The 144,179-nt window shown below is 47.5% G+C and overlaps 4 protein-coding genes across 10 annotated transcripts in view; all 4 read right to left on the reverse strand.

Moving 5' to 3' along the window:
- Positions 1-4,894: 4,894 nt before the first annotated feature.
- itgb5 (integrin, beta 5) lies at positions 4,895-61,672 on the reverse strand. Of its 2 annotated transcripts, XM_079254509.1 has the most exons (16): positions 61,270-61,672; positions 60,467-60,552; positions 54,500-54,707; positions 54,177-54,426; positions 52,574-52,742; positions 49,114-49,275; positions 46,449-46,544; positions 46,256-46,345; positions 43,204-43,338; positions 30,227-30,401; positions 29,348-29,602; positions 13,273-13,495; positions 12,439-12,539; positions 10,024-10,143; positions 7,244-7,410; positions 4,895-6,329 (listed from the first exon to the last, which is right to left on the reverse strand). In XM_079254509.1, the coding sequence occupies exons 1-16, from the start codon at positions 61,334-61,336 to the stop codon at positions 6,234-6,236; spliced, it is 2,400 nt and encodes a 799-aa protein (XP_079110635.1). In that variant the 5' UTR covers positions 61,337-61,672; the 3' UTR covers positions 4,895-6,233. The 2 variants fall into 2 exon arrangements, with proteins under 2 accessions (XP_079110635.1, XP_079110636.1); XM_079254510.1 differs by lacking the exon at positions 60,467-60,552.
- A 2,686-nt stretch (positions 61,673-64,358) lies between these two features.
- On the reverse strand, positions 64,359-65,316 carry rbm44 (RNA binding motif protein 44). Its single transcript, XM_079254441.1, has 3 exons — positions 65,248-65,316; positions 64,896-65,132; positions 64,359-64,697 (listed from the first exon to the last, which is right to left on the reverse strand). The coding sequence occupies exons 1-3, from the start codon at positions 65,310-65,312 to the stop codon at positions 64,694-64,696; spliced, it is 306 nt and encodes a 101-aa protein (XP_079110567.1). The 5' UTR covers positions 65,313-65,316; the 3' UTR covers positions 64,359-64,693.
- Positions 65,317-88,557: 23,241 nt separating this feature from the next.
- On the reverse strand, positions 88,558-99,368 carry etv5a (ETS variant transcription factor 5a). Of its 6 annotated transcripts, none has more exons than XM_079254487.1 (13): positions 99,227-99,368; positions 97,753-97,902; positions 97,530-97,620; positions 97,406-97,453; positions 96,795-96,845; positions 94,564-94,687; positions 94,218-94,493; positions 93,839-94,146; positions 90,910-90,972; positions 90,758-90,826; positions 90,516-90,685; positions 90,331-90,432; positions 88,558-90,230 (listed from the first exon to the last, which is right to left on the reverse strand). In XM_079254487.1, exons 2-13 carry the CDS (start codon positions 97,798-97,800, stop codon positions 90,000-90,002), a joined length of 1,581 nt encoding a protein of 526 aa, XP_079110613.1. In that variant the 5' UTR covers positions 97,801-97,902; positions 99,227-99,368; the 3' UTR covers positions 88,558-89,999. The 6 variants fall into 6 exon arrangements, with proteins under 6 accessions (XP_079110613.1, XP_079110612.1, XP_079110611.1 ...); XM_079254486.1 differs by having other exon boundaries at positions 97,530-97,623; XM_079254485.1 differs by having other exon boundaries at positions 97,530-97,626.
- A 17,649-nt stretch (positions 99,369-117,017) lies between these two features.
- The window catches only part of dgkg (diacylglycerol kinase, gamma), a gene marked incomplete at its 3' end in the record, with an annotated part of 148,202 nt that continues 121,040 nt past the window's right edge, over positions 117,018-144,179 (reverse strand). The window contains exons 24-26 of the mRNA XM_079254506.1: positions 129,247-129,367; positions 122,493-122,553; positions 117,018-117,116 (exon numbers count right to left, since the gene is read on the reverse strand). Of these exons, the coding sequence (XP_079110632.1) occupies positions 117,018-117,116; positions 122,493-122,553; positions 129,247-129,367 (281 nt within the window). The remainder of the gene's footprint in view (positions 117,117-122,492; positions 122,554-129,246; positions 129,368-144,179) is intronic.

Here is a 144,179-nt window from a genome sequence, read left to right on the forward strand (position 1 = left end):
GGCAGCGTTTGGCCTGAATGTGTCGCTGGCATGTGAGGTCAGAACACATCAGCGTCATGTTCATGGAAGCGTGCAGACAGAAAAGAGCGGGTGTGTGGGTGGTAAAACATTCAGATGGGAACGCTGCGGAGAAGCTGCTGCTGTTTGGAGAAACTGATGAGAAACACATCGACCTGAAGAACATGTCCCAAAACATCCCGATGATCTCTGACTGAAACGTTCAAGCCGCCTGCTTCATCATCAGATGTTTGGGATTTTGTTTGGCCACAAGGGGGCAGCAGAAACGGGCTGGAGAGTTTCATCTGGAGAGTCCGAGAAACTCGCTCAGATTGGACAGATTTCCACTGAAGTCCAGCGACCAAACCTTCTGGATGACGTCGCCGTTAAAACTGCGGTTCTGTTCGGGTGAAACTCCCACCGAAATGATGATCAGGTCTGGAATCATCTAAAGATCCAGCATGAACGAATTACTGACATCTAGTGGTGAAGATGGGAATGAAAACAACTTCAAACACCAAGCACAGTGAAAGTACAGTGGCTGTAAGCGGCCAAAACTCCTTCAGATAGAAAGATATTTACATCTGTGAGTAAACAACATAAACGTTATGTATATGTATACCATCTTCTTATATGGTGCTTTTATAAGGCGCTGCTTATCCCAAACGTTGCTCCAGCTCCGATTAAACAAAGCCACCACATACAGCCCCCGCTTTAGTTTGTCCATTCAGAGACACCGTAGTAAAAGTGGAGGGTGGACCTGAGCCTGTCGATGCATAAAGGCTTCATTCTAAAAGAATAAAAATGTAACGCTTAAGGACTTTTAAGGAAAGTCAGATACCGACAAACGCAGTTTTTACGCTGCAGCCCAATTAGACTTTTCCATCATGTGACTTTTATCTGATTTATAGTCTGAACATGAATCCTCCTCATGTGGGACGTTTGTCAGCTTTATCCCACTTCTACGTCACCGAGGCGAGACAGACACCCCCTCCGTCAGCAGAGGAGGCGTTACGAGGTCGGACTGAACGTAAACGAAAGGCTCCGATTCCACAGCAGCTTCTGAATTAGGACACCCTGTAGCCGCCATGTTGACTTCTGGTACAGCCGAGTGTGGCGTCACGCCGTCTTCAGGGTCGTAGAATGTTCACGCTGCAGAACCAAAAACCCAAAACATGAAGAACTGGTTCAGATCTGCAGTGTGAACATGTTTCCACTGCAGAGTTAATGGTTACAGGGCGAGCGGATCACCAGTCAGAGACCGGATCCAAACTGCTGAACTGGAACTGTGCTGGGAAAACATTTACAGTTTTCACAAACTATAAACATGCAGACGGTAAAATCCTCCTGGATCAGAGAACTAGAAATAAAACAAGGTGATGTATTTTCTGTCAACAAGCCGTTTGTTGTGTTAATGAGGTCAGACTGGATCAATAACCTCCATGTTCCTCTGCAGACTCATCTGGCCAGTTTGGCTCGATGGAAGACCTGCTGAAGACCACCGGGACTGAGGAAGACTCACCAGGAAGAAGACAAACCACAGATGTTCCAGCTGCAGGTTCAGCCAACAGGAAGCTGTGAAGTATGTACGACGACTTGATGAGAAGTTATACGTCTGATGGAAGACGGAAGGAGGTCTTCATCTGCCAACTTCCTGTGTCACATTTTATTCCTGAAATATTAGAATTTACCCAGAGAGCTGAACCAGCGAGGCTGAAAAGATCCTAGAATAATCATTTTATAGCCCAGTCCTGGTCCTCAGAGACCACCACCTGCATCCTTTAGTACCCCTCCACGGCTCGCTGAGCCTGCTGTCTAAAATCCTCTCTAAGTGGGCATGAGGTGGTCCATGGATTGGGTGCGGAGTGGGCATGGAGAGGGTGTGAAGTGGACTGTGGAGTGGGTGTGAGGTGAACCGTGGAGAAGGCGCGAGGTGGACCGTGGAGTGGGCGTGGAGTTGGTGAGGTGGACCGTGGAGTGGTCGTGAGGTGGACCTTGGAGTGGGCGTGAGGTGGACCTTGGAGTGGGCGTGAGGTGGACTGTGGAGTGGGCGTGAGGTGGACCTTGGAGTGGGGGTGAGGTGGACTGTGGAGTGGGCGTGAGGTGGACCTTGGAGTGGTCGTGAGGTGGACCTTGGAGTGGGCGTGAGGTGGACCTTGGAGTGGGCGTGAGGTGGACTGTGGAGTGGGCGTGAGGTGGACCTTGGAGTGGGCATGAGGTGGACCTTGGAGTGGGCGTGAGGTGGACTGTGGAGTGGGCGTGAGGTGGACCTTGGAGTGGGGGTGAGGTGGACTGTGGAGTGGGCGTGAGGTGGACCGTGGAGTGGGCGTGGAGTTGGTGAGGTGGACCTTGGATTGGGTGTGGTGTGGAGTGGGCGTGAAGTGGACTGTGGAGTGGGGGTGAGGTTAACTGTGGAGCGGGCGCAAGGTGGACCGTGGAGTGGGCGTGGAGTTGGTGAGGTGGACCATGGATTAGGTGTGAAGTGGACTGTGGAGTGGGTGTGAGGTAAACCGGGAAGTGGGCGTGAGGTAGACTGTGGAGTAGGCGTGAGGTAAACCGGGGAGTGGGCGTGAGGTGGACCGTGGAGTGGGTGGGAGGTAAACCGGGGAGTGGGCGTGAGGTGGACCGTGGAGTGGGGGTGAGGTGGACCGTGGAGTGGCTGTGAAGTGGACTGTGGAGTGGGGGTAGAGTGGGTGAGGTGGACCTTGGATTGGGTGTGGAGTGGGCATGGAGTGGACTGTGGAGTGGGGGTGAGGGACCGTGGATCGGGCATGGAGTTGGTGAGGTGGAGCGTGGATTGGGTGTGAAGTGGACTGCGGAGTGGGCGTGAGGTAAACCGTGGAGTGGGCGTGAGGTGGACTGTGGAGTGGGGGTGAGGTAAGCCGGGGAGTGGGCGTGAGGTGGACCGTGGAGTGGGGGTGAGGTGGACCGTGGAGTGGGGGTGAGGTAAACCGTGGAGTGGGCGTGAGGTAAACCCGTGGAGTGGGCGTGAGGTGGACCGTGGAGTGGGGGTGAGGTAAACTGTGGAGTGGGTGTGAGGTAAACCGGGGAGTGGGCGTGAGGTAAACCGTGGAGCGGGCGTGAGGTAAACCGGGGAGCGGGCGTGAGGTAAACCGTGGAGCGGGCGTGAGGTAAACCGTGGAGCGGGTGTGAGGTAAACCGGGGAGTGGGCGTGAAGTGGACTGTGGAGTGGGCGTGAGGTAAACCGGGGAGTGGGCGTGAAGTGGACTGTGGAGTGGGCGTGAGGTAAACCGTGGAGTGGGCGTGAGGTAAACCGGGGAGTGGGCGTGAGGTGGACCGTGGAGTGGGGGTGAGGTAAACCGTGGAGTGGGCGTGAGGTAAACCGGGGAGTGGGCGTGAAGTGGACTGTGGAGTGGGCGTGAGGTAAACCGTGGAGCGGGCGTGAGGTAAACCGGGGAGTGGGCGTGAGGTAAACCGGGGAGTGGGCGTGAAGTGGACTGTGGAGTGGGCGTGAGGTAAACCGTGGAGCGGGCGTGAGGTAAACCGGGGAGTGGGCGTGAAGTGGACTGTGGAGTGGGCGTGAGGTAAACCGTGGAGCGGGCGTGAGGTAAACCGTGGAGCGGGCGTGAGGTAAACCGGGGAGTGGGCGTGAGGTAAACCGGGGAGTGGGCGTGAGGTGGACCGTGGAGTGGGGGTGAGGTAAACCGTGGAGTGGGCGTGAGGTAAACCGGGGAGTGGGCGTGAGGTGGACCGTGGAGTGGGGGTGAGGTAAACCGTGGAGCGGGCGTGAGGTAAACCGGGGAGTGGGCGTGAGGTAAACCGTGGAGTGGGGGTGAGGTAAACCGTGGAGTGGGGGTGAGGTAAACCGGGGAGTGGGCGTGAAGTGGACTGTGGAGTGGGCGTGAGGTAAACTGGGGAGTGGGCGTGAAGTGGACTGTGGAGTGGGCGTGAGGTAAACCGTGGAGTGGGCGTGAGGTAAACCGTGGAGTGGGCGTGAGGTAAACCGGGGAGTGGGCGTGAGGTAAACCGTGGAGTGGGCGTGAGGTAAACCGTGGAGTGGGCGTGAAGTGGACTGTGGAGCGGGCGCGAGGTAAACCGGGGAGTGGGCGTGAGGTAAACCGTGGAGCGGGCGTGAGGTAAACCGTGGAGCGGGCGTGAGGTAAACCGGGGAGTGGGCGTGAGGTAAACCGTGGAGCGGGCGTGAGGTAAACCGTGGAGCGGGCGTGAGGTAAACCGGGGAGTGGGCGTGAGGTAAACCGGGGAGTGGGCGTGAGGTAAACCGGGGAGTGGGCGTGAGGTAAACCGTGGAGCGGGCGTGAGGTAAACCATGGAGCGGGCGTGAGGTAAACCGTGGAGCGGGCGTGAGGTAAACCGTGGAGCGGGCGTGAGGTAAACCATGGAGCGGGCGTGAGGTAAACCGTGGAGCGGGCGTGAGGTAAACCGGAGAGCGGGCATGAGGTAAACCGGGGAGCGGGCGCGAGGTAAACTGTGGAGCGGGCGTGAGGTAAACCGGGGAGCGGGCGTGAGGTAAACCGTGGAGCGGGCGTGAGGTAAACCATGGAGCGGGCGTGAGGTAAACCGGGGAGTGGGCGTGAGGTAAACCGGGGAGCGGGCGTGAGGTAAACCGGGGAGCGGGCGTGAGGTAAACCGTGGAGCGGGCGTGAGGTAAACCGTGGAGCGGGCGTGAGGTAAACCGGGGAGTGGGCGTGAGGTAAACCGGGGAGTGGGCGTGAGGTAAACCGTGGAGCGGGCGCGAGGTAAACCGTGGAGCGGGCGTGGACAGACACACAAACAGCCCGTTCTCTGTGCGGATTAGTTGGAAACTAGAGGACGAGGCTGAATTCGGGGTAAATCGCCGTCGGGACGTTCCTGTGTTGCATCGCAGCTCCTTCATGCAGACGAGACAAAGTCATGAAGACGAGACGTTTGACTGAAGCAGGTTTATTTGTGAGGTTACATCATGGCGGTTTCATCAGGGAACCAAACCAGAACTTTATATACACACCGTGTCATATCTACACACACACACACCCACCCACACACTCCGAGATGTGGCCTCAGAGCATCCCAGACCGACCACTCCAGCTGTCAGATGGAAGACGACGGCTCAGGCCCCGCCTCCTCCTGTGGGAGCCATGATGGAGGATTTATACCCCTGGAAACTGTTTACATCCACTCCCACAGACACCGCAGTCGTCTCCGACCAACAATGTGATGATTCGTGTCATCAGATCTGGTTTAACGACCAAAACGATGCTGATTGGTTGAGACAAACCACAGTTCCGCCTGATTGGACGTAGCAGGACCAATGAGGTCCATCATGAGGAAAGACCGGCTGAGCTGATGCAGCGTTCAGGTGTGGAGACGAGATTTCAGATGTTTGACCTGTGAAGCTGCTTCTACTGATGGTCTCCGTCGGCAACAGGTTGCTAGGATACAGACAAACACAGTGATTGGCTGCCAATATTTCTGTTTTACTCCTGAACGTTTCAACTTCACTTCTGTCCTTTTGATGCTGCTTTTCGTCAATCTGAGCATGAAAATGAATTTTAATCCAGATTTGTGTGAAACTGGCCAACGTCTCCCTCCTGCTGACCAATCGGCTCCTTCACGGCAGAAATGGATTTAATTTCCTCTACATGCGTTTCTACACTTGTCAGTGCGGTTGTTAACCTGCAAGCTGTACTTTGACTTTTTTTTTTTTTGTTGTTTTACGAACCATTTATTTATTAAATTTCAAATTAAGAAAAAATTCATATTTATGATTTTCAGTATTTAGGAAAAGTTTGAGAAGCAGGGTGAAGAAGTCAGCATCATCATCGTACGAGGTGCAGGTGTAGAGAAGGGGGGTGCAACCGCAGCCGTTTACACACTTATAAACTCATTCAGACAAAGAAATGTGGATTTTTCCAGGATCTGACTGATGTCCTGTGTGCCAACAGGGAGCCTATTGCTGAGTGAATATTAGTACCGAACGCTCAGAGACGTGCTTTTACCATGTGAAATATGTGCTGCAGCTCAGAGTCCTGCTGCGGGAACAGTTCCTACTACAAACGCATCTTTAGTGTTTATAAAAATATACAAATACAAGCCTGCAGCTTGTCCGAGTTCCTCTGCAGAGGCCGAGGAGGTTTGGCTGCTCCCAGCTCCACAGAAAGGCCGTGCGTCCCTCCTTGGGACTCCTCAGTGTTCCGTCGGCGGGCGCTCAGGCCGCCGTTGCCTTCCTCCGGGGATCTGCTTGTGGGACCGGTCCTGCCGCGCCCTGAGCCGAGGGATCAGTGGACCCCGCCGTTGTAGGACTTGCCAAACATGCTGAAGTCCGTTTCTACGAAGTGTGTGGAGACGGGCTGCTTGTACAGCGGGTTGGAGGCCTGCAGGGGACAACGGCACACCGTTACGAGATTGCAGCAAACGTGGAAACATGTCGACAAACTTCATGATGAAAACGGAATCTTGAGATTAAACAAACAAGACTTCCTCCTTGGTTTTACAGACATTTCAGCTTAAAGGGAAAATCTGAAGCAGATTCAGGCTGAAAGTTCAAACTTCTACGACACGTCGGTCCCAAGTCGGCCCTCGAGGGTCGCTGTCCTGCAGGTTCAGGAGGTTTCCCGCTGCAGCGACGCGATTGGTCAGAACTTTTCCATTTAACCTGAATCCGGTGTGTTGGAGCCGGAAACATCTGAAACTTGCAGGAGCGAAATGAGACATTGACTGTGACTTGGACCAGAGTCTATCCCAGATCTAAGTCTCTGGTTCTCAAGGGCCACCATCCTACAGGGAAGCACCTAAAACCTGGAGGACCTGCGTTCCCAGATCTGTTCCCTGTGTTTTTCCAGTTCTGGTTCAGAACCAGTGCCTAACGTAGGACCTTCGGGTTCCAGACCAGATGAGGAACTGGGGGCAACCCCGTTTTACTGGCTTTTCCAGGCGTTTCCGGGTCTTTTAGAGCAGTTTTATCCACTTAGCATCCCTGCATATGAATTTCGACTGTAATGAAGTTTATGACATTTTTAACAGATTATTTTCATTTATTGATCCAGCATGAAAAGTAAAACCAGAACACAGTCAGATGTTTTGCTCAGATGTCCCTGAATCTAACCTGTGTCGTAGTTCTGGCCCCCCATAGCTGGAACCACAACCGTCACCGAGACTGGCCTGAAAACACGTAAACTGGGAAGTGTAATACCGCTGTCGGCCACTAGTCCGGCCTCGTTAACTAAACGTTAGTAACAGTTTACCAGTAATCCAGTGGGGCGGGGGGCGGACTCCAAGTCTTCCTTACCATTTCGTATCGGGCACGTGAACGTGCACTCTGGAAGCGGGCGAACTCTCGGCGGTCATGGACGGTGATGACCAGCTTCCAGACAGCCAGCAGAACCACTCCCACCAGCAAGATGCTGCCGACCACAGCGAGCAGCACCATGAGGGCGTCCGGACCTTCGCCGCACTCTGAGGCAGGGGGGGAAATGAAGACAGGCTCGTTAAAGCTAACCTGCACAGGTTCTACCAAGCTTTTCAGACTAATTCAACGTACAAATCTTCATTTTGGAGGCGATTAAAGCAACGCTACATAAACTTCTCACTTTTTCTGATGTCGTGACTTTTACTGCAAACTGGAACCATCCTGGTCCCAAACCAGAGAAACCACTGCACAACTTTTATTTCCCAATCCGGCTCATCGTGTAACAGCGAGGTTTCATGTTACCGCGCTAGCAACTGGATATCAACACTTTGGCCGTTTTATTAGAATGTAAACAGACAGTAAGGCAGAGAAAGGAACGACAAGAGACAACATCAGACTGACTTTTACTGGCTGGAGAGATCTCAGAGAAGAAACAGTCATCATTAAAGATGTATTGTGTAACTTCCCACCCTTAAAACACTTCCTGGAGACGTCGCCATCCAGTGTCGAGGCTTTTGTCTCCAGGACGCCGCATGACGTTAACGTTGAGTTTTGCTTCACGCTAGCAACTGATCATAAACAATCGATCATTTCGAGCGTGAACCTGATTGATTCAACAAAGAAAAGACACGATCAGAGTAAGAGAGGAAAAGACGAGACAAGAGTCAAGACATGGCTGTCCTTTACTCTCTGGTGATCTCACCGTACAGGATGGAAGATGGACGATGAATTGGTCTGACGTCGCTGAGAAAATCCACCATCGTCAACTAGTGAGGCTTTAAAAACTCCTCCAGTCTCGACCTCGCGCTTCAGGTCAAAACATGAACAAACTCCAGAATAAAAAAGACAGCTGAGACTTCATCGTCTTTAAAGTCGGTCTGGTTTTCTGGACTCGTACATTTACTAGTTTATGGTCACGTGACATCACATCTGCCTCATTATATATGCGTAAAAGGAAGTGGGGGGTCAACCAGAGTGATTGTGGTCACAAATTTATTTCTTGTATTATAATTCAAACCATGAAAGTGATGGAAGGTACTTCAGGGGTCCTCATAACCCCCAGCCGCCTGCCGGAGGTCTGCTTTATTCATTTTCCATGTTTTCGTCTGTATGTGTCGGGTTGGTGGCCGGAATGTGCGATAAAATATTTGTAATTTATTGTTACATATGCTGCCCCCCCGCGGCAAGACTGTCATCCCACGATAAAAACAATAAATTCCCATTGATCATGTGTAAGTTTGCAAAACAAACGAAAAACAAAAACCCTCAGTTAGCGAACAGCTTTTCGACGAGGCGCCACCATCTCCGTTATCTGGATCAGGTTCAGAAAGTCGGACACGGAGCAGAAATTTATCATTTGCAAGGTTTGTAGACAAACAGAGCTAAGAAAGTACAGCAACACCAGTTTATTCCTCCACAAACACAAACCGGCGTTGTGCCGTAAAGCGACTGTCTGCCAGAAACGCATCAAAGGGCCGCGGGAGCGCATAGACGTTAAAGCCGAGTCGATTAGCGTCTCCAATCTGGTGCTGTTCCTCTCACCATTAAACCGATGTGACAGGCGACATCAGGGCCAGTTTGACAAAGAAAGTAGGTTTTTGCTGCACGTTCCTGCGTTAACTGATTGAGTGAAACGAAGAGATGAAACGATGTTCACGCATGTTGCTGCTTCACTCTTCTGGTTATGAGTTTGCCTGATGCTGCGTTTAGAATGTATGATGTGATGTAAAGGCTGATTAATGGGATTTATTCATTCGTTTATTACAGAAAGATTTATATGGAGAACGCTAGAGTATCATTTTCTCACCTCAGAGTTTTTAAATACCAAAGAGTCATTACTATTCATTGTAAAGTCATGACAAAGAACTATTTTAATTTACATGGCTGCAGTTCAGAGAATCATTTTACAGTTTTTGGGACAACTTCTTACTTACACCCACCCCCATGGCCTTTTATGATGGAGTTTGACCTCAGAAATTGAGTTTTTAGTAGCATTTACTGTTGTTCATCCATCCATCCATCTTCTGCCGCTTATCCGGAGTCGGGTCGCGGGGGCAGCAGCCTAAGCAGGGAAGCCCAGACTTCCCTCTCCCCAGCCACATTTGCCAACTCTGTGGGGGGGATCCCGAGGCGTTCCCAGGCCAGCCGAGAGATATAATCCCTCCAGCGTGTCCTGGGTCTTCCCCGGGGTCTCCTCCCAGAGGGACGTGCCTGGAACGCCTCACCAGGGAGGTCCAGGAGGCATCCTGACCAGATGCCCGAGCCACCTCAACTGGTTCCTCTCGATGCGAAGGAGCAGCGGCTCTACTCTGAGCCCCTCCCGGATGACCGAGCTCCTCACCCTATCTCTAAGGGAGAGCCCGGCCACCCTGCGGAGGAAACTCATTTCATTTCACGACCCACAGCTCATGACCATAGGTCATGGGACATAGTGTAATTTTGGTGATAGATTTATTGATAAAAATGAGGATAAATTGGTTTATTTATCGTCATTTTTATTATTACAGTGACAAACACCAGTAATTATCTGTATAAATCTTTTGTACCTCACCACCCATCCCTAGTTGGTGGTCTATAAGCATCAGCTTCACCCTTCTGGTTCATCATGTTCAGTTTGGTTCCTCAGATGAACCAGTAAACCAGTCTGTCCGGATACTCACCGGGCTCTTTCAGAGCTGTGAGGATGGACTGCCCGCTGGCGTGCTCAGAGTACGTAAACTTCATCACGCAGTCGTTGTCCGTCTTGTAAAGACAAAGAACGGCGCCGGGTTCATCCGTTCCTGGAAGCAAAAGAAAGAAAAACACTTTCAGGACAGACAGACGGCTGAACGGGAGAAAAACCTTCAAATCAGTCACTTTGAATGGGCTGAAATTCAGCATCAGGCAGGTTTCTGTTGTTCTTAAAGATGAGGAAAACATTTGTCACAAAACCAGAATGTCTCAGCGGTGAAATCACAGCCAAACATTCCCTGACTGAGTCCCTGATTTTCTGGGTTTCCTTGTTTTCAGTCACTCCTCACCCAAACCTCATGAGGGAGGGAGGACAGGCTGTCCCGGCCCCCCTCCCTGCTCTGCTTCATGCACAAAATATCTGGAATGTACATGTGGACGCCATTAAGGCCGGTCAGACGGCTGAACGAGCGAGGAATGCTGTGAAACAGTCGGATCTGGGCCAATGTGGAATGTTTCCGAACAGTTTCTGCGGAACCAATAAACGGCCGTGTTTTTATTACCACATTCCAGAACGATCCGAACGATCTGAACGGCCGGGTTCGGATGATTTAGCATCAGCGGGGAGAGGCGGGGCTTTGCAGCAGGTGCGTGGGCGGACAATCAGAGGCGTCCATCTGCAACATAACTGGCGTTACCTGTAAACATGATCAGCTGCTGCTCAGCTTGGATATCTAGAGGAAAGCTCCGCAGCTGGAATGTGTTCCTGTCAGGAAGTCGCCAACAGAACGACAACAGAGATGCTCAGCAACATGAGAGGCAGGAACACCTGGACAGGTTGTAGTTTTCCTAAATCTCGCTTAAAATTATAATTAAAAAGTTCATAAAAGTTCGCCTGCTAACTGCGGGGAAAAGTCCAGCTTCGCTGAACTGGGAATAGAAATGAGTAGAAAACGAATGGATCAGATGATACCAGTAAAAGAACCAAATATACGGTGGCCTTAAGGTGGAAACCACAGCGACAAATGAAACAACATGAAATGACAAATTAAATATGTGCCACCAGTGCTATACCCGCCTCTCCTGGGATGTAGTTTGTTTTTTACATTTTGTATTTAATTTTTTTTTTCAATGATTGCATCTATAGCAATTTTTAATAAACTATATTTATTTTGCAGTTGTGTTTTGCATCTCAGGGCCACCGAACAAATATGCTCCCTCTACAGACATAAACAGGGTAAATGTCAATCATCCCCTAGGTTGGCATGGCTGTTAGGATCCACCAGATATACATCGTATATCGTGACATGCCATAAAAATATTGGGATATTACTAAAAGGTCATATCGCCCAGCCTAGTTGCTAACATGTTAGCATCTACAAAAGTGGATCCTGGCGGCGTCCATGTTGGTTTTCTGACTTAGTCACATGACTTTTCTTAACCTGGTTACGACGTCATTCCCAGTTCTGAGTTCCGACCTCCCATTGAAACCAAACGCAGCATTAAAACATCGTCTCTTCTTCTCTGTTCCTTTCACTGGTTGCAGATCTGCGTCACCGCTCCACACTGCCACCCCGTGGTGTCCGCTGGTACTGCTCTGTTGGAACCACGCACCAAAAAGCTCATAAGTGACGCAAAGGCGGCGCAAAACTTCAAGGCTGTTGGATCAGTTTCATTCCAGTCAGTTGTGATGGAGCGGGAAAACACTGACAACCTGTAGGGCTGCAGCGTAGCAACACCTGGACAGGTGTCACAGTCTGCAGTGTGTTCGAGGCTCCTGGAGCTCCATCCCACCTGGTGGCAGGTGCGTTAGGGGGAACATTCCTGATTGGTTCAGCTCGACAGTCTACTGTGAGTCTTCCTGTCGCTGTTTGACGAAGGTGCGGTTTCCCTCTGAACCTTTGGACTGACGGTTTCTGGAATTCGCTGCTTTGTGGGAGGAGCCACGCCCCCAAATGTCCCGATTCATTCCCACAAAGTTCTTCCCTCGCAGTCTGAGGAAAAGCAGCTTGTCTACAAGCCCAGACGAGGGTCACCATCGGTTCATTCAACGCTCCAGGCTCAGTTTAGACAAGAAGGCATGAAAACGCAACACTTAACCCTTAAAACTCCTCTAGATCTGCAACGTCTCCTGGTGCTTTGATGCACGTCGTCACCGGTGTGTTAGGAACGGTAGCGTGTGGTTTAGTGAGGGTAGTAGTAGTGGTAGTAGTAGTAGTAGTAAACAGTAGCAGAAATAAGTGGAAATGAGAAAAAAAGTGGAGTCTAAAGGGTTAAGGGTGTCGTGCAGACAGAAGAGCTTCCTGTACGCCGTCTGATGCACTTCAGACAGGGTAGGTCATGTGATGCTTCAGGTAAACATATTTCCTGACAACTTTATATAAAATAAACAGATGTTTACTCACTGAGGGTTTCCATGGTGATGATTTCGTCCTGGCACAGGCGCTGGCAGGTCTGGTTGTCGGCGAGCCTCCCCGAGTTGAAAAGTCGACACTCGATGCATTCCCTGAAGAAAGCCGGAGGAAGTTTCAGTGCATGTTTGACTGGATATGTGATCGTTTTGAAAATGGAAAAAAAATTTGTTTATTTAAACTCTTTAGTTTTTTTTTTTTTTGTTTTGTTTATTCTTGTAATTCTTATTTCAACCACAAGAAGCTGAAATATAAAATAAGTCAATAATGTAATATTATATAATATACAATCTCTGTTATATCTTGAGTTAATTTCAGAGACAAAGAAAAATGTCAATTATTACAGAATGAAATGGACAAAAAAGTAGTTAAAGATGTTAAATAATTTAATTTATATTCACAACTTATTTATTTGCATCATTTTGAAGAATCTTACCGGAGAGGTATTTTAATATTGTATTTTCAATGCAAAAAAATTACATATAAATATAAAATAATTTTTTTTAAAAAGTACATAGAAATAAAATTCATAAATAATTTGATATAAAATAAAACTTTAAAAAAATTAGTAAAAAAAAAAACGAAAAGCAAAAAATTTAAATTAAAATCTGTTTAAAATTTAAAAGATAAAGGGATAAAAAAAAAAATTATTGTTAAATCATCCTGACATGAAAAGTAATTGTGCTGCCAAAGTAGAGAAATTGAAGGATTTTTATTAATTATTTTTTTAAATAAAAATACATTTTAAATACTTGCTTGGAGGGAAAAAGTCAAACACAAACACTTAAAACTGGCAGAAAACTTCCCCACAACGTCTCTTTTTTTTACCTTTTGGTGCCGCAGGCGTCAGGACAGGTCGGACATTTTTCACATTTTTCCCCGAACGCTCCCGGCTCGGTGCACTGGCAGCGCCCGCACTCGCAGCTCCCTCGCCCGCTGCACATCTTCCCGTCGCCCGACACGCAGGACGACACCTCGGTGGGGCAGTTGCAGTCGTCGCCGACGTAGCCGGCGTGGCATTTACACTCCCCGCAGTGACACTCCCCGTGACCTGGCAACGACAGGAGCAAACAGGAAGTCAGCTGGTGTGCAGGTTGCTATGGAGACGAGGAGCTGGATGTCCTGTCAGTCAAAGGCTGAACATGTGGCTGGATGGAGAAGTGAGTTTACAGATAAAACCGTCTGAATGGCAGCTGAACAAAGTGGCTCTTATGTGAGCTGGACTCCATCCAGCCGGTCTAACGGGTCCCTTTGGGTCTTATAGAAACTCTGATTAGTCTCGGTCCTCTGCGAGCGCTCCCCCTCTGCTGCAGGCTGCTTCCACACAAGACGAGTCTTGATGGAGGAGCAGCAGCAGCTGTAATAAAAGAAGCATCGCTGACAAGCTTATTTTGCCTCTGGACCCTCCACAAAGACCGCTTTCATGAGTGGCGGAACGCCGGGGATGGATGCTTCATCCTGACGCGCTGGAGACGACTCGTCATTCCTGCGATGTGTCGGACGAGCAGCAGCAGCTGCAGACATCCACACCTGAAGACAGAAGATCCCGAAGCCGCAGACGGCTCCAGCAGATCCCATCTGGATCCGAGGTGCTGTGAAAAGCAGCATGTGGTCTCACAGGGGCCTCAAAGAAACCCCTCATGGAGGTGAAGCTGAACTTTAACAGATGCTTAACTGTAAAAATTTAGGTGATAAAACGTTGGAGCGGAACATCGCTCTCCAGCGTCCACAGAAGTCGTCCCAGGAGAGAACGAGGCCTCCGTACGGAAGCCAAATTCAGCCAAAATGATTCAAACTAAACGTTCACCACTGAGAACTTTAATGTAAATATCTGGAACAAAAAAATCAACAATATTTATGTTCATAAAGTATCTTGAAGGCATGAAGGATGCACGTCATCTCAGCACCAGGCAGATGCCAAAACAGCAGTAAAAACAGCAGTTTAAAGGCTCTTCAGAAAGCTGCTGAGAACAACCCCATTGCTGTGGATGATGTCATGTTTCCTCACACTGTGATTGGCTGTATTGGGTCCGAGCGGCAACCTCCGGCGGTTAAAAGTGAAGCCAATCTGGAAGTGCCTAAAACTGCAGTTCATCCTTCATCCACTAGGGGCTGCAAAACAGAGCAAATCCCCATAGACTCCCATGTTAAAAAGACCAACTTCACAGCAGAAATAAACATGTTTACAGCCTGGTACAAAAATCCATTTTAGGTTTAATATGTCAGGTTTACCTTCATGACAACTGTGGGGGGGATTGGATTTTTTTCTAACTCGCCCATTTAAAAGTAATTTAATCTCAAAGTTCGGCATATTTAGGGGCGTCTCCTCTTAATTGACAGGTACCCGATCTCCTGCTTCAAGTCAGAAGAACGTAGAACAACCGCGGTTTTTAGCGGTTTAAAAACGTGACTTAGCTTTAGCCCGCTTACCTCCGTTAGCTGGTTAGCTCCTGTTAGCTCATACAGGTCTTAACTACAAAGAATCGGAGTTCGTGAGGTATCAATCATCCACCATGACGCCCACAGCCTCCCTTTCAGTTTAACTCTTTGACCATTTTTGTTTTTTCTGGGAGAGAACACCCATGCGGCTGTCGGCACCAAGATGGCGATGGTAGGAACCGCCCAATGAGATTCAATTCAGCTTCTCAGAAACCTACAGGTGACGTCACCCTGCTCCCGGTACAAAGTTGTTTTCAACAATCCAAAAACACAAGAAGAAGGAAACCACAAAGTTCTGTGTTCTCAACTTCTTCTTCTGGTTCTTTTTATTTGGTGATTTCTGCATCGTCAAGTAACGAACTGCTAAACTCTCTGAAAACTGACTAAGTTTTGTAAGTAACAGCAGACGGACGAAACTGTCCGCCTATCTTCTGCATCCGGTATGAATTAATCTTTAGCTCAGGGGTGTCAAACTGCAGTCCTGGAGGGCCGGTATCCTGCAGGTTTTTGTTGTCTCTGTGCTCCAACACACCTGACCGACATTCAAACAGGTTGACAAGAAGCTGCTGGATCCATTGATTTGAATCAGCTGTGTTGGTGGCGGGAAACAACAACAACCTGCCGGATTCCGGCCCTCGAGGACTGGATTCTGACACCGAGCTTTAGCTGGATCCGTTCTGGATCCGACCCGCAGAGACCCGCCTTGCCATCAGGCCTCTGCGCTGCTGAACAACAGGAGTGTTGGAAAAGCGATCTCCAGAACCGGACTTGGACTTTAAGGGTTAAACGGGAACAGGGTGAGGACAGAACGGTGATCTAACTGGGCAGAGACGACTTTGAGGAACTGGGTCACTCAAATGAAATCAGAGTTTAGGAGCGGCTTCTGTTTTCTGCACTTTCCCAGCTGATTAGTTCAGACCACGCTTCCCTTCAGCTGGGTGATTAGACCCAGATCCTGGTCACCGCGAGCAGGAACCGTCCAGCTCGCTGTTGTGCAACTCCGTCTGCAGACACAGACATGCAGTAAATCCTATTTTTAAACCTGCTTGTGTTTGCTTTCTTCTGCAGAGCCAAGCGGTCTTAAGGTGGAAAAACTGAGCGGTCGATGGAAGTCTGGATCTGCCAGGCTGCCGTGAGGAGCGGCATCCGGCTGACTCACGCTTTCAGAGCCGGGAATGTGTCCTCAGATGACTGATGAGGCGAGTGCAGCTGCTTTCACACGGACCTGTTATTCAACAAGTCCTGGCGAGCTGCGACCAGCTCTGCAAACACGCCGCTGCTAGGAAGGTTTATGTGGGCGGTTAGAGGCGTCCGTCCTCTCTTTATAATCCCCCCCGCCCCCCCACACACACACACACACACACACACACTCCATTTTCTTTCTGCTACGCGTTTTACATTTCCTACAGACTGATGGGAGAAAAGTTTGATCAGGAAGTCTTCAAGCACAAACGGCGACCTCAGATCTCAACTTCACCGTTTCATTTTTCATTTACTGAAGCAGAAAAATTACAGAACTGAAGAGTTCTTCCTGGCCCGGACTGTCCGAACCGGACCGGGAGAGGGTGGGACGGACCGGGAGAGGGTGGGACGGTCCGGACCGGGAGAGGATGGGACGGACCGGGAGAGGATGGGACGGACCGGGAGAGGATGGGACGGGCCGGGCCGGGAGAGGGTGGGACGGTCCGGACCGGGAGAGGGTGGGACGGTCCGGACCGGGAGAGGGTGGGACGGTCCGGACCGGGAGAGGATGGGACGGACCGGGCCGGGAGAGGGTGGGACGGACCGGACCGGGAGAGGGTGGGACGGTCCGGGCCGGGAGAGGGTGGGACGGTCCGGGCCGGGAGAGGGTGGGACGGACCGGACCGGGAGAGGGTGGGACGGACCGGACCGGGAGAGGGTGGGACGGTCCGGACCGGGAGAGGATGGGACGGTCCGGGCCGGGAGAGGATGGGACGGTCCGGGCCGGGAGAGGATGGGACGGTCCGGGCCGGGAGAGGATGGGACTAAGGAGGGCTACCGACCTGAGAAGGAAGTGGAGGCAGTGGCAGGTCAACAAGGTGACGAGGTCTTGTAAGGGGGGGGGGGATGGACTTGCAGGTCACTGTCGTGGTCTGGTCAGTCCAGAGGAGCGTGTCGCAGACATCTGATGGTTTTTTCATCCAACGCCGCGTGGCCATGTTGTTCTTTTCTCCAGCTCCCTCCTAACGAACCGCACTGCCATGTTTACAGGACTGTTTACTGCTCCAGTACATGCCCTTGTTAACCAGTAGAAGGTAACCAATCACCGAACCTTATCCCCCGGGACGTCACAAGGATTTCCAAGTAGATAAAAAACTCTAAAACCACGTGTTTTTCATCACCATGGAAACCCAACGGAGAGCGTGCTGGAACTCAAACTCAAACATGCGTTTAGGTGATAAAAAACAGTGTCGTTCACATGTCTGATGAGGATTCAACACTGTAACACTGTAGAAAGCTCAGAAAACTCCAAATACCAGAATAGCACCCCTTTAAGCTCTCCGATTGGTGGAAAGTCTGACAGGAAGTGTCTTCATCATCATGTCCAGGTGAAAACAGAGGTCTCTTAGCAACATGGTAGTGATGGTGATGAAGATGTGATAAATAATGGTGGATTTACCATCTAGAGTCTCTGAATAAACACTACATGTTGTGTCTGGATTGTAAACCTCCTGGACGGATAAAAACGCTGGAAAACCTCCGTAGACCAGCTGGAGGGTCACATGACCATCCCAGTTACACCCTGCCGTTCTAGAGACGCTGGTGATGGAAGCAATGGAAGCGATGGCGCTCAGCGTTGCTGGAGGTCTAGCAGAGTTCTGGTTGCTCTTTATGCTGCTTGATACGTTCATTTTACATCATTTTAGCCTCATAATCAGACAGATGAGGCTGTCCAGCAAAAGGCCGGGTCTAGACAGGATTTCCAGGGTTCAGCTTCTACATGCAGCTGTACATTAAACAAACAAAGAGGTGGAGCAAAAACAAGAAGCACAACAAGCCCGGTGCACGTCCTGGCCTGACCAGAGCTTCCATAGGACCTGGTGAAGCGTTCAAGGCGCTGGAAGCAGAGCGGAGCGTCCACTACGAAGACCAAACGTCCACAAACTGAAGACATTCAGGACTTTGCTTCGTAGAAATGTAAACTTTAAAAACAGAACAATAAAAAGCCACAAAAGGTGGAACCTGGGAGGAGTTTAAACACCCACAGGAGCTGAAACACTGATCCCAGATCAGATTTCTGTCCTTCCAGGACGTCTCAGATCAAAGCGTCTCTGCCTCCGAACGCTTTCACACGCGTCTTTCTGGATTTTACTGTCACGTTTAAACAGGCTTCAGTAAATATTTGCAGATTATGTAAAGATGAAATGAGTAAATGAATCATTTTTAGTTGAAATCCTGCAGATTTAAACCAAACATGGAGCTCAGCCGATGCTTCTCTTCCACTAAAAGACGACTTCTTCGACCCTGTTTCCACAAGCTGACAGTTTCCTGAAGTTTTAATAAAAAGATCAGAAAAACAGAGAGAAAAGCCCGAACAGCAGCTTCTTCTCCGCCGTGTTTTTACAGCTCTGCTCATCATCATCATCATGTGGCCGTAAACATCCTGCAGGCTCAGACTAGCACACACCGAACGGACATGACATGTCTGAAACACACATTCCCTCACCTGCAGCTTCATCTCTGACCGGAGATTCATCTTACAAACATTTAGAAATACTTTTTATTTATTCTTTTTACATATTTTCCATGTGAACAGGTCACTGTAATCTTGCACAATGACAACAGAGCTTCTATCATAAAACAAACATGAAAGCGTCCCGTAGGTGGAGCAGGCCAAAACAGAATTATTCTCCATCAGCTCCACCCGGCTTTGTTTTGTACGGTTTCTGTACGAGGCGGCATGAAGAACTGGAGCTTTCATCCTTTCATCAATGCTTTCATGCTGCTGTGGACAAACAAGATGGAAAGTTTAATTCACTAGTAGAGAAGTTTCAGCAAACCCTCTGAAGGGGACAAAGAGGAGCTGCTTCCCGACAACCAGCTGACTGGTTTCATCAGCTTCACGTTTTTCAGTCTGAACGGCGTCTCGTGTTCCTGAATCTGCAGGTTTGTGGAGAAGAGCTTAAAGAAATCCCAGTCGCAGATAGTAAACCCAGAAATCCTGCAGCTTTACGCAACATCATCATCATCGTGCAGAATTTTCCGCAGAACGTTTCCCCTCCAACTTCTTCTGGACCTCCCTGAACTCGGCAGGGAACCTGGCAAACCAGCAGCAGACTCGGCAGCAAACCCAGGAATTTTGCAGCGAGCTCAGCAACGAACTTGGGAACTCGGAAAACCAGCAGGGAAGTCGGGAACTCGGCAGGGAAGTCAGGAATTCAGCAGGGAACTCGGGGACTCGGCAGGGAACTCGGAAACCCGACAGGGAAGTCAGGGACTCGGCAGGGAACTCGAGGACTCAGCAGGGAACTCGGAAACCCGGCAGGGAAGTCGGGGACTCGGCAGGGAAGTCGGCAGGGAACTCGGTGACTCGGCAGGGAACTCAGAAACTCAGCAGGGAAGTCGGCAGGGAACTCAGAAACTCAGCAGGGAAGTCGGCAGGGAACTCGGTGACTCGGCAGGGAACTCAGAAACTCAGCAGGGAAGTCGGCAGGGAACTTGGTGACTCGGCAGGGAACTCGGAAACCCGGCAGGGAAGTTGGCAGGGAACTCGGTGACTCAGCAGGGAACTCGGTGACTCGGCAGGGAACTCGGTGACTCGGCAGGGAACTCGGCAGGGAAGTCAGCAGGGAACTCGGCAGGGAAGTCGGCAGGGAACTCGGTGACTCGGCAGGGAACTCGGTGACTCGGCAGGGAACTCGGCAGGGAAGTCAGCAGGGAACTCGGCAGGGAAGTCGGCAGGGAACTCGGTGACTCGGCAGGGAACTCGGAAACCCGGCAGGGAAGTTGGCAGGGAACTCGGTGACTCGGCAGGGAACTCGGTGACTCGGCAGGGAACTCGGTGACTCGGCAGGGAAGTCAGCAGGGAACTCGGCAGGGAAGTCGGCAGGGAACTCGGCAGGGGACTCGGCAGGGAACTCGGGGACTCGGCAGGGAACTCGGGGACTCGGCAGGGAACTCGGAAACCCGGCAGGGAAGTCGGCAGGGAACTCGGTGACTCGGCAGGGAACTCGGCAGGGAACTCGGCAGGGAACTCGGCAGGGAAGTCAGCAGGGAAGTCAGCAGGGAAGTCAGCAGGGAAGTCGGTGACTCGGCAGGGAACTCGGTGACTCGGCAGGGAACTCGGAAACCCGGCAGGGAAGTCGGCAGGGAACTCGGCAGGGAAGTCGGCAGGGAACTCGGTGACTCGGCAGGGAAGTTGGCAGGGAACTCGGCAGGGAAGTCGGCAGGGAACTCGGCAGGGAAGTCGGCAGGGAACTCGGGGACTCGGCAGGGAACTCGGGGACTCGGCAGAGCAGAGTCTAGGCCGACGAATCAGAACGAAGCTGCAGACGTCGCAGGTCACCTTTAATCTGCACACCGACACGCTGCAGCCGCGGCGAACCAGGACTGTTTCAGCGAGCCGCCACATCACATTCCTGATGAGGGTTACCGAGTTCAGCACGATGACCTCCAGCGCCGCAGAGCAGATAAAGACTCCCATCTGAGGCTGGAGCAGTTCCTTATCACAGAAAGCTCACGTTGCAGCTGGACAGACGGTTTGACATGACACAGCCGTGCAAACAGCTGATGGTTTCCATGACAACGTGCTCTGATGCTCGCGATCCCAACATGACGACCGAGTGGGTAATACGTCATTGATCACGTTTTATCCTCTAAACCAGGCATCACCAATCCCGGTCCTCGAGGACCGGTGTACTGCTGGAAAACTCCTGTCTCAGACTCAGACAAGCTCTGCGCATGTCTGCTACATACACATTGATTTGAATCAGGTGTGTTGCAGCAGGGACACTTAGAAAACCTGCAGGACTTCGGCCTTAAAGGACCAGGACTGGGATCCCTGCTCTAAATGTACGAATCTTCAAAAACAAGGAGGATAAAGCGGTTTTTGGTGGATCTGGATCACCGTGGTAACAAGAAACCTTCATGTCTAAAGTCCGTTTCTTTCCCTGATGATGCAAAATTCACTTTTTAAAAAAAATAAAAATAGTAATAACTTTGTTTTTATGCATTAATGTGTTAAAATGAAAGATTTATCTCTGCATTAATGCTTTAGTTTGACAGTCCTGATAAAAACCCTCAAATGTATGTAAGAAATGTAAGACCACCATGGAGACCCCCCCACCCCCCGGTTTGAGAAGCAGCGTTATAAAAGCAGAAAACCCGCTTGGTTCAGTGTTTAACAGTAGAATCATCTCACAGACTCATTAAGCTCCATGTGATGTACATCACACATGCAGTCTGAGACATGTTGCATCACTTTATGGTAAAATCCTGATGAAACTCATCTTCTCCGTAAAAGATACCAGGAAGCAGCCGACTGTAATAATTTTCACATTAACATGATAATAAATGATAAATTTTCACCAAAAAATGGTGTAAATTATCATTATTAAATTCATTCATTAAAACTTAATAAAATCTGACTATTCTTTTAATCTTTTAACGGGTTAAGATGCAGTTGTGGAGCAAAAGACAGAACCTCAGGGGGAAATGTAAACTTCTCCTGCAGCGTTTTATTTACCCATCGCCTCACACGGACCGGGTGTTGTGGCTTCTGTTGTCTGGATAAAAACAACAAACACGTCCGATGACAGAGCTCTGACTCAGCTAATCTCCGCGTCGCTTGATCCTGAGAGCAACAACAGCACCTTTAAATGAGCGTTCTGACGCCACAACGATATCGCCATAAACTCTTAATGACACGGCGAGCTGCAGGATGACATCACAGCTCAGACGGCGGACGCCTCGCTTTGTGTTCAACATTCAGCTGAAGCTGCAGACACCATGCAGGGAAATGAAGACCACTTCCTTCTCAGGAGGGTCAGAAACCCTGGAGGACGTCCAGATTTAAAACCTGCTTCACACATCAGCAAACTTTCATGCAGACCGACAGCGTGGGGGAAGAGAGGCTGATCTGCTGCTGATGAAGCAGCGCTAAAGCACCGTCAGTCCCAGTTTGAGGTCATTAGGGAGGAATGATTGCTAATCTCCCTTCAGGGCTCCAGGCTGGAAACATCCAGCTCTGATAAGAGGAAGACACAACAGCGTTGCTGCAGAGCAGAAGTCTGAGATGATTCAGCACAGCGGCTGGTGAGACGGCTGCAGGTCGGAGAAGCCAAACCGTGAAGCTGATGTGACAACATGCAGCAGATCCTGACCCCCATCACCGCCAGCAGAGCCTGACCCCCATCACCGCCAGCAGAGCCTGACCCCCATCACCGCCAGCAGAGCCTGACCCCCATCACCGCCAGCAGAGCCTGACCCCCATCACCGCCAGCAGAGCCTGACCCCCATCACCGCCAGCAGAGCCTGACCCCCATCACCGCCAGCAGAGCCTGACCCCCATCACCGCCAGCAGAGCCTGACCCCCATCACCGCCAGCAGATCCTGACCCCCATCACCGCCAGCAGAGCCTGACCCCCATCACCGCCAGCAGATCCTGACCCCCATCACCGCCAGCAGAGCCTGACCCCCATCACCGCCAGCAGAGCCTGACCCCCAACACCGCCAGCAGAGCCTGACCCCCATCACCGCCAGCAGAGCCTGACCCCCAACACCGCCAGCAGAGCCTGACCCCCATCACCGCCAGCAGAGCCTGACCCCCATCACCGCCAGCAGAGCCTGACATATAAAAAATATATGTCAGATAAAAAATAAATGTCAGACATGAAGTGCTGCAACAACCGAAACCTGACAAAAACTGGCGGGCAAAGTGACGATGGCGGCGTTAAAGGAGCAAAAACACCCGCAGATGGAAGGAAGAACTTCATGTTGGAAGCAACATCTGCAGGATGAGCAGGCGGAATAAATGCCTGACAGAAGATTTTGTGGTGAAAGCGGCGCTCTAGTTCGTCTCAGAAGGAGAAAATCTGCAGCTCTGATAGCAGATCTGGTCTGGACACCAGACCAGCAGCAAACTGGTTCAGTTCAGCCAGTTTAACCACCTTTAACAACAAACTCCAGCTTCACTGTGAGACTGCGGCTTGAGACTGGTGTTTCTGCCTTTACAGGGTTGTTAAAACAACACTACAGGCCTGTCGGTGTTTCTGGAACAGCAAAAATGTGGGCAGTTACAGCGAGCAGGCTGAGACAAGCCGTCCTTCGTACAACACCTAGAAACACCTTCCTGTCAGCTGGACGCTGTTACCGCCGAGAAAGGAGCAGCAGAGGCTTAAAAGCAGAGAAAATGGTGTTGAGTGATTCTGCTGTGGAGCAGAGGATCCTCCGCCTCCTCGTGTTTCTCCCCGCCTGCAGAGATCTCAGACCTCTGAGGTTTCCTAAACACCGACGTTTGCTGCGTCAGCACCTCGTTCCCCAAACAGAGAATCATGATCCGGTCTTCATCTGTAAACGTACGCAGGAACGCCACCGGAGAGAGGAAAACCGCCTCCTTCTGCTGCGTTGGTACATTAAGCTTCAGGATTTTTCCTGTCAAACCCGGGATTAGAAGAAGAAGAAATAAAATCCCTGAAGAAGCAGCTCCGAACAGAGACTGCAGGTCCAGACGAGAAGAAACACGATCGATAAAAACCGATTTAAACCGAAGCGTTCTGCAGCTCATCGGTACGATTATACAAGGTTAAAACCAGCCGGGGTTCTAGTTCTGGACAGGATCCGTCCCTCCATCGGACCCGCTGAGGTCCTGGTTCTGGGTTAGATCCGACCCTCCATCGTGCCATGTAATGTCAGTCTTATCTCCCCGCTTCCCTTCCTCATGGACGTCTTTTGACAGCCACGTTTCCATGGAAACGTGTCTGATGCGGCAGATGATGGGTCACTCGAAGGTCCAGACACATTTCTCAGGTCCTGGTCCAGGTCTCTGCTGGACCCGCAGCGTGACATACAGCAACGTTTCAGCGGTCCGGTGCATCGGAAGCTTCGGATGTGTTGATGAAAAGTCGCTTCATGCAGCGTGATTTCCTGAAGCCGGACTGAAATGTGGTGAAAATCCGGTTTGGGGCGGACGTCAGTCGACTGCAGGTCAGACAGACGGACTTTAACGTCGCTACGGCGACCTACGACTGGAGCTAAGGGCGCTTCCCTGGAGCGGACCCTGCAGACCTGATGAAACCCGAAGAAGCTGAAGTCTGGATGTTTGCAGAGGATTTCCTGGGAAGCCAACCCGCCCCCCCCACCGGAGGTCTGCGAGGCTTGGAGCGGGTCTGGCCCCCCCGCTCCTCTGAAAGCTGAGCTTAGTGTTGCAGAGCGGAGATGAACAAACGGAGTTCATATTGAAAATGGACGGGAGGTAGCTGGGAATGCCATCACGTCGGGACCGCCGTGTGTTTAGATCATTAGGTGAGGACTGGATCTGGGCCGGATCCGCTTTAGGGGCCGATTTGGGAACACATGAAACCAACAGACCGGTGGGCTGGAGGCCAGTTCAGAGTCCTGCGTGCGCCCCATGAGAAGATTCAGAACCTGGATTCACATCATCACAGCTGACTGAAGCTCCATCCTCCTCGTTCCAGACCATTCCGACAGTTTTCCAGGATTGTACTCAGGTTTTATCATTGCGTGTCCAGAAATGAAACTACTTCAGCGTTTTAAATGTCAAAAGATTAAAGACGTCCGGCAAACGGGTGAGAAATCTCTGTTCGTTTCTCCAAGTCAGACTAGAGCTGGGCGATATGACGATATCATAGACTGTATATAAAAGATGGGCGGAGCCTCCGTGACGTCTCCCGTAGGTTTCTGAAGAGCTGAATTGAAGCTCGGTGGGCGGTTCCTACCATCGCCTTCTTGGCAGCGTCATGCGCGTCGTCTCACCCGGAAAATACAAATATGGGCAAAGAGGTGGAGCTGAGAGGGGGGCTGTGAGTGTCATGGTGGATGATTGACATCGAGCGAACTCCGAGCTTTCTGTAGCTAAGAGCTAACCGAGCTAACCCGGAGATAACAGGAGCTAACCAGCTAACGGAGGTAAGCGGGCTAAAGCTAAGTCAAGTTGTTAACTGGCTAAAAACCGCGGTTGTTCTACGTTCTTCTGACTTGAAGCGGGAGAGTGGTTACCTGTCAATCAAAAGGACACGCCCCTAAATATGCCGAACTTTGAGATTAAATTACTTTTAACACAAGTGTGGAAAAAAAGTGTCTCCATGACACTTTTGCAATATATTTCTGAAAAACCAGCTTAGGAAAAAACTTTTTGAATCATAGGTGTTTCCATTAGCGTTTTTTTAACTGCGATATCTAGTTTTTGCGCAAATCTCGGGGCGTTAATGTGTCCGTAAAAAACTTCATTACAAACTAAATATGAAATGATTTCCCCTCATTCACCTAAAATAATCAAGTGCTAGCACAGAACACGATTAGCAATGCTACATAGCTTCATGCTAACATCAGGCTAACAGCCTAACATAACATTAGAAGCTAACAAGTTGGAGAACTATCTTCTAATTTACTTTAAACTGGGGCAGTGATACTGGTGCGAGTCTGGGAAATCTTTGACATGTCCATCATCTGAGGTGCCACCCTGACCCCCCCCCCTCTGGCTCCGCCCCTGATGTGGAGCTCCGGGAGCAGATTGTCCAGAAGAATCACATCTACAGCACAAAATGAATCACAAACAGTGAAAACTTTGGTTTAAACTGGTATTTTCTCTATAACTGAACTGGTTCGGCGTGAACGCCCCGTCCAGTTTAATGGATTTTAACCAGTCTGATGCATCAGTCTGCATCTCTCTTTCCAGCCCTGCGAGGACGTAAACTCATTTTAAGAGCCCTAATAAACATAAAAAGCTGAAAATAAACAACCTCCCTCCCTGCCGGAGCACACAGAGCTGATGATCCCGTCCCGCCGTCAACAAGCTGCCGCTGCCTGGCCGACAGCCCAACGTCCACCAGGACCAGACGGACCAGCTGCTGCAGGCTCACACGACGACACTTTAACGTCGACCACAAGCGGCGAACCCAACGCAGGAGGACAGAAAACAGACGCGTCAGACCGGAAAAGCAGAGAAATGAGCCTTTTTTCCTGATTTAACCATCATAAAGAACGTCAATATGTCTGACTCCGTTCAGAGTTCACCTCCTGCCTGAAGGCACTTTGGGTCTGAAGAGAACCATCCCATCAGCCTCAGCTCCGCACGAACATCAACACACACACGCTCCGCTTACCCTACAAGGACACACACACACTCACAGCAGTTTCATTTAGGAGGGTTTGTGTAAGTCTGGAAAGTAGAGACTTGCTATTTCTGGCATCTGCAGCCTGCGGAGCGCTTAGATCACCGTTTAAAGCCAGCTGTGGAGGAGAAGTGGGTCAGGGGGCCAGGAAGTCCAGATCCACTGAGGCTTCGTCGCAAACGGGGAGGAAAGAAGACAGAGGTGCATCGTCACTACAAACGTCCCGTTAGAGACACACCGGTGAAACCCTGACCGGGTTCATCAGATGAAATATCAGTAAATAAACTAAAACAGATCTGATCTTCCATGTGATCACGTCTCTGTGTTCTGATAAAAACCAATAAAAAGAAGCTTCGTGTTTATTTTACAGGTAATAAACCAGAAACTACTAACCCTACGAACTTCTTGAGGTATTTTCAGCTTCATGGTCGTCGTTTCTGTTCCGGAACGGTTAACAAGACCGACTCAGACTTTTATCTTCTCTCCACATTCCCAGCAGATTTCCCAGCTTAGGAAATTCAGATGAGGATTAATACGTCTGAGCCGAACCACCAGCAGAAAACTAGTCCGCCCTGAGGTCGCCGCATGTTGCAACACGTTAACTTACTCCGGTCGTAACTCCGCGATGCCTTTCATGACAACGTGGTTCTAAAAGTTGCACCTCCGAGGAATATTTACTCAGTTCAGCTGCGCAACATTTTAGATGATTTATTCACATTTTAGTCACTTTTACTTTGATATTTGTTATTTATATTTAAATTTGATCCGTTTTTATTGTATCATCAATGTATTATTTATTTTTAAATAAATGTACTAATAATCAGGGGAGTCTGCTAGAATCGCTCTGATTGGGACTCGGTGGAGCTGCTCGATTATGGCAAAAATTATAATTATTATTTTAACTGGAATTAAAATCTTGATTAACACAGTTATCCTTCAACTTTAATATGAATTTATTTAACATTAAACTGTAGCTTTTAAACAATGTCTTTAGGATTCCAGACAACACGCCGCAGTCCCGGCTTCACGCTGGGCTACAGGAGATCTGCTGATCCCAGACCAGATCTGCTCGGAGGATTTCCTCGCCTTCAGGCGGACCGTCCTCCATGTGAAGAAACTGAGCCGCTCTCATGCAGTTTACAGGATCTTTCTGGTAGCTGAGGGGCTCCAACGGCCTTTCCTCTGCAGCGTATTTACAGCGAGGGGCTCCAGGGGGATTCACTGCTAGAGGAGGGGGGGTGGGGACGGGGTGTAGCGCTTGGCATCATTAGGAACTCATTCCAGCTCCCGGCCGACAGACGGGAGGAAGTGGACTGTTAACATTTAATGGCTGAAGGGTAGAAACCGGCCGTCTGCATCTGCTGTCCAACGTTTCGCCTCGCAAACGGAGGCGGGCATCGCCAAAGCTGGCCCCCCATCGCCACAAAGCTCTTTCTGTGCCTCCACTGGAACAACCCCCCCCCCCCCTCTGAAAACCGCCTCTCCTCCTGCCAGGAGGTCTCACACCACAAACTAGACCAGTCTGAGCCAAACCAGCAGGTCCATCAGCTCTTAGAGCTCGGTGGGCATCGGCCAATCGGAGGGCACGATGTTGGCATGCAGACAGAATCCTAATGAGCATTTTTATGCCTTGGGACGGGACAAACCGTCGTCTTCCTCATGTTTACAGCAGCGAGGTCGGAAGTCTTCCTAAAACACGCCGTCAGAGGCGGCGGGACAACCAAGCTCCGGCAAACATCTGAACCAGGAGCAGCCAAACATCCCTGCAGGTGATGTTTCACCCCCCTCAGACAAGCCGAACCGTGGGAGGGTCAATCCAGCCGCACCCCCCCCAGACCGTTTCATTCACGTCCCAACAAGGGAACCACAAAGTGCCTCAAAGCAGGAAAAACGTGAAAATAAAAAGCAAGAAAATGTTTCTCCACAGATCCCAGGCTCAGAGGAAGGAAGGTCCAGAGACAAGGAGACACGAAGGCACCGGTCTTCTGGCCCTCCAGGGACGCCATCCTGCAAGTTTCCATTGTTTCCCTGCTCCAACACACCTTAACGATATAGATAACTCATCGTGAAGAAATTACTGGATCCATTTGATTAGAATCAGGTGTGTTGGAGCAGAGAAACAACAAAAACCTGCAAGATAGTGACCATAGAGGATCTCTGGACTACTAAGGCTCCAATACCTTTTCAGTACCTGATCACTGGACCTGCTAGGACCCGCTGGGACTTAAAGGGACTACTGGGACCTGCAGGGACCTTCACCGTAAGGTTTTACGTGTCCTTTAAACCTCCAGAGGAAGTTTCTGCTGCACCCTGCAGAGATGGAAGCTGTTTATATCTCGTCTCATGTTGGAAACATTCTGCATGAACACGGAAGCTGGAACCTAAAAGACTAAATGTCGTTGGGTTTCATTCGGACCTCATCTGAAGCTCACAGACTTCATGAGGTTCACATGAAACATGCAAAATACATGAACACTTTATTCATCCCCGAGGGGAAATTCAAGGCTCCAGCGCAACCTGTAGAAAAACAACGGCACATCATCAGCATATAAATGATCATAAGAGTTCACAATAAAAGGCCCAGAACAGATCCTTGTGGTACACCATGTGTACAGGACGAGGAAGAAGACCTACACGCCCGTCCCTCCAGTTTTTCAGCCGATCCAGTTAAAAGCCAACTCTGTTCCATTAAAACCATCTTAAAACACCATGAAGGAAACTATGTGGTGTTCTGGAAATAGATTCTGAGCTGAACGAGAGTTCGGTCTCTTCTGAAACACTCATTTGTTTCCAAACAGAGACAAAGAGTCTCTGTGAAGGCCGAACAAACAGATGTTTGAACCCTGAAGATAAGAAATCTTTGTCCCAACTACACGACTCCTACACACCCTGAAGTTCAGGTTCGGTGTTGGTTTTTTCCACGTTTCAACCTCAGAAACTAAAGAAAACAATCCTCTCCAGAACATTTACCGTCTATAGTTCATCTTCCAGCGTTACACTTGCAGACAGCAGATTTTTACACTCCTGCAGCTCTCATTGGCCCAGAGAGCTGTCAATCAAACACTAAAACCCTGCTTGTTACAGCGATGAGTCCAGCGATGCAGCAAAGACCAGAAACGCTGCAGGAAGCGGCGGCGTGCCAGAGCTCCTACCTGAGCAGAGGACGCCTTTATGCCGGGCGCAGGAGAAGTCGTCGCACTCGCAGAAGCCGCCGTAGATCTTCCCGAACTCCGACTCGTAGCACAGACACTGGTTGCAGCTGCACTCGCCTCGGCCGCTGCAGATCTGCTTGCCCTCGGCCTCCCGGCAGGCGCCCACCTGCAGGCTGCTGGCCTCGCCCTCCTGGCACTCGCAGCGGGCGCCCAGGTAGCCCGGCTCGCAGCTACAGGTGCCACACCTGTACACACCTGCAGGACAAACGGATTTTAGTTTCTGACCAAACCCGTCTGGTTTCAGAGCTTCTGGTTTTCTAGTTGAAGTTAAAACTTTTGTAGCTTCACATCCAGGTCCAGGTTTTTCTTCCACAGTTCAATGTTCATAGTCTGACTTCCAGATTCAGGCTCTTCTACAAGCAGTCACTTACAGCCTGAAAATTTACCTTACAAACTGGTTTACATGTGATTTATACTTTTATTACCATCATTATGTCAAAAACCACCAGAGGAGAGTCAGTCCATAATCATCCCACAGGAAGGAGTCATGTAAACCTGGGAGTTTTCCTCAGTTATTAAAGGCATGAAGACCAGTCGTTAAGGTGTTTATCTCCTACATGAGTCTATTTAGTTAATGAAAAATCATCTTTAAGTTGCCTGGAACACAAGTTCTGGTGACAACGCAGCAGCAGACTGGAAACTATTTAACCAACAACAATAACATTTTTCAAAACTTGTTGGAATTTTTTGTTTTGGGGGTTTTTGTTAGTTTTTTTTGGATTCCTGGAAAATAAACCAGAAGTGTTCGTCTCATCTTGCACATGGAGGGGGTGTAGAAAGTATCTGCCCAATGAAATGCTTTCTCAACCGATGTCTTACCGATGCTGCTGCAGATGCTGCTGTTGACCTCTGCTTCCCGGCTGCAGCCGCAGTCACACTGGTAATCCACGGCCACCTCCAGGCGGTCCTTGAACCCCACTGGTTTGATGGTGAAGCTGCGGTCGGTGTTGCTTGGTGGACAGCTCCTCGCCTCCACACTGACGTTAAACGACACCTGAGGAAGAAACGGAGGCGTAAAAAGGGATGAAGGGGTCCCACCAGGATAGCCAGCTAGACTCGGAACAAGTGGAGACCCGGCCCAGCAACAGGAACACTGCACGACTCAATCAGATCTTTTAAATAACCCGTTCCACTCCTCGCCAGGAGCGGCGCTGCAGCAGGAGTTACAGGACGAGAAAAGAAAACACAGAAGAAGTGGTGAAACCATAGACTGTATATAAAAGATGGGCGGAGCCTCCGCGACATAATCCGTAGGTTTCTGAAGAGCTGAACTGAAGCTAATCGTACGGTTCCAACCATCACCATGAAATCTAGCAAACTCCGACCTGCCTGTAGCTAAGAGCTAACCGAGCTAACAGGAGCTAACCAGCTAACAGAGGTAAGCGGGCTAAAGCTAAGTCACGTTGTTAACCGGCTAAAAACCGCGGTTGTGCTACGTTCTTATTACTTGAAGCGGGAGATCGTGTACCTGTCAATCAAAAGGACACGCCCCTAAATATGCCGAACTTCGAGATTAAATTACTTTTAAACGGGCGAGTTAGAAAAAACTTTCACTCCCCCCACAGTTGTCATGAAGGTAAACCTGACCTATTAAACCTACAGATGTTTATTTCTGCTGTGAACATGTTTGATTCTGCTGTGATTGATTTGCTAGTTAAGGCGGACCAAGTCCGCACCTTTGGTCTGAATAGGAGCTTGTTTGTGCCTTCAACATTCCCCAAACGAAGGACGTTCCGAGGAAACGGACTTGGTTTCGGATCAAAAAGAATACACCCTAAAGCGGTGTTTCCTCGTCCAGTCCTGACTTTAAACGCTTTTGTCATTTCTGCACGCATCTTTGACGTGGTTGTTGTCGGTTTATCCACCAGGGGGCAGCGATGGACTCAGCGGTTTGACAGCAGTCTGTAACGGTAGCTTTGTCGTTAGAAACAGATGTGGGGAGACTTTAGCATTGCTAAGTCTGATTTTAAAATTTCTCCTGAAACGCATTTAGTCTACTCGACCTTTGAAAGTCTGACACGTTGATTTTATTCTTTTTTACTTATGTCTAATTTTACAACATTGGGATTTAATCAAATGTCTTATTTTAAGTGCCATGACTTCTATCCCGCATAAGTCATGAATTAAACTGTTTTTTCTTTTTTTTCTACTTTAAAAACCACAAAGATGGACTGGACCGAACGCGTAAAGAGCAGCTATGTTGCTAAAGAAGCGCTGGAAGTCAAAGCTGGATGTTTTCCTGCTTTCTAAATGAGAAGTTTCATCATGTAGTTTCCAGAGAGAAGCTTCCGGGTCCAGATGAACGTCCTCTCGGACAAATCCAGATTTCTGCTTACTTAATTCACTTTATTATGATGGCATCATAGAACAGAAATAAATAAAAGTTAAAGACCGATAAGATCTGGTCAACGTGGTTTTATACGTTCACAGTGGAGAAAAATTTATTTCTATGATACTAATCGCAGCAGAAACATCTATGATGGTGATTAGTGGACAGGAAGTGGCTGAAAACAGGCAGTGAACTTTCTGTTTCGTGTCGGGTTCATCTGAGCGACAGGAAGTGACACGATCCCAGCAGATGCGTCGGACCTGAACTGCACGCGACCCCGCTCTGCGCCGTGATGTTTACACCGCTGGTCCGATCCTACCCGGAGAGGAATTCACAGAGCTGATGTGGCTGCTCAGAAACTGGGACACGGGACCAACACCCATCTGATTGCTGTGAGGAAGGAAGCCCTACCCCGACAGAAGCCTGCTCTCCTGGAACTCATCCCACATTCCCTCCATCAAACCAACCCGCTGTAATGATGTCTGCTCCATGCAGAGTTCAGAGTTTCTCCTCTTTCATGTTGAATTTACGCGTCAACGATTCCTTGTAATCCCGAACGAAAACTGTGGTTTTCAGCTGAACCCGGACCTATGACGCCGACACGTGCTGGTCTGGTTTGGCTCAGAGACCCAGCTCACTGGATCAAAAACAGAAGCTTTAACTTGACGTTGCTGAGATGATGTCAGCCCGACACGTCGGCATCGTGCAGACAGCTGCAGGCGGACGGAAACCAAAGTTTGAATGTGGAAAGCGAGCTTGAGCTCTCACTCAAAGCCCCTGACCTGCAGAGAAACAAACATTGCACCATCTACGCGCCTGCTGCTCTGAGAAGCAGCTTCTGTGTTTGGGTCTGTCCTTTCCAGCTCAAAAACAAACGTTTCAAACACGTTTCAGCCTGAGAGAGTCAACCAAACAACCGTCTCCAGCTGCAGGTTTCCTTTCTGCTTCAGATCCGTCTCAGGCAATCCACTAAAACTTTTAGCACTTTATCATTTATTACCTCTAAATGCATTCATGTAAAATGTGCCATAACAGTTTAAATGAAGTAGTTTTATTTATTTATGTTGTGCTTTGTCGATGGACTCCGATGGGAACCAGCCAATGGCTTGAACAGGACACACGGCGTTGTTTATTACTGTGTACTGTCGCCGATTTCATAAATAAATACATAAAGCAGCTGCATTTCCATTAACTACTACCTTAAAATGTATTTTTTGCAAAGTCTGACACAATAAATGCATTTTTAACCACTGATGAGAAGCAATTCAAACTAATTGAATTAAACTAATTCAAATTCATCAAAACTAATGAAGAAAAAACTTAAAGGATCCAATTTAGATCTTGATGTTTAGTTATCAGAAAGAAAGCGTTTACCAGCTGGAAATGTGAGTCAGGCTGACCTGATCTGGGAAAAACACCACTAAGGCCTTTACACACAATAAATAACAATTCACAGGAAAACCGTAAACTTTTTTTCTCCATGTCCGCAAGGTTTGATGCATAATTACGGATTCTGAGGCTGCATTCCCATCAGGATAGTCCGCTAGACTCGGTCCGGTTGGGGACTCGGTCCAGCTGTAGGGGGGTGTATCCATGAGGACCGAGATCGTGTTCACGCTGCACTTTGGTGAAACCAGTCAAACCATTAGAATAATATCTCCCCATTCCCACCAGAGGTGGCGCTGCACTAGTATTTAGCAGAAGAGAGGACCAGACCGGCGTGAAGAAGAAAACTCTGTTTCCTCCACCTGCCAGTTAAACATGGAGACCAAACTATGGCTGTTTGGGTTTTTATTGTGTCTTATGCAAGTATCCTGCAGAAATCCACTGCAACAATGGAGCCAGTATGAACACCAGACGAGGCAGAGGACCCTTAACGCCATCGCTATGGATTTACCCACAATGCAATGCTACGCCACATGCAGGAAGGGACTTGTTTCCTGTATTTGGTCCGCTTGAAACGGGCCGAGACCTGCGTTTGTAGGCGGACCGAGTCGCTTCTTTGGTCTGAACCAGAATTCTTTTGGTGCGTTCACATTTCCCCAAACGAAGCGACTTTCCGAGCGAACGTACTGATTCGGATCAGAAAGGCTGATGTGAACATGAAACTGGTAACATGATCCAGAAAAGCATGACTGCAACTTCCCGCTGCTGGAGAAGCTTCTAGAAGCTGCTGGGAGACGTTCAAGAACCAGTTTGGCTTCATTTTCCTCAACAAATATCATGTACTGAATTTTCCAACGTGGTGAGGAGCAGATTGTCTTTATGTCCTGATGCAGGAAACGGGGAATGAAGAGGTATTTTTTTATTCGTATCGTGGCTTCACATGCGAGTCGAGTTCTTCCCGCGGCCGTTGGCCCGGCCGGTCTCTAGGTTCTGTCCGTCAACAGAACCAGAGGTCAGCTGGCACAATGATGGGACATCTGAACTGCTTTGCACAGGCTTTTCTGCTGGTCTCTTAATATTCTGTTTGGGGAATTTGGAAATGATCTGGATCGACTGATGCGGTCTCACCGAGGTGGGATTCTTCTCTGAAAACCCTCCCTGTTCTCTTCATCTCAGCAGGATGTTTGGGGATGGGAACGGCCGGCGGAGGAGCCGAGGGCCATTCAGGCAGGATGAATGGAGTGGAGCTCTCTGGTGACGTCTTTTATCCTCAGCTCGGTCCGCTGGCTGCCAAGGCTCCCCGTCTTTTCAGTGGATGCTGGCCAGTCCGCTGCCCAAGTGTCAGTCACAGCTCGCCAACGAGCTGGGCGCTGCATCCCAATGACCTTGCACAAAAGCCTGCAGGACGGGGCCTGTGAAACTGCACTCTGAAAGGGATCGGCTGGCAGGAAGAGGAATAGCGTTTCCCTGGTCCGTGCATGTAGCCTGAACCAACACGACGAAGGGCTTAATGCCGCTTTTTCTCCAAACAAATCAGAATCATTTGAATTTAGTTACATGTCTTTTTTGACCTCATCCACTGGTTTCATCTCAGATAATTAAATTTTGGGGCGGTCATAAGAATTCCATCATGTGGCAAGATTTCTCCATGGCAACAGCGCTTTGTGCAGTCCAACGGCGTGGAAACGTTTCCGTCTCTTACTTCCTGTCCCTCGTGCTCTGAGACCAACACAGAGGCTTTTTCTCAATGAGTTCTCCCATCTTTCCTCTCCTGGTGTCCACTGCTGCCCCCCCCCTCGCCCCCCCGCCCCTCTACAACCTCATTATTGTCCTAAAGAGCCACATGATTGGGTGGAGCGGCCTCCTCGCGACTCACATTTACAGTAAATTTAATTGTGTGCCTTGTTAAGTCGTTAGCTTCCCGCTGGAGTAAAGGGGATTTCTGGCCGCCATGTGACGGAGGCTTCCTCCACCTTGAGTCAGCCTGCAGTGTCTGTTGGACCGAGCGGAGAGAAGAGATTCCAACCTGCAGCAGAAATAAGTCACCGAGCCTTAACTTCCTCTGACCAACAGCAGGCCTGTCGCATTAAGCGATACGTCGATTAATCGCACCATAAGTTTCTTTTCTCTCTCGAGTGCCACATTTGTTTTCAGACAATATTAACTAAACAGCAACACAACAAGCTTCCATCTGCACTTAAAACACAACCAACACCTGTGAAAAAAGACCTAAACAACCCGGCTAGCTCCGTCTTCCCGACAGTCCACCATCACTGTGGTGTTTAACCTACAGATGAAACACAACCAGGACAACATGGTGGACACTCAGCCTGGTAGCTGAAGCCTCGCCGTCCTTTAATCTTGTTAAAAAGACGACATTTTGAAAAATGTTGCAAACATTTCGCAGCCAGTATGAATCACCTGGATGAACGTTCATGTTACAAACGGCATTTTGCCATTCCACCTCTGGTCCAGTCCAAACATGTCCCCTGATATGAGCTGACCATAGACTAACATGTTACATGGCGTTCAGAGACCAGATGTTCCAGATAACCACGTTGCCAAAACCCCAGAAGAAATCCTGATGTGTTTCAGCAGACTGGGGACTGGATGGGTCTAGTCTGCACATCCAGATAAACGTTCTTTAGAAATTAGTTTGTTGATCTTTGAAATACTTGCATTATTATGGTATTATTATTATTTTAGTTGAAAAGGGTCTCAAAATGACAATAATTGCTTCACCTGACCTATTATTGTTTATCACAATAATTTCTGAGACAATTAATCGCCTGGCAGAATTTGTTCCCGTGACAGGCCTAATGAACAGGACCGGTTTTTATCACCGCAGAGTCCAGATTTGCTTTCCAGCTTGTTATTTAACGTTTCAGAAGACATCCTGCTACTAAACAGACATCTAAAACCATTTTAACCTCTTCCTGAAGAGGTCCGAGGGCTGTTTGTATAATCCTGGTCTTTACAGGAAGCTGAGACATGTCAGACTACAGATATGTCAGAATCAACGTGTGTTACTGGGTCAGAGTAAATTCACCTGCAACACAGTGGAACTTGTTATCTCCAAAATAAAAACCACATTATTTTCAAAGGAACCCAGAAGGCAGCAGCTCGATTCGAGTAGAAATGAGTAAATCAGTGGAATGAGGAAACCATTGGGTTTAATGGGAACATTTTCCCATTAAACCCAATGGGAAAGTGTTCCCAAACACCTCGCACCAGCAGTCAGCACGGTGGTGGAGGGATGATGATCTGGGCTTCTTCTGCAGCAACAGGACCTGGACCATGAACTTCTCTTCACAACAAAGTCTCCAGAGCCAGATGTGTGTCGATGTGTCCGCCAGCTAAAGCTTGGCTGAAACACCGCAGATCTACAGCACAATCCAGATCTAGACCTGGTCCAGTCAGAGTCCAGACCTCAACGTCTGGGGCACGCAAAACAAAAGTCAGCAGATCATTCAGCTTTAAGATAAATATTTAGATTTCTTTGTGAGTTTCTGCACTGTAGCGAAGGAAAGCACATCTAACTGCGCTGAAGAGATTATTTACATCACAAACTCCAGCCTTCAAAGCTGCAGCGAAGATAAAGGACTGATTCTGCTCTTCATACCGAAAGGCTGCAGACAGAACGACCTCGTCCTCAAGGTCAAAGGGATGAATCAGGTATTTTCTGTTTACATTCTCAGAGAAGATCAACAAGGTCATTTGTTTCCATTAATGAGGAGGAAACTGGACTCCTCTGACACTTCTAATGAGATGTTCCGAGTCAACACACGCCTGCAGGAGGGCGTTAATGTGGGCGAGCTGCAACAGGTACCAGTTAGAAAACCCAGCAAGACCAGTTTAAGTAAAGATGTGTCAGAAGATGGATAAAAAGTAGAAGACCGCTGGATTAAAAGGTAGTCCTGGATGGTAGAGCTTCGTTTTACTGTTGCAGATGAAAGTTTCCACAACTTCAACCCAGAAGATTAAAACTGGTTCCCTCGACTCAAAGCCCGAAGTGAACCGGTTCCCTCATCTCAAAACCCAGACGTGATCCGGTTCCCTCGACCCAAAGCCCGAAGTGAACCGGTTCCCTCATCTCAAAACCCGGACGTGATCCGGTTCCCTCGACCCAAAACCCGAAGTGAACCGGTTCCCTCATCTCAAAACCCGGACGTGATCCGGTTCCCTCATCTCAAAACCCGGACGTGATCCGGTTCCCTCGACCCAAAACCCGAAGTGAACCGGTTCCCTCATCTCAAAACCCGGACGTGATCCGGTTCCCTCATCTCAAAACCTGGACGTGATCCGGTTCCCTCGACCCAAAGCCCGAAGTGAACCGGTTCCCTCATCTCAAAACCCGGACGTGATCCGGTTCCCTCGACCCAAAGCCCGAAGTGAACCGGTTCCCTCATCTCAAAACCCGGACGTGATCCGGTTCCCTCGACCCAAAGCCCGAAGTGAACCGGTTCCCTCATCTCAAAACCCGGACGTGATCCGGTTCCCTCGACCCAAAACCCGAAGTGAACCGGTTCCCTCATCTCAAAACCCGGACGTGATCCGGTTCCCTCGACCCAAAGCCCGAAGTGAACCGGTTCCCTCATCTCAAAACCCGGACGTGATCCGGTTCCCTCGACCCAAAGCCCGAAGTGAACCGGTTCCCTCATCTCAAAACCCGGACGTGATCCGGTTCCCTCGACCCAAAACCCGAAGTGAACCGGTTCCCTCATCTCAAAACCCGGACGTGATCCGGTTCCCTCATCTCAAAACCCGGACGTGATCCGGTTCCCTCGACCCAAAACCCGAAGTGAACCGGTTCCCTCATCTCAAAACCCGGACGTGATCCGGTTCCCTCATCTCAAAACCTGGACGTGATCCGGTTCCCTCGACCCAAAGCCCGAAGTGAACCGGTTCCCTCATCTCAAAACCCGGACGTGATCCGGTTCCCTCGACCCAAAGCCCGAAGTGAACCGGTTCCCTCATCTCAAAACCCGGACGTGATCCGGTTCCCTCGACCCAAAGCCCGAAGTGAACCGGTTCCCTCATCTCAAAACCCGGACGTGATCCGGTTCCCTCGACCCAAAACCCGAAGTGAACCGGTTCCCTCATCTCAAAACCCGGACGTGATCCGGTTCCCTCGACCCAAAGCCCGAAGTGAACCGGTTCCCTCATCTCAAAACCCGGACGTGATCCGGTTCCCTCATCTCAAAACCCGGACGTGATCCGGTTCCCTCGACCCAAAACCCGGACGTGATCCGGTTCCCTCATCTCAAAACCCGGACGTGATCCGGTTCCCTCGACCCAAAACCCGAAGTGAACCGGTTCCCTCATCTCAAAACCCGGACGTGATCCGGTTCCCTCGACCCAAAGCCCGAAGTGAACCGGTTCCCTCATCTCAAAACCCGGACGTGATCCGGTTCCCTCATCTCAAAACCCGGACGTGATCCGGTTCCCTCGACCCAAAACCCGAAGTGAACCGGTTCCCTCATCTCAAAACCCGGACGTGATCCGGTTCCCTCGACCCAAAACCCGGACGTGATCCGGTTCCCTCATCTCAAAACCCGGACGTGATCCGGTTCCCTCGACCCAAAACCCGAAGTGAACCGGTTCCCTCATCTCAAAACCCGGACGTGATCCGGTTCCCTCGACCCAAAACCCGAAGTGAACCGGTTCCCTCATCTCAAAACCCGGACGTGATCCGGTTCCCTCATCTCAAAACCCGGACGTGATCCGGTTCCCTCGACCCAAAACCCGAAGTGAACCGGTTCCCTCATCTCAAAACCCGGACGTGATCCGGTTCCCTCGACCCAAAACCCGGACGTGAACCGGTTCCCTCATCTCAAAATCTGGACGTGATCCGGTTCCCTCATCTCAAAACCTGGACGTGATCCGGTTCCCTCGACCCAAAACCCGAAGTGAACCGGTTCCCTCGACCCAAAACCCGACGTGAACCAGTTCCCTCGACCCAAAGCCCGACGTGATCCGGTTCCCTCATCTCAAAACCCGGACGTGATCCGGTTCCCTCATCTCAAAACCCGGACGTGATCCGGTTCCCTCGACCCAAAACCCGACGTGATCCGGTTCCCTCATCTCAAAACCCGGACGTGATCCGGTTCCCTCGACCCGAAACCCGACGTGATCCGGTTCCCTCGACTCAAAACCCGGAGGTGATCCGGTTCCCTCGACTCAAAACCCGGACGTGAACCGGTTCCCTCGACCCAAAACCCGGACGTGAACCGGTTCCCTCGACCCAAAACCCGACGTGATCCGGTTCCCTCGACCCAAAACCCGACGTGAACCGGTTCCCTCGACCCAAAACCCGACGTGAACCGGTTCCCTCGACCCAAAACCCGGACGTGATCCGGTTCCCTCGACCAAAACCCGGACGTGAACTGGTTCCCTCGACCCAAAACCCAACGTGAACCGGTTCCCTCGACTCAAAACCCGACGTGAACCGGTTCCCTCGACTCAAAACCCGGACGTGAACCGGTTCCCTCGACTCAAAACCCGGACGTGAACCGGTTCCCTCGACTCAAAACCCGGACGTGAACCGGTTCCCTCGACCCAAAACCCGGACGTGAACCGGTTCCCTCGACTCAAAACCCGGACGTGAACCGGTTCCCTCGACCCAAAACCCGGACGTGATCCGGTTCCCTCGACCCAAAACCCGGACGTGATCTGGTTCCCTCGACTCAAAACCCAACGTGAACCGGTTCCCTCGACTCAAAACCCAACGTGAACCGGTTCCCTCGACCCAAAACCCGGACGTGAACCGGTTCCCTCGACTCAAAACCCAACGTGAACCGGTTCCCTCGACTCAAAACCCGGACGTGAACCGGTTCCCTCGACTCAAAACCCAACGTGAACCGGTTCCCTCGACTCAAAACCCGGACGTGATCCGGTTCCCTCGACTCAAAACCCGGACGTGAACCGGTTCCCTCGACTCAAAACCCAACGTGAACCGGTTCCCTCGACTCAAAACCCAACGTGAACCGGTTCCCTCGACTCAAAACCCGGACGTGATCCGGTTCCCTCGACTCAAAACCCAACGTGAACCGGTTCCCTCGACTCAAAACCCAACGTGAACCGGTTCCCTCGACTCAAAACCCGGACGTGAACCGGTTCCCTCGACTCAAAACCCGGACGTGAACCGGTTCCCTCGACTCAAAACCCAACGTGAACCGGTTCCCTCGACTCAAAACCCAACGTGAACCGGTTCCCTCGACTCAAAACCCAACGTGAACCGGTTCCCTCGACTCAAAACCCAACGTGAAATGGTTTCAGACATGGTCATAGCAGAATCCCAACACTGACAGTGTTTTGCAGCATTTCATCTTTCTAGGATCCACAGAAAATTCCGTTCTGGGGAATATTGCCGTGCAGATATGGATGGCGGATTTGCCCGGGAGCATGCGTTGGGGTGTCCTTGAGGTGCTCACTTGGAAGAAATTCAACAAGCGCTTATTTTGGGAACATTCTGACAAACTCGGCCAAATCTGCTTTCCATAAACAGAAACTGTAAAACAACAAGACATCTTCTGGTGACTTTGGCAGCCAGTGGGTTAACCTGAAACCTGGAGCTGGAACTGTTCCCACTACTGTTGCTGCTGAAACTCAACAGCCTTTGCCTTCAGAACAGCGTGATAGTGACTGAATCTGTCCTCACTTAATTACAGTCTTCACAACAAGGCTGACTTCTCCCAACAGGACCCTGAACGCCGCTTGGTCACTGTAACAGAAACTCTCCCTTCCCCTCATCGAGGTCTGATTTCAACAGATAGGAAGTCGCCACATGAGGATTTAAAGGTCACACAGGGTTGTTTCAGACCCCTCATTTCCTCTGGTCATCAGCAGACATGATTACCACAATAACCAGAGCTGATTTGTCCCAAACATCCTGAATTATTTCATTTATTCAGATATTTGTCGGTCAATCTACTCAGATCAGCAGCCTGTAAACTTGCAGACTGTGTGATAGGAGTTATTTTCTGCCAGCATCCGTCTATCGCAGAGATAATGTGAGGTCAGAGCACAAACATAAACACAGTTCAGACACAGGAAATGGATTAGGTGACAGCCATGGTCAAGAAAAACAAAGGTTATCCATCACTGCAGACAGCTGCAGGGGAGATAATCATGCGCTAGCGAAGCTTTGTGGAACAAACACGCTGAAAGGTAGAATAAATCTTTACTGCACTCAGAACAAAGCAGCACGTCAGGAAAATAGAAAGTCATTACGCATTTCTTTAAATCCAGCTTTGCACCAACCGGTGAGAAGGCGCCACATCACCACATCTTAAACGGAGACGTCTCAATCTAAAGTCAAGAGCTTGTGAGTTACTTGGCTGGTTGTAGTCGGTCATGCAACGCTCTGAGAAACGTCCTGCAGGATGTGTTGGTTTGCTGGACATGATGGTCTCTGATAGTCGGCCGTAAGACCAGCGTTTAGGAGCCACAGCCAGCAAAACACCATCATGGCCTCATGAGATGATCATCCTTTGTTAAAGACGTCCTAAAATCCTGCAACATAAAGGGTGCATAGGGCTTGGTACGTCTCCGTGCTGTCGTCCAGCCCTTTGCTGTGTCGGTGCTTTAGCTTTGCTCTGCGGTGGAAAACTCAGAAGTCCAAACAGGACAAAGATCTGTGATGGAGCGAATGTTCGAACTTTTAACTTGAGCTTCTTTGGGATTTATCACTGCAGGAGCTTCTTCTGGTTTGTTATCCAGATTACAAAGTTATTTTCTCATGGAAAACTGCCTTTTTTCCATTATCTGGAGAAATCGGGCCTTTCTCGAGATGACTACCAGCTCTAACTGATAAAAACCAAGCAGCTTGTCTCATTAAGAAATTTCATTTCATTTGCCGCTATTAGTTAGCATCTGCAACAGTACGGAGAGAGAATGCTTCTCCCAAACTCCAACAAAGAGGGACTGAAGTTTATCAGACCGGTTCGAAATAGAATTAAACTTACTTATAAATGTTGATCTTAAAACTAAATTTTCAAGCGCCGAAGTGACAAGTATGTCAGTCTGAGTTGATAAAAACAATAAAAATCCTTCACGGAGCCTGAAAGCACTGCAGCTGCTACAATCCTGCAACATGTAACGTCGGCAGTGGTTTTGAAACATCTAAAAAGGCACAAATACGTCATCTAACAGGCTGTTTTACTAGCCAACCTACCACCCTAACCCAAACCAGTTCCTGCTCATTTAAGGCATTCCAAGTCCAGCCAGGAGACTGGCCAGGATAGTTCTTCCAGCATGTCCTGGGTTCTCCTTACGGCGTCTTCCCAGTGGGACGCGCTCGTAACGCCTCACCAGGGAGATGTCCAGGAGGCATCTAAACCAGATGCTCTCTAAGTGGAGGAGCAGCAGCTCTACTCTCAGGCCCACTCCTTTTTAAATAAGAAATGCAAATAAATATAAAAGTAATATTTATCTTTTGCATAGACCATAAACAGACATTTAAAACTGTCCTTTTTTTGTTGCTTTTTTATGGATAAAAATAAATTATTTTAATTGGATGATTGAAAATTTAAGAAGCCAGTTTTTGTACAGTTTGACTTCACAGATAAGTGTTTACAGAATTGTAGCCTGGATGGTTTAGATCATTCACAACTCGACAACATTCGCTGTCTGGTGGTGCGTAACCTCCAGGTACTTGGAAAGGAGACCATTTTGTCCCAACTGCAGGACGTCTGGTACCAGCAGGTAAAGTTCACGAGGACTTTACCTCTGCAAACACTCCAGTGAAAAAACACATCTGTAAACACCTGCAGTGGCAGATCCAACACCAGGAAACCTGAAACCATCATTTTCTCAGACCAACAAGCTTCAGCTGCATAAACTGCAAACTGAATTGTTTCTGTTCCACTTTCAAACAGGGACTTCTATGTGAGGTCAGTCTTTCACTTCCACAGAAAGCACATGTCCACGCGCGACAGAACGGCATGTTTCCCTGCAACGACGCCACATCCTGAGCAGCTCAGGCGACCCGGTGACGCCGCTCCACGGCGAGCGCATGCACGATGTCGGAAGTGAAACAAAACATTCACAGATCAGGAAAGAAGCCCGGACAGGAACTTACAGTGTCTCCTATTTTCAAGTCGGCACATTTGCGGAGACCCGGCAGAGGTTTCCCGTCCTGGCAGGTGGCGGTGAAGGACAGGCTGATGTCCTCCGGGTGGTCCCACACGGTCAGCTCCACTTTGGAGCGGATGTTCTGCGGAGGAAACGGACCAGGTTCAGGACATCAGATGGCTTCTCGTGCAGGGGAACGTAAACCTGCACGGCGGCGTGCCGTTCCAGGCCTGCAAGTCTGCGGCTGAGGAACAAACTGGCAGACAGTTAAACACGCGACAGATCTGCAGTTAATCTCGCCACAACCACGAGCGCCGTGCGCAGCGGCAGCGTGCACGTCTGGATGTCTGCAGCTGGAAACTAATTAACTGCACGGTGACTGCCAACGCCGCGGCGACGGCGGAGAGAAGGAAGCAGCTGGAATGTAATTCCTGCCACGAGTCCGATCGCTCCCGACCGATAATCATCTCCATCAGACGATTCTATAAAACCAGAAACAGAGAAATGGATCAGATGGAGGTTTAAAATCCTCGGCTCTCTAAACGCCGTCAGCCAGGTCTGGCACGCGGTCCAGGTCTGGCACGCGGTCCAGGTCTGGCACGCGGTCCAGGTCTGGCACGCGGTCCAGGTCTGGCACGCGGTCCAGGTCTGGCACGCGGTCCAGGTCTGGCACGCGGTCCAGGTCTGGAAGCGGAACGCGGTCCAAGTCTGGCACGCGGTCCAGGTCTGGCACGCGGTCCAGGTCTGGCACGCGGTCCAGGTCTGGAAGCGGAACGCGGTCCAGGTCTGGAAGCGGAACGCGGTCCAAGTCTGGAAGCGGAACGCGGTCCAGGTCTGGAAGCGGAACGCGGTCCAGGTCTGGAAGCGGAACGCGGTCCAGGTCTGGAACTGGAACGCGGTCCAGGTCTGGAAGCGGAACGCGGTCCAGGTCTGGAAGCGGAACGCGGTCCAGGTCTGGAAGCGGAACGCGGTCCAGGTCTGGAACTGGAACGCGGTCCAGGTCTGGAACTGGAACGCGGTCCAGGTCTGGAAGCGGAACGCGGTCCAGGTCTGGCACGCGGTCCAGGTCTGGAAGCGGAACGCGGTCCAGGTCTGGAAGCGGAACGCGGTCCAGGTCTGGCACGCAGTCCAGGTCTGGAAGTGGAACGCGGTCCAGGTCTGGCACGCGGTCCAGGTCTGGAAGCGGAACGCGGTCCAGGTCTGGAAGCGGAACGCGGTCCAGGTCTGGCACGCGGTCCAGGTCTGGAAGCGGAACGCGGTCCAGGTCTGGCACGCGGTCCAGGTCTGGAAGCGGAACGCGGTCCAGGTCTGGAAGCGGAACGCGGTCCAAGTCTGGAAGCGGAACGCGGTCCAGGTCTGGTACGCAGTCCAGGTCTGGAAGTGGAACGCGGTCCAGGTCTGGTACGCAGTCCAGGTCTGGAAGCGGAACGCGGTCCAGGTCTGGAACTGGAACGCGGTCCAGGTCTGGAAGCGGAACGCGGTCCAGGTCTGGAAGCGGAACGCGGTCCAGGTCTGGAAGCGGAACGCGGTCCAGGTCTGGAAGCGGAACGCGGTCCAAGTCTGGAACTGGAACGCGGTCCAGGTCTGGAACTGGAACGCGGTCCAGGTCTGGAACTGGCACGCGGTCCAAGTCTGGAAGCGGAACGCGGTCCAAGTCTGGAAGCGGAACGCGGTCCAGGTCTGGAAGCGGAACGCGGTCCAAGTCTGGAACTGGAACGCGGTCCAGGTCTGGAACTGGAACGCGGTCCAGGTCTGGAACTGGAACGCGGTCCAGGTCTGGAACTGGAACGCGGTCCAGGTCTGGAACTGGAACGCGGTCCAGGTCTGGAAGCGGAACGCGGTCCAGGTCTGGAAGCGGAACGCGGTCCAGGTCTGGAACTGGAACGCGGTCCAGGTCTGGAACTGGAACGCGGTCCAGGTCTGGAAGCGGAACGCGGTCCAGGTCTGGAAGCGGAACGCGGTCCAGGTCTGGAACTGGAACGCGGTCCAGGTCTGGAAGCGGAACGCGGTCCAGGTCTGGAAGCGGAACGCGGTCCAGGTCTGGAACTGGAACGCGGTCCAGGTCTGGAAGCGGAACGCGGTCCAGGTCTGGAAGCGGAACGCGGTCCAGGTCTGGAACTGGAACGCGGTCCAGGTCTGGAAGCGGAACGCGGTCCAGGTCTGGAACTGGAACGCGGTCCAGGTCTGGAAGCGGAACGCGGTCCAGGTCTGGAACTGGAACGCGGTCCAGGTCTGGAAGCGGAACGCGGTCCAGGTCTGGAAGCGGAACGCGGTCCAGGTCTGGAACGCGGTCCAGGTCTGGAAGCGGAACGCGGTCCAGGTCTGGAACTGGAACGCGGTCCAGGTCTGGAACTGGAACGCGGTCCAGGTCTGGAAGCGGAACGCGGTCCAGGTCTGGAAGCGGAACGCGGTCCAGGTCTGGAACTGGAACGCGGTCCAGGTCTGGAACTGGAACGCGGTCCAGGTCTGGAAGCGGAACGCGGTCCAGGTCTGGAAGCGGAACGCGGTCCAGGTCTGGAACTGGAACGCGGTCCAGGTCTGGAACTGGAACGCGGTCCAGGTCTGGAACTGGAACGCGGTCCAGGTCTGGAACTGGAACGCGGTCCAGGTCTGGAACTGGAACGCGGTCCAGGTCTGGAACTGGAACGCGGTCCAGGTCTGGAACTGGAATGCGGTCCAGGTCTGGAAGCGGAACGCGGTCCAGGTCTGGAAGCGGAACGCGGTCCAGGTCTGGAACTGGAACGCGGTCCAGGTCTGGAAGCGGAACGCGGTCCAGGTCTGGAACTGGAACGCGGTCCAGGTCTGGAAGCGGAACGCGGTCCAGGTCTGGAAGCGGAACGCGGTCCAGGTCTGGACCACCAGACGAGGTCTGTCAGACTGGAATCTCTAACAGACGCCTGTTCTTCTTTCAGGTCGTCTTGACTTCCTTCGTGGTCGGACCAAAGAGGTTTCAGGAGAAACCGCAGACATGAGAGGTGGAGCCGAGTCAGCTGGATGCTCATTGGCCGAGCCGAGCCCCGCCCCCTGCCCTGCCCCCCCAGCAGGCTGCCTTCACTCACGCTGTAAGCCGTGACGATCAGCTGGATGACGTTCTTGGAGTCCTGGTCCAGGATCTCCACTGTAGTCCCGGGTATGAGCGCGGTGAAATTCTTCATGAAGACAGAAACAGAAAAAGATCAGTGAGGGTTTAGGGTCGTGGGGGGGTCATGGGGGTCATGGGGGGGGTGGGGGGAGGACGTAAGTCAGATTTACCCTGTAGATAACGTAGAGCCGCTTGGTCACAGCGAAGATGAGGAAGATGTTGTTTTCTGCCAGTTTCTCCCCGAGCAGCGCCAGAGACGGGTAGTCCTGCAGAGAGTCAGGAGGTCAGAGGAGACGAGGATGCTCCTCTCAGCTGTTTGTGTGACCCCGGCGTGACCCCAGCCTGACCCCGGCGTGACCCCAGCCTGACCCCGGCGTGACCCTGCAGCTCATCCCGCTCAGCATCCATGTTTCACTTTCAGATGGAACCATTTACTCTGCATGCGTTTCAGTCTCGGTTCAGGCGGAGGCAGAACCTTCCAGAACCACACGGACCAGAACCGGGTCACTCGTTACGAAACGAGCTGATCGGGAATCTGAAGGCAGCAACACATCTGTAAGGAGCAGCAACGTGCTCCATGAGGCTCCAGATGTTTGTACTGGTGGAAGGTCTGGACCGCAGCAGTTCTCCTGTTCCACCATCAGGATGTGGTCCTGCTGGACCAGTTCTCCTGTTCCACCATCAGGATGTGGTCCAGCATGGTGGAAGGTCTTCCCTGAAAGAGACGTTGTCTGGATGGGAGCAGATGTTTCAGCATTGATGGAGCTTCCCAGATGTGGAAGCTGCCCACGCCATCGGCACTAATGCAACCCCATCCCATCAGAGATGCAGGCTGATAACAAGCTGGATGCTCCCTCTCCTCTTTAGTCTGCAGGACACGCCGTCCATGCTGTCCACAAACTATTCCACATCTTCATCCAGGTTTCCACTCAGAACATTTTAAATGAGCTTTGGTCCAGAGAAGACGGCGTGTTTCTGGATCCTCTTCACATATGATGGAGCTTTAACCTGCATGAACTGGGTTCACACTGCTTTCTGGAAGCTTCCTGATCCATGCACTGGTTTCCAGGAGAGAATCATGTCTGCTGTTAATGCAGAACATCACCAGGATCCAGCCTTGTCCCGTGCATACAGAGATTCCTTCTAATTCTCTGAATCTTCAGTTTGAGGAATATTTTTCCACATTTTTAGATCCAGAATGTCTGAGATGATGAAGCTTTGTCCATCTTTACATCTGAGAGACTCAGCCTCTCTGAAATGCTCCTCGTGTTCCTGACCAGTGGATAATTAACCTGATTTGTTCAATTCTCCTCCAGATGTGACTTTTCAGTGTTTTACAGACGTGTTGCTGCATCAGATTCACATTTTCCCGTCAAATGATGAAACATCTCAGTTTCAGCATCTGATCAGATGTTTATCTTCTACTGGGATTAAAATCTGGCTCCATGACGTTTGGAAATCGTTGCTTTCTGTTTTTAATTTACGTCTTACGCTGCATCCCATTAGTTGGAGATGGGGTTGTACTCAAACTGCAACCACAACATCTGGAGTTGCAGCAGAACTGGGAGGGTTTTACTGGTCTCCAGGTGGGGAAAGGTGCTTCAGTCCCGCCCACCGGCAGACCTTCATAAAGCATCTGCTTCTCCTTAACCCAGCTGCTTAAAGAGAATTCAGGTGTTTGTCTGGAATGAACCCCTCCAGCAGAAGCATCTGAACCAATACGAGCCAGTGGAAACGGGAAGCCTGGTGGTGAACCCCCCCAGCAGCAAACAGAAGCGCCATGTGCTGTCAGACCTCTTCCCTGCAGGAGCTCTTCTGTTTTCTATAAAACATCTTTAAAATGCTTTTTCCTGAAACTCCAGGACGCTGTTTAAACCCGTCCATCGTCTTGAGCTTCAGGCAGTTCGTGGAGAAATTTGTCTTTTTAACCCATAAAGACCAAAACCATGAAAAAATGATAAGTTCACTTTCCTTCAACATGAGGTCTTCATTTGTCCCTTTTACAAATGTAAAGAATTACCAACATTTTTAAAGGGGTATTTGTAATGTTTACAGTGTAATCTTCTGCTTTTTGGGTTCCACATTGTTTTGAGCAAACTTTGCTCCATAAAGTGACACCAGATGTGTCAGAAACTGAAACATTTATGTCCCGCTGGGGTCTGATGGGTTAAAACGACACCGCAGAGAGGCTCTAAGGACCTTCTAACTGTAGATCTGGTAAAGGTGATCCTCTTTTCTCAGCTGAAACGGTGCGTTACTGTTCCAGTCTCCCTCATGGTGGAACCAGAGGAGTTCCTCAGGGATCCAACCTGGCAACACTTTCATTTCGTCCACATATGAAAACGACATGAACGTTTCTGTAACCGTAGAAACACGGTCCGAGTCGGAGCACCACCGGGCTTCTGGTGCAGGAAAAAACAGCTGGAAGGAAACTGGACTAACTGCAGATGCATTGTGTAAAACCAGTTAGTTAGTTTTCCCAGTAAATCTGCTCTGATTCTCGTATTTTTCAGGGTTTTTTTTGTCAGAAACTGGGACTGAACAGCAGATCATTCCCGCTCACCTTCCCGCCGATAAAAAAAATGATTTTATAAACAAAGCAGCGTTCAGCTGACAAAGTTGACATCTGTGCAGCGAATTTAGCTGATTTCCTGTCTAAGCCCCTCGTAGAACCTGCTCGTCACGGCGGGTGATGCAGACATCACCGCGGACGGCTGCATCTTCCTCTCCTACAGCCTCGCAGCTTCAGGAGACTGGGAGGTGTGAACGTCAGGCTGTGCGGTCTGCTCAGACCGAGTCAGGGACTCGTTCTTCGGGTGCAGCGCCTCTTCTTACCATCTTTGTGGAGGCGCTGTACTCGTTCTGGTCGTTCAGGTGACACCGTCCATCGTGGGGCTGGACGAGCCCTCCGAGCCGGCCGTCCAGAGCCAGGTGCGGGACGTCGTCCGTGGCGAACACCAGCAGGTGGTAGGCTTCTTTCCTCCAACCGATCTCCTCCTGTGAACACCACAGCGAGTCAGTTTGTTACTGGTTTCACACCAGTTCTGATCTGGAAACTTTACTCAGGCCGTCTGCATCAGACCTACGGAGGTGGGACTCTTTGCACTGAGCCTGCTGTGTTGGAGCAGGGAAACACTGAAACCCTGCAGGACTGTGTAGCCCTGCTCCAGTCCCAAACCAATCAGTGAGGTGACCAAACAACCGTCAGAGAAGCCGAGTCGGTTTGGTGATCAATGAAACATTTAGGAACAGTCAGCAGAATCAGCTGATTGTAGCGGTGGGAAAAGAAAAAAAATTAGATTTTTTTTTCCATTTTAAATGTTTAAAATGTTTCGATGCCAGATGGAGAAGTAGTTACAGCTTTCCTCCAGCAGGGGGCGACGTGTTTCTCTTCGTAACATGATGCTAACAGAAGACGGGGAACAGCGACAGCCTGCAGAAATGTGCAGATAAATCCTCCACCGTCACGTTTTAAATCACAGTTTGGACACATTTTGGATTTTTTTTTTTTTGCTTTGAAGGGAAAAAGCAGAGCTGGACATGTGGAAACTCTGTAATGCACATGTGACGTACTGCGGTAACACAGCTAGCGTTACTGCCGACCGAGCAAGACGCCATCCTGAGCTAAAAGCAGAGCTAACAGCGAAATGTAGCGCAGCAGCAAGACAACAGACACTCAAGTTTTATATGCAGTTCCAGCTTCTGGAACCAGAGTAGAAGTTCACACAGCTGCTTCAGATATATTACTGCTGAATCAATCCTAAAAACTGACACAATTCATGTTTTTATTTAGGTAATCTGGCTCATGATACAGTCTGTAAATGTGCTGTTTAAAAATCAGCAAAACTTAAGAATCGCAAATTAAACTGAACCAACATCCCAAAAAATCGTTAAAAATGGAACCATGAGGAAAGCATCTGGTCCCAGACAGTCGATGTGAAGGCGTGACGGCTGCGCTGGCCTGAGACGGTCGTCGTGGTTGTTCAGGAGTAACAGAAATCTGTTGTGTACTTGTAAAACATGCATGTACTTCCTGACTTGGAAACGTATTTGTATTTTTAGAAAAGTAAAATCTACGTGTACTTGCGGGATGAACACGTAGTCGTGACACGTACCGTCGTCGTTCTGAGGGTTTCAAATAAAAGTTAGGAAACTTGTTTTGTTAGTGCTGAACAAACCAGCCTGCTCAGAAACATTCAGCTAAACTTTATGTAAACTGTTTCTCTTCCCACAAGTCTGTCAGCCACTGGTCCAACGCACACGCACGCACGCACACACACACACAGGCTCGCGCACACGCACACACACGAGCGCGCGGCACACACACACAAGCTGGAGTTTTCTGCAGAGGCTTTTATGGACAGGAAACAACAGGCAGGACACAGAGAGCGCTGAGCTGACTAATGTGCAATGCTAAAGACGCGCAGCTTTTCAGCCAATCAGCCGGCAGACCTTTGTGGCTCTTTTGTCCATTATGTGTCCCGTTCAGAGCGGTGGGCGCCCCGATCAGAGGCCTCAACAACAGAGACGTTGTGAGACGGAGCTGAACTCAAACAGTGTTCGTTTGGGTGGTTTCTAATAAAGAAACGTCTGTTGACGACGCAGCTCTGATCCAAAACTCACAACGAGTAAAAACCACTTCGAGCGGACAAAGTCTGCAGGACCGGCTGCAGTTTGTGAATGTAGCAACAGAACGGAGGTCTTGGTTCACACCAGAAAGACAATTCTAGGTAAAAATTTCTAATTTCAAGGTATTTCATTGAGTGGCCTATAAAGGGTTAAATGCTCTTTGGATACAATTGTCTGCAGAATGATCAAAAAATGATATTTATAATATTAAAAGGCAGCCCAACATGCTTTATATATTTGCAGAACATTTGTGAATTAAAAACACACAGTGAAGAGTATAACCTGAGGTATTTCATCAAGTTCTCCATGAAGCCGGGGTGTCAAAGTCCAGTCCTGGAGGTTCGGTATCCGGAAGGTTTTTGTTGTTTCCCTCTACCAACACAACTGATTCACATCAGATGGATCCAGCAGCTTCTTGTCAATTAATTTTTGAGTTTCAGTCAGGTGGGTTGGAGCATGGAGACAACAAAAACATGCAGAATAGCAGCCTTCCAGAACTGGAGTTAGACGCCCCTGCTATAAAAGGTTAAAGAAGAAAAGAAACCTGGAAATGTTCAGGACTGGACTGAAAATGAAGGAAAAAAACTGAAAATATTGAAAGAAAGTTGTAGAACTTTACAGCAGGGGTGTCCAAAGTCTGTCCTGCAGGGTTCTCCATGTGTCCCTGCTCCAACACGCCTGGCAGCCATTAAATGGATCCAACAGCCTATGAAGTTCTGCAGAGTGATTAGTTTGAGTCAGGTGTGTTGGAGCAGGGACACATGGAAAGCCTGCAGGATTGTGGCCCTGGAGGACCGGAGCTGGAAACTCCTGCTGTCCATGATAAAGCAGGAGAAGTGGATCAGGACTGTAAATCTGCTGGAATATAAACGTAATATTTGGACTTAATGTGTGTGAAACTGCAACAACCAATCAGAAGCCAGCTGTGATCATATTTATTCATTAAAGAAGGAAACAAACAGCTGCCTGTAAAATAAGCTGAAATTGACTAAAGTAGTAATAAATAAATATTTTATAAAAATCATGACATTTTCTAGTTTAAAAAAAAAAAAAAAAAAAAAAAAAAAAGCAAACAAATAAGAATTTATTCCATATTCCATCAGTCATAAAGTAATATTTAGTTGAAGAATCCTTTAATGTTTCCGCTCCAGTCAGGTGTTTTCTGTTCCTCTCAGTCAGACTTCTGCACCTGTTGACAGGTATTTTGTCCCACTGTTCAACAGAAAAGTCTCTCATTTGTCCAGGACACATTTGTTTGTTTGTTCTCAATTAAACGAAAAAACAGTGTCTTATATTACTAAATTTTTAGTTCTTGTTCCTTTTTTAAGTCTCCAGTTATTTAAGTGACTTGTAAATTCAGCCTTTTCTTTTATGAAAGGGGATGAAGACATATGAGCACAGCTCTACCTAGCTGGCTGAAAGAGTTTTACTTCCTGGAGGAGACGATATAAATAACCACGTTAAAGATAAAGCCTGCAGAGCCTCTCGGCTCCGCCTCCCACCACAGACGCCAAATTACAGGGCAGGACTTGTTTAGAAAACAATTAAACTGGGAGAGGACAGCGGGACGACTCGTCCTTGTGTTTAAGCAGCTGTTATCACCCCCCCCCATCACCACACACCCGCCTGCAGCAGCACGAATGAGAGCGATGGAAGACGGCGTCACCTTGCACACGGCGGCCTGCAGGATGGCGTCGAACCCGCCCTCCGGCGCGTCCCGGTTGCGAGACACCATCTGCTTCTGCACCTCCTCGTTGAAGCGGTCCACTTGGTCGGTCAGCGACAGGATGTGGCGGAAACCGAAGGTGGGGACGCACTGCGGGAAGAGCTTGTATCTGCAGGAGGACAGGAAACGCAGTCAAACGCCGCTGGATTGGGACGCCATGAGAAGACGCAGCGACAGAAACTCCGACTCTTTCCTCCGCCTGTGAACGCATCGCAGCTGGGGTCAGTCGGGGTCAAAAAGGCATCACACACACACACACACACACACACACACACACACACACACACACACACACACACACACACACACACACACACACACACACGAGCTGTAACCCAGATGGGAAGCGATGCATGATGGACGCCTCGCCTCCGGGGCGATCCTGAGCCATCACCCCTCCTCCTCTTCCTCCCTGCCCTTCATCTATTCTGCTGCTTCTCTCTAGATCTGCATCAGCAGCTCGTTCTGACACACAGACGTGTAAAACAGAAATAAAAACCAGAAGAATCGTCATGTTTTCCTCCCAGCAGAAGAGAAAGCATCAGATCAGACCCTGAAACTGAGATTTCATAGAAGATATGATCTGATTGTGAAGCAGCAACACGTCTGTCAGCAGCTGGAACAGCAGCAGCACCAGGCTGGAAAAGTTGCATCAACTAACAACTAACCAGGTTAATTATCCACTGGTCAGGAACATGAGGAGCATTTCAGAGAGGCAGAGTCTCTCAGATGTAAAATCATCTCAGACAGCATCTAAAAATGTGGAACAATTACAGAAAAATGTTCCTCAAACTGAAGATTCAGAGAATTAGAAGGAATCTCTGTATGATGGGAATGTTCTGCATTATAACATGATTCTCAACTGGAAACCAGTGCATGGACTAGGGGTGGAAAAATCGAATCGAAAATTTGGATTTTTTTTTTTTTGTTTCACAATTTAAAAAAAAAAAAAAAAAAAATCCTTTTTTTTTTTAAAAACAAAAATCGATTTAAAAAAAAGTTTTTGTTTGTTTTTATTGATCTTTTTACTTGTTTTCTTGGGCATTATAGCTGCAGAATGATGATCTGGCTACTTTGTTGTTTTTTTCTTAATTGAAATCAAGAAAAACGACAAAAAAAAAAAGTTTTGTACATTTTTTTTGTTTTTAATCTACAAAAATCAGAAATATGGAAGAATTCTGAAAATCGCAATTTAAATCAAATCGGCACCTTAAAAAAAAAAAAAATTGGAATCGAATCGGGACAAAAGCCCTAGCATGAACCCAGGAAGCTTCCAGAAAGCAGTGTGAACCCAGTTCATGCAGGTTAAAGCTCCATCATATGTGAAGAGGATCCAGAAACACGCCGTCTTCTCTGGACCAAAGCTCATTTGCATTAGTGCCGATGGCGTGGGCAGCTTCCACATCTGGGAAGCTCCATCAATGCTGGAACATCTGCTCCCATCCAGACAACGTCTAAAGGACCAGAACGGGAACACATTCCTGCAGCAGCCCGTCTGTTTCTACCCACGTCACACATGAACACACGCGGCGCTGCCTCCTACCCGCTGCAGGGGTTCTCCTGGTACTTGGGCGCCGTGTAGGAGAACGGGGAAATGTTCTTGTCCACGAAGGAACCGAAGCCCAGCCGGAAGTTGCTGGTCAGCTTCCCCATCTCCTCCGCCAGCTTGGTGCCCAGATTCCGGATGGTGTCCAGGTCGTCCTTCATGGAAAGCGAGAGGTCCATGAGGTAGTAGAGGTCCACCGGGTAGTCCTCCACCTGCCGCACCTGCAGGCTGAACCACGTCTGTTCTCCTGCAGGACCACAAGCAGACCGTTAACCGGCGGACTAGAGGCTCCGCCCCCCGCCGGAACCCGCGATTCTTACCCGGCCGCAGGCTGAGGGAGATCTTCTGAGGCATCATCTGGACCGTGTCGTACCGGAACAATCCGGACCCTTTAGAACTCAGGGCCAGGTTCTGGAGGACCGACACGGTGCTGGAGGGGTTCTCGATGAAGCGAGCCTCGCAGCCTCTTTTCTGCAGGTTGGGACTGAAATCACAACGAGACCTCAGGGTCCGGCTCCTCCCGAAGTCCTGCGGGGCGGGAAACAGGACCAAGACCACCGCAGGTTAGGATAACTAGACCGGAAACCAGACCAGTCAGACCAGTAACCAGGCTGGAAACCAGACCAGTCAGACCGGAAACCAGACCAGTAACCAGGCTGGAAACCAGACCAGTCAGACCAGTAACCAGGCTGGAAACCAGACCAGTCAGACCAGTAACCAGGCTGGAAACCAGACCAGTAACCAGGCTGGAAACCAGACCAGTAACCAGACTGGAAACCAGACCAGTAACCAGACTGGAAACCAGACCAGTCAGACCAGTAACCAGGCTGGAAACCAGACCAGTCAGACCAGTAACCAGGCTGGAAACCAGACCAGTAACCAGGCTGGAAACCAGACCAGTAACCAGACTGGAAACCAGACCAGTAACCAGACCAGTAACCAGGCTGGAAACCAGACCAGTAACCAGACCAGTAACCAGGCTGGAAACCAGACCAGTAACCAGACCAGTAACCAGGCTGGAAACCAGACCAGTAACCAGATGGTAAGCAGACCAGTCAGACCGGTAACCAGACTGGTTCTGTTCTGCAGGTACAACCAGATCAGTGTTTCCCAGTCCTGGTCCTGTGGCACCACGGTCTGCATGTCAGATGTGTTCCTGCTCCAACGCACTTGATCCAGATTAACAAACTTCCTCGGCAGCCAATCATCATCAGTTTCTTCCAGGTGCAGGTTTACCACCGGAACATGCAGTTGGGACTCCAGGACCAAAACCAGGACCGGGACCAGGACCGGGACCGGGACAGACTTTACTGGACCCCAGAGGGAGTTATGGACAGTTTACACGGAACAGAGGTGGAACAACGACTTTCCTGCTCCGCTTACGTTTTATCATCACTTTTCCTGACTGAAGGTAAAAACGGTGAAAATGCTTCAAAACTTCGTCCTGACATGAAAGATGCTTTCGCTCCGTTCACGTTTCACTCATTTTTATATCAGAATGTTCCATATGAAGCTTTTTACACATTTTTATTATTTCATTGGTTTTCTTCTTGGAATAAACTGAGGAGTTTCTTTAACAGTTAGAAACTATCAATTATTGCTCCACATGACAGATTTCAGATTAAAGTGGTTTTAATAACGACTCGTTTAAAGCTGGAAAATTTGAAAATATATTTTTACAAGTTTCAGTAAAGTGAATTTTTCTTTAAATCAAAATGTGAAAAGCTATATATATATATATATATATATATATATATATATATATTTTTTTTTTTTTTTTTTTTTTTAAAAACGAAGCTTCATGAAAAATAATGAATCAACCTTCACCTGTCCAAAAATTAGGGACTAATTATAGTAATAATAATACTAATATAATATGTTCAATCTGCCCGTTGCTCTCCGTCCAATCATGCATTCATGTTTTCAGCTTCTCCACCATCACATCCGTCGTTTCCATCAGAAACTTCTGGTATTCAGGAGGAAACGTCTCCACCATCACATCCGTCGTTTCCATCAGAAACTTCTGGTATTCAGGAGGAAACGTCTCCACCATCACATCCGTCGTTTCCATCAGAAACTTCTGGTATTCAGGAGGAAACGTCTCCACCATCACATCCGTCGTTTCCATCAGAAACTTCTGGTATTCAGGAGGAAACGTCTCCACCATCACATCCGTCGTTTCCATCAGAAACTTCTGGTATTCAGGAGGAAACGTCTCCACCATCACATCCGTCGTTTCCATCAGAAACTTCTGGTATTCAGGAGGAAACGTCTCCACCATCACATCCGTCGTTTCCATCAGAAACTTCTGGTATTCGGGAGGAAACGTCTCCACCATCACATCCGTCGTTTCCATCAGAAACTTCTGGTATTCGGGAGGAAACGTCTCCACCATCACATCCGTCGTTTCCATCAGAAACTTCTGGTATTCAGGAGGAAACGTCTCCACCATCACATCCGTCGTTTCCATCAGAAACTTCTGGTATTCAGGAGGAAACGTCTCCACCATCACATCCGTCGTTTCCATCAGAAACTTCTGGTATTCAGGAGGAAACGTCTCCACTTTCACATCCGTCGTTTCCATCAGAAACTTCTGGTATTCGGGAGGAAACGTCTCCACCATCACATCCGTCGTTTCCATCAGAAACTTCTGGTATTCGGGAGGAAACGTCTCCACCATCACATCCGTCGTTTCCATCAGAAACTTCTGGTATTCAGGAGGAAACGTCTCCACCATCACATCCGTCGTTTCCATCAGAAACTTCTGGTATTCAGGAGGAAACGTCTCCACCATCACATCCGTCGTTTCCATCAGAAACTTCTGGTATTCAGGAGGAAACGTCTCCACCATCACATCCGTCGTTTCCATCAGAAACTTCTGGTATTCAGGAGGAAACGTCTCCACCATCACATCCGTCGTTTCCATCAGAAACTTCTGGTATTCAGGAGGAAACGTCTCCACCATCACATCCGTCGTTTCCATCAGAAACTTCTGGTATTCAGGAGGAAACGTCTCCACCATCACATCCGTCGTTTCCATCAGAAACTTCTGGTATTCGGGAGGAAACGTCTCCACCATCACATCCGTCGTTTCCATCAGAAACTTCTGGTATTCGGGAGGAAACGTCTCCACCATCACATCCGTCGTTTCCATCAGAAACTTCTGGTATTCGGGAGGAAACGTCTCCACCATCACATCCGTCGTTTCCATCAGAAACTTCTGGTATTCGGGAGGAAACGTCTCCACCATCACATCCGTCGTTTCCATCAGAAACTTCTGGTATTCAGGAGGAAACGTCTCCACCATCACATCCGTCGTTTCCATCAGAAACTTCTGGTATTCAGGAGGAAACGTCTCCACCATCACATCCGTCGTTTCCATCAGAAACTTCTGGTATTCAGGAGGAAACGTCTCCACAATCACATCCGTCGTTTCCATCAGAAACTTCTGGTATTCAGGAGGAAACGTCTCCACCATCACATCCGTCGTTTCCATCAGAAACTTCTGGTATTCAGGAGGAAACGTCTCCACCATCACATCCGTCGTTTCCATCAGAAACTTCTGGTATTCAGGAGGAAACGTCTCCACCATCACATCCGTCGTTTCCATCAGAAACTTCTGGTATTCAGGAGGAAACGTCTCCACCATCACATCCGTCGTTTCCATCAGAAACTTCTGGTATTCAGGAGGAAACGTCTCCACCATCACATCCGTCGTTTCCATCAGAAACTTCTGGTATTCAGGAGGAAACGTCTCCACCATCACATCCGTCGTTTCCATCAGAAACTTCTGGTATTCAGGAGGAAACGTCTCCACCATCACATCCGTCGTTTCCATCAGAAACTTCTGGTATGCGGGAGGAAACGTCTCCACCATCACATCCGTCGTTTCCATCAGAAACTTCTGGTATTCGGGAGGAAACGTCTCCACCATCACATCCGTCGTTTCCATCAGAAACTTCTGGTATTCAGGAGGAAACGTCTCCACCATCACATCCGTCGTTTCCATCAGAAACTTCTGGTATTCAGGAGGAAACGTCTCCACCATCACATCCGTCGTTTCCATCAGAAACTTCTGGTATTCGGGAGGAAACGTCTCCACCATCACATCCGTCGTTTCCATCAGAAACTTCTGGTATTCAGGAGGAAACGTCTCCACCATCACATCCGTCGTTTCCATCAGAAACTTCTGGTATTCAGGAGGAAACGTCTCCACCATCACATCCGTCGTTTCCATCAGAAACTTCTGGTATTCAGGAGGAAACGTCTCCACCATCACATCCGTCGTTTCCATCAGAAACTTCTGGTATTCAGGAGGAAACGTCTCCACCATCACATCCGTCGTTTCCATCAGAAACTTCTGGTATTCAGGAGGAAACGTCTCCACCATCACATCCGTCGTTTCCATCAGAAACTTCTGGTATTCGGGAGGAAACGTCTCCACCATCACATCCGTCGTTTCCATCAGAAACTTCTGGTATTCGGGAGGAAACGTCTCCACCATCACATCCGTCGTTTCCATCAGAAACTTCTGGTATTCAGGAGGAAACGTCTCCACCATCACATCCGTCGTTTCCATCAGAAACTTCTGGTATTCAGGAGGAAACGTCTCCACCATCACATCCGTCGTTTCCATCAGAAACTTCTGGTATTCAGGAGGAAACGTCTCCACCATCACATCCGTCGTTTCCATCAGAAACTTCTGGTATTCAGGAGGAAACGTCTCCACCATCACATCCGTCGTTTCCATCAGAAACTTCTGGTATTCAGGAGGAAACGTCTCCACCATCACATCCGTCGTTTCCATCAGAAACTTCTGGTATTCAGGAGGAAACGTCTCCACCATCACATCCGTCGTTTCCATCAGAAACTTCTGGTATTCGGGAGGAAACGTCTCCACCATCACATCCGTCGTTTCCATCAGAAACTTCTGGTATTCAGGAGGAAACGTCTCCACCATCACATCCGTCGTTTCCATCAGAAACTTCTGGTATTCGGGAGGAAACGTCTCCACCATCACATCCGTCGTTTCCATCAGAAACTTCTGGTATTCAGGAGGAAACGTCTCCACCATCACATCCGTCGTTTCCATCAGAAACTTCTGGTATTCAGGAGGAAACGTCTCCACCATCACATCCGTCGTTTCCATCAGAAACTTCTGGTATTCGGGAGGAAACGTCTCCACCATCACATCCGTCGTTTCCATCAGAAACTTCTGGTATTCAGGAGGAAACGTCTCCACCATCACATCCGTCGTTTCCATCAGAAACTTCTGGTATTCAGGAGGAAACGTCTCCACCATCACATCCGTCGTTTCCATCAGAAACTTCTGGTATTCAGGAGGAAACGTCTCCACCATCACATCCGTCGTTTCCATCAGAAACTTCTGGTATTCAGGAGGAAACGTCTCCACCATCACATCCGTCGTTTCCATCAGAAACTTCTGGTATTCAGGAGGAAACATCTCCACCATCACATCCGTCGTTTCCATCAGAAACTTCTGGTATTCAGGAGGAAACGTCTCCACCATCACATCCGTCGTTTCCATCAGAAACTTCTGGTATTCGGGAGGAAACGTCTCCACCATCACATCCGTCGTTTCCATCAGAAACTTCTGGTATTCAGGAGGAAACGTCTCCACCATCACATCCGTCGTTTCCATCAGAAACTTCTGGTATTCAGGAGGAAACGTCTCCACCATCACATCCGTCGTTTCCATCAGAAACTTCTGGTATTCAGGAGGAAACGTCTCCACCATCACATCCGTCGTTTCCATCAGAAACTTCTGGTATTCAGGAGGAAACGTCTCCACCATCACATCCGTCGTTTCCATCAGAAACGTCTGGTATTCAGGAGGAAACGTCTCCACCATCACATCCGTCGTTTCCATCAGAAACTTCTGGTATTCGGGAGGAAACGTCTCCACCATCACATCCGTCGTTTCCATCAGAAACTTCTGGTATTCAGGAGGAAACGTCTCCACCATCACATCCGTCGTTTCCATCAGAAACTTCTGGTATTCAGGAGGAAACGTCTCCACCATCACATCCGTCGTTTCCATCAGAAACTTCTGGTATTCAGGAGGAAACGTCTCCACCATCACATCCGTCGTTTCCATCAGAAACTTCTGGTATTCAGGAGGAAACGTCTCCACCATCACATCCGTCGTTTCCATCAGAAACTTCTGGTATTCAGGAGGAAACGTCTCCACCATCACATCCGTCGTTTCCATCAGAAACTTCTGGTATTCAGGAGGAAACGTCTGCAGGAGGTGTGAGGTGACCTACCTCCTGCGAACACCACGCACAGCTGGGGTGGATCAGCAGACACTCCTCACAGGACGAAGCGCTGCCGCTGGAACACACGTTGAGACCTGCAGAGAAGATCACGGACAGACTGAAGGCTTCACCGTGCAGAACCGGGACCGCGGTCCGGACCGGACCACTGGACCGCCACCATGCAGACCGGACCACAACAAAACACACTGTTTGTTCCCCTTTAGTTTTTTTTTGTTTTTTTAACATGAAAAGCAGCAAAGATCCGACAGAAAAGGCCGAACTGGACTCAGTCAGAACCTGCAGTCCAGCAAAGACCAGAACCAGGACCAGAAAGATGCATCTGGACCTTCAGCTGATCCAGTTACTGTTGGCCTCCTCTCCATGGAAACGCAGATGTCAAGAGGCCTGAAAGGCTGAGGTCACCAGAACCAGGACCCGAACAGGTCCGACGGAGGGACTGATCCTCTCCAGAACCAGGTTTTGTAAAATCCTGGAAGGATCCTGGGAACTGGATGAAAGTTTCTGACTGGAAGAGTAACTTTCCCGTTCCAGCAGTGTGTGTGTGTGTGTGTGTGTGTGTGTGTTTCAATAAATAAATTGATCCCTTCACTGTTTCCTGGCTGGAAATCATGGAATTTTTACTGCGCGCGCGCAGATCTGTCCATCACCAGAACCTCCTCCATGTGGCGTCAGGTTCCAGCTGGCTGCAGGTCCACGCGCACCCCACGCACACTCCTGTCTGCTGGGACAGCAGGCAGCCAGCGGTGCTGTCACACATGACCCGGTCCGGTCCGGCTCGGTTCGGCTCCTACCTCCAGCAGGGCGCAGGAAGGTCTCCAGCAGCAGCCAGCAGAGAGCCGCTCTCCTCGGGCTCCACATGGCGTCCCACGCCGCGCGCTCCACTTCCAGATACGTCTCTTCACAGCAAACACTATCTGCCGCGTGCCACCTCTCCACGCGCGCGTCCTGCGCGCATCGCGACGCTCCGCGCGGACGGACAGACAGACAGACAGCAGTCTGGGGATCCGCTTCTACAGCTGCTGCTCGGGTCCGGACTCCTCTGAAGACTTCCACGCCGCGACGTGTCCGCTCATACCTGGCAGCAGCTCCGCAGCTTCCCGCAGGAGGTCACGCACACAGCCCACGCGCCAGAGCGGGATTAAAGCAACTGGAAGCGGAGAGAGACGCGGCGGCGCGGCAACAAAAGCAACAACTGAGCTTCTCTCTCTGCGTCAAGCGTCGCGACGTCGCTTTACGTCCCCTGGAAGCCCCGCCCACTCTGAAACCAGGCTCATGCTGCGTTTGTTTAACCTCGGAAAACCGAGGACTGGGATTTAACAGCGGGATAAAAGTGCGTTATTTACAACACTGCAAACATATATTTTAAATTTTTATAAAATAGGAAAACCATATCAGCGTGGTTGACTTAACTGGAGAAAAAAATAGGTTAAAAAATATTTTTAAAGTATTTTGTAAGACGTTAAACACAAAAAATACATTCAAATCAACATTTTTAGATTGTTTGCAGCTTTTCTAGGTGGAAAACAAAATGAATGAAGTTGAGAAGATCTGTAGGAAATCCTACTTCAGTTTGACTGATTTATGTTCAGGAAATGGAGGTGAAAGCTCGGATTTCCGTGGTGTTGTTGAAGAGTTGGCGCAAACTGCAGCGCAAAGTGGTGGAACTTCCCAGGTTACATAACATCACTTCCTCCTGGCAACAGCAATGTTTACTGTGGTTTAGAGAATAAAAGAGGAAAACAGAGGATTTGCTCTGAAAAGGAGCCAAATGAAAACACAGGAGGTGATAAAACAGAAACTTAACATGTAAATTATGATACAAAGGTAAGACGTCCGAAAATCACAGAAAAGAAATGAACATATTGGTAGTGATTGTTCCAATAAAAGAATCGATCTTTTGGGACATTAGGAACACATCACCTCAGTGACATCTAGTGGCTAAAAATGTGATTTCAACTGATTGAACCCAATAAACTGGAATGTTTTCATGTTTCCTGAGTTGTGATGTTTCATAAAACTTCTTCAGTCAGTTTAAAGTGATGTCAGCATGAAAGGATGTTTCATTTTAACCAGTCAGTAGTTCTATGTGGTGCTTCTGTACATTTAGGACTTTTTATTAAGAAAGACGATCTGCTCAGCTGTACCCGGGCTGAGATGGTTTGCTGGAAATCTGTCCTGGTTTGGAGAATATTCTTTCCAGGGGACTGATGTGGCTGGGATGGAAAGATGCAGGACTGGACTGTGTTCTGCTGGGACTGATGGAGACTGCGGGATGTTTGGTCTGCAGGTGTCTCCACATTGTTTTATTATTGCAAAAGGCCAAACGTTGCATACAATCATACATTTAACCCTTTTCTCTTCAAGCAGCTGGAAGTGATCCCAGACAGATGATCTGGGAAACTTTCTACTTCTTTCCATTTTAAGACAGTTGTCTTAAATACACTCAAAACACTCAGAAAAAAAAAACAGAAAAATGAGGCGAAGCTTCATAAAGTCATTTAGGAGATATTTTTAATGTTTCTGCATATCAGCTGATGATTCAGCCGCCAATCAGGAAAGACACGATAAATAATTATGAATATCAGTGTTCTTATGAAATAAAATGAAAACTACTTTATTAATCCCCAAAAGGAAATTCAATATTGTAGTATATAATAATAATAATAACTAGAGGAGGTCTTGTTCCGGAGGCTGATGGCTGCTGGCAGGAATGATCTTCTGTATCTTTCTTGCATCGGACCTGAAGAAGCCTCTCACTGAACACACTTTGTTGTTTCTTCACTGTTGTGGAGAGGGTGTGAAGAATTATTTTGTGAAAATGTCGTACATATGTGTGAAAGTGGTAAATATTTTCATTTTTATTTAATCTGTTGTTCCATTTTGGACAGAATGTTGAAAAGATCCCTGGTTTGTCTGTTTTACTCGGTTTTATTTCTATCAACCGCAGCGTTTCAGACTGGTGACGTAATAAGTGGAACAGTCACGTGACTTCCTCGACTCGGGTCAGGAACGTAGTTTCAGTTCGGACTGGAACAGCCTCCATCTTGCCGTCAGAAGATATTGGCAAGAAATATTTCTGTCAAGCTTTGTTTTAATGCATGTTTTATACCGTTTTTATTCATTGGTAATATTTGTAGATTTATTTGATATTTTTCATTTAAAAAGTTATTTTTCTATAATTATTTATAAATCCAGACATTAGGGGGTTAATTATTAAAACTTTGGAAATGATTAGAAATAGTTTGTTTTCCTATGAATAAATATTTGTGTCTGATTTCATTTAATCAAAGCTGAACCTGAATTCAGTGTCGATCCAAACACAAATAAATATTAATAAAAATATTAAAATAATTATTTTACCTGTTTTTTTTACGGACATGAAAAGTTGAGAATCTGTTTCACCAACTCGCTGACAAAGTAAATAAGTAATATGCACCCCTCTCTCTCACTCTCTCACACACACACACACACACACACACACACACACACACACACACACACACACACACACACACACACACACACACACCAGGAAAGGATCTTCACCTCTTTGTCAGACAAAACGGCTGAAATCTTTAATGAACTTTATTTTCTGAACATTTTAATGTAAAACTTTGCAGTGTTTATCTGACAACATGCCGTTTCTCTAATAAAACTATTTACTCCAAAATAAACTCAATAAAGCGCGAAACGTTCTGGTTCCATGACAACCATCCTCACAGTGACATCATCAGGCTGAAACGACGTTTTTTATTCCGGCCCGACGACAACGCGGCGTTTCAACCAAACCAGATTCTAACAAAGTAAATAAAAATAAACTTATTTCTTTTTTACAATCAGTAACTGTCCGGAGAAAAAACAGACGTTTGTTTCAGTTTAATAACAAAGCAAGATTTTTTTCACAGTTATTAACAAACCAAAAGGAGCCGTCGGCGACGTTTCCAAACGTCGTCTTTCTAAAGGAAACGAGCTGCTGACGTGACGCAGCTGCTGCATCGGGTCAGAAGTCTCTCGGCAACAAAAACATTTATTTCTCCTCTTCTTTATGAAAACAACTGAACAAAATGCTGCAAGTCAAAACCTTGGAGGCGGCCGGAGTTCCCTGATGGCCCTGAAGGCCTCGCGACGCCCGCCGTGGCGTGCTGGGCTCCGGGTAGGCAGCGGGCGAGATCCAGACCACCTTCCTGTCGGCGTTGCAGAGAGGCGGCCGATCCATCAGCTGCAACAGAGAGAAGATCTGAAACGCTCCGTTTTCCTGCAGCCCTCAAACGCAGCGCTGCACACACACCCAACACACACTCCTTTCTCCTGGAACACTTCTCCAGGACCCTGGAAGGACTTTCCAAACCTGCCGTTTGCTCCGTTCTCTGCAGAAGATCCCAGCGGGTCAGAGGTCAACTCCTCACAAAGAGCTCACCTTTCTGTCAGACCCGGGTTCTGGCTCGGCGGGGTCCTGTGGGGACCGGGACCAGCCGGACCCGGGTTCTGGCTCGGCGGGGTCCTGTGGGGACCCGGACCATCAGGTGGAGACCCGGTCCTGACTCCTCCCCCGAGGCGCTCCACATGTAAAACATGGCCGTGTGTTCGTAGGCCGTCCAGCTCTCTCACCGCCGTTTCAGCGGACTGCAAACTGCTTACCATCACCACGGCAACCCTGGAAAAGGAGCGAGTAGAACCGCAACTCAGCATCAACGCCTGCCGTCGAGTCTGGCCGCATGGCGTTTAGGAGGGCGAGGTGAAACGGAGCACCAGGTGCGATGACAACTCACGTCAAACGGTTCCTGGAGGTGTAGACGTTGACCTCCGACGGCTGGAACTTCTCAAACAGCTGCATCACATCACCCTGAAGAAAGCCAGAGTTAAAACCTGCAGCGCCCCCTGCTGGCCGGACCAGCACGGTGCACATCACCGCGCTCGTGCACGCTCTCACCTCCGTCGTGCGACTGTGCAGGTTGGACACGAACAGCACCGACTCGGCATCGAGCTCTGCAGCTTCTGCAGCTGAAAGCTGCAGGTCCTCCTCAGCATCGTACCACGTGTCGCAGCTGCAGCCGACCTCCTGCGCCGCCGCCGCCGCCGCCGCCATCGGCTTCTGGTTCGGGCCGACAGCTCTGATATTGGGCACCAGAGTGGCAGCTTGCCTCGTCTTCTTTACTTTTGTCTGGCTGAGCTGAGAAAGAAGGAAAAGTGTGTAAATGTTCAGACAACCACATGGTTTCATACGACCTGGTGGTTCATCCTCCCAGAAGCTTCAGAGCTCATTTCAGACGTAATCTCTCTATTTAGTAAATCTGCAACATAGACATTTTATGTTGAGCTTCCGGAAGTTACCTGATGAGAAATGTCACGACGTTTTACTGACAGGAACTTCAGTCCCTGGACTCGTGCGATATTATGAAAAACCCTCCGTATGTGGGAGGAAGACGTAGTCCTGGTGAGGAAGAGCAGGGCTGAACTGGACCCTGGACCGGAGGAAACTAGTTCCCTACCGTCTCCGACACATTTCATTGAAATACATGGTGTTCATTAGCAACACAGGCGACATGCCGTATAAAATCAGACCAAAACGGTCAAACTTAAGGACTTTTCAAAGAAATGGAGATGAAGAACTTTTAAGACCCAAAAGGAAGGCTGTTATGTAAAAAGATGGGCGAAGCCTCCGTGACGTCACCAGCAGGTTTCTGAAGAGCTGAATTGAAGCTCGGTGGGCGGTTCCTACCATCACCATCTTGGCAGGGGCATGCGTGTCGTCTCTCCCGGAAAATACAAATATGGGCAAAGAGGTGGAGCTGAGAGGGGGGCTGTGAGCGTCATGGTGGATGATTGACATCGAGCGAACTCCGAGCTTTCTGTAGCTAAGAGCTAACTAGGCTAACCAGGTGCTAATCAGAGGTAAGCAGGCTAAAGCTAGGCCACGTTGTTAACCGGCCAAAACCTGCGGCTGTTCTACGCTCTGCCTTCTTACAACCAGATATCATACGCGTCATCACGGCCATGAAAAGAACACGCCCCTAATTATCCAGAATTTAATAATAAATTACTTTTAAACGTGCGAGTTAGAAAAAAATTCACTCCCCCCACAGTAGTCATGATCTATTAAACCTAAAATGGATTTTTGAACCAGGCTGTAAACACGTTTATTCCTGCTGTGAAGTTGGTCTTTTTAACATGGGAGTCTATGGGGATTTGCTCTGTTCTGCAGCCCCTAGTGGATGAAGGGGGAACTGCAGTTTAGGCATCACTTTATCCAGCAGAGGTGGCTGATTGGATAAAACACCCTCCAGTTCTGATCAGTACAGCTCTAACCCAGCTTATCCGGGGTCGGGTCGTGGGGGCAGCAGCCTAAGCAGGGAAGCCCAGACTTCCCTCTCCCCAGTCACATTTGCCAACTCTGCGGGGGGGATCCCGAGGCGTTCCCAGGCCAGCCAAGAGATGTAATCCCTCCAGCGTGTCCTGGGTCTTCCCCGGGGTCTCCTCCCAGAGGGACGTGCCTGGAATACCTCACCAGGGAGGTCCAGGAGGCATCCTGACCAGATGCCCGAGCCACCTCAACTGGTTCCTCTCGATGCGGAGGAGCAGCGGCTCTACTCTGATCTCCTCCCGGATGACCGAGCTCCTCACCCTATCTCTAAGGGAGAGCCCGGCCACCCTGCAGAGGAAACCCATTTCAGCCGCCTGTATACAAGATCTCCTTCTTTCGGTCACGACCCACAGCTCATGACCATAGGTGAGGGTAGGAACGTAGATGGACTGGTAAATCAAGAGCTTCGCCTTCTGGCTCAGCTCCTTCTTCACCACGACAGACCGGCGCAGAGTCTGCATTACTGCAGACGCCACACCGATCCGTCTGTCGATCTCGCGCTCCATCCTTCCCTCACTCGTGAACAAGACCCCGAGATATTTAAACTCCTCCACTTGAGGCAGGACCTGACTCCCGACCCGGAGAGGGCAATCCACCCTATTCCGGCTGAGGACCATGGTCTCAGATTTGGAGGTGCTGATTCTCATCCCAGCCGCTTCACACTCGGCCGCGAATCGCTCAAGCGAGAGCTGGAGATCACGACCACATGAAGCCAACAGAGACCCAATCCTGAGGCCACCAAGTCGGATCCCCTCAACACCTCGGCTGCTCCTAGAAATTCTGTCCATATAAGTTATGAACAGAATCGGCGATAAAGGGCAGCCTTGGCAGAGTCCAACCCTCACCGGAAACTAATCCGACTTACTACCGGCAATGCGGACCAAGCTCTGACACCTGTCGTACAGGGACCGGACAGCTCGTACAAGGGGGTCTGGTACCCCATACTCCCGGAGTACCCCCCACAGGAGCCCCCGGGGGACACGGTCAAACACCTTCTCCAGGTCCACAAAGCACATGTAGACTGGTTGGGCAAACTCCCATGCCGCCTCCAGGACCGTGACGTGACCAAGACGTGTTGGTAGGATTGAGGAGGTCTTTGAAGTATTCCCTCTACCGACCCATAACGTCCCAAGTTGAGGTCAGCAGCTCCCCATCTCCAATGTACACAGTGTTCACGGAGCACTGCTTCCCCCTCCGGAGCCGCCGGATGGTGCACAAAAAACGCTCACACTGGCTCTGCAAAGTCAAAACCTCAGGGACCCTTTGTGGTCTTTGGGGGGGGTCCAGGGACCCCAGGTTGGGAACCACTGAGCTGGACGCTGCATTTTGTTCCAGCGTCTACTGACCGCTCTCCTCAGCTCGGCCTGAGACGGAGCCTCGAGGTGTTTCAGCTATTTGTCTGCAGACCTGGCAGAAGCTTCCGGTTTCTTCTTCTGCTGCTGCTTTCGGCCGCTGCTCCTCAGACGACCTGCAGGGTTAACGAGAGATGCCGTCAGAAGTCAGCAGCAGGTTCAGCTTTTCTTCTTCACGACGTTTAATCACATGACCTTTCCCAGGAAGACGTCACGGTTTAGATGGCAGTTCAGCTCCAGATAAAAAAAGCTGATCTATGTGATGTCATAGGCACCGTTTCCACCAGGCCGGGTCTGGTTGGTGACCAATCAGCTAGATGGCGACAGCTAATGGTGTGTTCAGACCAAACGTGTAAAGAGCGGCAGGTTTCCATGTAAAGTCCAGGGGAGGTGCGGCAAAGGGGCGTTGAGCTTTCTCGCGTCGCGTTTTGGGCGTCGGCGTTCTACGCGGAACGCGCGTCAAAAGCCAGAGATGGACAAAGCTGAACTTTGGTCGCTCAACGCGGGGCGTCAACCAATCAGAGCGATCAGCTCGCAGCTCCTGGAGGATTCCTGTGGTGAACCCAGACACGGGGCTGAGATGCGATTACTCCGGACAATATTTAGGATAACCATTCTTTGCTAAAAAGCTGAATGTTACTGATTTGGCAACGTTGCCTAGCAACGCTTTGTTTGGGGGCAGCGGCGGCAGTTCTCTGCTGCGTGCGGCTCTTGTTGCATTAACACTTACTATTACTGCCTTACGACAACATCCTCTCGGTTTATTTATTAAATAAAACCATGTCATCTCTCTACTGAATCCACCATCATTCAAACTGACCGGAAGGAAAGCGCCGCCTCCCTCCTCTCTTTTCCGCCGCGTTTGCCGCTCGCTCCAGACACACAAGCGGCAGACGCGGCAGGAGCGTTGGGAGCATTTTGGGCGTCGGACACAAAAGGGGCAGTTTAGTGACCAGCGTCGAGCGTTCAGCGTTTTGAGCGTTTTTGATGCTCAAAACATGTTTGGTCTGAACACACCGTAAGTCGGCGATCTAACAGTGATGTCATGGCGGTGCGACATCTTCCTTGTGTTATAGTGAAGAATGTGACACAAAGTGTTCCTTCTTCTTGGCATGTGGCTTTAAAGATGCACAAACTTTCAGAACTCTGCATCCCGGACCAGTTTGTTGGCCCAGTTACATCCACTGTGCACACAGGACTTCTACTGGCTGCAGAAATCTCGGAGTAGAGGCAGGATGCGGGTTGGAACAGGTCACTCTGTGTTTCTGTAAGTAAAAACTCCATGTTGTGTGTAAACACGGCCGTTCCTGATCCGATTTGTTGCTCGCAGCAGCTCTTTCGACCAATCAACAGAATGCTTTGTCTCAAGCTCCACCTTTTAAAGCTGGCTTCGCCAACGGAAAGGTCCTACAAGGCAGGATGTTCTACAAGCTAAGACTGGATGTTCTGGGACTTTCCCAGTCTGTGGAAACCAGAGACTGTATATAAAAGATGGGCGGAGCCTCTCTTCAGTTCTGCAGAGCTGAATTGAAGCTCGGTGGGCGGTTCCTACCATCACCATCTTGGCAGGGGCATGCGTGTCGTCTCGCCCGGAAAATACAAATATGGGCAAAGAGGTGGAGCTGAGAGGGGGGCTGTGAGCGTCATGGTGGATGATTGACATCGAGCGAACTCCGAGCTTTCTGCAGCTAAGAGCTAACCGAGCTAACCCGGAGATAACAGGAGCTAACCAGCTAATGGAGGTAAGCGGGCTAAAGCTAAGTCACGTTGTTAACCGGCTAAAAACCGCGGTTGTTCTACGTTCTTCTGACTTGAAGCGGGAGATCGGGTAGCTGTCAATCAAAAGGACACGCCCCTAAATATGTCGAACTTCGAGATTAAATTACTTTTAAACGGGCGAGTTGTGGGGGGAGTGATTGTAATTCCTGTCTTTGAGAGAAACTCGTGTGCTGACTGTCATGATTCAGGTCTACCTCACCGACTCCTGCCTTATTTGGGCATACTTCCTACTCACTGCAATCATCATCAATCAACTCCAATCCTCTTCACCTGTTTCACTCCCTTCTTAAACACCGTGCAACCCTCAGTTCTCTGTCAGATTATCTGCAAGCCAGCATTAACTCTGCTCGCTAGCCTGTTTCTGTAACTGCTTCCTGCCTCTGGCCCTCCTGGATTTATCTGACCGGCTCTGAATCTGGATCTGACCCTGACCCTGTTCTCTGCCTCTGGCTCTTCTGGATTGCTCAGGACCTGGATTTCTCTTCCCATTCCGGATGCTTCTTCAGCTCACATGTGAGTGTATCCAGATTTATACAATTCCCCTTAAGCATATTTAATGACTCCACTCTACTTCTAGAACAAACCACGTTGGCATCCGGTCTCCTCTGTTTGGCAGCTTTTTCCTGGCAATCCTTCGTTCCCAGAGTTTCAACAAAAATCATCACTATTGAATATGTTGTCAATCAAGTAGCACTGGTCTTGATTCACCAGCCGTTACAGACTCTGATTTAACTGCAGCGTCAGACAGAAAGTGAAGTCCAGAACAGGAAAACACCACAGAGTAAGATCAACACATGGAGGTAAAGAGCGACACAGGAGGTGTGTGTGTGTGTGTGTGTGTGGACGTACCGCCGCAGAACGTCTCCCAACACGCCGCCGACCACCTGAACACAGACGACAGGAAGTCAGAACCTCTGCAGCTGAAAGGCGAACCTCGCCAGGCGGAGCCTCACCTGAGCGGGGACGTAACGTCCACCGGCCGTGATCTTCTGGCCGTCCACGGACAGAGGCTGCAGCTGCTCCAGAGGAACCCCCGTCAGGATCTGATCCTTCATCCGCTCAAAGTCAGAGTCCAGTTTCTGCAGAATGCCGACAATGTTCGCCAGAGCGTCGCCGCTCCTGCAGAGAGACGGAGGACGGCCAGAAGTCGACAGCTGACAACAACGCCATCAGGCGGAGGGGGAGGGGCTTACGTGGCGTGGAGCTGGGCCTGCTCGGCTGATGTGCAGAAGAGTCTGCAGCAGTGCTGTTTGCACATGACGTACTGCAGGGCGAGAAGACTCAGCTCTGCATCCTGCGCTCGCTGCAAACCGTCGCGGACGCAGCTGGACCTGCAGCAGAAAGACGTTTGGACAGAAACAAGCCGTTAGCGGAAGGATCGTCTGCAGGTTGGAAACATCAAACCATCCTGATGCTTCAAACTCCAGTCCAGCAAGGCCAGAATCCTGCAGGCCTGAGATCCATCTGATCCGAGTCAGGTGTGTTGGAGCGGGGAAATAACGAAACCCTGCTGGAGGGGGGGAGTTTCCCCCCTGCAGCGCAGGCGTCACGAACATCCGAAGAAAAATCTGCGCCGGATTTTCCCAGAACGCAACGACGTCGGTGTTTCTGTGTTCGTTCCAACTTGTCGGGTCAGAACCGCGTCACGGAACCTCAGACCAGGATCAGACACGCGTTTCCCTGCTTCAACACACCTGATTCACGTCACATGGATCCAGAAGCTTCTTCTCAACCTGTTTATTCATGTCAGTCAGGTGCGTTGGAGCAGGGAAACAACAAAACCCTGCTGGATACCGGCCCTGGAGACTCACTGTGCAGAAGAGCAGCAGTGGACGACGGTTTGCTAGCCGAGCACCGTCACACACACCTACGATGCATGTCGGTGCTCGGAGACGCTCCGAAGACGCTGCAGATGCTGAATGATCAGACATTAAACCGCATCTGCAACGTGCTCATCACGTGTTGGTGAAGTGGTTTAACATTCTGCATCGGTTTATTAGGTCTCTGCAGGTGTTGTCTCTCCGTTACCATGTCCTGTTGCCGAGCCGGCTTGAAAGGGTGGAGCTTTAGACTCTGCAATCTGCTGATTGGTCGGAAAAGTTGCCATGTTTGACACACTGGTTGTGTCAAACGCCCCCTCTACATAAGAGTTAAACCCTCTGCAGGCTGGTTGTTATTTAAACACGTCGGAGCAAGGCTTTCATGGAATATTTCTGCAGATCATTTAGTCTAAGTTCTTCGTGGTGAAGCCGGATGATGGAAGCATAGCGGCTTTCCCTCTGGCTTCAGCCTCCGTCACTCGTATCTGGCTGGATGCAGGGACTTGTGTCCCGCATTTCCTTTAGTTCTTCACACAGCAACATGCACATCTGCAGAACTTCTGCCACTTTCTTGCCACACGCCCCCCATCGACTGCTAATCCAACCTGCATCCTACCTGACCTGTTAGCTCTCTCCAGCCAGCAGAAGACCATCTCACCATGACGTAGGTCTGGACGATTAATCAGATTTAATCTCAGTACGATCTGGGTTTCCAACGATGATAAAACTAAAAGGGTGTGATTATTTTTCTCTCTGCAGTTTCCTCTCCTGCTGTCTTCAGCTGCTAATCGAGCGTCTCTGGCGTTGCAGCGCTGTGCTGTAAACTCCTCCCACAGCCGCTTTGCTTTCATTCAGACACTGTTGCCAACTTGGCGACTTTCTCGCTAAATCTGGAGACTTTTTTTGTTAAAAGCGACAAATCTAGCAGCTTTTACTGGAGTTATTAGAGACTTTTCTGGTGTTTTGGCGACTGACTTGAAGGCACATATTGTTCTGCAGTTACTGTAAGGAAGGAGCAGCGGGAGCCTCTCCCGTCCTAAAGCACTCCCAGGCGGCCAGTCTCAGTCGGCTCCGGCTGCAGGTCAATGTAGAATAACTGCAGTAGGTTGTGGAAGTTCACCTAAACATAGTTTATACCGTTGTCAGTGACAACTGACTGCATTATTTCCCTATACATAGTTCGGCCAGTTAAACACTGTAATATACCTCCGTTACGGGGCGTTACCATAGCAACGCGTTAACCAGCTGGTTCAGATCATCTGTCTTTTAACAGGTGGATGAGAGAAACGCGCTGCAGCCTGACAGCGGTTGTTTGGTATAAAACGTAAAATAGTTCCTATATAAGCGGTAAAAGCAGATTAAACAACTCGGAACCGTACATTAGACGGTTATAATGCACGACACGGAGTCTAGAACACCACGACGCGCCATACTGGATAATTGTGTTAAATTATCCAGATCTCAATTTCAGTCAAAATAATGGTGATAGTTCTCGTTATAATCGAGCAGCTCTATCATGACTCTTGTTTCGTCTTTATTAATCTTCTTGCTTTTCTTTGCTGAATCAGCGACGTTGCGTGTTCAGTTAGTTTATCGTATAGTGTCGGTTTCTCAGCCTCGGGCAGCAGCAGCTCTAGAAATACACACGATAGATGTCACTGTGTCATCGAACACGTCCGGGACGCTGAGTTTTAATGTCAGAAAGTTACGTAAAGTGTCTTGTGATGATCTGTACTGTGTTCGCTGTGTAGCTTTTAAAACGAGGCGTGTTGAACATCTCGGGATCCATCCAGTGAATCTGAAGCATCTCCCGCCGTTAACGTTGTCGCTTCATTCAGATAAAAGCTCCTTTCAATCAGAGAAACATTCCAACATGGTCGCCGCCACATGAGCCAATCAGAACGTAGACGAGAGGTTCTGGAAGCGCCTCGGTTGTCAGACACGTTACCTGCGGAGTTTCTCCTGAGACATCTTCAGCTTGATGAATTCCTGAGAAGGTGAGGAGGGCGTTAATGTTTGTCGCAGCGGTAAATGCTGACATCTAATTGGCTGGCGGCCTCACCTCGGTCAGATAGTCCATGTCGGACATGTGGACCTCGGTGATGACGTGCTGGTCGGATGTTTCTGGAGCGTCGGTTTGGGTGTGAGTTGACGAGCATGGTGGCGGTGGCTCGGTGCACACCATCACATCGCAGGTTTGAGTGTCGGTCGCCATGGAGATGCATTTCTCTGCGGTGTTCGTCGTCCCGATGGGCGAGCGATCCGACTCCGGATCTGCAGGAACCCCACCGGGACGCTCTGGCAGGTCTTTGCTGTGCAGGTATGCGAGGATGCTCCAGTCTTCCTCCATGACGCCGTGGATCTGACCCTCTTCCTCAGCCGGTACCTCACTAGACAGCGTGGTCTGGGTCCCGTCAACACCGTGGCGACCTCCAGTTCCCGCCGCCCACTCAGACCTGCAACGAGGCTCGCATCAGAACGTCCATCCTGAAACACAGACCGTCAGAGCTAAACAGGAGATGTTTAAACGATGTTCAGAATGCAGAGCGAGCTGCATGAAACCGTCTGATCTCCTCTGCTCCAGATGTTTCTCTGTTGGACACCTGGAGGAACACCTGGACTCCAGATCTTCCTCTGTTGGACACCTGGAGGAACACCTGGACTCCAGATCTTCCTCTGTTGGACACCTGGAGGAACACCTGGACTCCAGATGTTCCTCTGTTGGACACCTGGAGGAACACCTGGACTCCAGATCTTCCTCTGTTGGACACCTGGAGGAACACCTGGACTCCAGATCTTCCTCTGTTGGACACCTGGAGGAACACCTGGACTCCAGATGTTCCTCTGTTGGACACCTGGAGGAACACCTGGACTCCAGATCTTCCTCTGCTGGACACCTGGAGGACTGAGACAACACCTGAAACCTCGAGCAGGGATGGAAAACGGCTTTAAATGCAAACATGAAGTAAAACTTTGTATTCCTGATCAGATGATGGAAATGAACCCGTTAGTGGAACGAAGTGGGCGTGTCCGCCGCAGGACGCCAACTCACTCTGACAGACCGGCTTCAGGGTCCAAGTTCTGGCTCCTGAGCTCAGACTTCCCGTTCTGCCAGCATGTCTTTGGAGACGAGCAGCACACATCTGGACTGATGTTCATCTGGAACAGACAAACATCCTGCATCATTTAGGTCCTCCCCACCGGAGTTAACCAGAGACCTGGCGAGCACTCACCTGCTGGAGGCCCGGGTACGGCGAGAGGGGGCGGCTGTGTACCTGGTGGACCTGAGTGCTGCAGCAGGTTTCCTCACCCAGATGATGTTGTGCTTCCCTGATGCTGCTGCAGCCAATCACAGATAAGTTGTCCCTCACGTTCCTGGGAAGCGGCTCCAGCTCCTGCTGAGTCAGGATCAGTTCTTCCCGGAGAAACAAACAGATCCGCTGTTTACGTTTGGTTGGTTCGACAGTTCCGGCAGGTTGATACGGAGACGCTCTGCGTGGGAACGGAGAATGACTCGGCCTCTTCAGACCCTCCAGGATGTCCTGCTGCCTTCACTGTCAGTCTGTTTTTATCAGCGTTTAATGTCCTATACAACACGTCAAGCAGCACACTAACTGGTTTCCATTACAACGTAGGCGCTTTCAACTTGGGCGGGGTCGCCATAGCAACGCAGCTTGTAGGTATCGTGAAGCACAACGATGGAGGAGGTGCATCGGTCTGCAGCTTGTAGCCAGGAAAAGCTTCCATAGAGCCGGAGGAGGTTGCTGGCGGGAAAGCCGCCGTTCCGCCTGCCGATACGACTCGGACGTCAGGAGTCGCCGTCATGCCTCACATAGATGTATTGTAACAAAGTAGAACTACGTCACTACTGTACTTAACCAGTAAAATGTGGTATCTCTACTTTATTGAAGATTTACTTTTTCTCTCCTACTTCCACTTTTACTCCACTACATATTTTGGATCACGATACTTTTACTCCGATACATTTTTATTGTCGTTATTCGTCACAACAGAAAAAAAGAAAAAAAAAGCACGATGGTAATTTGTTTAAATCCATTATACGTGTTAGAGTGCGATGTGTGTCGCGATAGACAATCTCTGTACACAAGTGCGTAAGTATCAGTTTCATGCCAGTTAAAAAAATAAAGAGTGGGACCTCTTTCCTCATGCAAAAGGATCTCTGGCAGCTTTGCTGAGCGGGAATGAAGGAGCGTCACGCAGCAAGTTAGCGGCAACATAATATGCCTCTTGTGCTTTATAAGTAAACGACATAACCGTATAAAAGTGTGTGTGTTTTGAGAAGAGGGATCCCGGATCCAAAGGGGCACATCGGCTGCAGGGGAATCAACAATATTAATTACTTAATTTTCACAGAAGAACTAGCTTATAAGTGGCCGACTTGCCTTTAGCTGCCATAAGTTATGGACGAAGAGAGACGTCTTTACATAAAAACTACATTTAAAGTATACTTACTGGTTTAAGAGAGGAAAAAGCCATGGAGGGGAATGAACAGACTTTTTTTCATGGATCTTCCTGTTCATGTACTACTGCTCCAGCTAAAGGATTTCTAAATGTCAGAATAAAAGTTTGAAATCATAACCAATACGATAAGTCTAATGTTGTCTTAAATAACTACACAACAACTTTCAGTACTTGAGTAAAAACTTTAAAATAAACTACTTGTAATACTGAAGTACAAAAAATGTTGAATACTTTAGTACTTCTACTTAAGTGGAGCACTTCAAGAATACTTCAACTTCTATTCAAGTAACTTCATTCATAGAGTACTTTACTTTGACTTGAGTCTTGATTTGTAGTACTTTATACACGTCTGATGCCTCATCCTGTCTCATCTACTGTGGCTCTGAACACAAGCCTCATGGAGAACCCGCGGTTTTTACCAGGTATCGGCGAATAGTTTCTGCTTTACTTCCTGCTCCAGAGAGAAACGCTGCGAGTTGATCCAGCAGCCAGCTGAGCTTCCACGCTTTGCTTTTAGAAAGACTGGAATAAAACAACCTCACAACCAGCAACCAACTGGCCACGATTACACACACACAGTTGCATGCCGCGTGTGTGTGTGTGTGTGTGTTGACTGGGAGCAGCGTGAGAAGCTCCATAACATAGAAGCTGCAGGAGTGAACTCAACGATTCCTCATTCCACAGCAAAAATCCACATTCAGCATTTTGTCTGAAATCCACTCCGTCCGTTTTATTCTGCGAGTTTCTGGAAGTTTTTACGCCTCAAGTTTAGAGAATAGCAGCAGTTTGATGCATCAAATCACTTCCGAGCTTTTCTTTCGTGCACGTTCCTCTGATCCGATACCACGGTCCAGACATGATGTGTGGCGTAATGAGACTTGAAGGAATCTTTAGAATTCATCGTGATGTCTGAAATTAAGTGCAACATCTCTGCCCACCACCTCGTAGCGTTCAAGCCGGTCCTAGCGAGGTGGACCGGACCAGAATCCATGCGCTTGCTGCAGGATTTATCACTTTTAGATCATCGGATGCAGAATTAATAGTTTTTTAGCAGCAGAAATCTAAACTGAACGAAAGAAGGGCAAAAACAACCTGGAGGGGGTGAAGCTGCATTCTCTCTGTTCACCAGCAGGAGGAGACTGGTCTGGCTGCCAGTCCAGCGCTCGCTCCACCACCATCACCAGTAAGCTGGATAAATGATCTGAATCTGCTTTAAAGAGTCACATGATCATCGTTTCACTACAAAAGTCAGAAGACGGCACTCTACCACATCTGCAGGTCCTCGATCCACACGTCTGACACCTGGGAACAAAACAGAGTTTTAGCGGTAAAATTGCTGAAAAGAAGTCTTTCATCTCGTACGGAAATCCACCAACGGCCATACTTTCTGGATGTCGGCTGGGGAACACCGGCGCCTCCCAATCGATCTGTCGGCGGACACAAAGGATCATCGTTTGGACGTGTGAACAGCTGTCAGAGGACAACAGCGGCTGCACAACTTACATTTCACAGAAACCTGATCCTGAAAGAGCTCCAAGCCGGGATGGGTCTGCAGGAACTGATGAAAACCTCCTTCATCTGGAGGAAACAACATCCACATCAGCTCAACTGAAACTGTAGCAGCGTCACAGTCTGAGGACACAAAATGTTTTCATAGAAATGCAGCTGTGTTGATGGAAACCAGACCCATCACCATGGAAACCAGACCCATCACCACGGTAACCAGACCCATCACCACGGATACCAGACCCATCACCACGGTAACCAGACCCATCACCATGGAAACCAGACCCATCACCACGGTAACCAGACCCATCACCACGGTAACCAGATCATGATTGAAATAAAACTCCGAGCTAACGGGAGCTAACCAGCTAATGGAGTCAGTTGGTCTAAAGCTAAGTCACGCTGTTAACCAGCTAAAAACTGCAGTTGTGCTACACTCTGCCTTATTGCAGCTAGATATTAAATACCTGCCAATCAAAGGGACACGCCCCTAATTATGCAGAATTTCAAGATGAAATTACTTCAAAATGGAGGAGTTAGAAAAAAATTCACTCCCCCCACAGTTGTCATGAAGGTAAACCTGACCTGTTAAACCTAAAATGTTTTTTTTTTTTTTTTTTTTTTTACCAGGCTGTAAACATGTTTATTTCTGCTGCAAACATGTTTATTTCTGCTGTCAATTTGGTCTTTTAACATTGGAGTCTATGGGGATTTGCTCCGTTTTGGAGCCCCTCATGGATGAGCTGCAGGATTTGCAACTTCAGCATAGGCTTTAACAAGTTAACAGCATGACTTAGCTTTAGCTTGATTACCTCCGTTAGCCGGTTAGCTCCTGTTAGCTCTAAGCTACAGGCAGGTGGGAGTTTGCTAGATGTCAATCATCTACCCCAGGTTGCGCACACTTTTCCAGCCTGCAAGCTACTAATGAAATGACCAGTCAAAATGATCTACCCATATATTTATTGAGAAATATATTGAGGATTTTACAGCTTATGTTGATGTATGTTGCATAACCACATATGCTGCACAACAAAACATAATTAACTCTGTACATTTTTTTTTTTTTACATTACCCAAGTTTACTCTAATGATTTGCACTGAATTGAATCAGCCAGGGATGCATAGTCCGGACAGTAGCTGCTGACATCCAGCCTCAAGCACATTTCCAAATGCTCATCAGTCATAGCGGAGCAGTACTTGGACTTTATTATCTTCATGTGGGAAAGTGGAGCCAAATAATGCAGTCAAGGAGGTAGCACATTTCCTCATGTTGGGGTACTTTCCCTCTGCTAGTAAGTTCCAGAATTGTCCATGAGCTCTGGACTTCAGCTCAATGTCCGCTTGTAGTGTGAAAATCTCATCTTCCACTCCAGAAGAGTTCAGGTGAAATAGTATTGTAATTTTTGAGGCGAGTGAATCAATCAATCACATCTTCCTAAAAAGGATAGCACATGAATGTCATAACTGGCTCGAGCAAAGAAATGTCTTGAAAGCGTTTGTCAAACTCTGACAGGCAGTTGTTAATCTGCTCTGTGTAGTGTGTTCTGTCAAGTTGCACACAGGCTTTCCCTTGCATTCCCAGCTCTGACGCCAAGTTCTGGAAGTTTGCCAAATCATGGCGCTGCAGTTTTGAGGACAGATGTTGCAGCTTTCGTTTGAAAGCATTAACTGAGCTGATCTGATTGACTACTGATTTGTATTTTCCTTGCAGCTCTAGATTGAGGGAGTTCAACATGTTTGTCAGATCAGTTAAAAATGCTAAGTTTAACAGCCACTCGCAGTCATTTAGTTGCTTGTATTCTGCATGTCCAGTTACACAGAAAAACTCCTTAATCTCTGGGCAAAGCTTTGCAGGAATTTCCCCCGGCTAAGCCACCTCACGTCAGTATGTAGCAACAAGTCAGAGTGGTCACAGTCAGCCTGCTCCAGATGTGCACGGAATAAGCGTCTTGGAAGAGATCGTGCTCGAATGGAACAGGCGATCTTCGTTGCGTCATCCATGATCTCTTTCATGTTGAGCATTTTAGTGCATAACGCTTGTTGGTGGATAATGCAATGGTCATTCAGAAAGTCCGGGAAAGCGTCATCTGCCTACACTTGGCTATAAATCACAATAAGTTCACATGGCCAACCATTGCAGGTGCTCCATCCATGGTGAAAGACACCAATTTGTACACCAGGAGCTGGGTTTTCTCAATAAAGTTTTTGAACAACTGAAATATGTCCTCTCCTCGCGTCTTTTCTTTCATGGGCAGTACTGTTAGCAGTTCCTCTTTTGTTGTCAAATCAGTAAACACCATACGAATGAAAACGCACATCTGGGCTGTGTCACTGCCGTCCGCAGATTCATCTAACTGCAGTGAGAAACACTCGCAACCTCCGATGTCCTTCCACATTTGCTGGGTTAAATCGACAGCCACGGCCTCACAGCGCCGTCAAACTGTACTTCTTGACAGCTGGAGAACTTTGATCGAAGACAATATTTCTCCTTTATTTTTAAAGTCCCGGAACAATGAGTCAGCTGCTTCAACGAACACCTCTTTCACTATCTCTCCATCTTGGAAGGACTTCATGTTGTTAACGACGATGTGAGTTTCTCAGAATGATGCTTCGGTGGCGGCTTTTGCTTTTGAAGTAGCTTGTGTGAAAAATGACTGCTGTCCCAACAACTGGGATTTTAGTTCCTTCACCTTTGTCTTTCTCAGCGCGCTTTTTGGTGGGAATTCAGTGTCCTATTTTCCATGAAGAGTCTGAAAATACTGCTCCACATTTCCCTTCTTGGTAGACTAAATGTCATTGTGACAAAGAAGGTCCTCCTCCAATTCCGTATGAAAGTGATATGTTTTTTTTCTTCTTACTTGGTCCAGCTCCCCGACTCATTTTTATTCCCTGTCTTACTGTAAGTTTAAAAAAAACAAAAGCGAAAAATTGGAGGTAACTGACTAGCTTGTTAGCTTTGCTGCACTTGGAGCAGTTGTTTGAGCATACAGTGACAGACAGTGACCTAAAGTTTGTTACATACGGACGTGTTTGAAGACATTTCTCAACACGTTGGGCTGGCAGAACTTTTCTTGCGGGGCTCCGAGAAGTATTGTGTGATTGGTCGGACATTTGAGGTGGGCGTCGTTAACACGGAAAAGCATGAAGCGGACAGTTGCTACCTCCATGTTTTTTCTGTTGCAGGTAAAACGAATTGTTTTGATAAGACTGGATCAAATTCTATTGTCATGCAATCTACCAATAGTACCTTGGCGATCAACTAGTAGATCGCGATCGACGTATTGAACACCCCTGCTCTGCCCCCCATGCTCACAGCCCCCCTCTCAACTCGACCTCTCTGCCTATTTTTGTATTTTCCGGGACGGACAACACGTGCGACGCTGCCAAGACGTTGACAGTGGGGCCAACCAATGAGCTTCAATTCATCTCTTCAGAAACCAACAGGTGAGTCATGGTGGCTCCACCCATCTTTTACATACAGTCTGTGCTTGTGACCACTGTTGCCAACTTGACCAAGTTCTTGCTAAGTCTGGCAACTTTCCAAACCCCTTAGTGACTTTTGTTAAAAGCAACGAGCGAAAAATCTAGAGATTTTTAGAACAGCCAAAAGACTATGCACTATTGTTAGTCTTTATTTTCTATTAGGAAAATTTCATATACATAAATGCAAATTTCAAAACTCACCTCCATCATTTAGGTTATTTCTGATTGAAGTTGATTATTACCTAAAGTCCCTACAACTGATTAGAAGGGGGAAAAAAGTGCTTCAATAATTAATATTGTTTCAGAGGTTATGAACCAATGAACTGTCATAAAGTTATTGAAACTGTATATTGTACATTACAGATTCTTATTCTATTTTTTATTTATTATTTTTTCTGTAGTGATTTTATTTATCTTTAATTATGGTTATGTACTGGACACAACTGTTGATTTTTGTCATTCTTTGTTCAATGAATGTCAACTTAAATAAAGCATAAAAAAAACAAAACAGCCACCAGCTTCTTTCTTTACTGAGGAGTTGGTAACACTGGTTGTAACTAAGCTGTCTCAGCTTTAAGAGGTCTTATCGCTCCAATGTCGATGTACATTTCCCTTTTAAAACCACATTAAATAAGCAAACAAAATCTAAAACTTGTTTTTTCTAAAATGGCGGTACTTAACGGACGGAGAGATGATGCCTTCTTGACGTTGCCGTGACGTAGCTCTACTTTTTCAGCAGGAACAGATGAACTAAATGAATAAATGATGACTTGGACATGGAGTGCATACCCAGTATGATCTTCCTGTCCTCCAGTGACAAACACAGATACCAGCGCAGCAGCTCCGAGTCACTCAGCTCCATGTGATGGTACAAGTTCACCAGTTCGAGCACCGACCTGCAGACACGACAGCTTCTGTGGTTGAACCAGGCGTTTCACAGCCGGACTGTAGGAGAGCATGAACAGCAGTTTACCTCTGCAGGAAGAACTTTCTGCTCTGTACTTTAGAACCACTGGGGAAAGAACCGGATCCTGGAAGAAAATGAACATTCGGCAGAGAGAACAAAATCAGGTAAAGGTGCCGCGTGGACCCGGACTACTTTCACCAGACCTGCAGCTGGCGGACTTACTCTGGTTTTCAAACAGCGGGGTGTAGAACATGGGTATGACCGCCGGAGACACCACTGGGACGGGGCAGTTCGCCGCGAACGTCGGCCGGGAAGCATGCGCCTCGCCGGGCATCGTGGCGGGGTAAGCGGGCCACGGTGTCTGAAAAACTGTCGCGGGTTGAGTTCCCGGAGAATTCGTCCAAATACTCACAGAAGTGGGATTGGAGTTCCACATAGTGTTAGTCTGGAAGCATGGCACCATCACTGCGGAGACACACAGAGGTTACCGGATCCTTCCGCCGACAGCCCGCGATAACATGCCGATTAATCAGCCTTATCGATCCCTGCCTGTGGTCTTTCAGGCTACAGTAACACCCCCCCCCCAGTCGCCACCTGACCAGTTAAAGAACACATTAACTTATAAATGCCATCATTCCATTCATCTTTTTACAACACACAGAATTATTAACGTGTTTAATTAATCTGTTTGAAAAATATGAATACATTGCTGAAAAAGACATTTCAGCAATGTTTCACCTGAGTTTATTTTTTTTTTTTTTTTTTACATATTTTAGTTTTACATGTACGTTTTATAGAGAAAATACATTTTCTAAAAATAAATTTAAGATTTGCGTTTTGTTTTATATATTTAAATATACACCGTTCATCATTTATGTTCTTTATATTTCTGTTTTAATCTTTATAAATGACATTTTTACTATTTTAATGTTTTTTAAAAAATATTTTCTCAACATTTTATTCATTTGACATATTTACACATAATATACAGACACAGAGGATAGACAGAATCACATTTAATCGCAGGTTCCCAGAGGTTGGACAACATCTTCCAGGACAGTGTCACGCCGCCGTACAGCGGGAGGAAGCAGCAGTTGGAGGCATGTTAGAGGCCACATCAGTGACGGTTGCTGGAGACATGGATGTAAAACCTAGTTGTAAAACAGACAGATCAGGTTGAGGGTGATACAGTGAGAGGATGTTATGGAGATGTTGGATAGACATGGCCGACCTTTTTAGGGAGCATGAATTGACAGGTTTTAATGCTTTATTTATAACCAAAGCCTGGAAAAACAGCCAAGAATCATTCGGAAACGTTGATTAATTGGAATGGAAATGTGCTCTGTCTGGTAAAATACTGCCCCCTTGTGGTGATTATAGTATTTAGTCCAAATTACAAAACCCACCTTTAATGTTTTCTCACTATTTTCCTTTCTAAAAAAATCTCATAAGGGTATTTATTCATTTCTTTTGCATTCATTTATTAAAAAAAAAAACAAAAAAACATTTTGTTTATTTAGGCGCAGTTCATTCAGTTTTCACCTCTTTGCAACAGATGGACAAACCTGGAAACACCTCAGCCTGGACATGGTGCGCATCAGCCGGCAACTGCTCTTCCTCTCAGCAGCCGGACACACAGAACAGTGCAACATGAGGATGATGATGATCTGTAGGAGCTGGAGTGAAGCACAGGGGAGTAGATGGAGGATAAATAAGGTTTGATTCTCTTCCATTTGAATCTGTTGAGGATCAACAACAGGAGCTTAAAAAGCACAACAAAGTCCACAAGCAAAAGGCGTTATTTTTATACCCAACACGCTGACATGCAAGCGTTCAGAGAACCCTGAGAGGATGAGTGTGTAGCTGTGCAAATGGTTGACTGTGTTCAGCAGTGGCTCCAGTTCTCGACTCCCACACTTCGCCCACCATGTTCAGAGATCTGCAGCGTGTTTCGTATCACATGAAGGCCGTTTAAACGACGTGTCTGCTCACCGCTACAACACAAACCCCTCTACTTCTGTCTCGTTTACCATCGTACGAGTCACATTTTAACCAGAAGCATCCAGAACTTTTAGCTTTTTGGGGATTTTTCTTCAAACTGCACTGAGCTGCTTTTAAAAGTCGCTGAGATTTAATAACAAACTGATGTGAAAACATGTTTAAAGCAGGCGTTTGCAGATCAGAGGTTGCTGAAGCTGGAAAACTGGGTTGGACTTTCCAGCAGTCCTTTTTACAAGGTTTGTTTATTTTGTGAATCTGAATGAGTTGCGATGACTTGTGGAGTCCCCCAGGGGCCACTACTGGGGACACCTCTTTGTTCGGCTTGCCTCGGCTGGTCTCCATGTATGCAGTTTCAGTTCAACAAACTGGATAAATTATGCGTTATCCTTCCCAGCTCAGCAGACTGAAACGTTTAAAAGTCTTTATTTTAAAGAAAAAACATGAAAATAATTTGTTGGATCAACCCGACAGGCTGACAACGATCCAAACATTTTCTGCACATTTAAATGCTAATTAATCTTTTTTATCATTCGCTGTAACTTTAAATAAAAAAGTTATGTAGTAAACCAGACAATTTTGAGCCTTGTTAATTGATTTTATCGCTTCATTATCAATAAAAAGTTAGATTGGATGAAAATATGGGATTAAAATAATTTTAAAATGATACAAAAAGTAATTTCTGTCAGCAGTTGCTCCTGTTAAACTGCTCCAGCATTGCACAAGCCTGGTCTGGAGCAGGATAAATCGTCGTGGTAACTGGTGTGTTGATGCTTAATCAAGAATAAATTCAGTATGAATTATGAGAAAAATCCTGCTTTAGTTCCTTTATGTCACTTTGGTGAATCAGATCTGAGATAAAGTTGTCTGTAATCTCATTTAGCCAAAGCGGGACGCGTGCAGGACCTTCCAGTGTCCACCAGAGGGCAGCCACGTGCAAGCCAACAGTCTGTGCCTGCATGAAAATGTGAAATAAATGACATGTAGGTGGGGGGAGAGAGAAGTGGATTATGCAACAGTTTTGGGCCTCAGCGGGTCCTTCACATTGTGTGAACACAGCATGTTGGATGCATTCTGGGAAAGTTTTCTTCTCTCCACATCTCCCAGTAGCCAGAACAAAGTGAGCTTTGTGGAGCAATGCTGTGCTGATGCTGCCTTTCCTGGCATGTGGATCAGCAGTTTACCTGGCAGCAGCTGGTGGTGCTTAATGTACACCAGAAGGCTCGTGTGTTGATTGACGAGTGCAGCCTGAACGTCTCCAACATGATCAGTGATCAGTTACTGATCAGGTCAGTAACAGGCTCAGAGGAGGCGTTTCCAAAGCCTGGATGAGGATCAGAAAGCTGGACTCTGGCTGGCTGTAGCTGCAGCTTTGCAGTGACATTACTGGTTAAAACAAAGTTATTAAACACCTCAGTTTGGCATCACCTCCATGAGAGAAGCTGCTTTTAAGCATGTAGGCGCTTCGTCGCAGCCGAGAGCAGAATCTAACACCCTATCCTCCTCATTTCTGGCAGTTTTCCAGCCGTACATGTCAGGGATGAAATATCTGATCACACAATGATCATTCAGGTGGAATGTCGGCGTGGGGCTCCTGAGCACCAACGTTTGTCATCGTGGAAGTCGTGGCTTAAAAAGTTTCAGAACAACTTTCCTGAAACTCAAAAGTAAAAAGAATTAGCATTTTTGTTTCAGATGGGTACTTTTAACTGGCTGATATTGACGTATCGATACACACATCCAGAGCAGCGGGAACTGATTATGGTTCCACCTGGTCCAGGTTTTCCCTTAATACACATCTGCTCTTTGTGCACATCGTCTAAACAGTTTACCCCGTAAATGAGACAGGGTATCTCATTTGGTGATTATGATCTTGTTCAGCTTCAGGGCTGAAAGCTGCAACAGCAGAAGAAGCTTTATTAAAACCATCTGCACACACACACGCATGACGAGCCCAACACGCTGCTAAAAGGCCTGTCAGAAGCACTCTTGACCCTTCAGACCAGAACTGAGGCTTTTCTGAGCTGCGATGAGTCATCAGCAGCAGTTAGAAGCCAGAGCTTCACCCTTTGGTCCCAAACCCCGTGCTAGCGAGCCTCACGTCTCAGTTGGAACGATCGGACTGGAGACGCTCACCTGGTCATCAGCTGCTTTCTGCTGCCTCATTCAGCCTCGTATCACCCCCCCCCCGCAGTCTTCTGACTTTCATTTACTGCAATCTGTTTGTCTCTCTCCCAGCAAATTGCAATGAAATCCTCAGAAAGCTTCAGCCCAGCTGGATGAACAACAGCTGCAGGTTGATTCAGTCAATCAACCCCACCTGAGAGTCACCTTCAATGGAGGGATCAAGGTTCAGAAAGTTGCGCTTTATAATCTACTGTTCACAGAATCTCTGCAGAAATCTTGACTTCTGACACTTTCTGGACCTTTAAATGGTTTGCAGGCTCCGCTCTTCAAGGTTTGACACTTTGGAACCAAAATGTGAAACTTTAGTCTGATCTTATCTCAGTCCACGGAAGGGATTTTAGCAACGTTAGAGGGCTTTCTGGGGAAAGTCGTGCTTATTTGAGCAGAAGACTTATAGCAACATAGAGAGATGTAAAACGACAACTGACCTGGATACCGTTCCACTGAAAGAACACACCGCCTGGTCAAAAAACAAAGCTGCAAAAGCTAAACTTCTACCTATTTCTATTCAGGTCTTATTCTGACAGGACAGTTCCAGCTCCAGCTCATCCCAGATTCTCTGTGGGGTTCGGGTCTGGACTCTGTGGTGTGAAGATGACGTCTCCTGTTCCCTGAACCACTCTTTCACAGTCTGAGCCCCTTAATCCCAGAGGAAGATGGTATAACCTGGACCTGAACCTAGACCTGACCAACGCCAGGTCATAGACTGCCTCCACAGGCTTGTACAGTTGGCACTAGACATAATGGCTGCATCACTGAAGCCTAATTTCCGGAAACAGGTCGGGTCAGGTGGGATGAATGTAATGTCGTTGCATTCCTACAACCAAGTGGCAGGTAGACGCCTCAGCTACGTAACGGCATGATTCCATCGCAACGTGACACCCTCCTAAAAGTAGAACCAGAGCACGATTCAGAAACAAAGGAGAATGGCGTTGTTCTTCAGTTTGTTCGCCATCCTTCACGGTGCTTCATAGCGTTGTTTTAATCCACATAAAGGGTTGCTATAAACAAGAACTCATTCCTGTTTGTTTTTCTACCAGGTTGCACAGGAAGTCAAAGGATTGCAGTGTCTAAAGCTCCACCCTTTTGATCGGATCGGTGAGAGCGTTACCCTATCTGAAGGATCCCAGAAAAGTTGGGCGGGTTGAGGTGGATGTTAGGGTACCATACCCAGATTATCTCAGTGGAAACGCCAAAAACAAAGCACAAAAATTTTGTCCCTGACTGCGACATACCTCTTGATGCCAACAAAGCAGTTACGCGCCTCTCATCTTACCTCAATGGTCCATCCCTCTGGAACAGTGTGAGCCTGGACTCATCAGACCAGACGGCCTTCTTCCAGCTTCAGAGTCCAGTCTTACTGCTCTCCAGCCAGCTGAAACCCTTCTCTCCGGTTCTCCTCACTGATCAGTGGTTTTCTTCCGACTCCACAGCTGTTCGGTCACATTGTGCATGTGAAAATATTTGTAATTCACTATTAAACCTGAGTTCTACTGTAGTTTTTCTTCCATCTGTTTCCACCAAACGTTTAAATGATCACTATCATTCTGGATGTTTTTCCACTGCATTGCTTCCTGGTCTGGAAGACGATATTCCCTACCATCCTTCCAGCTTCAACGTTGGACATTGAACATTGCGTACAACTGTCTGAAAACAGCCGAAGAAGACGAATAAAGTCACAAAGCTTTTTGCTATTCTCAGCTTCTGTCACTGTCTCTTCTTCTCTGGTTTGTTCCTCTCACTATTTGTGTTTCAGCAACACAACTCCACACTGCCCCCTGTGGTTTCTGGTGGTATTGCTCCATGTTGTGCGCTAAGTGACATTTTCAAATTCCTTAAAAACAAAACGATGCAGATGAATCTCTGTCCATCTGTGGAACAGTCTTAAATGGACCTTTATGCTTATTGTTGGGTTTATGCGGTTTGCAGAGGTTTGGTTCTGGATTTGTTGGGTTTTATTTTCACAACAATCACTTGCCGTGAGAAAACAAGTTCAGGCCTCGTCCTTACATCCCCCCTCCCCCCCACCGCTGAAAGAGAAATAATGTAGCCATAAATGTACCAGAAGCAGTCAGGAGAGGCATGTGACTGAGAAATCAGCCAGGTCAGACAGGCAGACCCGACTGGCAGTCAGCTGACTGCAGGGAGCAGCGAGAGAAATGATGAAACACAGCAGGACTGCAGGCGGTCAGGCATTAAGGAGCGTTTATTGTACCCAGTACAGATTATCAGAAACTCAGCAGTGTAAGAAACACATTGTGGAGGATCAACGGGGGGAGGGGGGTAACAAAGCCTGTACAGGAGCAGACTGTCTCTACTGGCCTGAACCAGATCCCATTCAGCATGGCCTTTAGCTGGAACTCTGGTCTTCACACACACACACACACTCTCATACACACACACACACACACACACACAGATCCAGGTCAGACAGAAGCAGCCTGCAGCATCATCAGGACGAAGAGCGCCTCGACTACACAGCCCACACGTTAAAGTCAAACAAACGCAGCCTGATAGCAAAAATATAGACTTTATAGAAGTTTGTCTTCGTTCAGAAACAAAAACAAAAAAAGCAGAAAATCACAAATATCTTCGTCTGGAGACGGTGAAGCGATATGTGACCGTGGACCGTTACACCATGCAGACGGAGCCAGAGGTCTCTGCTGATTGGCTGAGAGGTGTCCAACGTTGCGTTAGCATGCAGCGTCCTGGCACTCGTCGGGGTGGGGTGGCGGGGGGGCCGACGGCGTGTCGAGCCCCAAACGGAAATACAAAAAAAGTTTATTTTACAGAACTTCTCAGGTTTTGTCGTGGCCGGGATCGGGATGAGGATCAGGATCGGGGAAACCGCTGATGAATCCTTTTTGGAAAAGGAAGAGTTCTTTGAAGACCAGCAGTGAAGTGGGAGGGAGGGAAAGGAGGGGGGGGGGGGGTCAGCTGATGCAGGACCAGTAACACGAGAGCAGCCTGATGTACAGCAACGGCCCAGAAACCCAGACCGGAAACCGGAAACTGGAACCAAAAACCGGGACCAGAAACAAGAAACCAGGAACTGGAACCAGAAACCAGAACCAGAAACCAGGAACTGGAACCAGAAACCGGGAACTGGAACCAGAAACCGGGAACTGGAACCAGAAACTGGGAAAGAAAAAACGTGCTTTTATCTACAGAACCACTGTGTGTTTCTGCATGTTGGAATTTGGTTTTCCATCCGTGTTTCTGCAAGTTAAAGCCCTTTCACGGATGTGGTGGCGTGGCGGTGGCCGGGTCGTGGCGGTGGCCGGGTCGTGGCGGTGGCCGGGTCGTGGCGGTGGGCTATGGCCAGGTGGGGGGGGGCAGGAAGGCAACAGAGCTGCTCTGAGAAGATCTGCTGGATTGTTCCTAGGAAAAGCAGATTGTCACAAACTTGCAGTCTCGTACAGTTAGCGAGGGGAAGGGAGGGGGCTGGGACCTTGCTTTGTTCGGTCTCCATGGCAACAGAAGCCCTCGGCCTTCGGAGTCCAGTCGACCCCTGTCGGGTTTCCTCTCCTCGCAGCTTCTTCCCTCGTTTGGTTGGCTTTTTTTTTTTTTAGGGTGGGCGTCAGGAGACACTTTGGGAGTGTTTGCATGTGCATGTGTGTCGTGCGTTGGGACCGGCGCCACCCGTTCAGTAGCCGTAGCCGTCGGGGAAAGGCAGAGCAGCCGCGCACTGCTCGCCGGCGTCCAGCAGGTAGGCGGCGGCGTCGTCGTAGTGCGTGAGGGGCACCGTGTCGTCGTCCAGCCCCGGCAGGCTGTCCGGGTCCGCCTTCAGGTTGGGCCTCTGGTTGTCGGGGAAGGCCATGGAGAACAGCGCCTCGGGATCGCACACGAACTTGTAGACGTACCTTTCACCCGCCACCTGAGGAGCAACACACACGGCGTTTATTCTAACGGGCCGGTGGGAGAATGGATGAGCGTCGCCATTTCAGCAGGAAGGAAAACGGAGAACGTGCCTTTACCTTCTGCATGATGCCCTTCTCGTAGTAGTAGCGCAGCGAGCGGCTCAGCTTGTCGTAGTTCATGGCCGGCCGGTTCTTCTGGATTCCCCAGCGACGAGCCACCTGAAGCCACACCAGACACAACCAGACGGTCAGCCTCTCGTGGGAACACACCAGGAGGTTTCAGGGAGGAGGGACCGACTCACCTCCTCAGGCTCGATGAGCTTGAACTCCATGCCGCGGCCGGTCCAGGCGATGAAGTGGCCGTTGGCCGGGTCGTCCAGCAGCGTGACCAGGAACTGCCAGAGCTGCAGGGAGCCGCGGCGCTGGTACGGAGGTCCGTCGCGATACACCGAGGGCTCCTGCTTGATCTTGCCTGTAAGCGGAGGAGGAAGGATCAGACATCTGAGAGGGAGCAGAGAGGAGCTGTGACGTCCGAACGTCCTACCTTCTAACCGTTCAGGAACCACGCAGGTGTCGTCAAAGTACAGCTGAGGATCTCTGTCGAAGGAGAAGCCTGAAACCAGGAAGCAGAGTGACGTTTCAGGCTGGAGATCTGCAAGCGGAGCGGTCGGATCAGAACAGCAGAAGCGGACTTACCCTCGTGGTTGTTTTGGTAGAAGCTGCCCGCTCTCCCGAACGACGACTGGCAGTTAGGCACTTCTGCAAACACAACAAGATGATTGATTTTAGACCAGAAGCTTCTGATCAGAAGACGTTCGGCATGAAGATCCAACATGGTGCGACACGTTGGAGCACAAACATCATGCAAAATGTTGGGACCCGCCGACTCCGGCTTAACAGTTAACACCAAACTACCCTCACTTAAATACGTCATTTTTTTTCCACTTAAAAAAAAAAAAAACCTTAAATTTTTAATTTTGTTAATTATTTTATTTTCAAATTGTTAACATTTGTTCTTTGTTTAATTTTCATTTATAAAATTAGCCCCCCCCCCCCCCCCCCCCCCCCCCAATTTGACTTAGTTGACTGAAGATTTATTTATTATTTAATTTGAAGTTATTCAATTTGGTCTATTTTTAAAAAGTTAAAATAGTTTAAAAAGTTTATTAGTTTTACATCCCTTACATATTAAATGTTTTGATCTAAATCATTTTCTAATATTTTTTTTTTTTTAGTATTTTTTAAAAATTATTTAAATTTGGTATATTTATTTATTTTCTACTTTTTAAAAAACACAAATTCAGGGTTAAATTGCTAACAGGAGCTAGCCAGCTAATGGAAGCTAACCAGCTAACGGGGGGGAAGCAGGCTAAAGCTAAGTCTAAGTGTTAATTGTACTACACTACAGCAATCTGATACCTGTCAGTAAAAGGGACACACACCTAATTATGCTGAATTTAAAGATTAAATATAATCTACAAAGATTATTTCTAACTCTCCTCTCTTCAGTTGTCATGTACCAGGCTGTAAACGTGTTTATTCCTGCCGTAAACGCGTTTATTCCTGCTGTAAACATGTTTAATTCTGCTGTGAAGTTGGTCTTTTTAACATGGGAGTCTATGGGGATTTGCTGTTCTGGATCCCCTAGTGGATGAAGGGGGAACTGCAGCTTCTGGCTTTACAGGTTCCTGCTTGATGAAAACTAAGAAAAACTGGAACCTGGAGAGTTAAAGGTCACAACAAGCTGGTTTCTTCTTCATGTGATCAACTTTGCAACAGCTGGGTGGAAAATCCCCCCCCCCAATAGAAAACATCCCTCTTGTCCTCCAAGCCTTGAATCAGGATTAGCACAATGTTTGCTGCATTAAATCTCAATGACAATCAAGTAACAGCCCCTCCCAACCCAGACCCCTCTTCCTGAGGGCTCGGTGGCCGCCATACCCCCCCCCCCATTACTCTCCCTGCTGAGAGGACAACCAGAGCTCCACCTGCAGCGTTTCCTGACGTCTTTTTCGGCGATTCAGACGTAAACGTGTATAGATGTGAGGCCATGGTGACGTAGGAATTTAAAGGCTATAAGAACCTAAGAGGATTAGTAATTCCATCACGGCACAGCGCAGGAGGAATCAGAGCATATATGTGACAGCGAAGACAACAGCTGGGCGAGTGGGCGTTTGGGTTAAACAGCCTGCTGACAGTCGCTCTGCTTTGTTGGATTTATTCCGTTTGAGCAAACGGCCTCTCGTTGCGGGGGCTTGCTTTGCCACGTTTGGCCATCTTGTGAGGACTTCCAGCCTCTTGGCATGGACTCTGTCCTCCGAGGAAAGTGGCCTACATCTATTCCAGGTAGGCTCAAGGAGAAGCTTCACGTGGCTTAAAGACCCATTTACTCTTTGCCCTTGGAGGTTTTACGGCGAGCTAAAAGGCCCACTTTCCCTGCTCTGGTGGAGGGATGATGCAGGATTAGGCTTTGGGAGAGTGTGAAATGAGCACCTGTTTGGGCCTCGGCTGCATGTTAAAACTCACAGCCGAGTGTCAGCGCCAAGAGCAAACACGGCTGGTCACATTCCTCACCTCGGCCGGGTCGGCTCATACGGCGGCAGGAGGATTTCACACGGAGCTCAGCCTCCAACGTTTAACCTGAACGTCTGCACGGACACCAGGAGTTGTCGTCTTTTCTATGCAAACCCGCTGAAGGCTCTTTTTAATGCTGAGTTGCCACGTTTACATCGACCAAACCGCGGCCTCCAGAGGTGAAAAGAGAAGCTAAGGGCTGCAGTTCCCCACTCATCCACTAGGGGCTCCAAGACAAAAATCTACATGAAAAGACCAACTTCACGGCATAAATAAACCCGTTTACGGCAAAAATAAACCCGTTAATTTAATCTTAAAATCCTGCATATTTAGGGGCGTGTCCTTTTGATTGACAGGTACCCGATCTCCCGCTTCAAGGAAGAACGTAGAACAACCGCGGCTTTTAGCCGGTTAACAACGTGACTTAGCTTTAGCCCGCTTACCTCCGCTTTTAGTTTCAGGCAACTTGGCATTTAATGTGCGTCAATCACCCCCCCCCCCACACACACACACACACACACACCCTCACAGCCCCCTTCTCCAGATGGCGACGGTGAGAAACGCCCTCCAAGATTTAGTTCAGCTCTTCAGAAACCTACGGACAACGTTACGGAGGCTCCACCCATCTCCACCCCCAAGAAAAACGCTGTTTCTAGACTGATCAATAAGTGATATAAATATATTTCCTTAGATGAGACAATAATTTAGGATCATGGAGGAGAAATGCCAGGATGGAAATATGCAAACGCAGCTGTTTGTTTACATCAGAAATTCTTCTGCTGTTTCTGGGAAGCTTTTAGTAAAACATGTAAACACAGAATGATGGGAAGATGTTTGATCAAAACTACTGATACATTCACACACATACTCCGAGCAGGAGGAGGAGGTGGGAGAGGAGGAGGAGGAGAATAAGAAGAAGAAAGAAAAGACGAGAAGAAGAAGAAGAAGAAGAAAGAAAAGAAGAGATAAGTTTCGCTGATCGGATCGACGGCGTAAACATGCAGGTCTGATCGGAACCTGGTTTGGTGTAAGAACTGCAGGATCTACTCACCGGAGTCGAAGCAGAAGTCTCTGGGCTCCTGCTTGATGGCCATGGCGTGGAAAGCGGCCTGACGAGGCGGCGCTGGCGGCGGCGGGCCCATGGCGGGGACGCCCTGCTCGCTGTACCGCGGGTCGATGAGCTCCTGCTTGAAGCCCTGCGGCGGCGCGGCCACCAGCGGCTCCGACAGCTGGCGGTGGTACGGCGGCCGGCCGTCACGAGGCAGGTTGCCGCTGGGGGGCTGCGGCAGGAACTGGGGGCGGGACTGGTTCTCGGAGGGGGGGAAAGGTAGACATGGTTCTGACATCTGCCTCTGGAACCTGGACATGGATCAGGACGATGTTTAGAAACTGGAACAGAAGGAGACAAAGACTCTGCGGTGGCGGCTCACCTGTGCTCAGGTGAGAAGCTGTTTGCATCCTGGCTGAGGGGGGCGCAGGGTACGGCGAAGGGGGGGCTGTGGCTGTGGACTGGGAGGCCTTGCTGGTTGGGAGGCTGCTGCAGCGGGCGCGGGACTGGAGCTGAATTGGCTACATGGGGGTGCGGAGGTGGGGTCTGCTCGCTCAGCGGGTTCGTTACCGCCGTGCCGGCGGGGCCGCAAGGCGAGACCGGCGTGGAGGGGGGCGTTAATGGCTTGAACCCGGGCGTGGGCTTCCTGTCGCAGGCACTGTGGGTGGACATCAGACACGGTTAGCGCGCTCCAGCAGCAAACGGGCGCCTCCTGTGCAGGAACGTACCTGTAGCTGTAAAGGCACTTCTCTCCGTAGGGCATGGGACTCCTGTCCTGGCGGCAGGGCGAGAGCTCCTTGGAGGGAGTCAGCTCTCGTTTGATCTTGGCCGGCGGCGGGCCATGAAACATCACTAGGACGGAGGAGACAGAGGACATGCATTAGATAAACTCCAGATATCCGCTAATTGAAGCCATAAGTGCAGCGGTTATCTCAACCACATTCGGACCTGATGGATAAATGGATGCATGGACAACGTCTGTATTCCCCCGGCTGACAGAGACACTTAGCGGCTGTTTATCATCAGCCCTAACGACGCCCAACTCCAGCAACCAGCGGAGGTAGCGCGGCGCTAGCGCAGGAGCTATCAGGCTTCACATCTGACTCCCATTAGGGGTCGGCCAATACCAATACTCATGAATCAGAGCGGCTGTAATCTAATGGCGGGGAATGATTTTCTCCTCCCGCGCTGTAACCATTAGACGCTGGCTGAAGCTTCCGGGGCGCCACATAATCGCCACGCAGAAACTAGATCCCCGAGCGCAGAGGAGCAGGAGCTGGATGGATCCACCAGCGTGCTGATGGGTCTGAGGGCCAACAAGGTGCACGGGAGTCGCTGCTGACACTCAGGAGGAGCTAATGGCGAGATTAGACATGCTTTCTTCTTCTTATCGACTAATAAACTCGAAGACATATCGAGGCCGGAGGCCAAGCAGAAAACAGCTTCAGACCTTCTTCTTTGTGTTTGTATGAATCTGTTTCATGCCTTAAAGCAGCTGGTTTCCTGCTAGCAGCTAGCCGTTAGCTGCTAACCGTTAGCTGTAAACGCTGCGTATTGCCGCGTGGAGGCAGAAACTGGACACATTCAGGGTCTGAAATCCAGCAGAGACCTGAAGCAGGACTGGAGACCTTCATCAGATCCACCTACTGTTGGCTAGAGACTCAACAGAAACGGTCTCCATGGAAACGAGACTTTAAGAAGCCACATAAAGGCTGAGGTCACATGACCCAAAAACTGGACTGGAGATCAGTAGAAATGGGTCTGATGGAGGGACGGGTCCTCCCTAGAACCTGGACCTGAACGGAACCCCTGAGCCAGAAGGCGAAGCTCTCGATTTACCAGTCGATCTACGTTCCTACCCTCACCTATGGTCATGAGCTGTGGGTCGTGACCGAAAGAAGGAGATCTCGTATACAGGCGGCTGAAATGAGTTTCCTCCGCAGGGTGGCCGGGCTCTCCCTTAGAGATAGGGTGAGGAGCTCGGTCATCCGGGAGGAGATCAGAGTAGAGCCGCTGCTCCTCCGCATCGAGAGGAACCAGTTGAGGTGGCTCGGGCATCTGGTCAGGATGCCTCCTGGACCTCCCTGGTGAGGTGTTCCAGGCACGTCCCTCTGGGAGGAGACCCCGGGGAAGACCCAGGACACGCTGGAGGGATTATATCTCTCGGCTGGCCTGGGAACGCCTCGGGATCCCCCCCGCAGGGTTGGCAAATGTGGCTGGGGAGAGGGAAGTCTGGGCTTCCCTGCTTAGGCTGCTGCCCCCGCGACCCGACCCCAGATAAGCGGCATGAAGATGGATGGATCCTTCCCGGAACTTGGACCTGAACATCACTGAAGCAGGTTTGGATCATTTGGACAGAGGAGTGAACCAAAGGCAGAAACATCCAGAGTTTTGGAAAGTCCTTCAAGGATCCTGGAGAACTGTTCCTGGAAAGTCCTTCAAGGACCCTGGAGCAGATTTTAAGCTCCATCAACAACATGTAGAGAAAAAGGGGGTGAAATCTGCGGCCTGGACACAACATGGTCCCTGCAGGCCGGTGAACCAGCCCTGACAACGACAGAACCACACCCCGTCTCTACCCCCCACACATCAGACCAAAACTCAGAAGGACAGACAGGGACGGGGGGGGGGCATGAAAAGCTACACTGGGAACATCCCTCAGGCTGCCGCCTTATCGGTGTGGAGAACATGGAGAAGTTGTGTGTCCGACACTGTAACAGGCAGCTCGATCCGCTGGAAGCCGGCCCAGTTCCGCGGCAGCAGCAGGACCCGAGTGCGGGAAAGTGTGAAATCAGATTAGGAGCTTGGCTCATGTGATGCCAATCGGCTGATTACACTCAAAATGGAGGAGGGGGAGCGAGGAGAGCGAGGAGAGCAGCGGTTCCCAGAGCTGCAGAGAAGCAGCTGATGGCGGACACAGAGGAGGAAGACTGGTGAACAACTGGGATCAGGTACTTACAGCTGTCGGACTGGAAATCCGGGACAAACTGCTCGTCATCCGGCACCTGGGCTGTGAAGAAGCAGCAACGTATCAGTCAATCATCTGCTCTGCTTTCAGGCAAAAGTCCCGTTTCTTCCTCACACAAAGTTAAACTTTAATGGAAGAAGTTGCTTCATTTCAACCATTTAAACCATTAAACTCCGACCAGTTTAACCAGTTCATGCCCAGCGACATGAAAAACTTTATTTATTACAGAGGGAATGTGCAAACCTGTCTCCTTTTAATTACTGCTGTTGATAAATCATTTTTATTCTAATGACTTATTATCTAAAATGTGATTCATTCTCATAAATCTTAAATTTAAAAAAATTAAACACCCATCCAGAAATTTTCTAAATATTTTTCTTTTTTTTTTTTTAATTATTATTCCATTATAATAATTATATTGTTCATAATATTTTTTTTATTTTGTTGATTTATTTCAGTCTTTTTCAATCTATATTTTATTTTGATATAATTCTAATTTAAATTCAGGCATTAAATCCATTTTGCAGCATTTAAAAACATGAACATTTACTCCTTTCTGTATATTTTTATAATTTAGTCTTGAAAGATTGATCTAATCTCACCTTCTGCGATCCAGATCTCCTGCAGCTGACTGAGGTCCTGGAAAAGTTCTGGAAGTCACAGAGAAGACGGCGTTAGACGGAAAAAGGTTAAACACAGAGACGCAGACGTCTGATTGGACGTTACCTTCTGTGTCCTGCGCCAGCTCCGTGTCCACAAACTTCCTCTTCCTGTCGCTCGCAGGCCTGCCATGCAACGGGTCGTCCACTTGTGACTTCTGCTGCTGGGAGGGAAGAAAGATGGAGACATCAGCGCATCAGCAGGAGATGTGGCGTACGAGGACGTCCATCCATCATGTGGGACGCTCAGAGAGAGAGAGAGAGAGAGAGGATGGGATGTGTCCACTTACGCTGGGTGGGACCATAAACGGGACCTGCTGGTCGTAGAATCCGTCCATGTTTATCTGCTTGGCTGGGGTGGAGGGGTAGGGGGAGGGGGGTTCCAGTATCAAGGGGGGAGGGGGAGCCGCTTTAAAGTGACAGCGTCACTTTTTGTGTCGCTGAAAACAAAATAAAAGCAGAATAAGTGTCAGAGAGTTGCTCACACACACACACACACACACACACACACACACACACACACACCAGCTTAGTGAGTAAACTGACCTCGATGCTGGCGTGCATGGAAGTGCACGACAACACACACTCATTAAGGAACACATGTAATGCAGTTATATAAGCCACACACACACACACACACACACTCTCTGGCCATCTGCAGCAACAACTTTCCACTAGAATCTGCTTGAAGATCTCGAGATAAAAAGATGCTTCAAACCCTCCAGAACCTGCAGCGCTCCACATCCCAAGCGGAGCCAGTTGCTGGGGGGCAACGCTGATGTTTTCCCCACCCAGGGATAACCACCACTCTTCTACTTCATGTCAGCCTTTTGTCTCCCTCAGCAGAGTGATATGACTCACTGTCTTCTGTTAATGGGTGATGAATAAAGGATAGCTGCTGGGCAATAATTACAGAGCTGTTAAAGCTCACTGAGCTCACAACTCTACTGCTTTTATTGCTTTGACTCCACTGATACACTAAACAGTTAAAGACTGGAAAAAGCTACATAAATAAACAGCAAGTACTTTATTTAAAGAAAAGTTGTTGCAGCAATTGCTGTGTGTTGAGGTTAAATATTCCTCTAATTCCGTGTGATAGCCTGAACGAAAAAGTTTTGGTTCTTTTTTTTTTTTTTTTTTTCTTTTAACATGAAGCAAAATAATTTTCAGAAATGCATGCCACGACTATGCCCGTAAACGCACCAAACAACATACAAAGTTAATCTCCTGCCGCTTCACGGTCAACAGAAAAGCTCGGAAAACTCGGAATCAGCGGAATCCAGAAGCGTTCAAGCCGATCAACGTGGAACATCCTGGGACAAACGTGTGTTTGAGCCGGTGGTGGTGGGTGGGTGAGGGGGGCTAAGTTCACCCAACACCCCCCTGACACCACCACCTCCCTCTCCTCCGCCCCTCCCCCACACACCCTACCTTGTTTTTCTCAATGAAGTGAAACTCGATCCGTGTGGAAGCGCCGAGGGGGGAAAAACGGGCCGTCCATTCATAAAAACACAAACAGTTACCGATAAACCAAAGCTGGCACCCACGCAGATTCATCAGGGCTCAAATGTAACACACGCACGCCTTTAAAACCCCGCAGGGAGGCTAAACCTCCGCAGATATAAGTCGATATAAAATGGTTGCCAAAGTAAATATCTTTAAATAAGATGGCGTTGCGCTGCTTCGCAGTCTGAAGTGCGCTACAAAAAAAAACAAAACAAAAGAATAAAGGGCTTCGTAAAGCAAATAAACACTGCAGCTTACCTTGCCTGTGCTTATAAATGTCCAAAATACTGAGAAAAGGTGGTAGAAATATCCAGAAATAAGAAATACAACGCGACGAGAGCCGTGAACCCGTCTGCGCGCTGCTTGAACCGATCCGTCTCCTTCGACTCGCAAAACTTGACTGAGCTTTTGGTTAATGGCCCGGTCGCTTTTCCCCTGGGCTCGAGCCGCACGCGGCGGAGAGCGCTGATTGGTGGATGGAGCCTGTCAGTTAGGAAAGCAGCCAATGACGTTGCAGGTGCTCATGACTTATGCATGAGGCGCGGTCTGACCAATCACGGCTCGGAAGCGGCCTATTTTATGAATGGCTGGATTTCATTCACATTTTTTCAAGCATCGCTGCCAGGACGCGTTTGTTAAAGGGCCAGCAACAAAACCTCCACGTCGACGTCACCAGGACGCTCTCTGCGCTGGGATGATCGATCATTACTGTCAGAATAAATTGGATGTTAACTGCGCTTTCTGACACACTGTTCTTTCCGACCATTCAAAGCTAAATTTAACAGTTGTGCATTGGTCCTTCATGAGACTGACGCGCATGAACTGAGGAATAAAGTGGATAATAAGTATGAGAATGAATATTAGGAATGAAAAGCTGAGGTGCTACGACAATATCACACACTTTAACACTTTCTTTATAGTTTCTAAAAGCTTGTGAGGAGATTTTTGTCATGATTCTATTATGAAAATCTTTACAGAGACAATGATTTGATTAAACTAAAAAGCCTCACATTGCAAGCAGCTGCACAACTGCTGTTCAGGGAGCCCTAAATGGTCACACAGACATTGACTGATACCAGAAGGTGGTAATAAACGTTACTGACTAGCTCGTCTTTCATCCAGCAGTGTCCGCCCTGTATTTATCTGCATGCAGTCTTGTCGTTTTGTATGTTTTCAAAGGGAACAAACCAATTAAAGGTAAAAAATTTAACTGAAATGTGCTGTAAATGTTCATAATTTCCAGAATATGAATCAGAAAATGTCTCCTTAAGACCAAAGAAATACATACATATATATCTATATCTATATATATCTATATAGATATAGATATATCTATATAGATATATATATGCACACTACCATCTATTGCCCTTTTTTCAGTATGTAGGACGTTTGTAGGAAAAGGTAATGTGGGGTGGCTGATCAGTTGCTGACATTACTGAGCAACTTAGATTAGAAACAAGTGAGAATTACAGTAATTTTGTGTAAATTACAGTTTTGACACCTTTCGAGGTAAAAAAAAAAAAAAAAAACTAAACTCAAAATGTTTATCTCTGAAAGCTTCAACATAGCTTTTAATATCCTGGTATAAAATGAAAATGTTCCTGTCAAAGCGGGGATGAAATGCACTATTAATAGAGCTTGTTGATGCTATACACACACACACACACACACACACACACACACACACACACACACACACACACACACACACACACACACACACACACACACACACACACACACACACACACAAAGTTCTTTAAACATGACTTATATTACAAAGTAAACACACATCTAGCAACCAATCAGCACGGCTGTTCTTGTGTTGTTGCTGCTGAAATCTACTGGCTGAAATGTGACTTTGTTTTTAAGGCTAACAAAGGGTTAAACTCTCAAACCAGCTATCCCAGTCCCGTGTCCGTCTAGATTTCAGACACTGGTTACCCTTATTTTTACTTCAATGAATAAATATAGCTCTAACACTTGTTGTCAGTCGTTAACCCGGACAGCCATGCGCCTTTTTATGCTGCTTTAATCTCACATCTGCAGAAAGAAATGAGCGAATCTCTGCAAATACACGGTCTCTTTGGATACTTGATCAGTCATAGGAATGAAAAGACTTGTAATATGTGCAATTATCAGTATTACTGATCTTGATAATTTTTATTTAATTTTATTTGCACAATATAAAAACAATTGATGTAAGGAGAGAGAGAAAAAATACCACAACAAGAAAACACCTAAAAAAAAACACCTTATAGGGTATAAGATATGTCACCTTAACATTAAAAAGCAAAATACAAAAACATTATACGTATAACAGAAAACAGAAAATAGAATTAAGTAAATATATCAAGTAAATAAAAGCAAAACATACATGTGTGTGTAAATCAAAAAGTAAATACACAGTAAATATGAAACTACATTCAGAGAATATTAAAGTACCACACATCAAATGTAAAATTCATTCTGCATCTAAGCTTTCTAATCATTATAATATATTATAGAAAAACCAGATATTCTTTTAAATTATATTTAAATGCTGATAAGGATGGAGAGATATTTCCCACACGTTGATGACAATTCCACAACTCCGCACCACGATACTTCAATAAGAATTGAGCCCTTGTGGGGAGATTTTTAGGCAGATGGAGGTTATTGGCTTGTCTGGTACAATGTCCATTAATATCAGTGTTCAAAATAAAGAAAAAAAGATCAAAACATGTAGGAAAAATATCTCTCCTACATCTAGTTTTATAAACAAACAAACAAATTTAAGTTATGTTTATGTCATAAATTTTTAATAGGTTAAGAATATGATGAAGAATAAATTAGGATGGCACAGAGCAACAAGGATAAAAAAGTAAGCTTGCCTGGAACAGAACTTTGATGATGAAGATGAAGATGTATATTTCTCTGGAGTTTTATGTTATCATAGTAAAACATGCGAACATCATCTCTGCAAAGTCCAACTCAGATTCAGTTCAGAAGAATAAAATGAGAGGTTTTAGTTTAGATGCTTACAGAGACGTAAAAACTTATTTATTCATTTATTTTAATGTGTTTTAAGTTAAGAATCAAAGTTTCCTCGGTATTTATGAGGTGAAGTGTTTTAGTAACTGAATGTTTGGACCTGATGAGGAGGGACTGCATGAGGAGGATGAGAAGAAAGATAACCTCACCTATTTATTTTTTGTTTTGATTTTTTTCTATTTTTTTTGCTACATTGTAAAGTTTGTCTTTAAAAAGAACAACAAAATTGTTTTAAAAAAATAAAAATGCTCATAATAATAAAATAAAAATAATGTAGTTTTCAATGTAAGAAGACAGAGTTTAGGGGAACCACAGGGGTGTCAAAAAGAAATATCAAGGGTGGCCTTGCCCCCCCACCCACCCCCACCCTCCTGACATTACTCACAAGTGAATAAAACATGATGTTATATTTAACTTTCTGGCCTTCTTAACCTCTCTAAGAGCAGACTGACAGCACCGTGTTATCAGTAAAACCAAATCTGTTTTATGACTTTGGATCTGCGGAGGAAGCCGAAATAAAGCACCACCGTCCCTACAATAAAAACACGACATAAAACCTTCTCAAGTCACGAGGTGTTTATAAATAAGTGGGTTAAGGGGCGGCTGTTGAAGCCAAAGTTTAGAGTTTGTGAATAAATGACCTTTGTATTACAGTTTGACTTCGGCGGCTAAATGAGGAGCCTCTCATGTAAACCGCCAACGTCACCCTCTGTTTATTGCAAACTCCAGCAGCTGGGATGACACGTATAATCTCTGGTAAATCCCTGCAGCCACGACGCAGAGATTATGAGACTGCTGCAGAGGCAATAATAGTAAGAGAAGCAAACATGTAGCTGTCATAGATCTTTGCTGGTTATGGCCGAGGTCTAAGGGCCAAAGGCAAACAGGTTGGCTTTCATTAGGAGCTGGAAAGGGAAGATAGTGTAAAGATATCCTGTAACAAACGGCTCTGTGCGTGTTTAAATAGAACAGGACGCGTCTCCAGCAGACTATTTGGAAAGCTCCAGCCTGCAGGTTTGGTGCTCGGTGCTGCGGATGTGGTGGGTGGTCATTTGGAGGCGTTTGGAGAGCGAACACATTGTGTTGCTGTTCTTACTCTTTCCTTAAATAAACGGGCCATATGCAAAGAGCGACACGCTGCTTGTGTACATACCTCGCTCGCTCTGGGTGACTCTGAGTACGACAGTGAAGACGGGGCGAGCGATGAAGCCACCACTTCCTGTTCTGTCCAAGAATCTGACTGTGGGTTAGTGTGACACTGACATAACGGCCAGGTGAGCAGCCAAGGTAGCCTCTGAGCCATGTAGGCTAATCCTGAGGCGAGGACACTGCAGATAACGCTGCGCAACAAGCCTCTGAGCCACTCGGACAATCACACGCAGTTCTAAGATTGAAAGTTAAAATGTGGCTGTGAGTCAGCTGCAGGTGTTTTTGGAGCCATTTGGGATGAATTAGGAATATTTCCCTGATTTTAACAAGCATCATCAAGAATCCGCAGCAGTTTACCAACCCCGTTGCTATTGGACGTTGTAAGCATGGAATCAGCCCGGTGGGATGTGGTTGGGCCTCTTCAGATGGCGCCCAGAACCAACCTCCATGTGGCCCAGCTTATGTAAAAGGATAAAGATCAAGAACCTTCAGTCATTCCTTCGCTGATTAAGTAGTTGAAGTTGAAGTTGTAAGATCAGCGCTAGCTAGCATGTCGCTCTCTGTCCCAAAGCGCCAAACTGACAACGAAAACTGCAGATTTAACCCCGCCTGGACTGATTAGTATTTGTTTATTTTTCCGTCACATTGGAGCGCCACACCGATGTGTTTAACATGTGATGAGTGTGTAAAGATTATAATGTAAGGAGGCACCACATCGAGAAGTTTACTTTTATCTGACACTTTTTATGTTAAAAGTTAGGAGAAAAACAGGTTCTGACGGGAATTTTCCTTTTCTTATTTTGTGCATTTGCCCTGGTCCTGTGGGACTGAATTTAAAATAGAAAAATAAATAAACTACTTATTTTTCAAACTGTAAATGTGACTTTTATTTATTTATTTTTTTTCAGATTTATTTCCCCTTACTTTATTTACAGGCTCTGATCATTTTTTCAGTTGAAAATCTGGCCCACCTGAATATCTAATTGAGTAGTCCTGCTCTAAAGGCTCATTTATACTCGATGCAAAGACAGAGGAGTAGGCGGTTTTCCATTACACCTAGAATTGTGCAAAAACTAAAAGTCGCAATAAAAAAAAAAAATCGCTTCTGGAAACACCAACATTTTAAAATAAAGTCTGAAATTTTGCTAAAAAGTCTTTATGCTCTCATGAGGTGGTTTTTCAGATGTTTTGATATAGAAATATATCATAAAAGTGTAATGGAAACACTTTTTTGTATTTACCAGTAGTTACCAGTTCATTTCCAGTAAAGATGATGTGGTGTGGGCCTCACAACAGCAAATTTCAGAGTTTTAGAAATGAAAATGAGGGAGAAAAGTTTCAAAAAGCCGCAGCAAGTAGAAAACCCCACAATAACGCTTCCTTGCATTTACCACTTCTGTGTCAGTATTGCACAAAATTTGGTTTGTTTGCAGGGGGCTTTGCTATCTGTTACGCAACGCAGAAAAGCAGTAACTAGCATAAAATTTCATATTTTTATCCCTGAACTCTGGTATTTACATAAATTAATTTAAAATAAAAAAGTTCTTAAAATGTTGGTGGACAAATAATAAATGGAAAACATGTTTGATAAATAACTGCATGGATTTTTTAAAAGATTAAAATCCACAATAGCAATCTTTTAAATGCTGTGAGAAATAATAGAAACATTAGAACTAGGTTCAAATGTTTTTAAATCCTTTTTTTTTTTTTTTTTTTTACCTTTTTAATTAATTTCAGGTCTAAAAAGGATTAAAATGACATTTATGATTTTCAGAGACACAAAAAAACTCAAAATGTACAAACTTGCTTGTTATTTCAGGAAAATTTTAACAGATGATGAAAGAGAAACAGAAACTCCAGTTTTGTTATTTATTTATTTATTCTCTCTACGAGAGTTTTAGTTGCATATAGTCTGCTTATATGTGACCGCTCAGATGACATTTAATACAGATTTATTAATACTATCAGATTCTATGGTTTTAATGCAGTTTTGTGTTTATTCCTTTCCACACAGTATTAAATGTTGTTCTACCTTTACGGGCTCCTATGTTACCCACAGTGCAGCGCTGCAGAATGAGGCGGTTCTTCTCTTTATTCCACCTGAAGCAACATCTCCTGAAGTCACAACACAAAACTCTGGAACGCCTGCAAAAACAAAGCTCTGAGCACAGAATCTCTGGAGTTTTCCTTTAAATGCAGAGGTCAAAAGTTCCCCGACATGACTGGAAACTTCGTAGCAGGAAAAGAGTCAACCTGCTGGAGCTACTTTTTTCTTAAATGCACATTTTAAGGTAAAAATAGGCTCAGAAATAAAAGCAAAGGGCAAATAACCAAGGACACCTGGGGAATTAACCTTGTTTTATAACCTAAAGGCAGCGAAGGAGGACACAGACTTGTATTTATCTGCCAACCTGACCTTTTTTCCTCACCGGAGTGAGAATAACATCTGAAGTGAGCAGCAGCGTTTTAACTGAGAGTCCTGTTAGTCTGTCCCAGCTTGCAAACATCTGTCAAAATGTGCATTTCAGAAAGAGTTAAAATGGGAAAGAAAGAGCCTCTGGGCGCAGGACGCTCTCACTGAGGGACAAGATGTGACTTGCCTGCTATTAATAGCACTTTGAGAGATAATTCCTGCCTTGTTATCTTAGCAGCCATAGTCAAGAAGCCTCGCCAAAGGCGGACTCTTGTGAGGCTGGGAGTTGTATAACCATGCTTTCTTTTATTATCTCTCTCTCTTGTCTCTGTCCCAGTCTTTATTCAGTGCCTCCTCCGTCGCTCCAGATTCATCCGTCCTCTCTCTCTGCAGGAAACGCAGCACAGATCAGGGCCTGAAAGGCATCATGACAGAAGCACCTAAAACGCAGAGGAACTAAAGAAAGAAATCACTTCCCTTTGTTTTGATGTAATTAGCTTATCACACAAGTTCAGCTGTTGCTTTGTTTGCTTTCAGGCTTTAGAGCTAAAGTCAGTAATGAACTTAAGCAAACGGGCTTACAGCAGCAACGTAAACTTAGATGGAGAGGTTACAAGGTCACGCAGTAGCTTATAGGATCTGGTACGAAATGCAGCAGGAAAATCAGTCTCTTTAAAAAAAACTGAGCTACAAAGATAGAAAAGTAACTGTAAAGTGGTTTTACATTAATATAGATGTGAGCAGACATATAAATATGAGACAAAGCTGAAGCAGAAAGTCCAGAATTTGCCATAGAAGTGATTTTTCATCCAACTATAGCGTGTCATAACAAACTGGTTTATGTCTATTAAAGGAAAATTTACAGTTTTTTTGTGAATATGGACAAAAACAAACTTGATTATAACAGCACAGTCTATCAGAGTTTCATGAAACACAAACAGGTTTTCTCTCATTTCTTAATATGTAACGGATATTAGCGTGTGGGGTCAGGAACACGGCAGAAAACTGTCGTCACTTATCGCGCAGTTCATTGCTACGTGACAGAGGAGGATATGGAAGTCTGTTTACAAATAATTAAAGAATAATTAAACAGATTTTATACATCGCCCTTTTCTAGTCATCTTGACCACTTAAAGCACTTTAACACGACAACACAACAACTTGATGGACACATCGGGAGGCAACTTGGGGTTCAGTGTCTTGCCCAGAACTGAACCACTGACTCTCAGGTTGGGAGAAAACGGCTCTCCCTCCTGAGCTACAAAAGATAAAAATATAACTACATCATAATAGCAAACAACGGCGAAATGCAGAGTTTTACGATTTATTAGTGAGGTAAATGATAGAGAAGGGCTTTGGAAAGTCGTGGAAAATCCTCCACAGCAAGTGGAAAAGCCTGAAACAACGCTACCTGGTTATCAGACTACATAGATACCTGACTATCCACCAACCTGGCTTCCTGGCAGCCAGGATACCCGACTCCCTGGGATCCTTGCAGTCTGGCTACCTGGCAGCCTGGTTACCTGGCAACCTGGCTACCTGGTTACCTGGCTACCTAGCAACCTGGCTACCTAGCAACCTGGCTACCTGACAGCCTGGTTACCTAGAAACTTGGCTACCTGGCTACCTAGCAACCTGGCTACCTGACAGCCTGGCTACCTAGAAACCTGGCTACCCAGCAACCTGGCTACCTTGCAACCTGGCTACCTGGTTACCTGGCTATCGAGCAACCTGGCAGCCTGGCTAACTGGTTACCTCGCAGCCAGGATACCTGGCTACCTGGGATCCTTGCAGCCTGGCTACCCGGTTACCTGGTAACCTAGCTACGTAGCAACCTGGTTACCTGGCAGCCTAGCTACCTGGTTACCTGGCTACCCAGCAACCTAGCATCTTGGTTACCTGGCTACCTAGCAACCTGGCATCTTGATTACCTGGCTACCAGGCATCCTGGCGAGCTGGATACTTGGCTACCTGTTTATCTGACTGTCTAGCAACCTGCTACCTGGCAGCCTAGCTACCTGGCATCCTGGTTGCCTGGCTACCTGGCATAAGGTGGCATTAGCATCACGTCTTGTGGACTGAGATTTGAGAAGATTTGCGAATTAAAGTGCTTAACATCATTCAGTGTAAACATCTGCAAATCACAATGGAAATATTGCTTTTATTTTGTTAAAAAAAAAAAACTGCCATGGAGATGCAGCTATAGATATAAATATCAATAAATCTGTTCTGGTTTAGTCCGCCTGTTGTTTCCATCAGTTTCAGGGACATACACCTGTTGGAACTCCACGAAAGCCATAAAGTTTCTGCTTAGCAGCTTTCTACTTGGTTTTGCTTTATAGAATCATAAGTAAACCTGCTGATTGTCCCCATTGTTGCTACACTGTGGTCTGGTTGGGACTTGGCCTCTTTATTTGCATATAGAGCAGCTAACAGATCTGATCAGGAAGTGTGATAACAGCTCTGATCAAAGACTGAGCACTGCTAGCTTCTGGATGCTAAATGAAGATTAAACACATGCAGCTTTGTGTCTTTATCAGTCTTCATTAATGCTTTAATTATTTGATCAATAAATAAACTGGAGCTACAACAGTTAACAATAATATGCAGATAAGTTCTTATTTAGTGGTTGTAGTGACCGATGCAACGTTTAAACTAACCCTAACTCATTGTAATGACCAAATAATAAAGGTTTTAAATGAAATTGTACCATCCAGAACAGGAACAACGTTCTGGATACTACCATCCAGAACAGGAACAACATTCTGGATACTACCATCCAGAACAGGAAGAACGTTCTGGATACTACCATCCAGAACAGGAACAACGTTCTGGATACTACCATCCAGAACAGGAAGAACGTTCTGGATACTACCATCCAGAACAGGAAAAACGTTCTGGATACTACCATCCAGAACAGGAACAACGTTCTGGATATGACCATCCAGAACAGGAACAACGTTCTGGATACTACCATCCAGAACAGGAACACCTTTCTGGATACTACCATCCAGAACAGGAACACCTTTCTGGATACTACCATCCAGAACAGGAAGAACGTTCTGGATACTACCATCCAGAACAGGAACAACGTTCTGGATACGACCATCCAGAACAGGAACAATGTTCTGGATATGACCATCCAGAACAGGAACAACGTTCTGGATACTACCATCCAGAACAGGAACAACGTTCTGGATACGACCATCCAGAACAGGAACAACGTTCTGGATACGACCATCCAGAACAGGAACAACGTTCTGGATACTACCATCCAGAACAGGAACAACGTTCTGGATATGACCATCCAGAACAGGAACAACGTTCTGGATACTACCATCCAGAACAGGAACAACGTTCTGGATACGACCATCCAGAACAGGAACAACGTTCTGGATACGACCATCCAGAACAGGAACAACATTCTGGATACTATCATCCAGAACAGGAACACCTTTCTGGATACTACCATCCAGAACAGGAAGAACGTTCTGGATACTACCATCCAGAACAGGAACAACGTTCTGGATATGACCATCCAGAACAGGAACAACGTTCTGGATACTACCATCCAGAACAGGAACAACGTTCTGGATACTACCATCCAGAACAGGAACAACGTTCTGGATACGACCATCCAGAACAGGAACAACGTTCTGGATATGACCATCCAGAACAGGAACAACGTTCTGGATACTACCATCCAGAACAGGAACAACGTTCTGGATACGACCATCCAGAACAGGAACAACGTTCTGGATACTACCATCCAGAACAGGAACAACGTTCTGGATGTGACCATCCAGAACAGGAACAACGTTCTGGATACTACCATCCAGAACAGGAACAATGTTCTGGATACGACCATCCAGAACAGGAACAACATTCTGGATACTATCATCCAGAACAGGAACACCTTTCTGGATACTACCATCCAGAACAGGAACAACGTTCTGGATACTACCATCCAGAACAGGAACAACGTTCTGGATATGACCATCCAGAACAGGAACAACGTTCTGGATACTACCATCCAGAACAGGAACAACGTTCTGGATACTACCATCCAGAACAGGAACAACGTTCTGGATACGACCATCCAGAACAGGAACAACGTTCTGGATATGACCATCCAGAACAGGAACAACGTTCTGGATACTACCATCCAGAACAGGAACAACGTTCTGGATACGACCATCCAGAACAGGAACAACGTTCTGGATATGACCATCCAGAACAGGAACAACGTTCTGGATGTGACCATCCAGAACAGGAACAACGTTCTGGATACTACCATCCAGAACAGGAACAATGTTCTGGATACGACCATCCAGAACAGGAACAACGTTCTGGATACTACCATCCAGAACAGGAACAACGTTCTGGATGTGACCATCCAGAACAGGAACAACGTTCTGGATACTACCATCCAGAACAGGAACAACGTTCTGGATACGACCATCCAGAACAGGAACAACGTTCTGGATATGACCATCCAGAACAGGAACAACGTTCTGGATACTACCATCCAGAACAGGAACAACGTTCTGGATACGACCATCCAGAACAGGAACAACGTTCTGGATACTACCATCCAGAACAGGAACAATGTTCTGGATACGACCATCCAGAACAGGAACAACGTTCTGGATACTACCATCCAGAACAGGAACAACGTTCTGGATGTGACCATCCAGAACAGGAACAACGTTCTGGATACGACCATCCAGAACAGGAACAATGTTCTGGATACGACCATCCAGATGAATGGTTGTTCCCGTTCTGGATGGTAGCATCCAAAACGTTGTTCCTGTTCCAGATGGTACCAGATCTTCGCTAGAAACGAGCTGATTGGTGGAGCTCTGACTTCTAACACTGCCTTTCTAGTTATGCTTTAACCCAGCATGATGATAAATGCAAATGCATCTCAAGTGAAACAGAAATGACCAAAGCTCTTGTTGACTTTATTCAGTTTAATTTATTTTTATTAATTCCATCAAAATGCTAACAGCTAACAACCAGTGAGGGTGACACTGCAGAGACACAGGCTGCAGAGGCTGAACACAGTGATCCTTCAGCCTCTTTTAGTTCGATCAGGTCCTGGATAACATGAGGGGGGAGTTCTGCCCTTGATTCCCCCCCACTGTGCTGACCCTGAGGGGAAACAGGATGGTTCCACACACTGTTTATTAATCAGGTCATGTGACGATGTGTCATCCAGACTTCTCCTCTGTAATGACCCCTGAAGATGACCTCATAATTTCCATGTTTTGATGATTTCATGTTCGTGTGGAGCAATAACACTCTGCTGTGTCTCTCTTAGTGTCACTCAGTACCACTAATAACTCCCAGGACGATAACTAGATCACTTCGGTTTGGACTGCGGCACCTCCTCCGCCTCGAGGAAGGCAACTGAGACCCTCACCCGCCCCCTCGAGTAGGGAGCAGATGGAAACATTGATTGTGTGATTGATGAGCAGGCATGCAGTTTGTGTTGTGATGAAACATACAGAAGCCAGAAGATGTGTCATCATACACTTCCATGAAACTTCAGTGCTTACTCTGAGAAATAAACTTGTCTCTAATCACATGAAACAGCAACTCTGACTGATGTGTGACTACCTTAAACTCTTAAATCATGTACCAAAAGGAGAACAAATAGAAAAACAGGTTGTTTAAGAACTGTAAAGGTTTGTGTGCATCCAAGTTGTAAAAAACACGACAGTAAATCTACATTATGGTATGTGAGAGCGGCCATCAGGAAAACCCATTCAGACCATTATTTCCAATATCACCGTATCTTGGGATGAGAAGGACTGCTTGTCAATCAACCAATTTGGTTATGCCTTAAACTATTTGAGAATTCACTTACTTCATGGCATCACCTTGCCTTTTGTTTGTTTTTTGGATCCATTATTTGTACTGGTTGTCAGAAATTACTGCTATGCATTCACGATTGCAATATATGAGTAACCAGTTGGGGCAGCGTAGAGACCAAATGGACTAAATGTTTGGAGACAAAGTAGAGAAATTATGGGAATTTTTCCTCCAACCAAAAAGGGTGTCCATGATTTAGGGATCTTACAAACCATCTATGAAATTGTTGCTGTCGTACTTTATACCTCTAAACTAACCCCTCGTCATATATTATACAGGCTGAGACCTATTGCTTCACTTTATGGTAAACAAACAAAAACCAACAATACTGAATACAGTCTGATACTTGTCTTCTGCCCCCTGGTGGATACCTGTTGCACTGCAATAATTCTGACATTTCAAGGCTCAAATAAAGACATTGGCTAAATATTAAATATTTAAATAGGGTGTTACTTTTATTTATTTGCAGTAAAATTCTTTTAAAAATGTTGAAACTTTTTCTTTTTCAACATGGGTCTTATTCAGGTGATGTTTTCCAGTTGTTTTGGGTTAGTTCACAGAAAATAAATATTAATAGTGTCACTTAAAAAATAAATGTTGATTTACTAAACTGTGTGTTTGGTTTTAGTTACGTGACTTTTGGTAAGTAAAAAACTTGACAAATCAAGTTAATGTGCGATTTAAAGACCTGATAAGACAACTAATAAATGATAAAAACTCACATAATAAATAAAAAGATAAGGCCAGATTAATACTTGGTAGGTTGGCTTGCTTTGCTAACCTGAAGAACAGGTAAAAGAAGCACAGATTAATCAAATCATCCAACTAATCATGTGTCTTCTCTCATGACTGATCCTTGCCACAGTTCCAAGTATCTAGCTTGCTCAACATTGGGCATTAAGCCGCATATGCATTCATGAATTCTATTTTACGCTGATGATACTCTGTTTTTTATTAATTGATACCATTTAAAGAACTTGAGCTCAAACTTTTTGAGTAGTTCAGATTATTAAACAACTTGTTCCTGTGCAGTTAAAACCTTACAGCTTTTTAAACTGTTAGCGACACTCGCTAACTCTTTTCCACTGAAACATGAATTGACAGGTTAGCTAGCTAACTGGTTGAATAGCTTTGTGGTGAATGAGACGTCTAGTGTTGCAAATTTACAATTTACAACTACTTTTGGCATTTATTTCTTTTATTCTAACAAATTTATTCTATTTACATTTTGGCATATATGCACTCATACTCATGTATTAATTTTACATATTTATTTGTTTTATATTTAATTAATATTTAATTGTATTTTATATTATCATAGTCTTTTTCTTTATTTTTTTAACTACTTGTATTTCTGTTTTATATCTACATAATTGTAAATAAATTCAGAACTTACAGGGTTATTTATTCTTTTTCTTTTTTTTTCTTTTTTCACATTTTTCAGTGTTAAAAAATAGGACAAAAATTTAATTGAACAGTGAGAGAATAGTCTGAACTGTATAATGTAGATTATAATAAAAAAGCTGTATTCTGTATGTATGTGTGTATAAATCTCCATCACAAAATAATGCCAAACAGTTGTTTTCATTTCGAGTTACTGCTGCTAAACTAACTGAGCTGAGGTATGCTGGGACTTTGGTGAAGCTTCTAACAAATTAAATCTGAAGTGACCTCATTGTATATATTTTGGAGGACCTGGGGTATACTGCTACAGACAGATTAGTGGACATATTGATATTATTCCACTGAATTTCTAATCTGTAAAGATAACTGAAAGGCTGCAGATGAAGCTGGACACATATATCACCTTTCTTGTCTGCTGATAAAGGTCAGGTTCGAAAGTACATATAGCAGTTACCGTGGCGTTATTATGCCCACAGTGGGTCACCAGGCATTGATTAAACCGCATGAAGCAGCTGCTGAAGCAGAATTTCCAGCTAAAATCTTCATCTTCACTGTGTGTCTGTGCAAAGCTGTGAACACAGAGCGGGTTCGTTTATTTAAGGCAATCAATTGCTACAAAGGACAGGAATAGACGAGTTGTGACATGCATTGGAAAATCACTCAGACGGGGGGAGTTTGTGTTGGCCGCCCTTTGATCCGATGTTAAAGACGACATGTGGGAACTCTTTTCCTCTTGGAACTGGTCTCTTCTACCGTTTCTTTGACATGCTACTAAAGAAACAACAGAAAATAAATGTGTTTAATAAATGGAAATTAGATTAGTCTAATCCACTCTGCTTTGTTCACTCTGCTTTTGTTTCAGCAGGCATGCGGTGATGCATCAGTTCAGACAAAATGTTATAAACAAATATTTACACTTGGTAATATCGCTGCTGACAACCATTCTCTCATTAGAAGTATAATCACTGTAAACATGCACTCTGTTACCACTGAGTTCTCTTGGCTGCCAGGCTCCGTTCCTGAAACAAGGATTATGATATGCAGTCAGACCGCTGAGATGGACTGAAGTGATTGATGATCCATCCCAGCTTCCTGGGTTTGTATATTCTGTGTCTACGTCTGTTTCGGTGGCGCCTGGATGCCAGAGCAACGACTCAGTGTATGTTAAAGGGAACCAGGGTGTAAAGGCATCACCCAACAGCGGAGCTCAGTTTGTAGCTTCAGAACTTCTCTACAGCAAGCCCCCCAAGGCAGTTTTCCACAAACATCATACAAATTTAGCATAAAACGTTCGTGTTTGGTGGTTTAGTTCTTCGTTGAAACAATGAGTCTGTTTCATAGACTGTATATAAAGAGATGGGCGGAGCCTCCGTGACGTCACCCGTAGGTTTCTGAAGAGCTGAATTGAAGCTCGGTGGGCGGTTCCTACCGTCGCCATGTTGGCAGCGTCATGCGTGTCGTCTTGCGGAAAATACAAATATGAGCAAAGAGGTGGAGCTGAGAGGGGGGCTGTGGGCGTCATGGTGGATGATTGACATTGAGCGAACTCCGAGCTTTCTGTAGCTAAAAGCTAACCGAGCTAACCCGGAGATAACAGGAGCTAACCAGCTAACGGAGGTAAGCGGGCTAAAGCTAAGTCACGTTGTTAACCGGCTAAAAACCGCGGTTGTTCTACGTTCTTCTGACTTGAAGCCAGTCAATCAAAAGGACACGCCCCTAAATATGCCGAACTTCGAGATTAAATTACTTTTAAACGGGCGAGTTAGAAAAAAATTCACTCCCCCCACAGTTGTCATGAAGGTAAACCTGACCTATTAAACCTAAAATGGATTTTTGTACCAGGCTGTAAAGTTGTTTATTCCTGCTGTAAACATGTTTATTCCTGCTGTAAACATGTTTATTTCTGCTGTAAACATGTTTATTCCTGCTGTAAACATGTTTATTTCTGCTGTGAAGTTGGTCTCTTTAACATGGGAGTCTATGGGGATTTGCTCTGTTTTGCAGCCCCTAGTGGATGAAGGTGGAACTGCAGTTTCATGCACCTCTACATAGGCTTTACTTTTAACCGCCGGAGGCTCCATCCATCTTTCATATTCAGTCTATCGTCTGTTTACATGACCAGTGAAATCATGATCATGGTTATAAAATGTCTACATTTTCCAGTCCGTTGTCGGATTTCTTTTGGACTACAGGTACATAGTAACATAACTTCCTGTTATTTTAAAAACACCAGTGGCGCCTTTAGCTTAGCGTTAGCTGCTGATGTGGGAACTAATAAGCTGCATGAGTGAGGAAGAGGAGGGTCCAGGTTCTGGAGTGGTCTGCCTGCAGTGCTGACCTGAAACAACATTACGACTCCGTCCTTTTGGACACCTGAAGACATGTTTGCGGGAAGAATGAGACAAACTCGTCTTCACTTTGCGTCCTCATTATCAGCATTAAATGAACTTTGTGTTGCCGCTTGAACATGTAAACACGGATGTATATTGACAGATGAAACAAAGCTGATGAGGCGAAGCCCGAAACATTTTGAGGTCATGCCGTCTGCAGTGAAACAAGTCACAGTGAGCTTTCCCTCAGCATGCCAGTGTCTGCTGGGTTTCTACAATAACACTTAACATCCAACATCATCTTTGGCTTTGAGTGCCAGATGACCAAGTTTCTTCTCTCACATCCATCCGTTGCACATGATACCTGGCTGAGATAAATATCAAACCAGAGGTTTTACGACAGGATGGGCGGCTCTGACTGTTCTATAAACAGTAATATGCATGCATGAAGAAAATTACTGACAGTTAATCGTGTCAGATTATTTTGCCACAAATGGTGCAAATTTTTACACTGCTGTGTTCTCGGTTTCGTTCAGTAACTGCGGAGAGAAGTGATCTGATGGAATGTGGAAAACTGCCTTCAGACAGCGACCGCAGCAGCTCTGCAAGGCCAATGACACTGATCTGAGCCAAATATGCCACATCATCAACAAAAATACATAGTAAAACACATTCAGGTGTACAGTACACATGAGCTACACCTACTTTCCAGAATTATACATACACTCACATAATCGGTGTGATCCTAGATTATGTGCAGACATAATCTAGGATATACTCTGTGTGGGCAGTAATATGGGTACATTCATTATAAACACTGAACCTAGCTGCATTTTATCAGTCTATTTAGTCTCTATCCGGTTTATTTGGCCTTGTAATCGACTCAAAGTGCACCTTGCAGGAGAGGCTGTTTGATGCGGTGTTTAAGGGTACGGTTTCAGCCCAGGAGAGATGGATCCGCCCTGAAATAGACAGATTAATATGATTCCCCTGTGGTAAATGAAACCCCAGTGGGCCCTGCTGATGCACCCTTCCTGGGATTTATTTCAATCTTTGACCCCTCAGGAGCTTGCAGAGGACTGGATGTTTGTGTCAGAGTACACCCACAGTGAACCACAGAGTCTCTAATCTCTACTTTCAATCTAGACTCTAGTCAGTTTATATGGTGATAACTGGACAGATGCTTCCTCTGCCTGAAGCCTACCGCCGGATCATCAGCTCAGCCTGGAAATGTGTTTGAAAAGATCTTTTTTTTTATATGTGGGCCAGTGATGCTACGCGGCTAAGATCCCTGCGTGTTTCCACCCATTCCAGACCGCTGTTACGCCCCAGTGCCGCCAACTCACAAACAGTCAGTCAATAATGGATGATGCCCCTCTCGTCTGCCTGGCTGTGGCGTGTGGAAAGTCCACGGGGACACCCGGGAGCGTGCGCTCTTACAAGCAGCCACTGTTTCATTATTCATACAGGTGTTTTAACTGAGAGGAGGATCACACTCTATTTACCCAGCAGCCTCTTCACTGCGCTGTGTTTCTGTCTCTAATGCCTCTCCATCCTCCGCCGCCGAGCCATCGCTGCCATCTGAGGTAGTCCCAGCAGCCGAGCTCAGCTGGCAGCGCTCCCGCCAAGGCTGAGGCAGAGGAAGTATGGATACTCAAACAGTGATGCTGTCTGCAGCCATCGCTGCAGCTTCCTTTGGGGATGAATAGTCCGTAGGCATCACGACTTCGGGAATGTGAATGAACCCCTACCGGTCTGCAGCCTGCCGCTCATACGGCAGGAGGCATGTGTGCATATATGTACTGTAAATGTGTGGGTGTTTTTTTTGTCTTTGTGTGTCCTAGTCGCGGCTGCGGTTGCGTTTCTTGAAGAAGAAGAACTGGGTCTTCTGAGGCGGGCCCAGTAGGATGGGGACCTGGTTCTTGTGTGTGATCCGGACCTGTAAATATTAAAACAGAAATTACTTAATATGGTTTTCAAGGTTGAAGGTCATCACTTGTTAGATTTACTTTACAAAATCTTGCAGCAGACCTCATAGCAGAACCGCTAACACACGTTTGGATCGAACAATGTCGTTCCTGTGGAAGTCTGCCGTTGTTGAAAGGAGAGGACTCGTCAGTTCTTCACAGTTACAGACCTGTATCTTAATGATCCATTTCAACTAAAGTTCTTCAGAAGTTTGCCAGTGAGTAACTTAGAGAATTTTTTTGACAATTCAAGAATTGTTTTAGTTTATTTAATGCCTTTGACACAGTAGACAACCTCATCTTGACAAAAAAACTGTAGCTGTGTTTTCGTTACTTCTTTTCGCAAAATAAAAGCGATATTTGTAAGTTTTGAGAAACAACAGTTGTGATTTGCAGGTGTTTTCATTGAACTGTGCTTAGCACATAAGCCTCAGGCTTTGTGACTTATGCGAGGTAGCTACGTAGCGTTTTTTTGGGGTTTGCTGTCAAGAATTTGCGACGGCTTTTCGAAGCTTTTCTTCCTCATTTTCTTTTCTAAAGCTCTTGTTTCGCCGCGCCATCTTTGCTGGAAATGAACTGGTCACATGACCCTCCATGTCACGTCGTTGTCCACTAGAACTTAATGTGTTCAGATCGCATGGTCTTCCTCTGTCGTCCTCTTTAGGTGGAAAAGCGTCCCCCAAGGTTCCATTCTGGGACCACTGCTGTTTTCAGTATATAAACAATCTTTGTCTGAATTTATTCAATACTGCCAACCACCTCTATGCAGATGATACAGTCATTTATTGTTCCTCTTCTTTATTACTTCCATTCTGCCTTCAATGTTTTCATGATTTAGTCTACTTAAGCTAAGAGGCTACACTGAAAGTAGTTTCAGCCCACAAGGTATTACCATTGATCATAATGCATCAGTCAAGAAACACATCAAAAGTTGTCCATACAAACTAAAACATTTCTTTTTCAAACTTGTTTGCATTAGTCATCTGATGCTGTATTCCATTTTACTACCTTTGTTTTACCTGTGTTTGATAGCTGATATCTGTTTTGGTGCATATTGATAAACTTTTACCTGTGTTGCATTCTGGGCCAAGTCACTCTTGGAAAAGAGATTTGAACTCTCAAGGTTTCTTTTTAAAATCTAGCTAAAGAAAGAAGAAATGAAATGAAAAATTGCTGCAACCTCACAAATAGCTGAAAAGAGAGAGGTCTGCTTTGCTGTGAGAATCAATTACTTTCCTCAGTGAGGTGGATAATACCTTCAGGCTGTTAACGTTTAATGGAATGACATTGCTGGAGGTCGAGGTCAGGGATGTGCAGAGGAGTTTCTTGAATAAAAGTCGGGATATAAGCTGAGACACAACAAAGCAGAGGACCGCTCGGCTTGGTGAGTACATGGTATACTTTATAAGCTCTGAGGGATAAAATCTACAGGTCCCGTTATTAGAGGCTTGACTGCAGGTCACACAGTGACGAGCCGATCCTGACCTGACCATCTTCTCACTCTGTGTTTGGGTAAATTAAAGCCCCTCCACTGAATTCTGGGAGATTTTCTAACTTTGGTGTCTCCTACCAATGGCTAATTCAGGATCCATCTTGCATCCTGTCTCTTGTCTGAGATCTCTCCAGCCAGTAAAAGTCAGTCCAATGAGTCTTGTCTTAATTTTTGTCATTCTGTCTGTTATTTTCCTCTCTCTTTTTTCTGATTATATCCTCTTGTGTTTCTTTGCTGGATCAAGCGTGGCACGTTTTTAAAATGGGGCGTCTTGATATCCAGTTGAAAACATGTGGAGTTATAAAGCTAACTTTTTCTACGCTGTGGTGGTAGCACCATTAGCAGTAAACCCCTGACTTCCCTCTACCAAGGCACTTCTTCCAGCTCATCCAAGAAGATCTTAATGTATTTGCAGGCTAGCTGAGAGACAAAAATCCTTTTTCCACAAAGGGTTTGGGCTTTTGGGTGGGACATTTTGGTGCCGTTTGGTTTGGTAAACCCTGATCTCTGTTGTGTTTCCACAACCATCTGTACCCTTACCTGGTAGGTAAGGTATAAGCCAGAGAGTGATAGATGCGTTAGCTTTGTTATGGTGAATTGCTCTTATTGTCAAGTCGCACAGAAAGTGATGATTCTTTTAACCATTTAATGGATTGTAGTTTGTCAATTTCCACCCTTTATGGTCAGATCTTCAGTACTGGGACTACAAAGGAAGGGTCTTAAAAAGGTAGGATAGGATTGTAGCCCTTCCAGGCATGCATGTTAGGTTTACTCGTCTCTTCTCACGTTAGTTGCTTTGGATAAAATCTGCCAAAAGACGATAGATTCCTTCTTTATACCAATGGAAATGCAAAACAATCAGTACTGACTTGGACTTGTTGGCAGAGATTGAGCAATACAGTTCTGGATCTTCCCCAGTGGGACATGCTTGGAACACCAAACCAAGTGGGTCCCAGGAGGTACCCTAACCAGACGGTCTCTCCTGGATAACTGTGCTTCCCCAACTATCTCTGAGGGAGAACTTGTTTCCATCCATTATTAAAACCCTGCGATCCTGTATCCAAATGTGTGCACATGAACAAGTCATATCAGTTCAGGCACTGCCTGCATCTCAAGCTCCTCCCTCTGTTTAATAAACCCAGTAGAGTAAAAAATAATCTTTAAAATGAAATTCTAGTAGATGGAAGTCTAGACTGCTTTTAGTGTGGAAACGTCAAATGTTGTTTAGCTGGTAGATTTACTAAATAAACATTTTAGCATTAGAAAAAGTCTTTTTCTACAGTTAAATCATTATTATTTAGCTTCTGAAAGGTCTTTGGCACGTATTTTAATTTCCTACTGAGAACGCATTAAAATTGCAATTGCAAACTTGAAAAAAATTCATTAGCTTTATGATGTACTGGGGAGACTAATTTACCACATGAAAGAACATTTACTGAAATTTGCTTGATGAAACTGCGATGTTCTGAGGATGACAGAAAATGACAAGAATATTTAGACTAAAAATCCTGATAATATTGAGCTTTTTATTACATTCTTTATAAAACCCAAAAACGTAGTCTTGCTACTGCTGGGTTGGACACCATTTTTCCTTCAGAAGGGCTTTAATTCTTGGCGTCATAGATTAAACAAGATGCTGGAAACATTCCTTAGAGATATTGCTCCATATTGACAAGTAGCATCACTGCTGTATGTCATCATGAGAATCTCCCGTTCCACCTCATCACCATGAGAATCTCCCGTTCCACCTCATCACCATGAGAATCTCCCGTTCCACCTCATCACCATGAGAATTTCCCGTTCCACCTCATCACCATGAGAATCTCCCGTTCCACCTCATCACCATGAGAATCTCCCGTTCCACCTCATCACCATGAGAATTTCCCGTTCCACCTCATCACCATGAGAATCTCCCGTTCCACCTCATCACCATGAGAATCTCCCGTTCCACCTCATCACGATGAGAATCTCACGTTCCACCTCATCACCATGAGAATCTCACGTTCCACCTCATCACCATGAGAATCTCCCGTTCCACCTCATCATGATGAGAATCTCACGTTCCACCTCATCACCATGAGAATCTCACGTTCCACCTAATCACCATGAGAATCTCACGTTCCACCTCATCACCATGAGAATTTCCCGTTCCACCTCATCACCATGAGAATCTCCCGTTCCACCTCATCACCATGAGAATCTCACGTTCCACCTCATCACCATGAGAATCTCACGTTCCACCTCATCACCATGAGAATCTCCCGTTCCACCTCATCACCATGAGAATCTCCCGTTCCACCTCATCACCATGAGAATCTCCCGTTCCACCTCATCACCATGAGAATCTCCCGTTCCACCTCATCATGATGAGAATCTCACGTTCCACCTCATCACCATGAGAATCTCACGTTCCACCTCATCACCATGAGAATCTCCCGTTCCACCTCATCATGATGAGAATCTCCCGTTCCACCTCATCACCATGAGAATCTCCCGTTCCACCTCATCACCATGAGAATCTCCCGTTCCACCTCATCACCATGAGAATCTCCCGTTCCACCTCATCATGATGAGAATCTCCCGTTCCACCTCATCACCATGAGAATCTCCCGTTCCACCTCATCACCATGAGAATCTCACGTTCCACCTCATCACCATGAGAATCTCCCGTTCCACCTCATCACCATGAGAATCTCCCGTTCCACCTCATCATGATGAGAATCTCCCGTTCCACCTCATCACCATGAGAATCTCCCGTTCCACCTCATCACCATGAGAATCTCCCGTTCCACCTCATCACCATGAGAATCTCCCGTTCCACCACATCACCATGAGAATCTCCCGTTCCACCTCATCACCATGAGAATCTCCCGTTCCACCTCATCATGATGAGAATCTCCCGTTCCACCTCATCATGATGAGAATCTCCCGTTCCACCTCATCACCATGAGAATCTCCCGTTCCACCTCATCATGATGAGAATCTCCCGTTCCACCTCATCATGATGAGAATCTCCCGTTCCACCTCATCATGATGAGAATCTCCCGTTCCACCACCTCCCAAAGCTGCTCTGCTGGATGTAGATCTGGTGACTGTGGAGGCCGTTGGAGGACAGTGAACTCATCGTCATGGTGGAGATGATGTGAGCTTTGTGAAATGGTGCATCATCCTGCTGGAAGTTTCCATCAGAAGATGCTACACTGTGCTCATAAAGGGATGGACATGGTCAGCAGCTGGACTCAGATCCTGACGGCAGGAGGGATCCATGTTGTCATGATGTTTCCAGCAGATTCTGATCCTACCATGTGAATGTGGAGCTGAACTGGAGACTCATCAGACCAGCAACGTTTCTCCATCTTCTATTGTCCAGTTCTGGTGAGTCTGTGTGAATTGTAGCCTCAGTTTCCTGTTCGTACTGACAGGAGGGAACCCGCTGTGGTCTTCTGCTGCTGGAGACCATCTGCTTCCAGGCTGGACTGGTTGGACATCATCTCCAACCAGTCTGACCATTCTCCTCTGACCTCTGACATCAACATCTGGATGTTTTCTCTTCCTCAGACCTTCTCTGGAAACACTGGAGATGGTTGTGTGTGAAGATCCCAGTAAATACTCAGACCAACAAGCTGAAATCTTCCTCATCCTGATGCTCAGCTGGAACCTCATCATGTCTACATCATCAGATGTGTGGAGCTTTTTGTTCGGTTCTTTTTAAAGTTTTTCATGGTATGTTGTGTGCATCAGTCTTTTTTCTCAAGTAGAAATACAACCTTCAGTAAACCTTTGGTTATATAACTCAGATTCACACATGAGGAGTGATTCTGGTGAAAAATGCTGCAGTGGTGCTGCTGGCTCTCACCGTGCAGGGGGGCTGCATCCAGGGCTCGCCATCGATCTGCATGGGCAGCCGCCGGGACGTCCTGTGAAGAGAGAGCATCGGGATGAACGGTGAGAGGTTGCAAAGGTTAGATCGCACACACCTCAGAGGCACAGGAGGCCTGTTAACGCTGTCCCAGGACAGGGTCAGACACTGTTCTCTTTGTTCCCATGAGACCAGTTCCCAGACAGGCCCCCACTCTTTAAACTCACAAATCCACTGTACACACACACACACACTCACACACCCACACACAGAGCCACAGTTAGTTTAAGACTTTGCTGCATGCATCTGGCTGGAGAAACAGCGTACGGGAGAATGGCTGGGATGAATGCTCCTTTAACTCGGCTCTAGGAAAATAAGTGTAAATGTCACCTGTTCAGATTTAACAGCCCGAGTCTGCAGGAGCAACCAAAACAAGTGAAGTCAAAAGCATTTCCTTCAGATAAAACGAAGCGTTAAGTGTTGCTGCATTCAACCCTGAGCCATGATGTATCGGCGAGGTAGTTTTTTTGTTTTTTTTTTCCATTTTATTGGATTATGAACATACAAAAAAAAAACAAAAAAACAACACAATTGCTCAGGCGAGGCTAATGAGAATATGTATACAAAGTATGTGCAAATAAATGTAAAAACAAAAAGAAGAGATGTCAGAGTATATACAGCTGAAGAAACAAACAAAAGACATACATAGTTAACGAGAGGGAAATCCTTTCAGCACATGGGATGCTAAGTTTGGACCAATAAATCTCAGATATGGGTCCCAGGTGGAGTAGAAAGTGTCCGTAGAGGTGTGAAGCATACACGTGATGTACTCATTAGAGATACATTCCATTGTGATATTATGCCATGATTTTTTTGTCGGAGCGGAGTCGTTAATCCAGAAATGCAAAATGTTCTTTCTGGCAGTGAAAGTTAACAAATTAAACAGTCGTTTGTGCTTGGGTTGGATACGTGGGTCCAGGAGGCCAAGAAGAAGATATCTGGGATCCAAGGGTATGGTAATATTAAAGATAAAATACAAATCCTTGACCACACTAGACCAGTAATGTATTTTTACACATGACCACATACAATGTAAATAGTCACCAACTTCAGCTTTGCATTTCCAACACAATGGAGAAAACTTTGGATCCATCTTATTTTTGAGAGTAGGTGTTATATGTATCCGATGTAATATCCTAAACTGAGCTGCCATGGTCCGGTTACAAACGGAAATTCTTGCAGCCTTTTCCCATACTTCTTGCCACACCTCAGGCTCTATCAAAATGCCCAAATCATTTCCCCATGCTAATTTCACAGACACAGAGGCAGGGGGAATATTAGAAACTATAGCTTTATGAAATATAGAAATGGAACGTTTACCCTGAGAGCAAATTGTATTTTCTACCGCAGTTAAATCAGTATTTGTTAGTGTTGTATCTTGAATAATAAAATGCCTAAGTTGTAGATATCTGAAAAAATCTGTTTTCTGTAACCCAAATTTTTGTTGTGCCTGTATAAAAGACATCAGCGTGTGATTTTCAAATAAGTCTCCTAATTTTTTAATACCTTTCCCTGACCAAAGTTTAAAGCCCTGGTTCTTGCAGCCAGGCAAAAAGTCTGGATTATCTACAATTGGAGTGAGAGGAGAAGTACAGTTATGACATGCCTCCAGTTTACGTACCATTTTCCAAGCCTTAACGGTATTTAAAGAGATAGGATTTCTGCAAATTTCTTTGACAGTACTATTTACAAAAAGGAGGTTCCATAGAGGGCAACTACACTGGTTGGTTTCAATGTCAGACCACGTCGACGTATTATCATTCTGGAACCACTGGAACCACCATTGGGGCGACTGTAGCTCAGGAGGAAGAGCAGTTGTCCTTCAACTGGTAAGTTGGGGGATCGATTCCAGGCTTCCCCTGAAATGCCGAAGTGTCCTAGGGCAAGACACTGAACCCCAAACTGCCCCCCGATGTGCCTATCGGGGTATGACTAGAAAAGCGCTATAGAAGTACAAGTCCATTTACCATTTACCACTGAGTTATTACACGCAGGTGCACCGCTAATTGATAATGTCTGAAGTTGGGCATATCGAGACCCCCATCAGATCGAGGTCTTTGAAGTTTAGACATTTTCAGTCTAGGTTTTCTTTTACTCCATATAAAAGAACTCAGCCACCCTTCAAGCAGCTTGATCACTTTATTTGTTAATAAAACCGGTATCATCTGGGTAAGCAACCTGGGTAAGATGCACATTTTGACAAGAGCAACTCTACCCAGCCAAGACATAGGCAGAGGAGTCCACCGATCTAAATCTGACTTTATGGCATCCAGGAGAGGTGGATAGTTAGCTTTATATAAAGAATCAAAACAGGGTGTTATAAATATGCCCAAGTAAACAAATCCAGATGGTGACCAACGAAACGAAAATGGTACAGGCAGCTCAGGAATTGACACCAAGGACCCAAGCGGCATGGCCTCCGATTTTGAGAAATTTATTCTATAGCCAGAGAACTCACTAAATAGAGCAATAGTACGGACCAAATTCAAAACAGAGGATTGAGGATTAGACATAAAAATTAGTACATCATCCGCATACAATGAAATCTTATGTTCTCTGTCATTCCCCAAAATTCCTGATATTAATTTATTCTGTCTGATTGCTTGAGCTAATGGCTCAATGGCAAGATTGAAGAGCAGAGGACTTAAAGGGTCACCCTGCCGGTTCCCTCGGAAAAGAGGGAAATTATCAGATCTAAATCCGTTAGTAATGACAGAGGCGGTTGGTGAACTATAGAGAATCTGAATCCACTTGAGAAAGGTGTCACCAAAGCCAAATCTAGCCAGAACATAGAATAAATATGACCATTCTACGCGGTCAAACGCTTTTTCAGCATCAAGAGAAACCACTAAACCTAGGCCCCTGGAGTCATGAAGTAACTGAATAACATTTAGTAGGCATCTCATATTGTCACTAGAGTGCCGACCCTTTATAAAACCGGTCTGATCATTGCAAATGATATCGGGGAGTATTTTTTCTAATCTTAAAGCCAGTATTTTAGAAAGTAGTTTTTGGTCCGAATTAAGCAAAGCAATTGGTCTATAGAATGCACATTTTTCGGGGTCTTTTCCCTTTTTTAGAATAAGAGAGATATTTGCTTCCCTTAAAGAGGGAGGGAGGACACCTAAGCTAAATGAATGATCCAGGTCTATAATAGTGTCACAAAACACTTTGTAAAATTCATACCCAAACCCATCCGGCCCTGGGGCCTTCCCAGATGGCATAGACTTCAATGCTAGGAGAGCCTCCTCCCTGGTGATTGGAGCATTAAGACTCCGTTTCTGGGTTTCTGTAATCTCTGGAAGTGTAATGTCTGAAAAAAAAGAATGCATGGGATCTATGGCATTAGGTGGCTGCTCCGACTTATACAAATCTGAATAAAATTTTGCAAACTCAGCATTAATAGATTTTGTATCTAAATACCTGGAACCATCTAAACCCACAATAGAAACTATAGTATGAGCAGCCGATCGCTTCCTCACAAGATTTGAAAGGTATTTACCAGGTTTATCTCCGGATTCGTAAAGTTTTTGTTTAGCAAATTTAAGTGAGTATTCTGCTTTTTGAATTGGAAGAGTATTCAAAGCTGCTCTGGCAGCTGAAATTTCTGTAAGTAATTCAGGATTGGGTGTAGATATATGTTTCTGTTCAAGGTCAGCTAAGCTAGATTGAAGATGCTTAATATGTTCTGTTCTATGTTTTTTCTTAGATACCATATAGGAAATATCCAGCCCCCTGCAATAGGACTTACAAGTTTCCCAAAGAATGGAAGGATTTTTAGCAGAAACAGAATTAATGCATAGAAAAATCTTCAATTCAGAATTTAAGTAAGAAATAAAAGCGTCATCTTTAAGAAGAAAGGGGGGAAATCTCCAAAATTTGGACAGGGAAGCACTATTGGTAAAATTGTAAACCATAAATACAGGGGCGTGATCAGAGAGTAAATGTTGCCGATAGAGCAAGAGAGAACGTGGGCTATATTAGTGGAAGGAACAAAAAAGTAATCAAATCTGGAGTAACTTTTATGTGGAGGAGAAAAGAATGTAAACTCCTGGTTTGTTGGGTGTAAGCATCTCCAAACATCAGAAAACCCTGTATCTTGGCATAAAGAGGAGAGCATTTTGACCTGTTTGGACATACATAAGCCATGGGCTGGACGTTTATCAATAGAGGGGTCGAGAATACAATTAAAATCACCTCCGACAAACAAGTGATCAGAGGCCAAATTTGCAAACTGTGAAAACACTTTCAACAAAAAATCGGGCGAATATCCGGGTGGATGGTATATATTTAAGAGTGAAACAGTCTGATCAAAGAATGTACCTGAGACCCTGACAAAGCATCCTGAAGGATCTACAATATATTCTGTAGCAGTGAAAGGGACTTTTTTGTTAATCAAGATTGCCACCCTTCTGGCATATGAAGAATAAGAGGTTGCAAAAACTTGACCGGCCCAGCTCTTACGGAGTTTAGTCAAATCTTTGTTTTCATAATGGGTTTCCTGAAGAAATGCAACAGAAATCTCCTCTCTCTTTAGAAAAGAATGAATTGCAGCCCTCTTAGCAGGTTTTTGTAAGCCTCTCACATTCCAAGAACAAAATTTAATATTTACGTTGGACCTTATAATGACAGAAAAAGAAAAGAAAATTGTACAAATGTAGATGCTGACGTCGTGTAAAAGAGATAGAAATTTACATGCAGAGAATAATCAGCTATAAGGCATTGACAAATACTCGACCTGAGCAACGAACAAAGAAAAAGAACTAGAACAGTTAAACAGAACAGAAATACAAAGCCAAAATAAAATAATGGGGTCTTTCCCTAAAAACAAAGGGACAACTCTCTCATATTCTACTATTCTCAACCAGAGCATAGACACACCGTCAAATAAGCAGCAATTGCGCCACTTGGCGTTACAAGGAAAAGAAATTATTGACAGTCGTGATCAGCAACCAATACCTCAGACAATACAGATCACGTATTAGTACTTGCGTCAGTCAGAAGTGAGTGAGTGTAGAAAGGCGAGGACCTCATCAGGAGATGTGTACTTCTTCTTGGCACCATTGTAAGAAACCTGCAGAGTGGCTGGATAAAATAACCCGTAGGATATTCCCTGGTCCCGTAGCTGGCGTTTAACTGGGTCAAAGGCCTTACGCTTCTTCACGACGGAGGCAGAGAAGTCATTATAGAAGAAAAGTCGAGACCCGTTGTAAGCGAGAGTGTCACCTTGGCTGGCCCTGCGCACCGCCTCCATCACCCGCTGCTTGTCTTGAAATGCATGGAAGCGTAGCAGCAACGGCTGAGGTTTGTTACCAGCGGCGGACAGCTGTGACCCAGGTACCCGGTGTGCGCGCTCCAGCCGAATACGACTCCAAAAAATGAACCGCCTGATTCGTCTCCAAGCCCTCAGCCATACCCAAAAGTCGGATATTGAGACGTCTGCTGTAGTTTTCTGCCAGGTCAGCCTTTTCAGATAATAAGCGGACTTCCTTCTCCAGTTGTCCGATTCTGGATTCATAGGCTGCAATCATGTCTTCGGAGGCTAGTATCCTAGCTTCAGCCTCATCAAGTCGCGTATTTGCGGCTTTAATATCTTCAGTGTGCCGGCGTACTGTTGTAGATAATGGGCCCAGCTTATCATCGATCACTTTTATTATGTTAGCCGTCATAGCCTCAAAGGCCTTAGCCATGGCTGGGTCCAGGTCAACAGTTGCTTCGTTAACATCAGGGCTAGACGGCCCTGCGCCATCTTGGTGCGAGTCGTTGTTCCCAGAGGACGCATCATTTTTGTCTTTTGGTTTCCTTTGTTTTCCCATGCTATCAAAAGTTTGAGGCCAGAATGATTCTAGGGACATAGCCCGTAGTATGTGCTAAAAATTCGGGTGGTTGCCGAACAGACTGTCAGGATATTAAGAAAAATGTAACCAAGTGGTACGGAGCCTCCACTAAAACGCTGTTCTCAGCTCGCCGCCATCACGTGACCCCGGTGAGGTAAAGTTTAAACATCTCTTCATCACACCGAGTCAGAGATACGTTTGTTATTCCCACCCAGTGACCCCAGTTTGAGTTGGAAATGATCAAATAGGACATATTTTGGTAATGTTAAATGACCTAAAACAGGAGAAACTGAACTAATTTCATGTGGTCCTTCCATGTGAATCTTTTTTCTGCACTTGTGTTAAAATAGGAGTTCGTTTAATGAAGTAGGTCAGAAGACAGTGAAACACAAACCCTTTGCAATATGCATGCTCTGTTAATACACATGTGCAAACAAGGACAATTGTTTCACTTGCTTTGCATCTTTACAAGCTGGAAGCAAAGCCAAAAGTCAGAAATAAATAACCAGAGGAAAAGCAATTCCTCAGCCTGAGTCAGTGCAAAGGTTCAACAGTTCACTAAGCAAGGTATGCACCGAAATATATTATTCATTAGCTACAGGCATCTTATTGTTTGGGCTCTGCAGGGATTTTGTAAATGCACAAAAACACTGGAAAGGAATACATTTTTCATCCCGCATGTACAGGAGATGGATGCATTTTGTGCAGCTTCCGGTTGGTTAAACTGAAGGAAGTATGGAGGTAAGAGGGGGCAGTGACGCGAGTCAGATGAAAGTATGGGATGGGATGTAGATCAGAAGGTGACAGGTGGGAGGAGGAGGGTTTAAATGTGAGGAAACGATGGAGAAGCTGACCTGATGGTGACGTTGGAACACTGAGCCAGTCTGCGTCCAGCGCTCTTCAGCCCGGTGTAGATCTGCCCCATCTCTATGGCCCCTTCCAGGCCGACCACCTCCAACAGCTGGTCGCTGAAGTCTGCACGGCAACACAGACAGACAGGTTCATGTTAAAGTCTCCTGGAACTCCCTTCCATCTGGTTTCCAGCCTTGTCTCCATAACTGGAACAGGTTTTATTGCATTTCATACCCAAAAACTGGGAAGGGTACCTTAATATTTGACCCATCCTAGTTTTTGGGATCGCTCTCTGACCAGTCTAACCAATCCAACCCAGAAGGGTGGCATTTCACACACTGCAGAACCTTTAATTGGCTCCCTGAAATAAAACTAAGCTGGAATGGCTCTTTGTTAAGAGCAACAAATTTTATTTTGGTTTATTAGATTTCAGTTTAAACAGCGAGGAGGTCCAGGCTTTCCACAGGAGGAAGAAAAACAGAGATGAAGGAAGGCATCGGACTGCGACAGGGTCAGGCTGTGATGGTGTAGGGCTGTGATGGGGTCGGGCCACGACAGCGTAAGGTTGCGACGGGGTCGGGCCACGATGGCGTCAGGTTGCAACGGGGTCAGGTTGCAACAGGGTCGGCCCACGATGGCGTCAGGTTGTGACGGGGTCGGGCCACGATGGCGTCAGGTTGTGATGGGGTCGGGCCACGATGGCGTCAGGTTGTGATGGGGTCGGGCCACGATGGCGTCAGGTTGCGACGGGGTCAGGTTGTGATGGGGTCGGGCCACGATGGCGTCAGGTTGCGATGGGGTCAGGTTGTGATGGGGTCGGGCCACGATGGCGTCAGGTTGTGATGGGGTCGGGCCACGATGGCGTCAGGTTGCGACGGGGTCAGGTTGCGACGAGGTCAGGTTGCGATGGGGTCAGGTTGTGATGGGGTCAGGCCACGATGGCGTCAGGTTGCGACAGCGTAAGGTTGCGATGGGGTCAGGTTGCGACGGGGTCGGGCCATGATGGCGTCAGGTTGCAACGGGGTCGGCCCACGATGGCGTCAGGTTGTGACGGGGTCAGGCCACGATGGCGTCAGGTTGCAATGGGGTCAGGTTGCAACGGGGTCAGGTTGCGATGGGGTCAGGTTGTGATGGGGTCAGCCCACGACGGTGTCAGGTTGCGACGGGGTCGAGCCACGATGGCGTCAGGTTGCAACGGGGTCGGCCCACGATGGCGTCAGGTTGTGATGGGGTCGGGCCACGATGGCGTCAGGTTGTGATGGGGTCGGGCCACGATGGCGTCAGGTTGCGACGGGGTCGGGCCACGATGGCGTCAGGTTGCAACGGGGTCGGCCCACGATGGCATCAGGTTGCAACGGGGTCGGCCCACGATGGCGTCAGGTTGTGATGGGGTCGGCCCACGATGGCGTCAGGTTGTGATGGGGTCGGGCCACGATGGCGTCAGGTTGTGATGGGGTCGGGCCACGATGGCGTCAGGTTGTGATGGGGTCGGGCCACGATGGCGTCAGGTTGCAACGGGGTCGGGCCACGATGGCGTCAGGTTGCAACGGGGTCAGGTTGAAACGGGGTCGGCCCACGATGGCGTCAGGTTGTGACGGGGTCAGGCCACGATGGCGTCAGGTTGCAATGGGGTCAGGTTGCGATGGGGTCAGGTTGCGACAGGGTCGGGCCACGATGGCGTCAGGTTGCGACGGGGTCAGGTTGAAACGGGGTCGGCCCACGATGGCGTCAGGTTGTGATGGGGTCGGGCCACGATGGCGTCAGGTTGTGATGGGGTCAGGTTGCGATGGGGTCAGGTTGCGACAGGGTCGGGCCACGATGGCGTCAGGTTGCGATGGGGTCAGGTTGCGACAGGGTCGGGCCACGATGGCGTCAGGTTGCGACGGGGTCAGGTTGAAACGGGGTCGGCCCACGATGGCGTCAGGTTGTGATGGGGTCGGGCCACGATGGCGTCAGGTTGTGATGGGGTCAGGTTGCGATGGGGTCAGGTTGCGACAGGGTCGGGCCACGATGGCGTCAGGTTGCGACGGGGTCAGGTTGAAACGGGGTCGGCCCACGATGGCGTCAGGTTGTGATGGGGTCGGGCCACGATGGCGTCAGGTTGCGATGGGGTCAGGTTGCGACAGGGTCGGGCCATGATGGCGTCAGGTTGCGACGGGGTCAGGTTGCGACGAGGTCAGGTTGCGATGGGGTCAGGTTGTGATGGGGTCAGGCCACGATGGCGTCAGGTTGCGACAGCGTAAGGTTGCGATGGGGTCAGGTTGCGACGGGGTCGGGCCACGATGGCGTCAGGTTGCAACGGGGTCAGGTTGCAACGGGGTCGGCCCACGATGGCGTCAGGTTGTGACGGGGTCAGGCCACGATGGCGTCAGGTTGCGATGGGGTCAGGTTGCAACGGGGTCGGCCCACGATGGCGTCAGGTTGCGACGGGGTCAGGTTGTGATGGGGTCAGGTTGTGATGGGGTCAGGCCACGATGGCGTCAGGTTGCGATGGGGTCGGCCCACGATGGTGTCAGGTTGCGACGGGGTCGGCCCACGACGGGGTCAGGTTGCGATGGCGTCAGGTTGTGGCGGGGTCGGCCCACGACGGGGTCAGGTTGCGATGGCGTCAGGTTGCGACGGGGTCAGGTTGCGATGGCGTCAGGTTGTGACGGGGTCAGGTTGCGACGGGGTCAGGTTGCGACGGGGTCAGGTTGCGATGGGGTCAGGTTGCGACGGGGTCGGCCCACGACGGGGTCGGCCCACGACGGGGTCAGGTTGCGATGGGGTCAGGTTGCGACGGGGTCGGCCCACGACGGGGTCAGGTTGCGATGGCGTCAGGTTGTGACGGGGTCGGCCCACGACGGGGTCAGGTTGCGATGGCGTCAGGTTGTGACGGGGTCAGGTTGCGACGGGGTCAGGTTGTGACGGGGTCAGGTTGCGATGGCGTCAGGTTGCGACGGGGTCAGGTTGCGACGGGGTCAGGTTGCGACGGGGTCAGGTTGCGATGGCGTCAGGTTGCGACGGGGTCAGGTTGCGACGGGGTCAGGTTGTGACGGGGTCAGGTTGTGACGGGGTCAGGTTGCGATGGCGCCAGGCTGCGATGGGGTCTGCCTGTGTCTGCGCCGGTTCTCTCTGGATACTTCCTCCCACCCAGAAGACATGTTGTAGATAAGCATAAAGAAGTTTCTGCCAAATGACCGTAAAAGAGAAACGAAGCTACTTTTCTTCCTGCAGATAAGATTAAACTGATGTTAGATGTGAGAAAACTTTGACAGCTAGTTTGATAAAAATAAATCATCACTGGGAAAAATGAAGTTGTAAGAAATAAAACCATGTTCTTAGAGATTCTGATTGAATTATGTTTAACCTGAAAATCATATAAAATATCTAATGTAACTGCCTTCTAAGACAAAGTGTTCTTTATAAGAAAGCATTAATGACGTGATATAACTTAATGATTGTGCCTTTTCTGACCTGCTGTGTTTAAGTCTGTCAACACACACAAACCTGTCATTTCACAAAAAACAGTTACTTTTGAATATTCAAGACGGATAAAAAAAAGAGTAACTATAATGAAAATATTTTTTATTGGAACAATCTGGTAAAAGTTGTTAAAAAGGTAAAATGATTAGCATCTTCAAAAAGTTAATTTATTGGGTAAATATGTGTGTTAATGGTTATTCTGTTGTGGTATGATGGTTTAAAGGGATGCAAACCTTGTCAGGTAGAGGTGAGATGCTAGCCTTTTTTATTTTACGTTTAGATTTTTATTAGTTTATGTTTTTAAATTAAATTTTCTGTAGTAAAACCAGTAATTTATAGAAGACTTTTTTCTTTCTGCTCCTTTTCATTCCTATGTTTGGATTATCCTTCATTTGTTTTTGTTAGATTTTATCAACATTGAGCTAAACAAACTAAACTTTAAAGCAGCTGTATGGGAGACGCGGGGACATCTAGTGGTGAAGTTACAGATTGCATGCATCTTAATCCCATCTGACCAAAACAATCTGTAGATTTCTACTGTTTCTCCTTGAATGGCAGCGTTTCTTAATGTTTGTGAATAACCAATTTCCCCCTCTCTATCAAACTTTAGTTTGTAGATCTGGATAAAAAGAGGCATAAAACTCTTGGAGGTCTGAAATGTGTTTGCTGCTTCTTCTGAATGCCAGCAGGCTTATGAGGCTTTGAGCGTTTGTGTTTAAAGCAAAGTCAAGTTAAGTCATGTCGAGTAACTTCATTGTTCCTAATGGGAAACGAGAGCACAGACAGGACGTCACCCTGTCAGTAACAGTAAAATCCATTCATACATATCAAACAGGAGAAAACCCGGGAAATAAAAGCCCTCAAAGGAAGATAAAACTGGAAACAAGGCACCATGTAACCTTTAAACTTTAAAACTGCTCAGGATAAAACACTTTAAAAAAGCATCAAATGAATGTGAAACTGTTTAAAAGTGCTTTTGTACCCAGAACAAAGGATCTGAATGTCCGACCTGAGGGAAGCAGCTCGTGTCTGTGGAGGGCAGGTGGTCCGAGGTGTTGCACAGTAACGGGAAACGTCACTGAAACGTTACACGACTCCTCAAACCACCAGGAACCAAGACGAACACGCCGCCTCGCCCTGACCTTCACTTCCTTTCTCTTGGCCTCCCTGACATACCTGACATGCCACGACAAGCTCAATGAGACAGACTCATATATACAGACTCAGCAGAGCAGCTGAGGAGCTCCTCATCATTCAGACATGTTCTCCGTGTTTCTGCTCGACTTCGCCGTCAGACGGGATCCAAAGACGAAGTCATCGGCCCCTCGGCTCATCTTTACCGCACAGCGCCGAGGGAAGATGTGGCTTCACAAACGTTCTCAGATTATTTGTGAAATAACTGATTAGAGCAGAAATGTGAGAAACATTCCGTCCTCGCAGCCAGAGTGATAATTTGTGAGGTGAGACTGCAGAATGTGTTGGCAGCGACTCGTCCACGCCAGTAAACCGTGATGGCGAGAAAAAAAGAGACAAGAATCACATGGAAACGGGAATCAAGATCTGCATCTCTAATTTGCTAATTTCACCATTATTCCCGTTAATCTGAAGGGGGGGGTTTGGTGCCAAACACAAAGACGGACTCAGAAGTGGGTGAAATGGCGCCCCGTGTGACTCGTTTTCCACGGCGGATCGTGCAGATTTGAGACGCTCTGAGAGCTGATTTAACTCTGAAAAGTGAAGAAATTTCTTCATGTTCGGTCAGGAAAACGGCAGATAGTTGCAGAGAGTCACATGACAACACACGGTTTGAGTCAGAACCAGTCGGTCCAAGTCTCAGAACGTAAATATCTGAGCCGCTTTATTCTTCCATCCAGTCTGAACCTCAGAGAAACTTTCCGTCACTTCCTCTAGTAGTCTCCAGGATCCATGAAGGACTTTCCAAAACTATTCTATTGTAGTCATTTAGCAGACGCTTTTATCCAAAGCGACTTACAAAATTAAACGGTTGCGTTCTCCCTCTCGTTTCCATGGTAATGGAGTTTTGGGTGGATGAAACGGGGAAATTTTGACGGCAGTCTCCATGGTGAAAGTTTCCTGCAGCGCATGGCGAGTCCTGTCGGTGGAAACCAAAATGCTGTCTGGTACACTTGGACAACAACGGGATTGGTTAGAACAGACCTTCGTCTCATGTCTTCGTCTTAACCTTCATCACGCTGCATAAAAAATGACGTTTGTTCCTGATAAAACTTCTTTTTCACAAACAGAAGAAAAATCATGCCTACCTGGTTCAAAAGCACATATCTTTCTTGTTTATTGTAATAAAGAATGAAAAAATATGTTCATAGTGTCTTTTTTTGTCTTTTGTATATATTTATTGAAAAAAAAAAACACACAAACAAAAATTTATTTACAGTTTCTCTTTGGGACTTTCTACTGGTGAAGATCAGGGGTTTATTCTACCCTGAAATACAAAGTGAGCAACACGACTCGGTCGTCTTGCTCCGTCCTTTTATTTGGTCCGCAGACCGATTAGTCTGGCGGACGAACGGCGATGATCTCTTCGTTGAAGAATCGCTCAAACATTCCCCTTCAGACACATCGTCGTCTTCTAAATGTGGCCCTGCAGGTTCACCAACAGTGAACCGTTACTGGATTTCGGCAGCACCAGCAGCTGTGGAGCGCTTGCAACAATCAGGCGCATGAATGCGCCGGCAGTGTGCTGAAGGTTAATCTACTTGGTCTGGTGAAGTATAACCTGTTTCATTCGGCAGATCATTGGCGCACCTGTACGAGCGGAGCGCGACTAAGCGACACTTCGTCCGACTTCTCCTGGCACGACTCCCAGTCAGTATTCTCTTTGTACTTGAAAGAATCCAGACAAAATTAAAACTCCCAGTTGCCTCTCCTTGCGACGGTTCTTCTCCCTCTAGCGGTTAGCGTTTTCCGGTTCGGGTTGGCACCCCCTAGAGGCCTGGTGTGCACACAACATCGTTTCTGGTCTGTCTGCTTTTCCTCCTCCACGGAGACAGTTTTCATTCGTCTGTTGTGGAAATGTGATGGAAAGAATTTTGCATTTTGTGTGTGAAAGTCGCGTAAACACGGCGGTTTCATCGTCTGCGAGAAGCGACAAGCAGTTCGTGGACGTGGTCGAGGACGACTTGCGGTTTGCTCTGGATGCATCTGCAGAGCTGAACTTTCTTTCGGTGGAATACGAGACGTAACGTGATTGGTCGGAAACGTGGAAAAGCGTGAAAGTTGTTGTTTCCATTTTTTCTTGGTGTGAAGTTGAACGGATAGTTTTGATAAACAGCTGATTTAGGCGATGAAATAGTACGCAACCATGTGCAACATGTGGCATCTAAAACACGGAAGCTTGTACGAACCGCCGTGCCACGTAGGAAGTTGTCGTTCAGCGTGAAATAACTGGGTCAAAGTATTCATCGTGTGTCTTCGCAGACGCTGAACCTCCAAATGAACTCTCCTGTAAACAACCTGAGACTGCAGAGGAAGGAGTAGACCTCCTGGAGGGTCCCGACAAGCTGCGACTGGCGGCTTCCTCAGCTTTCGGTGTGTTGCAGCGTAAACAGTGAAAATCATTTCCGAGCCTCGGCAGAACCGGATCAGCCAACAGGTTTTGTTCCAGGCCACAAACAGGAAGCAGTTGCTTGTTTGCTTTGCTCTGGAGAGAAGAGGCTCTCGCATCGCAGCACGTCTGGAAGTGCTGAACAGAAAAGGTGCACATGGAGCACGTAAGCAGTCCGAAACGCGGTAAGTCAGTCTGGTGACGGTGGAGGAAGCCGGACCGACGTGGAGTGCAGGTTTTAGTTACAAAGCTGCACATGTGGTGCCTGAGAAGCTTTGAGGATGATGACGATAAAGAAGGTCTGCATGGGAGTACGTCTGCAGCTGCTGAGTCACCGCCACTCTTTAATATTTCAGGTGGCAATTTTAGTCTCAGAACATGAATTCATATGAAGCATGGCTTCAGAAACGCTGCACGTCATGTGCGCTGTGTCGGATTTATGTTTAGATGCTTTTTAGCTTGTGAGGCTGATACTTGCAGATTGTTGAGATGGAGGCAAAAGCAGAACTCAAAATGAGTTAAAAGCTTCTTCGGTTTAGATGTTTGCGTATAAAACTGTTGCTGTTAACAGATGTAGTCATGAGATGTTGATTTTAAACTCAAAACTTTCATCTTAAAAGAGAAATAAGTTCACAATCCATGGACCGATTAATCTGGTTCTGCTCTCCTTTCTAGTTCTGAACCAGTTCGTTTGACGGCAGACGAAACTCTTCTGATCTTTAAGTCATGGATAGAAGGGAGAAACTGAGCGAAAGGTTTTCCTGGTGTTTGGTTTTCTCACAAAAACATCAACAAAAGACGTTTCACTGAAGTACTGCAGAACTTTCTGACTCTAAAACTGTTTCAGATTCATTTAAGAGCCATGCTGAGCTTCACTGTAAATATTCCTGGATGCATCGTTGCCCTGCAGCGTCCTGAGGACGAGGAACCACGCTACACTTCTTCTTCTGTGGTTATTTTAAATGCAAATCGAGGCTGATTCAGCAAAAAACACAAGAAAACATGATGAGAGGAATATAAAGAGTGAAAGGGAGAAAGCAGGAGATGAGACCAGACTCAACACTGGACTGACTTTTACTGGTTGGAGAGATCTCAGAGAAGAGACAGGATGCAAGATGGATGACATATTAACTGTTAGAGGGTGTTAAAAATCTGCATCAAGTCTCAGAGACCTGGAACAGGTCACCAGGTCACATGACCAGAGACCACCACACGGTGAGACCGTGAGAAGAATCCGGAAAGCGGACTGAACCGGCACATGAAGAACATGTTGGGTGACTCATCGTTTATTTCCCGACACAAAAATCATCAACGCTCCCCGACTTTCTTATTTTACGATTTACTGTTTTAGATTTAAACTTCACGTTTTCTTTCATTTTCTTTAGAAAACTGGAATCCTGGAAAGAATTCCCACCAGATTCCTAGAAAACCTCGTCAGGCCATGATCTCCCCGTCCTAAACGGCATCAACGGGCCTGATCGCATGTCGGTTATCCTGCGACCGCACGCTGCAGACAGGCCTCCGTCTCTGCACAGCTTTCTGGGAAGTAATTCTAATAGGATTGGACATCCATTAAGAAAATACTGGACAGTTGGAGACTAAAGGATCATGCAGTGAGGGGGGGGGGCAGCAGATGGGATGCGAGGATGGACGCAGTCTGTCATGTTTCATGTGCGAATCAGCGAAAAGCCTGAAGATTTGAGGACAGACGAGGTAAAAACATCCTATTTTAGGCTTTTAAAACGGAGCTATTTATATGTTTCGTTCCTGTTGTACTACAGAACATAAACCCCCCTCCCTCACACGCTCGGCTGTACACCTCTACTTCCTGTAAAAACCATAAATGGGCACGGTGTGTGTCCCCGTGTGAGAGCCTGATGGCAGAACGGTGCTGGATCCAAACCTCATCACTTCTCTGAGCTTTGGACTCCCATGCAGCCGGCGCTGCTACTTTCTCAGTGAGGTAGAGCTAAGAATAGACCAGAACAACCTCTTACATAACCCAGCAGTGCATTCTGGGATGGGATGGCACTGCTCTACAAGCAGCGGGCAGCGAGAAGAGCCGCTGCTGCCGTCAAGCATTTCGTCTGAAGCTGAGGCCTCTCTGTAAGACGCATCAGGACAGGTGATGCTGGGGATTTACCATGACAGCAACCTGTCTTTTGTCTATTTTATGAAAAGAAATACAAACAGTCTTTTCATTTTAACGTTTCCCAGCTTAAAAAGTGTGTTTATACGATGTCAGGGAGGAAACGCATCAGCGACAGACGGTTTATACACAAGTGGAAACAGCTGTCAGTCTCCCCAGGAGTGGTGGAAAGCAGCCTGTTCATTACTTATCAATAAATGTCCATGTTCAATAAAACTGTTGAGAAGAAACATCAATCACATCCAATGGGAAACCCCTGAAACTAAAGATCGATGTCAGCCTGGAGGGTCGTGTAGAAGGGCTATGAGGTCATTTCCACTCTATCTGGAGTCCATCATCCTACAGAAAGATTACAGATGTCCCAGTAAGTCCAACCCAAGATCCGACCATTCAATGAGACTCTGGGAAAAACCTCAGAGGTACATGTCAGACTCTGCAGGCTTCACTTAGTTCCTGACAGTCCAGTTAGAAACAGACTAAACTGGTCGGGTTTGTTGGGAAGCGATGGAGGAGGACAAACCACAAGATTTCTGAAACAATGTCCTTTGGACAGACTAGACTACAGAAAATAACCCAAAACCAGCAGGAATAAACATGTTTACAGCAGAAATAAACATGTTTACAGCAGGAATAAACATGTTTACAGCAGGAATAAACATGTTTACAGCAGAAATAAACATGTTTACAGCAGGAATAAACATGTTTACAGCAGAAATAAACATGTTTACAGCAGAAATAAACATGTTTACAGCAGGAATAAACATGTTTACAGCAGAAATAAACATGTTTACAGCAGAAATAAACATGTTTACAACCTGGTACAAAAATCCATTTTAGGTTTAATAGGTCAGGTTTACCTTCATGACAACTGTGGGGGGAGTGAATTTTTTTCTAACTCGCCCGTTTAAAAGTAATTTAATCTTGAAGTTCGTCATATTTAGGGGCGTGTCCTTTTGATTGACAGGTACCCGATCTCCTGCTTCAAGTAAGAAGAACGTAGAACAACCGCAGTTTTTAGCCGGTTAACAACGTGACTTAGCTTTACCCCGCTTACCTCCGTTAGCTGGTTAGCTCCTGTTATCTCCAGGTTAGCTCGGTTAGCTCTTAACTACAGAAAGCTCGGAATTCGCTCGATATCAATCATCCACCATGATGCTCACGGTTCCCCTCTGCTCTACAAGCAACGGGCAGCGAGAGGAGCCGCTGCTGCCGTGCAGCATTTCGTCTGAAGCTCCACCTCTTTGCCCATATTTGTATTTTCCGGGCGAGACGACGCGCATGTCCCTGCCAAGATGGTGATGGTAGGAACCGCCCACCGAGCTTCAGCTCTTCAGAAACCTACGGGTGACGTCACGGAGGTTCCGCCCAGCTTTTACATACAGTCTTTGGTCCCACCCATAAATATGGGCAAAGAGCTAACCGAGCTAACCCAGAGATAACAGCTAAAGGAGGTAAGCGGTCTAAAGCTAAATTACGTTGTTAACTGGCTAAAAACCACAGTTGTTCTACGTTCTTCTGACTTGAAGCGGGAGACTGGGTACCTGTCAGTCAAAAGGACACGCCCCTAAATATGACGAACTTCAAGATTAAATTACTTTTAAACAGGCGAGTTAGAAAAATTTCACTCCCCCCACAGTTGTCATGAAGTTAAACCTGACCTATTAAACCTAAACCAGGCTGTAAACATGTTTATTTCTGCTGTAAACATGTTTATTTCTGCTGTGAAGTTGTTTTTTTTAACATGGGAGTCTATGGAGATTTGCTCTGTTTTGCAGCCCCTAGTGGATGAAGGGGGAACTGCTGTTTTATGCACTTCCATACTGGCTTCACTTTTAACCGCCGAAGGCTCCGTCCATCTTTCATATACAGTCTATGGGTGGGACCCTGCTGCGACCCTCAATGAGCTGAAGCAAAACGTCCGCAGAGCAACCTGATGCTCCTACAGGAGCTTCTGAGACATGATGAAGCCGCCGTCTGTTTGCTGACACAGAGGGAAAGAACAAACTCCCGACTCATTCTGCGTTTTCTGTTGAGTAAACTATAAATAAAAGCTCTGGAATTAGAAAGCGAAAGCTGAGTTACAGTTTGGAAGAGCTGCTGTTTCATCAGCTCGAGGTGTTGGGCTATAATTACCAGCAGATATATTTGTGTATCCTTCCTCCACCCACTCGCCCTCCTCCCTGCTCACCCACTGGCTTGTTATTGTCTCAGGGTGGTCAGAGTCACGGCAGATGGTGGAGAAGAGCTGCAGCTCACCTTGCCAGCGCCCCACAGAGGAGAAGGTGCAGGGGAGAGCGCTCGGCCGCCTGACAAAGAACACTATGTTACTACGATCCGAGACTAAAATACCCAACACGGTGCTGAACGCTCGCCGGCACCGTGAGGACCCAGATGGTCGTAAAAGAGATCTCCTCGTGGGAGAGAAACACTGAGCTTACAGGAGCTTTAAGACATGTCTTTCAGAAGGAGATTCTGCTTGTCATTCATTAACTTTGGGTGACTGGATGACTTTCCCACAATCCACCGAGCAGCTTCACACACAACTATTTCCAGCCACACAGACTGGTGGGGGCGAAGGCAGTAATTATAGTATGTTGTGTGAAAGGGAAACAATACGCAGCCTCTGGAAGAGTTAGGCCGAAAATAACCTCCCGGGTGGGGGGGGGGACAGGATTGGGGAGGCGGAGTGAATGACGGAAAGGTAAGGAGGGGAGGGGCACATGGAGTGAGTCATGAAGAGCAGACGGAGCGTAATGGCAGCTGTTTCTGAAACATACGCAGAAAAAGAAGCAGATATAAGGAAACCTGATCAGTAACTCCCTGATGGAGACGTTATTGATCACTCACACAGCTCCGGGTTATTTCCAGAAACTCCTGGAAAGATGTTTCCTCACAGAAACTCGTCCAATCATGTTCCTTCACTTTGAACCAGAAAAGATCACCTGGCGCATCGTCAGAGATGATGTACCAATCTGTCCAGATCAAACGTCACATCACGTCACAATACACCACGCCACGCCACGCCACGTCACAATATGACACGCCACGCCACATCACGTCACGTCACGCCACGTCGCGTCACAATACACCACGCCACGCCACGCCACGCCACGCCACGTCACAATATGACACGCCACGCCACATCATGTCACGTCACGCCACGCCACATCACGTCACAATACACCACGCCACGCCACGCCACGTCACAATATGACACGCCACGCCACATCATGTCACGTCACGCCACGCCACATCATGTCACGTCACGCCACGCCACATCACGTCACAATACACCACGCCACGCCACGCCACGTCACAATATGACACGCCACGCCACGCCACATCATGTCACGTCACGCCACGTCGCGTCACAATACGCCACGCCACGCCACGCCACAATATGACACGCCACGTCACGTCACGCCACACCACGCCACGCCACGCTACGTCACGTCACAATACACCACGCCACAATATGACACGCCACGTCACATCACGTCACGCCACAATATGACACGCCACGCCACGTCACGCCACGCCACGCCACGCCACACCACGTCACGTCACAATACACCACGCCACGCCACAATATGACACGCCCCGCTACGTCACAATACACCACGTCACAACATGACATGTCATGACACAACATGTCACAATATGACACGTGACGCCACGTCACAATACACCACGTCACGTAACGCCACAACACGTCACGACACAACACGACACGACACATCACATAATGACATGTCACAACACATCACAATATGACATGCCATGTCACAATACGCCACGTCACGTCACAATATGACACACCATGCCACATCACAATACGCCACGTCACGACACGATACGTCACAATATGACACACCGCGTCACGTCACGCCACGTCACGTCACAATATGACACACCACGTCACGTCACGTCACGCCACGCCACGTCACGTCACAATATGACACACCACGCCACAATACGCCACGTCACGATACGACACGACACGTCACATCACAACACGTCATGACACGTCACGACACGTTACGACACGTTACGACACGTTACGACACATCACAATATGTCACGTCACAATATGACACACCACGCCGCGTCACAATACGCCATTTCACGACACGATACGTCACAATATGACACACCGCGTCACGTCACGTCACGTCACGTCACGTCACGCCACGTCACGTCACAATATGACACACCGCGTCACGTCACGTCACGCCACGTCACGCCACGTCACGTTACAATATGACACACCGCGTCACGTCACAATACGCCACGTCATGACACGTCACAATATGACACACCACGCCACAATACGCCACGTCACGATACGATACGACACGACACGTCACATCACAACACGTCATGACACGTCACGACACGTTACGACACATCACAATATGTCACGTCACAATATGACACACCATGCCGCGTCACAATACGCCACGTCACGTTACGACACGTCACGTCACGACACGACACGACACAACAGGTCCCGTCCTGACACGGCACGGCACGAAACATCACGTTCAGACACGCCCCAACGTCCCAACACAACATGGGAGTGATCCGGATCAGCATCTGGATGCAGGAATGTTGGGAAGGAATCTTCCTCATTGTGAGATAGAACCTTTTTCAGCATATCTGCATAAAACTCCACAATACATGGTGATAAAATCCAGAAGAAGTTCCCAACCGGTTTTCCAAGATATCAAGGATAGATGTGGATCCTGGCAACATTCTAGATACTGGTTGTTACCTGCAACACCTGCACGTGACAACCATGTTTGGCTGAATCCGGCATACTGTAGGCACTAACAGCTCTGTTACGGCCCTGTTATGGTGCTATGTGGGCCTGAAGTGGACCAGATGTCGGCTGCAGCCTGGCTTGGATTATGGCAAGTCGTCTGTGCACTACATGTGGTCCAGATGTCAGCTGTTGGCCTGGATGTGTACACCAGGTACTTTGTGGACCAGAAATGGTCCACTCATGGCTACGGGTGGTGGTCATGTGACTGCGTTGAATGTGTCGCCAGCAGGCCTCTGCAGAGCTGAATGAAGAGGGAATTCAGCTGCTGCAGGCGTGTTGGGAAGGTTGCATCTAAAAGCTGCAGGATGGTAGATCTGCAGGATGACAACTGGACTCAAGGTAAAGAAGTTCAGAAAACATTGCATCACTCAGGATAAGAAACCAAGGCCGTCATCCTGGCAGCAGATAATCCCAGCGTGCTGCAGTGGCGTCCGTGTGAAACAACACTAGAGTGGAATTTGTGTTGGTGGAACCGGCTGATCAAGACACAAAAACATCTCCATGAATGTTTTCTATAAATAGCAGGATCTACATCTCCATCTGAGTGGAGCGTATGCAGATGGAGGATGAATGAGATGCTGAAAACGGCAACGTGCAGGAAGTGGAAGAGGAGCAGATATTCAGCAGCATTAAAGCAACAGGCCACATGCAGAGAGTCAGAGCAGCTCTGGCCTCAACCAGCCATCCTGAATGTCTGAGAGCAGAAGACAAGAGGTTTGCTCCTCCTCCTGCACTGGTCAACCGTCAAAGCAGCCCCCAAAAGACAGAAAACCACCTGATGTCCAACCTTTACTGAAGGAACAGGACTGAGCTTGTCAGAGGAAATGATCAGAAATGTCTTGAAACATCTCGGCCTCACATCACAAGCCTTCTCTTCCCCTCATGCACTGGATTTAGAAGCATCTTTTCCAGT

The sequence above is a fragment of the Telmatherina bonti genome, assembly GCF_933228915.1.
Source record: "Telmatherina bonti genome assembly, chromosome: 15".
NCBI lineage: Eukaryota > Metazoa > Chordata > Actinopteri > Atheriniformes > Telmatherinidae > Telmatherina > Telmatherina bonti.

Excerpts from the sequence above, each read along its gene's own strand:
- itgb5 (XM_079254509.1), bottom strand. The coding sequence starts at position 61,336 with ATGTGGAGCCCGAGGAGAGCGGCTCTCTGCTGGCTGCTGCTGGAGACC. Across the intron at positions 54,708-60,466 it reads GTGCGTGGTGTTCGCAGGAG|GACTTCGGGAGGAGCCGGAC; the intron begins GTAGGTCACCTC and ends CCCGCCCCGCAG. Across the intron at positions 29,603-30,226 it reads CAGCATCTGCAGCAGCATCG|GTGTGTACAGGTGTGGCACC; the intron begins GTAAGACATCGG and ends TTTGTCCTGCAG.
- rbm44 (XM_079254441.1), bottom strand. The coding sequence starts at position 65,312 with ATGCAGCTGTTTGAGAAGTTCCAGCCGTCGGAGGTCAACGTCTACACC. Across the intron at positions 65,133-65,247 it reads ACCTCCAGGAACCGTTTGAC|GGTTGCCGTGGTGATGGTAA; the intron begins GTGAGTTGTCAT and ends CTCCTTTTCCAG.
- etv5a (XM_079254482.1), bottom strand. The coding sequence starts at position 97,800 with ATGGACGGATTCTACGACCAGCAGGTCCCGTTTATGGTCCCACCCAGC. Across the intron at positions 97,454-97,529 it reads GCTGGCGCAGGACACAGAAG|AACTTTTCCAGGACCTCAGT; the intron begins GTAACGTCCAAT and ends TGTGACTTCCAG. Across the intron at positions 90,433-90,515 it reads AGCTCATCGAGCCTGAGGAG|GTGGCTCGTCGCTGGGGAAT; the intron begins GTGAGTCGGTCC and ends GTGTGGCTTCAG.